Source organism: Ctenopharyngodon idella, chromosome 18 (genome assembly GCF_019924925.1).
Source record: "Ctenopharyngodon idella isolate HZGC_01 chromosome 18, HZGC01, whole genome shotgun sequence".
NCBI classification, from domain to species: domain Eukaryota; kingdom Metazoa; phylum Chordata; class Actinopteri; order Cypriniformes; family Xenocyprididae; genus Ctenopharyngodon; species Ctenopharyngodon idella.
This window is the reverse complement of record NC_067237.1, coordinates 4479584-4623762: the sequence shown is the minus strand read 5'-3', so window position 1 is coordinate 4623762 and position 144179 is coordinate 4479584. Positions and strand designations below refer to the sequence as shown.

Genomic DNA, 144179 nt, shown 5'->3' with positions numbered 1-144179 from the left:
ACATGGGCAATATTCAGTCTCTTATTATTTAGAAAATCTAGTTTAGCATTTACAATTAATCCTAATGGAGCTATAAAGGGTTCCTCCTCTGATCGGCTTACAAAGCGTTCATACGGTTAGAGGAACTGCTGGGTTCACCCCAGTGCAATGGAGGGCTGAGAGGTGCCTGACAGTCTAATCCAAAGAGGCTCAGAAAGACTTCTTGGCATTATACTGCATGGATTTTTGTCACGGTTTCAGAGTGTCAGAATTCAGGAATTCTGGAGAATTCACATTTGCTGTAGAGGAATGCAGGGAAAATTGTAACACTCAATAAATGTAATATTGGTAGTAACTTAATACACACTGAGTGCAGTCAAGTATGATCAAGAATAATTCAGTCATCTACCTTCCCCTAAAAATAGGCAGTTTTACATAATGGTAGACAAAGATATTTTGAAAACTACACTGTAAAAATATTTAATGTTTTTAACAATTGATTTTGAATGTATTTGAATTGCCGAAATAAAAAAAAAGTTATCTACATTTTTGGGAGTAAGTAAAACTCAAAAAGTGTGTGTGTGTGTGTGTGTGTGTGTGTGTGTGTGTGAGAGAGAGAGAGAGAGAGAGAATGGCAGTCTTCAGTGTCACATGATCCTTTAGAAATCATAATGTGCTATTATGGGAACTTTCCATAGACATAATTATTTTATGCCAACTGTATATTCTAACTACCCATCAACTTTCTGCATTTTTACATTTTCAAAACAACATAATTTAATATGATTTTTAAGCTGTTTTCCTTAATGGGGACCAAAAAATACTGTCCCCACAACATAAGGATTACCTGAACCACACACATTGGGCTTCCATGTTTTATGGGGACGTCCCATAGACATAGGGACTTTACATAATGAAGACATAATGACTTTCTGCATTTTTACATTTTCAAAAAAAACATAATTTTGTGTGATTTATTAGCTGTTTTCCTCATGGGGACTAAAAAAATTACTGGTATTACTATCTTTGTGGGGACATTTGGGGGGGACATTTGGTCACATACACATACATATATTATTTATTCATTTATTTTACATTTATCTATTTAACATTTAATTATTTATTTTATATTGAATACTGAATTTTTCTAAAGAAATAAGCAAACACCAAAAAGTGTTTCCGTTTCCCCTACTCTCCCATCTTGAATTCTATAGGTTTATTTATGCGTGATGTAGCCAGGTGACTGATTCCTCAAAACCGATTACTCTTTGAGAAGACAGATTTCAGGTTCTGACCCATCTCAGGTTGCCATTCATCTTTTCTGTCGCTCCAAATGAATTCAGCCGTGCAAATTGCTTGTGTGGAGCTTCCTTTCAGGCTCAGAGCTCTCTGCCAATGCTATCATCTCAACCCTTCTACCCAAATTAAAGATCTGCTGCTTTGGCTCTGTTTTTGCTCTTTGATTACTGTTTAAGAATGAGTATGTACTGCACTAATGGTTTTTCCTTCTGCAGAAGCCTCTCTGTTGAAGTGGTTTGTTGTTGTTCTGTATGTGTGTGTTCATGGGGACAGATCCTACCTTGCTGGTGATGCCTTGTATCCTTGGCTTCCCTTACAAAAGGCTATTTTCAACAGAAAAGTTTGCATGCCTGTTTGAAGTACTAAATGCAGTTCACACACAGTTTGGTTATGAAAGAGAATGTTCTACAACTGTAGTGACTCCATATGTTACATTTTCAGGGTCACAGCTAAATTTTGAGAATGAGTTCAGTTGGTATAGTATATGCTGTATGAATGGAAACACACTCGACATCTAGAGGGGCTTTCACACTGGAGGAGCCTTTTCATAGTTCCTAGAACTATTGGCTTAAGTACCCGGATTTTGCTGTGTTTCCACTGCAGGAACTAGGAACGATTTTAGTTCTAGGAACTCCTTTTGGGGGAACTAAATTAGCTCTTACTTCAGAGTAGGGTCTAAACCAGCACTATAGGAACTATCAGTGACGTGTAAGCTGATTGGTCAAACGCATGTCAAACACCGGCACCCGGCATTTTTAAAAGCCGTGTAAACATATTTACTTCACAAACATGGAAAACAGTGATAACAGCATTTACCTGTTGTTTGCAGGGTTGTGTTCTTTTCTCTACCTTGATGATATGTATTACTGAAAGTTGTCATAAGAGATTTCGTCTCTTAACTCCACTTTTTGCTCTTTCAGTCTTGTAAATTATGAGTTTACATTCCATCTCCGTTATAACAAACCCACGACACACAACAAACACAGCTCCGATCACTGCATCCTCCATCCACCGGTTTTTAGCATTTGTAAATGCTGCACTTAAAGACGCTGCTGTTGGCCGCTTCAGAGTTCCTATTCCCGGTGCGTATGCAACCAGGAACATGGCTCGGGGGAGAAATTAGTTCTCAGGGAACTATCCTAGTGTATCCATTAAACAGCAGAAAATAGTGGTATTGTATGGTCAATATGTGATTTTGCCAAGTAAGACATGTTCCTGGATCAATATTGTTGATCCTGGAACAAAATTTAGTCTTAACACTATCCCTACCCCTAACCTTAACCCTACCCACAACTTAATCCCTAAAATCAGAGGGAAATGATAGGTGAATAACACTGATGTAGAAACACCTAACCCTGGTTGTAAGCCTAAACTTGACATAAACTGTAAACTTGTCCCTCAATTCTGATTGGCTGTTGTTCCAGGATCAACAAAGATGTTGATTAAGGAACATGTTGTACTTGGTGAAATCATGTTCACCCAATATCAAATCTTAATTTCTGCAAGATTGCTGCAAGTAAACAGTTTGTTGTGGGGGTTTTGTGCTGTTTCCATAGCTAAGAGGAGGAATTAACATTTTTTTGATGCAGATGACAGAATTTTCGGTCAGCAGGGACTGCGTGACCCTAAAAAGGATGTAAACAGATACTGTATGTGGGTTGTGCCACCAGGATGCAATTACAGCTCAAAAAACAAATTAGGTTTGAGTTGCACCTGCTGAGAGGACATCGAGTAAAGGATAATAAGAAGGACAGAACACCCAAACCTAAAAACAGCCCAAGAAAACTGGGTACATTTATAGTTTCTAGCGATCAATATGTGATAGAATTGATCACTTTTTACCTCTACAACAGTTTTGTGTAATTTGACTATATAAATATCTGTTATACTCCTCTGAATTACATTTAGTCATCAACACAGTTATCAACTGCACTGTTCAGAGTAACTCCAGCGCTCATTCTCCTGAAAGTATAGCTGTCGATGAGGTTAACATACATCCAAAACAATGAGCAGACACACATCTGATACATTCACCATAAGAACAAATAAACAGTAATCTTCTGAGTGAGAAGAGTGTAAACAAGACAAGCTGGGAACAGGCGATGCTAACCGCTATCAGCTAGTAAAGGATGTTGGATAATTTGGATAAAACTAGCATTGTGATTGCTTTTGATGTAAAATACTACCAGAATTTTTCACCCGCTGTAGAAACACCATGATATAGGTTATAAAATTGATTTTAAGATAAAACAGGATTACGAATCAACTTGACGGAGCTCTAAACTCAATCCACGCAGCAGCAACAAACAGGAAGTGACTCGTCCTCAATAATAAATCAATAATAATATGAGTTTATCATCTAAATAAACTATTTACTATAAATTAGTGCTGTCAATCGATTAAAAAAATTAACTTGATTAATCACATTTTTCTGTGAATGATCGCGATTAATCACAATTAAAAAAACTTTAGTTTTTATACATTTTTAATGTATTTTATAATGTAATATTTTCACAGTTAATCTCCAAACTAAAACAACATGAAGACAGTATATTTTAAATACTTGTTTAATGGCATCTTTTTATGAATGAAGGCCAGTATCACTGATACTAATACTGCTACTGATGTCTCCATGAAATTGATTTTTTCTCCTAATTTTAAGCATGAATTATAGCCATTCAACATTACAGTGTAATTGAAAGCTATATCATTTTTTACATTTATTAGGCTTCAAAAATATAACAACTTTTAATTTAAGTGAACTTAGAACAATCCTCACATAAACCCACAATAAATGTCATATTTACCTGTGCCCTTCCTGTCTAACAGATACAGAAAAATACAGAAATTGAATAAAGTTACCAAACAGTCTGCACTGCATAATTTATAGCCTAAATTAAATATAGATTAATGATTATTAAAGCTACAAAAGTTCTTTAGTCAAGAGCAGTGAGTAATTTTCTCTGTTACCTTTGTTCTTTCATTATCTTCAATTTAAGAGCTGCCGCTGCTGCACATGCGGATCTCACACGCGTCCACTTCCTCACAACTCTTTACTTTCGTTTTAAGACTTTATTTAACTCTGCTCTTTTGAGGATACTCGACAAAACGGATATTTTTGGCATTATTGTGCGTTATTGTTCATTCAAGCGTGACAGAGAACTTGATTCTGGCACGCCGTCCACGCGCACGACACTGACGCGCTTCTTTCTGTGCTTCGTGTGTGTGACAGGACATTCACAGACAGCGCGTTCTCTTTTTTCTCTTTTGGCGCGCTTAAAAGGTTTAAATGAATAATAGCGTGATCATATATTGTAATGCTAGCCAAAGGATGACAGAAAAAAACGGATGCTGCGTTAATTGCGTTAATATTTTTAATGTGTTAAACTGGAAAAAAATTAATCGCATGCGTTAACACGTTAACGTTGACAGCACTACTATAAATACATTTTTTCTTTCAACGCTGGAAGTGAAAATTATTATTTTGATATTTGAATATACATTCATGTGGAATGAGATTTCACCTCTGGCTACCCAGTGCAATGCAACAAAAATAGAGAAAAAGCGACCAGTAAATGTCACAAATGTTTCATTATATTATGGTAGATGTTTTTACCAATTGCAGTTTTTGTTCTTGGCAAAGTCATGGATGTCATAGCTCAGGATAGTCACTAGTGAATGGGTTTGTGAATGTGTGTGTTCTTTTGATCAGTATTATAATTTTATGTGGCTCCAAAATGATTAATCACATGGCATTAACGGCTTAGGTGATTGGCTCAAAACGCCTGGCTGCAGAACCAAGCAGCCATGAGCGAAGATGGCAGATTTCTTATCACATAATTTCAGGAGGTCTTGGATCACCTGAACAGTTGCCATTGAGATGAGTGGAAATGCTTTTGGATAGCTTTCTCCGGGTTTTAAAGACTTCTTTAAAGATTAAGTTAGAATACAGAGGTAGGGGAGAGGTGCACCATCAACAGCTTCCCTTATGCCTACATTTGCTTTATTTGGAGCATGTGGGTGTTTGTCAAGAAGAGAGAGAACTTTGTAGGATGTTTATTCTCTTTCTCTGTCAAATAATGTTTCCATCTGTCAGTTCAGACGGTATTGAATAAGAGCCTGTGTAGTTTCTCTGTAACCCAGCATGAGTAGTCTGAAGGATTTGACATTCTCCCACATGGTTGCAATGTCTTATCATATTTGAGCTGTCTGGAACACACACCTCAGACAGACTGATCAAATTACTATACAGTTCTATGAAACTCCCAGTGTCTAATTCACTTATTCGCTCTCTGTCATAAAGAGTTCTCTGTTGTTCTTCAGTGTGACTTTTGCTCCAGTAACAGTGGTGGTTTACTTTGTAGAGCAAACATAACAAGTAAAACACAGATTACCCATGACACTCTGTGACTTGCTATCACTGCAGCGCTGTGAAGAGCAGCAAAGCAGTGGCTTATGTTAAAGGAGTAGTTCAACAAAAAATAAAAATTCTGTTTACTCTTATGACTTATTTCTTTAGTGGAACACAAATAAAGATATTTAGCAAAATGTCTAAGCTGCTCTCTTCTATTGAATGAAAGTGAAAAGCAACATCATGATGAATGAGTATGACCTGTTGCATTCATCGATCATAAAACGTACTTCACAGGGCTCCGGGGGGTTAATAAAGGCCTTCTGAAGCAAATTGATGCGTTTATGTAAGAAAAATATCTATAATTATAACTTGTAAACTGTAATCACTAGCTTTCCGGTAACGTCTTATGGGATTTTGGGAAATTATGGGATCATTTTCATTTTTGGGTGAACTAACCCTTTACGCACACTTAAGCCTTGTATTTCATTAAAGGGTTAGTCACCCAAAAAATGAAAATTCTGTCATGACTCACCCTCATGTCGTTCCAAACCCGTAAGACCTTCGTTCATCTTCAGAACACAAATTAAGATATTTTTGATAAAATCTGATGGCTCAGTGAGGCCTCCATTGCCAGCAAGATAATTAACACTTTCAATGCCCAGAAAGCTACTAAAGACACATTTAAAACAGTTCATGTGACTACAGTGGTTCAACCTCAATGTTATGAAGCGACGAGAATACTTTTTGTGCACCAAACCCCCCCCCAAAATAATGACTTTATTCAACAATATCTAGTGATGGGCCATTTCAAAACACTGCTTCATGAAGCTTTACGAATCTTTTGTGGTTCGGAGCGTGTATCAAACTGCCAAAGTCACGTGATTTCAGTAAACGAGGCTTCATTACCTCATAAGTGTTTCGAAATTTCAGTGGTTCACCACTGGGGGGCCCTTTTTACACATTCACAGAAAATAACAACTGAATCATACAAAAATGCTTCTGGATTGTCAGAGCTCAAAACACGGTATAGTGCGATGCCCCATGAGGAAATGGATCATCAAAATGTCACTTGTTTATGACTGACTCATAGAATTGCATAGATTCTCTAGTGAGGCATGAACCACAGGGTACATCACAACATCCAAACCCCCTCACCCTGTGATATTCTAGCGGATGCAGAGCTTACACGGTAGGCTAATTGTAGCACAGCAGTCCAGACTCTATTTTCAGTCGTCTCTAGTGAGGAGCCAAAGCTTCTCCAGCCTGAATATAGCAGCAGTGATTCCCATCAAGGGGCCGTTGCGGTCTTGAAACTAGCTGCTCTTGAAAAGCACTCAGAATAGAGCAGAATATGAGGTTCTTGTCTCCCGAGAGCACAGTTAACTGTGCCACAGGCCTTCAGAGGGGAGCAGTTGAATAAGTGAGATCTGGAAACAGGTGCTCTGTGTTTGTAACATGTTTCAACTCAAAAAGGTGGACACAGATGTTGAGAGCTGCTTCGGCACTGTAAGTTCTTTACTGAAGTTTAATCGTAGATCTGCAGAAGTGGAATATATATATATATATATATATATCAATTGTGAAACTCAAATAGAAAACAGTTATTTTAAATTGTAAAAATATTTTACAATATTATTGTTTTTGCTGTGTTTTAGATCAAATAAATGAAGCCTTGGTGAGCAGAAGAGACTTCTTTTAAAAACATTAAAAAACCTTACAGTCCAAAAACTTTTGACCGGTAGTGTATATATGTATATAACGTCTTACAAGAATAATTCTCATCTTAAAATTGTTCAGCAAGTAAGTAAGTCAAATATGTGTTAATTCTGGGGTGGCTTTCTGGTTATTTAATGCTAAAAGGTAATATTTGTTAGGAGGCACAGCTTGTTTTGTGATCAGCCATCTTTAGTACCTCATGGTTAAGTCTAGAAGAATTAAAGTGGTTTTAAGATCGGTAAATAGCCGTAAATAATCTGCACCATATCAGTTAACTGCTGACATCTTTGATTTTTATGTATAGTTGAAATTGCATCAGCTGCTATTGGATATTTATTATATAAATTAGTTTAGTTTATTACCATATTTGAGTGCTCTATGTATGTGCGTTGATCAATGTCTATATGTGAATAAAAGCCTACATTAAATCTGCTCATTATATAAAGTGATTGTGTCTCTTCAGAAGACTTTATTTATTAAACTGCTTTATTTATTTAAACATGACTATGGATTAAACTGCTTGATTCATATGGATTACTTTTATGGTGTCTTTTTGAAGATTAAAAGTTTTGATGGAATAGTCTATTAATGGAGGGACAGAATTCTCTGAAATTTTATTAAAAATATCTTTGTTTGCATTTCAAAGATGAATGAAAGCCTTATTGGTTCGGAAGATCACGAGAGTGAGTAGTTGATAAAAGTTTTATTTTTGGGTGAACTGTCCCTTTAATGACAGCGTACACGACACGTTTTACTACCGTATTTTCCTGAACATTAATCACGTTTGTTATCATCTGAAACATGTGCGACTTTTCATGAAGCAATTAATTTTGAACATGTAAAGTGCACACAGTTGGATTTGTGCCGAATGAGAGAGATATGTGAGCGCAAGTTTATTTGTATAGCGCATTTAAATTTTGTTTTGCTTTAAATAAATTTGTTTAGGCTTGGTGTTTATGTTGTTTATAATGAATGACATTATAATTTATGTTTGTTTTATATATATATTTTCCATTGTTTTGTTCTGAATATTGTTAAATTTAAAGGCACAATATGTAATTTTCGCTGCTAGAGGTCACTTATTCAAAACAAATGCGTAGCTTGATGACGCCTTGATTTTGTGGAATCATGGGAAGTGTTGTCTTCACGTCTACAGCCGGTGGAAAAGAATCCGACGGCAATCGTGCAGAAATCATGTTCATGGATGAGCTAATGTATTAAAGATTTATTAACACTACCATATTATGAAGCAGGGTGTGGCTGAAAGCTGTTGGAGCGATTGCTAATGAGAGATGAGCGCGACACACGGCTCGAGAGCAGTGGAGCTTTTATTATGCCGCAGACGAGCGCTTCTGCTTCATCCGGTCAAGCGTATGTGGGGTAATGCATCGCTGTTTCATCATATTAGATATATTTGTGTGTTAAAAGTTACGATGCTACTCTGTGCGTTCGCTCAGCGGCTGCTATGAGACACTTGTTGCACACTGCAGTAAGCTAGATCAATATTAGACATGGTAAAACATGGAATTCGCGGTAAATCAAGAAAACGAGATTTAAACAATAAGGGGCCGTTCACATATTGCATCTAAAAATGCGTGCTTTCTCCTTCTTTCCAAAGCGCTTGTACTCCCATGGAATCTGTCATTGCTATGCAACCATGAACTGCGCTCTCCACGACGATGTGGAAGTTTCAGCAAAGGATAAATTGATTTCTAGCCCTTGCATTAGCTTTACTACTATATATATATTTATGGAGATGAGATATAAAAACCACCCTTGTATGATCAGCTGTTCGACTGAGCTTTTAATGTTTTGTTACGGAAAGGCCGAAGCTGATTGGTTGGTTCTTGTCACATGACCTGCAGTGCTGCAGTGACCTGTTGATAAATGTATCCATCCAAATAGTTGCTCACCTGTCTAATAAAACAATATATATTAAAGCATCTTTGGTGTTTCTATGGTTTCTACAAAATAAAACCGGCAGGTATGATGTCATTGATAGGCGACTTACGGACACGGTCCGTGTCCTGGTTAAAATTGCTTATTTCTCTGGATTTAAACATTCTTTGAAACATTTGGGATAATGTAAATACACAAGTCAACAAAATATATAATATTGTTCAAGTGGTTTTTGGATATTTTAATCCAAAAATCTTACATATTGTACCTTTAAAGGATATTTAGTGAAGTGAGAGGAACTAAAACACGTTTATAGTGTGTAAAAGTTTTTTTTTTTTTTTTTTTTACAGTATTTTGCATTATTTCTGAATGTTTTGTCTCTCATCAGTGTAATTTTGACCTGGTGTGACTTAATAATCAAGTGCGACTTGTTTTCCAGAAAATACGGTACTTTATTTGGACTTCTTTCCAAGAGAAACATAACACTGTTTGGTGGGAATTAATTTTATCCAGGATTTGATAGGATGTGATGTACAGTATTACTGACTAAACAGGCATGTTGGTGTGTGTTCTGTGATGGTGCATTTGTGACTTTGCACACTCAGTGGCATTGGGGTCAGTTGGCAGTGATTCATTTGCAGTCACTAAGATAGAACGGAACATCAGTGACTCACAGCAGGGCACTAACACATAACGTCACAGTGCATGTGTTACAGAGAAAGTATTTTGAGGGGCTGACTGCGTTGTCGGATTGTGTTTGGGAGGATAATTTTGCATAGTGCTGTGACAAATATTTCCTGAATGACAGATTTTGCACCATCATTGCCAAGGCTGGACTGTAGGATCCATGCATGCACAATGTTCAGATTTGTCCTAGATTAACTCTGTCTTGCAAAGGATTTCTGTTCACCTCTTTTCTATTCTCTCAGTGTTCTTGTCCTCATGAGACTTCCAGCTCATCCTTCTCTCAGTTCGCTCTCTTTCTCTGTTTTGCCTCATTCTCTCTTCCTCTCGCTGACTGTGTCTTCTCGCAGTATGGGTGATTGGAGCTAGTCTGTCTCTGGGCGGGTTTGTTTGCGTATTGGGGTCTGTACTCCCCTCTGGTCCTAAAAGACCTTTTCACAGAATCGCACTATGATGCTTCATGTCTGCAATGCTGAATGAGAAATGGCTTGTTTGCATTGTGAGCTCTCATTTTTTTGATATTTCAAGGGGTCTCATATCATCATTTTTTTTTTTTTTTTTTCAATTATTTTATTTTTATCTTTTTCCCTGAGGTCCACTTATACTGTAAAGTTAGGTAACAAGGTTTTACATTAATATTTTCCGCCTTCTCTCTCTGGCTCTTGAAATGATAACGGCTGTTGTTTACTACTGTACTGTTAAGACCTCTATGCAAATGCTCTTTTTTTATGTGAATAAGTAAAGAAAAAAGCCTTTCACGAATGACTATCCTGCTAGTGTGTGAACTGTGACATCTAAAGCAGCAGACAGAGAAAATATAAGTACATTTATTCCCCAAAATAAATAAATCCTGTGAAAAAGGAAGTGCACTTGATTGTACTGAATATGCACTTGTAGTGTACTTCAAACCTTAAAAGTTATTTCCAAAGCTGTTTTTCCTTTGTCAGCTCAAAGAGCCAAGAAATTGGGAAGCCTTCAAGCTTTTAAAGATCCTCAACAACCTTTTTTGGGATTGGAAAATTGGATTTTCTTTTGAATGGGTGTTTAGACATATATTCAGTGACATATATTCATAAATTTGTTGTCTACTGTGTGACATAAAGGAATTGGCTTCAGAGAAATCATAATCAAATACATTTTCCTCTGAATCTTAGAATTATTTTACCAGTTTATAGGGCAATTTAGAAGTGTTGGTTGCATATATTTTTAACAGTCAGGATGTGGCTTGAATAAAAAGAAGAAACACAGCAAGTTGTGAACAGCATGAATTATTCAAATAGTGTAATTTGCCATAATAAAATCAAAAACAAAAACAGTGTGCAACAGAGATTCAGAGTAAAATAATGAGCCTTTAGAACAAAGGTCTCTGTTTGCGTGTTGGACACCACTGAACAAAGCTAAATGTTGTCTAGCCCTTTACAAAAACTGTATACACATATAATAACAGCTGCACAATGAGGGAAAATAAAACATAAAAACAGAACATAATCACTACTGACTGAACTGAACGCTCAAACACTACTTTAAGTTGCACAACAGTCCAAAGACATCTACTTTGCCATGTTTGGCACACGGTAGACCTTATTTTGCGGATTTTATTACAGGTAAAATAAAAATAGATAAGATAGTTCAGTCTGATGGGACTGTTGTACCCCAGTAAACCAATACCACGGTATTTAAAATTTGATGCTGACTATATCAATGATTTAAAGTCTATGATTTGATAAATTGATACATGAACATGCTGTTCCAGCTGCTAAAATATCATGAATCATTTGGATGAAAATACAATATACACCACACCTAGTGAAACCTGAAGTTGTTGGAGTGCAGCGTTTCTGAGCGTTTCAGTGGAACGAAATGATTTTTTGACATTTCTTTATCTCATATATTATTTACTTATTTATTTATTCACGGCCTGGCACATTCTGAAATGGTTTACTGTGGTCACGCCAGTGATGGCTGGTGCTTATCAAGTCAAGTGGGGCGAGCCCAGATGTCACATGAATGGCAAAGTTATACATATACATACTGTATATCTTTTTTTTTTTTTTTTTTTTTTTTATCTTTTTCCTTCAATTTTCAGCAAATTTCAAATTGCTTAGTAAAAATACTTGACCAAACTCAGAAGTGTTTTTTTTTTTTTTTGAAAAAATATATACAAAATATAACATGCAAGACTTAAGATTAATGACACTTAAATGTGTTACGACACACTGTCTATATCTGAGGACTTTCCTGGCTATTGATCATATATTAAAAATTAATAATTAATTAATTATATTAATTTTTATTTATTTATTTATCATAGCCTATAATAAATCATGTAATATATTTATATGCAGTATATATATATCGTTCAAAAGTTTGGGGTCAGGAAGATTTTTTTTGAAAGAAATGAATGCCTTTATTTAGCAAGGATGCATTATATTGATCAAAATTGATTAGGGCTGCAACAACTAATCGATAATGAAAATCATCACAATGAATGTCATTATCGATTAGTCGCGTCTGCCCACCCTGCACGGAAAACTGCTAGTCGCGTCAAATTAGTAATTACAGCACTGAATAATGATTTCAATGGACAACATGCATCTAAAAATAGTGGAGGCAATAGAATGAGCTTCTGTGGGAAAGGTACGTGATCCAAGCTGCCCAAAACATGAGAATTCTTTATTTTAAGCTTCAAGCTAATGCATTAGTTTAATGTTTATCATGGCTTGCCCTGTCAGGCGCTTTGACAAATGCGTGTGCTGTTTAATGTGTGATATGTTTCCTCAGCTCAAATCTTTCATTTTATGGTTATAACCTTATCTGTACTGTATGTGTAACAAATTCACGCGAGGAGTATTTCTATTTTGCATGAAGGCTCGTCCTGACAGTCTGCGCTAAACTTCCGTGTGCGCATGCGCGTCAAACAGACGGGACGTGTTAGAGAGGACACAATTAATATTCAGCGCAAAAATATTTATTTTGTTGAAATATCTGTTGTTGGAAGTTAAATTAAGGTTTAAAAGTCAACATGTAATTCAAGTACTTTATTAACTGTAAAGGGATAACAGCAAGTAACAGGTTACTGTGTCCACGACCAGACTAGTGAATGTGTGTTCCTGCAGAACATTCCTCTTATCTGTTAACACTGAGTTTGTGTTTTTGTTTTTCTTTATCTTTATTATTATTATCTGTAGGAATTTAAACTGTTCTTTTGCTTTATAGCTCTTTTGCACATACAGTGCCCTCCACAATTATTGGCACCCTTAGTAAATACGAGCAAAGGTGGCTATGAAAATAAATCTGCATTGTTTATCCTTTTGCTCTTTCATTCAAAAAATTTACAAAATTCTAACCTTTCATCAAAGTAAAACAATGGAAAGTGAGGGGAAACTCACATTATGAAATAAATGTTTTCTCCAATACATGTTGGCCACAATTATTGGCACCCCTAGAAATTCTTATGAGTAAAATATCTCTGAAGTATATTCTCATTCATATTTACATTTTTTTAGCACACCAGGGTGACTAGGAGCATGAAATTGTCCAGCAATGACTTCCTGTTCCACAGGATTATAAACATGAGGAAACACAAAGGCCAAATTCCCTTAATCATTCATCACTAAATCTAATGCGTGTCTAAATCGCCCTAATGCGTGGTGAGGAGGAGAGTTTGAGTGGACAAAGACTCTCCAAGGATCACAGCTGGAGAATTGCAGAGATTAGTTGAGTCTTGAGCCTCAGAAAGCCTAAAAAAAAATGATCAAACAGCACCTACATCCCCACAAGTTGTTCGGGAGGGTTTCAAAAAAAATCCTCCTCGCTCATCCAAAAACAAACTCCAGCATATTCAGTTGTCAGACACGACTGGAACTTCAAAAGGGACCGGCTTCTATGGTCAGATGAAACTAAAAAAGAGCATTTTGGCAGCAAACCCACCAGATGGATTTGGTGCACACATGGATAAATAGTACCCCATGCCCACGGTTAAATATACTGCTGGATCTTTAATGTTGTGAGCCTATTTTTCTGCTGGAGGTCCTGGACATCTTGTTCAGATACATGGCATCATGGATTCTATCAAATACCAACTGATTAAAAATCAAAACCTGACCGCTTCTTCTAGAAAACTCTAATAATGGGCCGTGATTGGATCTTCCATCAGGACAATGATCCAAAACAAACATCAAAACCAACACAAAAATGTGTCACTGAGCACAAAATGAATCTTCTGCCATGGCCATCCAGTCCCCTGACCTGAACCCTATAGAAAATGAGTGGAGTGAACTGAAGAGAAGAAGCACCAACATGGAGCTGGGAATCTGAAGGATCGGTAGAGATTCTGCATGAAGGAATGGTCTCAGATATTTTGTGTTCTCCAAACTCATCAGGCATTTTAGAAGAAGACTTAGAGCTGTTATCTTGGGAAAAGGACGTTGCAATAATTGGGTGCCAATAATTGTGGCCAACGTGAACTAGAGAAAAACATTTATTCCATAATGTGAGTTTCCCCCCATTTTCAATTGTTTTACTTCGATGAAAGGTTAGAATTTTGTGAATTTTTTTTGAATGAAAGATCAAAAGGATAAACAATGCAGATTTATTTTCATAGCCGCCTTTGCTCATATTTACTAAGGGTGCCAATAATTGTGGAGAGCACTGTATCTCTTTTGAATATATCATAGATTTAAATATATTCACTATATATGTTTTCATAGCATTCAGTTGGCACATTTGTTTGAAGAACAGCATTGGGCAGGATGTGGAATAGTGTGTTTTGTCAATAAAATAAAAAGAAAATTGGGCTTTTTATCCGATTAAATGAAGAAATAATCAGCCAACTAATCATTTATCAAAATAATTGTTAGTTGCAGTCCTAAAAGTGATAGTAACAATGTTTATGCAGCAACATATTTCTAATTCAATTAAAAGCTGTACTTTTGAACTTTCTATTCATCACAGAATCCAGAAAAAAAAAAAAACAACAACAAAAAAATCACGGTTTCCACAAAAATATGAAGCAGGACAACTGTTTTTTTTTTTGTTTGTCTGTTTGTTTGTTTGTTTTCGACATTGATAATAATCAGAAATGTTTCTTGTGCAAATCAGCATATTAGAATGATTTCTGAAGGGTCATGTGACACTGAAGACTGGAGTAATGATGCTGAAAATTCAGCTTTGCATCACAGGAATAAATTACATTTCTAAATATATTCAAATAGAAAATAGTTATTTGAAATTGTAATAATATTTTGCAATATTACTGTTTTTACAGTATTTTAAATACTGCATAAAAAAAAAAAACTTTTTAAAAAACATTAGAAAATTATACCGGCCACAGGCTTTAGATGTGTACGTTTTTTTTTTTTAAACTGCTATTAAAACTGCTATTGTCATGAACAATGAACATGAACACTTGCAGCGTGCCATGACAGAATATGTCAGTGGCAGCTCCATCACATCAGTGCAGTCAAAAATATGGCAGGAAGTATCTATTTTTGCCAAGAAATAGAGCCAGTCTATATAAATGACCATCCAGAGTTTCACTCCCAGGAGCTTTAAGTGTCTGAGCAAGTCTTGACAGATGGATTTATGGGTTTCACACTTTCACCGGTAGACCTCGTGTCACCCAGCGTACAGGGCTGAGTTAAGGGTCAGAAGCGTGCAGACCTGACTGCACAAGTGTGAAGAGAAGCCCCCTGACACATGCCATGTCAGTTCCTCCGAGTCCGTCTCAGTCACAAGGTTAAAAACAGACCGGCCACAGGGAACTACGATAGCAGTAATTGAAGACCACCTACATAGTGTTGTAAATAGAGTCTGAGAGTTGCTATGGTTATTCAAAAGGTCAGGTTGTGTGGTGAAAGTAAATCTGTTATATCTGTTATAATGATTTGAATAGTACTACTTTATGCATCAAACTGCCCAGATCTTATAAAGTAGTTGTGTGCACTGTCAGATCTCTCTGTGAATGTGATGTAGAGCGTGTGATTGCAAGATCATTTCAGCTGGGAGAGATTGGATCCCTTCACAAATAGCAAATTTTTATTGCTTTTACTACTACTAGCCAATTTTGTTAACTCAGATGCTGGCCACTGCTGTCACATCAAAACTGGGTTGCTGCTGTCAAAGATGAGCCATGGCAACTCACAACAGATGTCATAGACTGGGGCTGTGGCTTAGTGTGGGCGAAAACAAATCCTGATTACTATATTACACATTCATTTCTACACTGTAAAAACAAAGTTGCTGCCTTACATTTTAAAGTACTGTCAACTTGGCGGTATAAGTCATTTCAACTTAAGCATTTTTTAATTAAAAAAAGTTAAAAATTGCTTAACTTATTTCGATGAGTTAAAGTAATGTAAAAAATGTTGTAAAAACTTGATTGATCATATCATTTTTTACAGTGTATGGAAGCTTGTTTCTGCCATGGAGAAAAATAAAAGGTAGTTACGACTTTTTATCTCACAATTCTGACATTTTTCTTGCAATTGTGAGTTAAGTCACACTGTATAAACTTGCAATTCTGAGAAAAAAGTAAGAATTGTGAGTTTCTGGTAATTCTGACTTTTTTCTTAGAAACTCTTTTTTCTTTAAACTCACAATTGCAGGCTATAAAGTCAGAATCTCAGGATCCAAACTCTTAATTGCAAGAAAAAAGTGAGAATTGAGACTTTTTTTCCTCAGAATTGTGAGATATAAACTTATAAAGCTGGCGGTCTTTTGTAGAATTGCGAGTTTAGGCTATATCTCACAATTCTGACTTTTTTTCTCATCATTTTCTCAGATATAAATTTGCAATTGTAGGTTTTAAAGTCCGAATTGCAAGATATAAACTCACAAACAATTGTGAGAAAAAAAGTCAGAGTTGTGAGATACAAAAAAGTCACAAATACCCTTTTTATTTTTTATTCTGTGGTGGAAACAAGCTTTCATATTTCTAAGGGGATGAATACACTGAAACTATTTACTTTTAAACAATTTTCACTCAGAAATTGCTAGTAAATTTCACAAATAATTACAAAGAAACGGCAAGCAACATGGAATTTTGAAGTAGAAAGATTGTAATTGTCGATTTTTGGATGGTTTTTTTTACTTTTTTTTTACTGTAATACAATATGCAAAATATTCAGTGTGCTATGACATCAAAGGTAGCAGAAATGAGAACATCTGAACATGACTTTTAAATGACACTCAATGAAAAAAAGATGCCCTTTGTCCTCATTAATGGTGTAGTTTCAGCATCTACCAGTAGGAGCTAACTGGACCATGCTAACCTGCTAAACTTTGACCTCTTGGACTGTAACTATGGAAACGAGTCAAAGGGCATGACACTGTGCCATGGAAACAGTTCATAGGTGGCTTTGCTCTGACATCTGTACAGAATGCGATAGCCAGAGGCATGTTTGAGCTCGGAATGTCATTATCTTTAATGAGACTCGCAAATGTGTTGCTCTTTTCTTAAAGGCTATTTAGTTTAATTGCGTTTATACTCTTGGTATTGGTCATACAGTAGGTCAGAGTAAACAATACATTGTTCACTCATAATTCACAGCCCAATTTAAGAACTGTGAAATGTTATAATGTAATATGTGGTGTGGAGAATAAGGAATATCGTGTGGAAAAAGCCATATATAGGCTATTAAATGGAATAGAAATGCAATACTTCAAAGGAATTTTCCTGGAATGTCAACTGCATCATAAAAATCTGCTGCCTGCTGTGACTGATTATGATCTTCAATTTGACCCATCTAATTTCAGAGAAAAGCAATATGTAATTTTATCTCTTTCTGTACGGGTGGACTTTATGTCACTTAAAGTTGCACACTAAACTGTTTTGGTGTTATATGTCTTGGAATTGAGCTATATTTATCATCTTGATATCAGAGTGTTGGGGAAACACAGAGCCATGCGGAAATAGAATGAAACCACAATAAAAGCTTATAGAGGAATGATATGATGCCCATGGTGCAAATTTTACAATTTGTGAAAGTTTGGATGGACAGTTGAGATATTTTATGTCACCTGAATTTATTTTAAGTTACGCTTATTTTTTAAAAAAAAAAATTAATTAAAAAAAAATTATTTGAACTACAATATATATATATATATATATATATATATATATATATATATATATATATATATATATATATATATATATACGCAAGAAAAAGTATGTGAACCACTTGCAGAATCTGTGAAAATGTTAATAATTTTAACAAAATAAGGGAGATAATACAAAATGCATGTTATTTTTTATTTAGTACTGTCCTGAGTAAGATATTTTACATAAAAGATGTTTACATATAAGCCACAAGACAAAAAAATAGCTGAATTTATTAAAATAACCCCATTCATAAGTATGTGAACCATTGATTCTTAATACTGTGTGTGGTTACCTGGATGATCTACGACTGTTTTTTTGTTGTGTGATGGTTGTTCATGAGTCTCTTGTTTGTTCTGAGCAGTTAAACTGAGCTCTGTTCTTCAGAAAAAATTTCAGGTCCTGCAGATTCTTCAGTTTTCAAGAATTTTTTTGCATATTTGAACCCTTTACAACAGTGACTGAATGATTTTGAGATCCATCTTTTCACATGGAGGACAACTGAGGGACTCAAACACAACTTTTAAAAAAGGTTCAAACATTCACTGATGCTCCAGAAAAAAAACATGATGCATTAATAGATGGGGGGTGGAAACATTTGGAATTTGAAGATCAAGGTAAATTGTATTTAATTTGTCTTCCGGGAAACATGCAAGTATTTTCTGTTGCTTCCGAAGGGCAGTACTAAATAAAAAAAAATGATATTCAAGCGAAATAAGAAAAATTTGGACCTCTTCATCCTGTTCAAAAGTTGTCACCCCCCGACTCTTAATGCATCGTGTTTCCTTCCGAAGCATCAGTGAATGTTTGAACCTTTTTTAATAGTTGTGTTTGAGTCCCTCAGTTGTCCTCCATGTGAAAAGATGGATCTCAAAATCATTCAGTCACTGTTGTAAAGGGTTCAAATATGCAAAAGTTGGTGGAAAACTGAAGAATTTTTGGGACCTGGAGATTTTTTCTGAAGAACAGAGCTCAGTTTAACTGCTCAGAACAAACAAGGGACTCATGAACAACCATCACACAACAAAAAAACAGTCGTAGATCATCCAGGTAACCACACACAGTATTAAGAATCAGTGGTTCACATACTTTTGAGCTGGGTCATTTTAATAAATTCAGCTATTTTTTTGTCTTGTGAATTATATGTAAACATATTTTATGTAAAATATCTTACTCAGGACAGTACTAAATAAAAAATAACATGCATTTTGTATGATCTCTCTTATTTTGTTAAAATTTTGCTCATTTTCACAGATTCTGCAAGTGGTTCACATACTTCTTCTTGCAACTATATATATATATATAATTTAAGTGAACTGCAAAAAAGCTGATAAAAAAATCATAATAAATGAACAATAACCGATCACGGAAAATAAAATATGCACTTAACCTAAGGTCATTAATGTTTCGGGAAAAAATGTCCACATCAAATAACTGGATTAATTATAATTATATTGTATAATAATTAGGGCTATTTTTAATTCAATTAATTACATGATGTGCTGATTAATTATTATTATTAATCGCACATCAAATTTGGCTGAGAAATTATCCCCAAAGGTAATTTAAAGTCATTATTGTGTTAAATGAGAGCAGCATCATATAGACATTACAAAAAGTAGCTTTAGAAAGAAATATTTGATTTAATTCAACTGAATTTATTACACATAAACTTTAAGGCTACAACAGCCATAAATTTTTTGGATACATTTATAGACCAAAACAGTTTGGTTACCAACATTCTTCAAAAATATTTTCTTTTATGTTCCGCAAAAGAAAAATTCATACAGATTTGAAATGACACGAGGGTCACTAAATGTAAATAAACAGAATTTTCATTTTTGGGCAAACTATCAATACTCCTAAATACTCCTTAACTGTCTAAATAAGTAAGTCATTGAGTCATTCATTCATTCAGGAATGAAGTAAATGGAATCATTGGTTCACCCGATTAGATGCTATTTACACTAGGTGAAAATAGTGATATATTCTATTTACACCATATAAAAGTTTATATTGGCAGATACTATTTGCACCTCTGTATTTTTGTACATTTAACAATAATATCACAGATAATCATAAATGATTATATTTATTAAAATTATTAAATGGATGCTGCCTTATTGGGAGAATAAAAACCCTCCCAACACCTTCCCCTAACCCTACCCAATAAACACTTTTGATATTATTAAACACTCTCGCAAATTATTTTAACTTTTAGAACATTATTTTCATTTTTATTGAAAATAAATGCGAGCTTGGCAAAAGGTGGATTCAAACCCGCGTCGATTGCATTAAAAGCCAGGACTACAAGCCTTACTCACTACTGCTACACCACTGAAGACATTGAATTTTGAGTGTCTGTTTTTAAAACTTGAGTGGCCCAACCAGACATTGGTGGGCGGAGCTAATGTAAATAGTGTTTACCAACAAGGGACGCTATTTGCACTTAGTTTAAATCGGCAGCTGTTATGTCATATTATATTATTTAAATGTAAATAATTAAATATTAAACAAAATATTAAATATTAAATTGTACATTTACATGCAGAGACAACTAAAGCGAGCCATTTGTACACAGATTTTCCTAAAAAGGCTCAACGCTAGTGTGCATGTGCAAATGTGTATGTAAGATCATGTGTATTTCTCACATTTAGATGGTAGGCAACTTGTCTTAATCACAGTTATTGTCTAGTCTGTGCTGATACTGTTTCTCTGTGACTTTCTTTGAAGTCGGTCCACTCTACATAATGTTGTTTACACAAAATGGCCCCATGTCATAGACGGTTGTCATGGGAACACCACATTCGGCCCTGAGGCTTTGTATTATGAAGACGAAGGACAAGAGTACACTCTATGTTGTCAGGTCTGTCTCTTACATAAATGGATTATGCTCTGAATAAAACAAAAAAATTGATTACCTTCACTTCACAACAAGAAAGCCAATCATAAAACATGAAGAAAATGTGCAGAGTAATCATACGGCGAGCTAATAATGTTTTCACGCTGTTCATTTTGGAATCGATTGTGATGGCGTCGGCTTTCGGCCTGTCCTCGGATGAGACTGTGCTCTGACTGAATCTTCTGAAAGCATCTATTGTGAGACTGCATGTGTCTTACCTGAAATCCATCAGGCATACAGACAGAGTGATGCTCATTAAAGATGACAGCTATGTGTTTCTCCGTTCTTAGTTGTCATTTTCAGAGCCCACCACAAATAACAGGAGATGTCGGAGACGTCAATCAAAGTGACACAGCGCTACAGAAATATTAATCTAAACCTCAAAATCTCCAAAAAAAAAAAAAATCTGCATTTCAACATTCAGTTTTGCTCAGGCTATAGACTTCACACTGAAGAGAGAAGACACCCTGTTTATTTTGTGGCCATTTTTGACATAAAAATAATGTATCGGCAATGCAGCTGTACAAAGCATATGCCCATTTATTTTAAGCAACGAAACAGAATTTACAAGCACGGTTCTATAAAAAAAAAAAATTTTTCTCCAAAAGGCAGTTGATCGAAATTTTTATTATAAGGCTACATTTTTAATACATTTTTCAAGGTTGCAGTGCAGACCCTTAGTAAAGAGAGATGACAAATTAAATCTCATTCGCTTCTCTCAGACATCAGAGAGCAAATTGCTGAGATTATCCAATGTGATCCTGTGAGTATTCATAAAAGATATCTATAAAATAGTAAAAAATGTACCTATACAAATATACAAATCAGGGTTATTATCGTTAACACGACACCGTTTACAACTAAAAATGGAAACCTTTTTATGCATTTTGGTCGCTCATTTACACGACAATGGTGTTTTGGGGGCCTGAAAAACGCAAACATTTGAAAACGGGTTTCAAAGTGCAAGTTTTTGAAAAAGATTCTGTTATCATCTCTGTGAAAATGGTGACGTCATGCACATGTGTATTACGTTTTCAGTCTATAGGCGTGTAGTGTTTCTTTACAAAGTGACATCGCCAACTACTGGTCTGGCATGCATAATTATTAGTCGCTTTCGCAGATCCGTGTGAGCGGGGATCGTTTTGACAACATTGGTGACTGTATGCGAAAAACGCAAAGGAAAAAACTTTTTAGTACATCATTGTCGTGTAAAATAAAATGACAAAAGCGCATTATGAAATAACTAAGAATTAAACTAAGAATGAACTAAAATTAGCATGAAATTTAAAAAAATATAAGAAATAATATCCCATTCAAAATATTAAGAAAACTGAAATAAAACCTAAAATAACACTGCTACAAATTGTTTCTGCAGCTGTAAATACATAATAAGGGTCTAGGTTAATAATGTTAATATACAGTATGTTATATGTGTTAGCATCTATCCCAATGTACAAATACATGCTTTTTTGTGCTTACACAACATCGATTTCCACTAAAAACAGAAAACGTTTATGTGTTTTGGTTGTTCATTTACATGACAACGGCATTTTGGGAGCCTGAAAACACAAACTTTTGAAAACGTGTTTCAAAAGTGCAAGTTTTTGAAAATGACACCATTATTATCTCTGTGTAAATTACAAAAACACGAATTTGTGAAGGCGCGTAGTGTTTCTTTACAAAGTGACGTCGCCAACTACTGGCCTGGCAGCATAATACAGGGTTTTAATCCTTTTCGTGGATCCGTGTGAACGAGAATTGTTTTGACAACGCTGTCGTCTGTACACAAAAAACGGAAAATATTTTTTTTTTTGGTTTTTAGCACATCATTGTCATGTAAATGTACCCTAAAACTATTGAAAACATTTCTTAACATGAAAACTAAAAATTGCAAATATGCAAATTGTTTCTGCAGATGTAAATACATAATAATGCCTGTTTTAAATGCTGTTAATATGTTATATTTTAGCATCTATCCCAATGTACAAATACATGCATATTTTGCCTCTAAATGTGATTTCAAAAGTGATCTCAACAAATGTGCTCAGATTCGGCAAGATACCAAATTCTGCATTAAAAAGTTTCAAAATTTTAATGAGCTCAAATATTTCTCAACATTTTCCAAGACCAAATTATTTGAGTTATGCTATACACATTCATTTTATAGCTCTTTATGTTATTTGTATGCCAACAATTGTCTCAGCAAGTTTCATTTCTCCTAAGGAATTTTAAGAGGCAATTTTGATACTTCACTTGATAGCTCTTTTCTGCCCTCTGTGAAGTCTCCTGAGGTATGAATGACCAGCTGGAGTGGCTAGTTTTGGCTGCAGCCGACCAATTCTGTGTTTTTACGGTGATGTTTGTAATCTCTCGGATGACTTGTTGATCCTAAGTGGCATACGGTGCTGATGAGGGTCACAATGTCCCCAATTTGCAATCAAAGTCAACTCTTGAGCTGTCATTAAGTGTGTCAGTGTAGCGCAGAATCAGGGAGCGACCAGCCCTCGAGTGACTGCTGGAGTGAAAGGTGACTGTTCGGACTTCATTTGGCCCCTGATCGCTGAATTTTTTACATTCACCATTACACTTGCTGCACTTATTATGAGAAAAACAAACTAAAATGTCACTTATGAGTCAGACGCTGCATAAACACTATGTTTCGCTTTGTGATATGGGAATTAGCAAACATGGAACAGGAGATTCAGAGTGAGCTTTGAGTAGAGGAAATGGAGGTGAAATTACACACTGTAATTATATAAACTCGTGATCACGCAGGAAAATTGTGTTGCTTTTTGTACAGTGGTTTCACTTTCATAGCTCAAGATGAATAATGGAGTTTTCAGTTATGTTGATTTAAATCTCTTAAACCCCTTTAGGAGAAATAAAAACATTGGATATTAAAACTCTGATAATTTAGTCTGGGAAGAATTTGATAAGAAATATTTGAGTTGTTATTGAGATCTCTGACTTTTAATTGCAGATTTCAAATCTGTATTAAATCTGTGAGACAATGTTAAGGTCTATTCTGAAATGGAGACATGTGAGATTACTAGGGCCTTTTACTCAGTAGTGGTTGACCTACAGGGGTTGGACAATGAAGCTGAAACACTGGCTAATAACGTGTTGGAGGATTCATGCCTATATATGCGTGGCCTGGTGGCCAGTCTTCACTGATTATACATTCCTCAGTAAGAGCAGAGTGTGAAGGTTGAATTAGCAGAGCAATAACACAGCTGTACATAAGATATTGCAATCCACACAACATAACGGGAGACATAACAGAGTTCAAAAGAGGATAAATTGTTGGTGTGTATCTCTGGCTCATCTGTGACCAAGACAGCAAGTCTTTGTGGTGTATCGAGAGCTACGGTCTCCAGGGTAATGTCAGCATACCACCACATAGAACAAACCACATCCAACTGTCGACGCAAGAAAAAAGGGATGTCCAGATACTAACCTGGATTGTATCCAAAAAACATAAAACCAAAGCTGCCCAACTCACTGCAGAATTAAATGCGCACCTCAACTCTCCTGTTTCCACCAAAACTGTTCATCAGGAGCTCTACAGGGTCAATATTCATGGTCGGGCTGCTATAGCCAAACCTCTGGTCTCGTGCCAAAGCCAAATGTTGGTTTCAGTGGTGCTAACAGTGCAAATCTTGGGCTGTGGACAATGTGAAATGTATTGTTCTCTGATGAGTCCACCTTCACTGTCTTTCCCACATCTGTATGAGTTACATTGTGGAGAAGCCAAAAAGTGGCTAGTCTGGACTCTATCGCAGCTTTCATCGGCCAAAGACCTCCCAGAGGCCGTTTGACTGACATGTAATGCAACCAATCACAGTTTGTTTTGTTCCGCGTCATGTTTAGGAGCATGAAAATGTAAAGTCGATGTCCCTACAATAACAGACCAGCGTGCATCTAATAAATTATTCATTCAAGAACGTTGTGCAAGTTTACTGCAACAATGGAGCCGCGAACTTCACATACTTTTGAAAATCCAGTGTTTAGTTGATCTTGGTAAGCGCTCATTGTCACAGTTGTAAACCTGACGGCTTTCTTCTTCCACAAGCTGGTTTGGCATCACAGCATTTGTTTCCAGGCGGACCGTTAAAGAATGTGACACACCCGGACATCCTGTAGAATTCAACCAACAGGTGATGACTTCAAAACTCCTGAAGTGTTTCCAGATAAGTGTGCCATATGCTTCAGACGTTCAGCCAATGGTCCGTGGGCGTGACTTCTGAGGCTGTGTCTTAACACCCGGAGTGAAGCATTGGGGTGGATCAGTGATGGTTTGGGCTGCAATATCATGGCATTCCCTACTCTTGATGGGCCATCACTGCCAAGGACTAGCCAACCATTTTGGAGGTCCATGTGCACCTAATGGTTCAAACATTTTACACTGAAGGGGGTGGCGTGTATCAGCATGATAATGCACCAATACATACAGCAAGACTTGTAACAGAATGGTTTGATGAACATGAAAGTGAAGTTGAACATCTCCCATGGCCTGCACAGTTACCAGATCTAAATATTTCTATTTGGGGTATTTTGGATGAGCAAGTCAAAAAACGTTTTCCTCCACCAGCATCACATAGTGACCTGGCTGCTGTTCTGGAAGAGAAATGGCTCAAAATCCTTCTGGCCACTGTGAAGGACTTCAGTATCTGTCATTCCCAAGATGAACTGGTGCTGTATTAGCCACAAAAGGAGGCCCTACAACATACTAATACATTTTTGTGGTCTAAAACCAGGTTTCAGTTTCATTGTCCAACCCCTGTAGCATATATATTGCCAAGATTAATATAGTGGCCAATATTTGGCATTTTTTCAATTTCTGTTTGGCCGATAAATGTTTTAAGACAGACTTTTATTTTGACAGCACTGTGTACCTTAGTGCCTGAACGCAAATGCACAGGAGCTCCTGTTCTTTTCATTAGTTTAATGTCTTTGTTTAACATTTCTAACTAATAATTTATTTGACAGAATGGTTAAACAATAAACAAAATATGAAAAAGTATTTTATTTTTAATTAATAACAGAAAACATACTACTAAATATGAATTTAAATATGCATAGTCTTCGAATATATAATATATTTAGAGATGTATATAAAATATTATATATGTGTGACATTAACTTTTTTGCTCACCAGCCACTGTGGCTAGTGGATTTCTAAAGTTACTAGCCACTCAGCTTTTTCACTGGTGCACAATTATGACATTGATATCATGGGGAAAACTGCCATATAGATATTTTTAATATTATCTCATAATTTGGCAGCAGATATATTAGGTTGCTGTCACTTTAAGACCTGACGCACTGATCCATTATACTGTTACACATGCGATTTCTTTCTCAACTGTTTATATTCACTTAAAACATAACTGACTGTGTTTACATGAATACTCACCATGACCAGCAGTTTGACATTATTTTGTGTGTATTTGACTGTTTAAGCACAATAAGCAGCGAAAAAGAACTCAATTTACTACTGAGAGGCGTCTTTAAAAAAAATCTGCGGAAATTAGTAAAATTATGCACAATACAAGCAAGCCAAAATTCAAGCCCTGTAACACCAACAATATTGGAGCAAATGAAATGAGTGAGTGAGGGGAGGCGGGTTTGTGTGTCAACTCGCTGTCGGAGAGATGAGAGAGAAAGTGCAGCTGTTTTTTTATTTATTTATTTATTTTATTTTAAATACTATAACTAAAGTATTTTTTTTTTTATCAATTTCAAAATATTTTTATATATTGATTCATTTTCAGATGATTTATTTCTAAATTTCTTAAAAAATGTAGCTCACTTTTGATTGCAGATTTTGGTATCAACAAATCTGAGCAGATTGCTGAGATCTCTTTTAAAGCACTAGAGGAGACAGATATGAGATAACTAGTGTTTTTTCTCTGCAGAAAAATCTGGGAAGCAGGAGACATCAGCAAAAATCATTTTAATCTCATAACTGCCAACCGTTGCCATACTAAAGACATCTAATTTGTGATCTTTTCTGATGGACACACAAGGAATGTACCATGTGTATTTCAACGTCTCCATCTCTTACTCTATATGTGTGACTGATACTCAGACTGTCTCAGGGAATGACATACTGTCATGTCACATTTCATGCTCTGTTAGTGCCGCTGCAAGCGTCTTTGAGGAGGAGCGAGAGCCATGATTGAGATCAGATATATAACAAGATACTGTATACTGTCAGGATTCTGTGATAGATGCGTGTCTGAATGCATGCTGCGATGATGTTTTACTTTTGAATTCAAGCCTAACACACCTTTATGGATTGAAATGTGAGAAAAGTAATATAAACCACATTACAACTTAGTTTATAAAGCCAAGACATGCATTTAAATTTAATTACAGTTATATTTCTTTCTTGCCACTGGTTTGATTGACGTTGTTGATTTATGCACAGGAATCTTTTAAGTATATAATCACATTAGCATCCAAATGAAACCGTATTGCAGTTTCTCACAATGAGGAATTTGCTAAATTTTCATCACAGCTCCTCAATTATTCATTTTCACTGTTTCAGACTGCATTTGATCTTGTTTTTCAGAGCAGTTCACTAATTTAACTTTGAGAGGCATGTTATCAACTATGGGAAGAAAAAAAAAGTTTAATGTAACCCATTTAGCGTAAGGCAAAATTGGCTGGCATCCGCTGCAGAGAGACAGGTTAAATAGTGTCTTTTAACATTAACTCAGCAGGCCTAAGAAATGATGTGTATAAGTATTCTCAAGCGCTTCTTCAGCAAATGTTGTCTGAGTCATCCATTTTATGTTCTTCCTTTAAAAAAAATACAGACAGATATTTTAAGGGAAGGGAGGTAACTGGGTTCATGAAAGGATTGTCACTGACCCTGAAACAAACTTCATTAATTTTCTTCATAAATTTCATGCTAAATTATTTGTGCACAACCAGAATATCAAGTGTCGCTCCTCACACACATTCACATTTCACACACACAGCTGCACATATTTGGGTAAAATTGCATAACTCTATTTTGCCACTGAAGCAGAAGCCCCCCTGCTGTGTTCCTGTCCCCAATTTAATGATAGAGGAAAAGCATTGGGATCAATTTAATTTAAAGAGGACATATCTGAAGTTACATGAAAATCTGACTTTTTCCTTGTTTAAGTGCTATAATCGGGTCCCCGGTGCATCTACCAAACCAGAAAACATGAAAAAGGACAACCCAGTAACTTTGTTTTGATAAGCCTTTCTCTCCAAACATGTAAAAAAAAAAAAAAAACGAGCCGCACAGATTTCGCTCCCCTAGTGACATAGGATGGGAATATTTTTATAATATTATCACCCCTAAACCTGCACGTTTCCACCCACGGCGCTGCCATTTTGTTTTCGCAAACGGTGTACCAGTTCTAACGCCATGGCAAAAGTTCGAGCAAAGCATGCTAACAGTTCTGTTGTTGGCTGCACAGATGAGCGCAAAACACGATTTAGAGTCTCATTAGCTTGGATAGCCTGCAAGTTGACCCTGGCAAGCTCGATTGCTAAAAAAGGAGATTTTCTGTCCGAGTGATATCCTGGAAAAAATATTACACCATTCACAGCATTTAATAGCAATCATAAACGTTAGCCTGGTGTGTATGGCTCTGTTTGGCAAACAGGTATGCTATGTATAGTGGGCGTCCATACGGGATTTGCACAAAAGATAAACATGACGGCACATGCTAGTCGATGAGTTGAATCAACTCCACAGCAACTACAAAAATTTATCCACTAACCATTCAGAAATGTCCAGTTGCATTCTAAAATTCTTTCTGAGTCTCTCCATCAGTGTCGACTCCGGTTTGAACAATGTAAGGCTGAACACCGTTACTGACAATCCTCATTTTGGCTGTGTGAGATTCTCCAGCTTTGTTGTTGTTGAGCAACCGAAGCGCGAGCTGTTAAAGCTCCGCCCTCTTCTGGAAAGTGGGCCGGGAGCAGCAGCTCATTTACATTTAAAGGGACACACACAAAAACTGTGTGTTTTTACTCACACCCAAATAGGGGCAAATTTGACAAGCTCTAATGAATGATCTGTGGGGTATTTTGAGCTGAAACTTCACAGACACATTCTGGGGACACCAGAAACATATTACATCTTGTGAAAAGGGGCATAATAGGTCCCCTTTAATGCTTTTGCCACATATATTTCTTAAAGCAACAGTGCTTCACTTTTTCGGCACCTCGTACCCCTAGGGGTTTCCCTGCTGAATTATTCAATCAGTGAGCACAGAAGCATGGGTAGCAATAAGTCGTTAAAAAAAAACGCCCGCTCTCCTCTGTTGTTTTCTACCTGAATGAGCGCTTCACTTTCTGAGTTAGGATTCACTCAAGCAAATGGACTGTTTCTTCTGACCGATCTGACCCTGTACCCTCCCTTCTGCAGTTCCTTACAGCTAGTACACTTCAGTGACCGCTGGGCACAGACTCCTCGCTCCCTGCAGAACTGCAGACAAAGCACTTTCGATTAAAGTGAAGTACAACGCCCAAGGAAACCCTTTGAATTTGGCCACAGTAGTGAAGAAAGTATCTGAAAGTACGTCTCACTGCTCAGAAATGGATCCACAAAGTTTAACTCTGAGAGGAGGACCTGTTTAAAGGAATAGTTCTCCCATAAGCTGTTATTTTGCCTGTGGAATTCAATGAATCAATGAAGAATGACATCAAGGACATTAATCCTGGTGTAACAAATATGTGCACCATTTTTGACACATAAACATTTATGAGACATCAAAGCTATTGTGGAGACAGGAATATGACTTGACCACCTCTTTGATGACCTCTTCTCTTTTAGAAGAGCACATTTTTACAAATTTCCTATTTCTTTTTCTTTATCGTAGATGCTCTTATACGTCATGGACACAAATAGCAACTTAAAATTTTGGTCTGTTCCTCACAAAATGCTATTGTATGGCTTTAGAAGACTTGGAATAGTCCTATGGATCACCTTTATGGTACATTTTTGTACCCTATTTGTTTGTGAGCAAAAACATGCCATTTTTTTGTGTGTCCCTTTAAATGCAAATGAGCTGCTGCTCCCGGTCCGCTTTCCAGAAGAGGGCGGAGCTTTAACAGCTCGCGCTTCGGTTGCTCAACAAAAACAAAACTGGAGAATCTCACGCAGCCAAAATGAGGATTGTCAGTAACGGTGTTCAGCCTTACATTGTTCAAACGGACACTGATGGAGAGACGGAAGAAGTTACAACTTTTAGAATGCATCTGGACGTTTCTGAATGGTTAGTGGATAAATTTATGTAGTTGCTGTGGAGTTGATTCAACTCATCGACTAGCATGTGCTGTCAGGTTAATCTTTTGTGCAAATCCAGTGTTGAATTGACCCTTGTTGTGAAGCAGTCCGGCGTAAAATGACGGCATAGTAACAACACTCTACTACAACAACTTTTCCTCTTCTCCCAACATGGCCGCACCCCCTTTGTTGCGTGTTCTCAGGGGCAGGATTTATGTAAATTTTAGGGTTAGTGATGTCACTAACCTTGGGAAGAAACTCGTTGTAGTCCCTACGAGCTGTTTGTTGTAGTCCTTAGTAACTTTGCAGATGTTGTGTTTTCTCTAACAGCAACATTACACACTAAAGTTAAAAAAGTGAAATCATAATCAACTACCCCTTTAAAAAAATCTCCTTTTGTGTTCCACAGAAATAATAAAATGACAGCATAAGGTTTAGATGAGAGCGAGTAAATTTGGGTGAACTGTCCCTTTAAAAGAGTTTGTCTGACAGCAAACTTATGCTTGATGGCAGTGTGCAGCCATGCACTGTGTACCTCCTACTGCTACTTCTCCAAGACAGTAGAAATGATTTATTACACAACAACTGCAAATGCAAGAGGACTCAAGGCAGTTGAGGATGCCGGTACTTCAAGGCCAAGTAGTGCTGTGAGTTTAGAAAACACATGGGAAATAATATTAGAGTCTCAAGACAACTTAGGCACATTGGAGTGGTATAAGTAGGTCAAATGTCAGCAGATAGCTCATGCATGCACATATACTTACACATTTATTGACCTTATCTGATATGATGAGAGGACTAAAGAGCACAACAGATATTAAATCTGTCCCTGGTAACCAAGCACATTCCCCTGCCTTGTGAAATAAGAAAGATATGTTCAGTTGGTAAGTTTTAGGTTGCTAAGTGACAACTTGCTAAAGTGTTTGCAGGTAAAGACACTCTCTCAAATCGAAAACTCTCAGCAGGACCGGCAGTGGTAGAGTTACAAGCTGATTCATTCCTTTTATTCCTCTGTTGCTGTACTGTGGACTCTATCTGATCTATAAGAGGTGGTGAAGTTGACCTTCTCTCGCATTTCTATTAACTTCCTTTCCTCGCTATAGAGGAATCAGTCTATTGCCCAGCTGATATGTTTTTACACATTTCTAATGTAGAGGCTGGCAGTGTAGATGGAGTATATACTGTGTCCAAGTAATGCTTTTGGGTTTTTTTTCCTGTGAGAAGTTGTTTATTCACTTCAGTCAAGTCATGTGTAAATGTAAGAAAGTTGTAAGTAGTCAAATGTTAGTTCCCTATCCAGAACCATCTTCACCCAAGCAGTATAAATGCCAGGAAAAAAGATGTTTTACTTTTTTATGTGGTGTTTACACTTGACTCACATTCGCAGTGCGCAGTATGTCATGGTTGAATGCTTATTCTCGTGCACAGTTGGCAGAAAACAAGACATTAAGATTGTTTCTAGATCAACAGTTTTAAATGTTTTAAATGACAAAAATAAGAAAGATGAGTGGAGGCAAAATAAAGAGAAGCCTTCAGTATAGAGGACTGAATTAATCGAAATAACATTGTATGCGGGGTCTCCTGCAGGGACCCAACAGGTTAAAATGTATAGTTCATCGAATAATACATAAAGGGTTAGTTCACCCAAAAATGAAAATTGTCCTATAATTTACTCACCATCAAACCATCCTATGTGTATATGACTTTCTTCTTTCAGCCAAACACAATTTGAGTTATATTAAAAATTCTCTGGCTCTTTCAAGCTTTGTAATGGTAGTGAATAATATAATATAAGATTTTGAAGCCCAAAAAAAGCGCATCCATCCATCATAAAAGTAATCCATACTACTCCAGGGGGCTAATAATGGCCTTCTGATTACAGCTTATAAAGTTATAATTATGGATATATAGACTACCATCTTAACACCTCTCAGTATGAGATACCATCTAAACACCTCTCAGTATGAGCTACCATGTAAACACCTCTCAGTATGAGATACCATGTAAACAACTCTCAGAATGCGCTACCATCTAAACACCTCTCAGTATGAGCTACCATGTAAACACCTCTACCATCTAAACACCTCTGAAAATGCGCTACCATCTAAACACCTCTCAGTATGAGCTACCATCTAAACACCTCTCAGAATGCGCTACCATCTAAACACCTCTCAGAATGCGCTACCATCTAAACAGCTCATTCTGAGAGGTGTTTAGATGGTAGTTCATTTTGAAAGGTGTTTTGAGAGGACAAGATATGGACAAAAAAAACTCAAAACATTTTTTTTGTTTCACAGAAGAAAGAAGGCCATACAGGGGTGTGTTTCCCGTACAAAGATGTAAATCACTGATTAACTACCATAGTACGAGTCAGGACTGTTTCCCGAAACCGTAGCAACATGGTCACACCTCTGTCATTTGAACCTCATTGGTTAAACAATATAGAAATGCAGGCCTTGACATTAACACCAGCCAAATGCAGGGGGATTTCAGCAGTGGCGTGTAACACAGTCACTCCTACTAGCCACGTTGGCGGGTTGAATTTTATATATATAATATATAATAAGATTTTTCAGCTGAAATAATAAACTAAGTGCATATAGTGTTGTCAGAAATATAGATTTTTCAATACATATCGATACTGAAATATCTGAAATGCTTCCAATACTCATTTTCCGCAGAATAGATACATGATACAATTTGCGCTTTTCTCTCTCTCGCATTTCTCTGACAGTGAGCTGACACACCCTCACCCACTCATTTTATTTGCTCCATAAAGCCACCTCGCAGTACTAAATTGAGTTCTTTTTCGCTGCTTATCACGCTTAAACAGTCAAATACACACAAAATAATGTCAAAATGCCGGTTTTGTTGAGTATTCACGTAAACATGCTAAGTTATGTTTTAAGTGAATGTAAACAGTTGAGAAAGAAAACACATGTGTAACAGTATAACGGTGCATTCACACGGGACGTCTGTGTTAACGCTTCTCATTTACTTTGAATGGGTGACGTCATGAATTGCCGAACTGAATTGTGGGTTCCGTCGTGTCGCTTCACTAGCGTTGCTCATGGCAGAAGTTGAAGATTCCTCAACTTTTCAAGCGCCAACACAGGCGTCAGCCAATCAGATCACAGATGCTAGCCAATTGCATTCATGCAACACCAGAAAGTAATGTGATTGGCTGTGGTCACTATGGACATGCCCTTCGACATTTTATTCACATGAACAAACGTCAAAAATGGCACTGATTGATTAAAATATATATATTTAAATGGAATGAAAGATATACTGAATGTTTTATTGTTTATTGTGCCCAAGAGCACAATCTATTTAAGGCCAGATGTCATTTAACAAGAAACTATTCTTCTAACCACAGCTCGAAAGTTATAGTTCCAACCACGTAAGTTTGCGACGCTGGCGAATGTTTGTTGGAACTATGGTAATCGTTGACCTGTGCTAACGACAGAACGTGCGACCATAGTTGGCTAACGCTGCTTTCAGGAAACGCACCCCAGGTTTGGAATGACATGAGGGTCAATTAATGATTTTTGAGTGAACTATCCCTTTAAGTACTTAAACTCTCAAGAGGTAGTAGTAAATAATTTAAACCACAGGGATTCATTTGAGAAATCAGGTTGAGATCCCCTGCTCACCAGCCTCAGATGATTAGAAGGGACACTTTAAATGACTGTGCCCTAATGGAAGCATATATGGTACATAGAGGAAGACTTTATCGAACAGTTTCTCCTTTAAACCCATCAGAACATGAGGTTTGACCTCTATTGTATGATTTCTGCTCACCGTCCACGGATTAGAGCAGCAGCTGCGACAGACTTTTACAATGACCAAATCCATTTCAGTTTTCATTTTTTTTTGTACATATTCCAACATTCTTGCCTCATGTTTTCATCCCCAGTGCCTGTAGAGCAATCTCTCAGTCAATTACACTAACTTGATTACATCTGTTCAACCGTAAGTCATTCTGTTCTATCTCTCTATCCTTTCCTAGGCAGACTAACAGATTAAAAGAACAGGCCCTCCGCTCTCCTAATAATTGCTTGTGTTTCGAGAGTTAGGCTTTAAGCCTTACAAATTACTGTTTCTCATTTGTTGCTTCCTTTCACAATGATGTTGAAATTTTCTACCGCAAAAAGCTGGTTTGTGGCTTTTTATTAAAATGTAAAACTCAAAGGCTCAGGCTGCTTTTTAATTGTCTCAGTTCTTAACCAAAGTGTTATTGTCATTCAAATGTTTTTGTTCAGTCAGTGTATTTTTTAATAGTTAAGTAATATAGATTTCCATGAGAATATTTGTCTTTGATTTTCACACTGCAATAAAACATTTTATCAATATATATATATTATTTTTCGTTTCTAGTAAAATATCTTTAAAACAAGATAAGCAAAACTGCACTGGATATTAAGACTTGTTTTATGATCATTTATCTTGACCTTAAATGATTTTTCTTACCTATTGGCAAAAAGGTTTTTGAAAAGCATAAACCTTACCAAATTAGATTTATGATTTAAAAAGAAAAAGAAATGCCAAATAGATAAGAAAATAAACTAAATTAAAACACTTAATATCTTATGCAGTTTTGCTTTTCAGGTTGTTTTAAGGATTTTAGATATTATTACTGAAAAATAAAACAAACATAATGGTTAAGAAAATATTTTTTATGGTCACACTTTAGATTATGGTCCTATTCTCACTATTAACTAAATATTAACTATGACTTTTGCCTCCATAAATTCCTAATTACTGCTTATTAATAGTTAGTAAGGTAGTTCTTAAGTTTAGGTATTGGGTAGGATTAGGGACGTACAATATGGTCATGCAGAACATGTGCTTTATAAGTACTAATAAACAGCCAATATTCTAGTAATATGTATGCTAATAAGCAACTAGTTAATAGTGAGAATTAGACCCTAAACTAAAGTGTTACTGTACAGTTTACTGCAGAACAACTCGTTATGTTGGTGTGAAATAAATGTAGAAATTAAAGTTAAAGCTCCAATCTCCTTCCAAAAAAAAAAAAAAATGAATGGGAGAGGATGGGACCTAAACTAAAATGTTACTATTTTTTTATTACTGTAAAGCAAACTTATTTTGTCAAATTGAAACTCTGGCTTAAGTAATGACTGGGAAACTTTATTTTATTATTACTTGTTCATAGTTTTATATTTTAAAGCTGTTTTTTGCAATTGAAGTCATCTGCTTACACACCCACTATGGATTATGACTTTTTTTTTTTTTTTTGCCTTAGCTTCTCACTTCCTGCTTTCTGGCCTGATTGATTACCTGTTCTTTTCCGGGCTCAGGATGCTGACTAGAGAATAGGAGGTGGAAAATAGAAGGACAAGCTCTCCTCATTTACCTCTTTTCCTCCAGGGGAGAAACATTACTGGACTTAACAAGCAGTGTAATAGAGCACTCAGGCTTTATTGTATTTTCCTCTGTCAGCACTTTCTCTTGTTTCCACAGCATTCATGCATTCATCCATGTTTAGCCACACTCACTGTCCATCTCCTCCCTCCGATCACATGGTACTTTTGCACAGAATACTTTTTTTACTGCATCCACAAGCGCAGTGGTGGAGTGATGTTGTACGGTCCCACAAAGGAAAGTATGCTAGATCACAGTAGTCTGCTGAATCCTCCAAAACTTACACTTAGGCATTATGCCGTGCAAATTCTGTTATGCACAGATTTTGCAGGAAGTTTGCAATGTGCTGCAGTTTGCATAATTCCTTTAGTGAATTGGTTGTTAAAACAATGAAGACAATTTCATGCAAATAAACAGAGGTATCAACACTGCAAAAACCTTTTTCTTGGTCAGTGTTTTCCATTATATTTATCTGTAATTTTCATCATATATACTTTAGTATATATGATGCATATATGACTATAGGCTATGTGCAAAGCAGGCAAATTACTTTTATAAAAGAAAGAAATGCTTCAGGGTAAAACCCAAAATCAATTTAGCTGAAGTACGATGCATCCATCCTATTGTAGAAGATGGCACTTGATCTGTTCTGTATAAAGTCACTCTCAAACTGAATATCTATTTTATTAAACCTCCAATAGGCCATCTGGATCACATCAAAACATGCATTTAAAAGCAAAAGTATCGGAGGTGTTATTTGAAGCCCTGTCTGTCTGGTTTTGAGATCCTGACTTGCAAAAGCTTCTCTTGCTTCAATCAAATCAGAGAGTAAGGAGTGCAAGAGTCTCAGTAAGACATAAAAGATAGCTTTGAGGAAACATACCATAACAGCGATGAGTCAAGCTAAGGCTGTCTAATCAAATGCTGTCATAGGTGCAGATATATTTTCGATCTGTTATATTTCTTTTGAAAAGTGTCTCTTCACAACAATATTTTCAGCTTGTGGCTTCTTCTGCAGAGGGAGGATGATTATACAGACAGAAATTCCTCTATTCAAAGTGAAGTTTCTCTTCATCAAATTATACACTTGTTTTCCAAATTTTCAGACTGTAGTTATTTGTGTCTACCAATCTGACAAAGAAAGGTTTGTTATATATAAATACCTTTCCAGGTTCACAATGTTAAAGACCCTATAAAATGGTGGTAATGTATACACTTGTGAAAAAGAAGTACACTTTAGCAAAGTTTTAAGAAGAGTATTATGGAAATAATATACTTTAAAAGTATGACCTGAATGTAATGTTTTCGGACACATAATTGCATGTTATTTACAATAAATGAAAATGTTTACATTTATATTAAATACACGTAAATTGCAAAAAAGCACATTGTAAAAGTTTACTAAAGTGTGTTAAGAAACAGTCATGAAAGTGTGAATTCCCTTTAAGTACACTAAAGTGGCATTTTATTTCATTAATACTATATTAATGGAAGTATAGTTTTTTTTTTTAAATTTACTTTTTAGATTTGAAACACTACAAGTGCACATTCAGTACAATTAAAAGATTAGTTCACTTTAAAATGAAAATTACCCCAAGCTTTACTCACCCTCAAGCCATCCTAGATGTATATGACTTTCTTCTTTCTGATGAACACAATCGGAGAAATATTAATACATTTCCTGACGCATCCGAGCTTTAAAATGGCAGTATGTGTTACCAAACGAGTATGAGCTGAAGAAAGTGTCTCCATCCACATCCATCCATCATAAACATATTTCACATGGCTCTGGGGGGTTAATAAAGGCCTTCTGAAGTGAAGCGATGCGTTTATGTAAAAAAAAAAAATCAATTTTTAACAAGTTATGAAGTAAAATATCTAGCTTCCGCCAGACCGCCTTCCATATTCTACTTACGAAAGTGTAAAACTCTAGCAGTTCAGAAAGCTTACTCTACGTCCTACGCCTTCCCCATTTAACTTATGGAAAAAGTGTAACTGACACGACGCCAGTTTACTCTTTCTTCGTAACTTGAATACGGAAGATGGTTACTGCCATTGTAAAGCTTGGATGCATCAGGATATTTATTAATATATCTCTAATTGTGTTCATCAGAAAGAAGAAAGTCATATACACCTAGGATGGCTTGAGGGTGAGTAAAGCTTGGGGTAAGTTTCATATGAAAGTGAACTAATCCTTTAAGCACACTTCTTTTTTTAAAAGGATATCCTATTAAAGTTGAGGTAATGCATATGGAAGGGCCAGTAGCATTTAGTCACTTGCCACCTTATATGTTCATACAAAATTTAAAAGACATTTAATGAACTATAATACTGTATATAAGACTATATAACAGTTGAAATCACAGTGAAATCGCTTTGGAGTCCCAAAGGGGTCCGATTTTGCAGGGGGACTGAATCTTGTATTACACCAGAAATGAGTGCCTATAAACAAATGGACATCTGGGTGTCATTTTCCTGCTCTAGAGTAATAGTCACATGACATTTCCAGCTCAGTTGATTGGCGTTAAAACGAAATGGCAGATTTCATGTATGTGCCAGTCAATCAACTTCCATTGTGATGATTTTCTAATTGTTATAGTTTGAGAGTAATAATTTAGGGTAAGTGGTTCTTACTCTAAACTCTTAAAAATAAAGGTTCCAAAAGGGTTTTCTTTCCTCAGTGATGCCATTAAAGAATCATTTTTGGTTCCTTAAAAATCCTTTCAATGAACAGTTCTTAAAAGAGACACTTTTTTCTTTGTGTGAAGAACTTGAAAATCTAAAGAACCCTTTTTTCACTATAAGCCTTTTCTAAAATGGAAAAATTCAATGGATGTTAAAAGTTTTTCATGGATTTCAAGTTTTTCCATCAATGCCAATAAAAAACTTCAATCATGAGGTATTTTTGCGCTGATTTTTAACTGCAATGAAAAGTACAATCATCTTTTAAAATAAACATTTTTCATTAGCCATACTTCTGATTGATGCTTAATTATTGGTAGTTTTGTGCCAGTGAAAATCTCTTCTCAGTCACTTTGACAAATTATGCAGTCAAAAATTAAAACAATCACTTTGACGAAATTCAATCTCAGAGGAGAAAAAACCTTCAGTGATTGAATTTATAAAGTCTGAATGTAAAGGTGAGCTAGAGCTATTTTTCCGTGAGGAGCTTGCAGTAGGATACATGTTCTGGTCTATGACCTTGCGTGCCTTTCTGCGATAGTTTTTCTTCTTAAGCGAGTGACCCCTCAGACCCAGCCGAGGCAGGTTTCTGAAGTATTGTTCACTTTAATTCCTCTGATATTTACTTCTGAGCAGTCAGGCAGCAAGAAATCGTTCCCTCAGAAATTGGCAAGCAAGTAGGCCATTTAAAAATCACTTGCCGCATTATCAGTTAGCAAGACAGACAATTAAAAATCGTTATTCATTTTCCTGTGAGCGTCCCCAGTGGAGGATACAGCCATTTGGATGAAACCTGCCAAAGCGATACAAGAAGGTCTTTATCCCTTGGGTGAAGAACATAAATGTCAATGGCTTTAATACTAACAGTAGCTTTGAAAGTTGTTGTAAAGCATCAAATCTACTGGCAGATAAACACGGCTCCTCTGAGAAATGGTCAAATGTTGGCTGATATTCTCTGCTTTGGACTGAAGCTTTGTGAAAGACTGGGTCAAGTTCTTGGCTTCCTAACAAAGGCGTTAATTAAGCAGGGTTAATTAATGTCATACTGGAGAAAGTCGGTTTGGGTTGATAAGATGCTTCCGAAGAGGAAGAGGATTTAGGAGTGCCTTGAATTGGAACAGGAGCAGGAGGAAGGACAGAGAGGACAAAGTAAGAGAGGTTGAGAGAGAGCGAGCGAGAATGCAGATGCCCTTTGCACTCCAGTGATAAGATTCATTCTGGCTTTCTTTTGTGCCATACTGTCACTGTTCTTTTTTTTTTTTTTTTTTCGGAGTAAGTTTTTTTCTGAATCTTAAACTTTTGTATATGTTTGAGTTAATGCCAGCCTAGCACATGGCATAGAGGGAGTCTTTCACCTTTAATATAGGGCCAAAAATGGTTGAATATGCCTACACTGTAAAAAAAAAAAAAAAATTCATGATTTGATATCACAACATTTTTTCTTTTGTCAAATCAACTTACATAATTAATGTGGTTCAGATAACATAATATTTTGAGTTTCTGTTGATTAAACCAATCACCTTCATTAAATTAACTTAAATTTTTAATTTCAATGAACTCAAAATTTTAAGGCAACCAGATAACTTACTTTTTTAAGTTAAACCAACAATTCTTTTTTACATTGTACTTTTTTATACAGTTGAGTAAATGTGAGGTTGAGTAAATGATCACAGAAGTTTAATTTTCATTTGAACTATTCCTTTAACTGGAGGTTTACACTGAATGCACAGATTGTTATTTCAGATAATTTTTCTAATTTTCCACAAATTCAAACCATAGCATTACAAAAAGCCTGCAGAAATATCAAATAGTCTCTGCGGTCATAGATGCAGAATGGGACATCAAAGTTAAGGAGGATGGAGATTATTTTGTGAGTAAGAGGATTAAGGTAATTGAGTATTTGTGGGGCTGGAGACGTGGAGACGGTGCTGGACGGATGGCACCGCATGTGCGTGAGCAGCTGATGGAGCGTTTGCTGGTACGGCATGAAGCCGTTAAACAGAGATGTTACTCGATGAGAGAATGATCAGAAAAGCGAGGCTGAGGTTACATTAAAGCAAATTGCCTGAGCTATGGCCATCTGTTGAACTGAAAATATCTTATTCAAATAATACACTTAAAAAAAAAATGCTGGGTTAAAAACAACCCTAGTTGGATTAAAAATGGATAAACCCAGCGTTTGGGTTGTTTTGACAAAGCGGTTGGGTTAAATGTTTGACCAACCTGCTGGGCAGTTTTATTTAACTCATTTATTGTTTAAAAAGTACTATATGGCTGGCTGAAAATGAACCCAGAATAGGAAAAATCAGACACATAATTACTAGAGGTAACAGTAATAATCAAGAGGTGAAATTTTTTTAATAAGCAATTTAATAAATGTTTATTATTTAATTTATTATTATTTGTTAAACTTATTAATACATGTTCATTCAATAAAAATATTAATACATGTTAATTTCCAGCCTATTTTGGGTTGATTTTAAGCTAGCAATATAGTAATTTTTAAACAATAGTTGAGTTAAATAAAACTACCCAGCAGGTTGGGTCAAACATTTAACCCAACTTGCGGGTTTGTCCGTTTTTAACCCAACTTGGGTTATTTTTAACCCAGCATTTTTTAGAGTGTACATGTCTTGGATTTCTAGAGGATTCTATTGTTTGGTTTTTGCTTGTCTGAAGCACCTTTGTTGTTTCAAAAAAAGTGGCTGCATTCTTTCCCATGGGAACAATTTAGCCATCAATACATGGATCTGACACTAAGATTATGCTTTATAAGGTGGACTAGGGGAGTAAGTAAAGGGGCATGGAGATAGCCTGGCATAGACAGGTAAATTGTTATGCTTTGCTGGTTTTACCAAACACATATTCCACTGTGCAGGTATAGAATTTTAGGCACAGATCTGTTGAGGTGTGAAATTGCTTGTGTATGTTTAATTGCATTGACAAATGTATTGATCAATCCCATGTCAATGTTCTCTCTGTTTTTCCACTATGGTCATTTGTGTAACAAGTCAATAATTCGCCAGTTAAGTTATTATTCTGTGGGGAATTTGTAAGGGCACTCTTTAACTAACAATTTTCTTTTGGGCAAAGACATTTCCAGAATCATGTTGGAACCAGAAGTCAAAAAACAATGGCGCTCTTTACTAGTTTAAGTAAACTTGCATATTTCTTCCTTGGACCCAGCACTCAGCTCTGCAGCCAGTAAAACAGCTGAACGCAGGAGCAATCAGATGTTGAAAGCTCCCTGTGTGATTGCCATGCATGATTTTTTCATCAGCTTCATTATGAAACATGGTAATCATATAATTACATATCAGGCACCGCATGGATTGGGCATCACTCCAGGAGGGAATCTGGTTCCACTATTTGCATTTTCATAGTGCTATTAACAACATAAAAGGTTGATCAGATTAAATATGGCATGTTGGTGCTTTTTGCCTCACTTGGCATTATACTTAGTGAGCCTCCTAGGTAGGGAGCCTTTTAAGCAGTTATGGGAATTGAAAGCTTTCCCAAAAGATAGGAAACTTATTTATGTTGCCTTCATAACATTAATATACTGTACATGTCATGTTTATTCATAATACATTTGTAATGTAAAATAAAACATTTGTAATTATGAAGTTGCAATTTAGTGCTTTTAAAATATATTAAAGGGGACCTATTATGTAAAATTCACTTTTATAAGGTGTTTGAACACAGATGTGTGTCCACAGTAAACAACTAGCCTATGATGGTAAAAATCCACCCACTTCTTTTTTGTAATCCCTATAAATCATAAACAGTCTCTCCAAACACACAGTTCCAGATTTCCCCCTACTCTTACGCCAATGACTGGCGACAATCTGCCCTATTAGCATAGATACCACCCTGAGTGAACTGTACACAGTCTGCCATTTCTGTTTTCTGACTGTAGCAGCTGGAGATATAGACTTTACGCCGGACTGCTTCAAAAAGGGTCAGTTCAACGCTGGATTTGAACAAAAGATTAACATGACGGCACATGCTAGTCGATGAGTTGAATCAACTCCACAACTACTAGCCTACATAAATTTATCCACTAACCATTCAGAAATGTCCAGATGCTTTCTAAAAGTTGTGACTTCTTCCTGAGTCTCTCCATCAGTGTCGACTCCGGTTTGAACAATGTAAGGCTGAACACTGTTACTGACAATCCTCATTTTGGCTGCGCGTGATTCTCCAGCTTTGTTGCTGTTGAGTATCTGAAGTGCGAGCTGTTAAAGCTCCGCCCTCTTCTGGAAAGGGGGCAGGGAGCAGCAGCTCATTTGCATTTCAAGGGACACACACAAAAACAGGCTTGTTTTTGCTCACACCCAAATAGAGGCAAATTTGGCAAGCTATAATAAATGATCTGTGGGGTATTTTGAGCTGAAGCTTCACAGACACATTCTGGGGAGTCTAGAGGCTTATATTACATCTTGTGAAAGGTGGCATAAAAGGTCCCCTTTAGCCTAAATGTAATATCAAAAACACGCTACAGTTAAAAGTACTTCACATGTGCTTTAGTATGTTAGTCAACACTTTAAAGCATGACAAAAGATTAAAACATAATGATTTCAAATGTACTTTAAAGTAAAAAATTTAATTTGACATTATTACAAAATGCACTTTTAAGTGTTAAGAAACAATCATAAAAGTGTACTCTCTTAAAGTGGCCTTTTATGTCATTAGAATTTTTTAAAATATACTTTTAAGATTTGAGACGTACTACAAATGCACATTCAATGCAATTATTTCACTTTTCAGTTTTAAAACTGACATTAACAACAAATGCTGTAAAACTGACTAAAACTTAACTAATTGAACCTTATTGTAAGGTAATCCCAGAATGCACTGCAGCAAGCTCAGTGAAGCAATCCATCCAATATGGTTGACAAAGTGAGAGAAATGTTGACTATAAATATGATTTATTCAAAATCAAAAAGTTTTTTCATAAAAGTATGGTTTTACCCAATATTTGCATATAAATGTTTATTAATGAAGCAGACAGTAATGATGTTCACTAAAAAAACATATCATTCAGAGACATAGATTGACAGGGCATGATGGAATATATCTGCGACAAAAGATATCTGATGAAAAATGAGGTGCTTGCAGAACAAAACATCAAAACATTTAAAGCCTACATTAGAAAAAGTCAGTATACATAAACTCTTGTTTAATGGCGGAGGTGCACATCTTTGTAAAAAATAAAAGAGCAATAGTGCTTTTGTTGTATTCTAAGAGATCGCAGTCTCTAATGCTATCAATACCGTTTCACTTCACTTGGGTATCGACAGCTCCCCTCCAGCTCATGCTAATTGCTAATCAGGAATCTCATGAAGCCGGTGATTGATTTAGTTAAGGGGGTGAGAATCGACGGCACGGTGTGTTCTGTGAAGCTCTGATTGTTTGTTTGCGTTTCCTTAAAGCTGTAATTGGGTTCTTGATCAGAGGAAGAAAACACAAAGGAAAGCGGCAGATTAGCGCACGCTTTGTCAAGCACACACACTGTGCTTTAAGAGTGGAAAGGTTTCTGATTAACTGGGCTCATAATCCCTCTTGAGTTTCAGGAAAGGACTGAGCCTTTGGTCCGAACTCAGCGGTGCTGTTCCGGAGGAACTACGTTGATGATGCATGAGCAGGAACAAGAAAGCCATTAGAGAGAGACAAATGAAGAGAGCAGAGGCAGCTATTAAAGCAAGAAGATAAACAGGAACCGATAGGAAAGCATAGGAAATGAAGAGTGAGAGACATTTTAAGTGACACGGGAATGAGAAAGACTTATGCAGAGTTGCAAACAGGAACTAACGGTGAACACAAAAGTTAATCTCTGACTTTACCTGCAAAATTCCCAGAAGATGTGCAGTTCTATTTTTAACCATTTGGCAATATGTTTTATGAGGCAATGTTTGAAAATGTTTTTTTTTTTTTTTCTGTTAAAATATTTTCTCCAATCTTAGCTTGATTTGAAGAGTAAATTATAAATGAGCCATTAGTAGGTTGATTTCCCAGAAAATTGTAATTAATTATATTTAATATTACTATATTTAAGTCTATATTAAATATTCACTTAAGAGTCCATCATTATCACAGGGAAATAATACATCACATTTTTTTGTGATGATAAATTTAAAGTATGCAGTTTGCCGGTCTGACACTGTACCAATGACAGTATTTGCATATGCTGAAGCTTTTCTTCATGATTATTGAAAACAAAATATGACACAAAATTGCAAAACCAGTTGTGAATTTATCAAGTTACTCTGCCAAGTACATGATTTAAATGTTACGTTTAATGCCCTTTATGCAGTGCAATCTCATGACTTGATGCTGAAAAAAGCATCTTATTATAAGCAAAGTAGCTTTGTGTCATTACAATGGGAGAAATGTAGTTTTGTTGCTTTGAGCTCTTAGTGCAAACGTGCTGAAATCAACATGGTCTCTTTTGCAGTAAAGACAGTTTTATTCATTATAATGGGAACCTGCTGATTTGTTGCGTCATTAACTTGTACTGCAGTCACAAAAGTACATTTTTGAAAAAATTGTGGCCAGATTGTGGTGGTATAGGCCACTAAAAAACCTCATGGTGGGCCGAATTTCCCTTTGAGAAAAATAAGTACAGTTTTATCATATACTTCTGAAGGTAAAGGGATAGTTCACCCAAAAATAAAAATTCTGTCATCATGTACTCACCTTCAAGTTGTTCCAAACCTGTATGAATTTCTTTCTTATATTTTGAAGAATGTGGGTTACCAAACAGTTGATGGGCCCCATTGACTTCCATAGTTTTTTTTTTTTTTTTTCATACTATCGAAGTCAATGCGGCCCACCAACTGTTTGGTTACCCATGTTCTTTAAAATATCTTCTTTTGTGTTCAGGGTATCGAAGTTGAACGCACGCTCGCTTTTTACTTTCACTTTCCGATTCGCAATCACGCGTGGCCTACTCTGTGTATAGGGAGTTGCGGTACTGACCACACATTTTACAAGATAAGATATTTCTCAGTGACGCTCAGGATCTGTTGCGCACCAAATCCTCTGACATCATCCTGTCAGTCATCTCTCCTTACTATCTTCACATGATAAGTGAAATCTGATTTACTGACCACTGCAGAATGCCTAACCATGTCCCTTTAGGGGCTCCGTAGAATGCTTTATTCATTTTCCGTGCTTTTCCGAATTTGGAATTAAGCTTCGGGCACATCCATCCCTAGTTAAAATTATAATCAAGTACTTTACATGTGCTTTAGTATGTTAGTCAACACATCAAAATAAGTCTTTAAAAACAATGACCATTAAAACATAATAATTTAAAATGTACTTTTAATTTGACATTATTACAAAGTGCACTTTTTAAAAGTGTTTAGAAACAGTCATGAAAGTCTACTCTCTTTAAATACACTTTAGTGGCCTTTTATTTCAGTAATATTATATTAGTTTGGACTCATAGGAAGACTGCAAGTGTTTGGGGTGCCATTTGGGACAGGCCCAGAGGCCAGAAATTAAGTGTGCTAATAATATAAGGTAGGTATAATAAAGGGATAATAAAGGGATCATAATGTAACCCTGGTGAACTACACTTCTTAAATAGCTGCTATCTTTCATACTTATATACTCATAAAATCTCCAAAAATGTGTCTCGGCATCAGATTAACTTGCAACAAGGGTCATGTCAGGTAGTGCACAAAATGCTTGAACTGATTTTGCAGATGATAAACAGATAGAGAGGGCTTTATTCACCTTATCTCATTGTGTTTGTACCCCTGAATGTGCATTTGTGTATATGTGTGCGTTTTTGTCAATCTGCACAGCAGGACTCGTTTTCAATCTTCTGCTTTAAGTCTGTAAACAGCTCTCTACCATGTAAAACAGACGCTCTGTGAGAACAAACAACACCTGCTGCGCTTTTCCAGAATCCTATTGTGTGTGTATCATGCTGCAGATTCCTTTAAGTGTGTGTGAACGGAAGATAGCTGAATTCTGGGCTTAAAATTGGCCATAAAGGCTTGATTTATTTGAGAGGCCAGCTTAGAGTCCAATTACTTTCTGCCTCCAACAACAGAATTTAGAAGCAGACCTTGCCAAGTTCACTCTAAGTATTAGCAGTGAAACAACTCACTGTTACAGCCATTGTTGGTCAGTTTTATTTGGAAAAAAAAATCCTCTTATACAAAAAGCTTAAACTAGCCAAAACCAGTCTAAACTGGTCTTAGATAGTCTAGATGGTTTCCCCTTTTGTTTAGAGGGATTTTGGGCATTGGTCGGCATAGAAGATCAGCTGGCCAACTAGCAAAACCAGCTGAATAACAGCTTGGCTTGGCCGAGAGACCAGCTAAACCATCTTAAACTAGATTAGACCAGCAAACCTTCTTAGCCTTGTTAGAAACCAGCCATACCAGCTAATACCAGTTTAAGCTGGTTAAAACTACAATCTAGATTAAAGGCCCGTTCACACCAAGAACGATAACTATAAAGATAACTATAATGATAACTATATTTGTGTCCACACCAACGAACGATAACGGTCTGTTTATTCTAAGCTCACGCGCTGCGGTTTTAAAGTGTTTACAACATGTTTTTGCTGTTCTTGTTGCATTTACACGGCTTTAACCAGCAGATGTCCTCATCATGCTATGTTTCAAGTGAATAGCTAGTGTAATCGATCTAATCTAACAGTGAATTTACCTGACAAAATCAATATAGTGGAATAAAAACAACGCCTATTCTTTTTCGCTGCAACTTCAAAGGAAGCGTTGAAACTAGCGCTGGATACCTGAGGTATCGGCGATTACCTTCTCCGCAATGTCGTCTGCCATTTTACACCACGTTCCAAATTATTATGCAAGTGACATATCAGTAAGATTTCAGTAGAATAAACATTCAGATTTTAGTTTTTCTAAGAAAATGTTTGTTTGTTTATTTATCCATGTCTTTTTAGATAACTGGTATCAATCTCAGACAAAATAATTTGCCAGGTCTATGGAAACCCTACTTAGAGGTTGTTCCACATTATTAAGCAAGTCACAGTTCTCATGCAATATGGGGTGGAAGAAAGATCTTTCTGAAGATGAAAAGCATGAAATGGTCCAATGTTGTGCAAAAGGCATGAAAACAACTAATATTGTGTGAAAACTGAATGGAGATTATCGAATTATCATAAGATTTGTGAGTGATTTAGAGCACAGCAGAACTCGGTCAGATAAAGGCTTATTAATGAAAGTTCCTGTCAAAAAAATTAATTAAAAGGTATTAAAAGGGCAGCTATAAAAAAGCCAGTGTTGAGCAGCAAACAGGTATTTAAAGCTGCTGGTGTCTCTGGAGTCTCAAGAAGCTCTCCATGCAGGCTGGCAGTTGTGCGTAAAAATGCATTTCAGCCACCACTAACCAAACCTCACAAAGAGAAACATTTACAGTGGGTTTAGAAATACATGAAGACTAATTTTTAAATAGTTTTATTCACTGACTAATGTCGTACTACAATGGATAGTCTAAATGGATGGATTTCTGGATGGTTTGTGAATGGCCACCACGTTCCAACAAGACTGTGGCGTCAGCAGGGAGCTAACGGGTGATGATTTGGGCTGGAATATTGGGAAGTGAGATGGAAGGTCCCTTTAGGGTCTCTGAGGGTATTAAAATGACTTTTGCAAGATATGTGGAGTTCATAACTGGCCAGCTATGGTATAAAAAGGAGGATAGTGCCTTCTGAAATACAATGCACTATGCACTATCCCATGCTGCAAAAAAAAAAAAAAAAAAAAAAAAAAAACACCACAGCAATAAAACTGTTTGAAAATGTATTCCTAAACCCACTGTAAATGTTTCTCTTTGAGCTTTGGTTAGGAGTGGCTAGCCTGCATGGAGAGCTTCTCAAGACTCCAGAGACACCAGCAGCTTTAAATACCTGTTTGCTGCTCAACACTGGCTTTTTTTTATAGCTGCCTTTTTTATTAATTTTTTTGACAGGAACTTTCATTAATAAACCTTTTTCTGACCGAGTTCTGCTGTGCTCTAAATCACTCACAAATCTTATGATAATTTGATAATCTCCATTCAGTTTTCACACAATATTAGTTGTTTTCATGCCTTTTGCACAACATTGGACCATTTCATGCTTTTAATCTTCAGAAAGATCTATCTTCCTCCACATATTGCATGAGAACTGTGACTTGCTTAATAATGTGGAACAACCTCTAAGTAGGGTTTCCATAGACCTGGCAAATTACTTTGTCTGAGATTGATACCAGTTATCTAAAAAGACATGGATAAATAAACAAACAAACATTTTCTTAGAAAAACTAAAATCTGAATATTTATTGTACTGAAATCTTACTGAATAATTTGTCACTTACATAATAATTTGGAACGTGGTGTAAATGCGTGAGCCCTTAAATTCGAATGGATTCTGATTGGCTGTCAGTGTTTTATCATTCAACAGCTAGAAAAAAATAGCTCTGAAAGTGATCCCAACGATATCGTTTCTCTATATTGTTATCGTTATAGCTGTGGTGTGGACAGTGCTATTCTTTTATGTTTAGAACGATTTTTAGAACTATATATTTATCGTTATCTTTATAGTTAATGTTCTTGGTGTGAACGGGCCTTAAATCTGACATAAAAGACAAAAGAGATAATTTGGCGTTCCAGATATTCGGAGTTCAACATATTGTTTGCCATTAAAGTTGTGGCAACCCTGCTGAATATATCGTCTTTAAGCAATCTAAGCTAATTTTAGATGGGTTTTTAGCCACTTTTTAGCTGGAGTTCACCTAGGTAAACCAGCTAAACACCAGCTTGGCCAGGCTAGGAGACTGGAAGACCAGCTTAAACCAGTTAAGACCAGGCAGCTGGAAGGTTTAAACAAGTTCAGCTGGGAATTATTCAGTATTCATCCCCTAACTGTTGCTATCTACAATGCGCAATAACGCACTGAATTTCTAACTACAGTTCTCATAAAACATCAAAGTGATTGCTGTCTTTGTTTCTCAATATTTTTCCTGCAGGTCTCTGTAAGCCTCTATTTGTCAAAGATGCCAGGACAACAGATTGTTTTGCGCATAGCACAGGACAAAAGGCTTTATTGTGAGAGTTCGGCATGATGGAGTGGAAGGGTTGTGACAGGCCAAAAAATGACTTTTTCTTGGGAACGTCTTTCATGTTGTGATGACAGTTTGCCAATATAAACTCTTATTCTATTTGCTGAAGCATTTTTTGCCAGCGTAAATATCGGCTAAACGTCCGCGGTCAGTGTGGATGTGTCATCCATTCATAGTAATTCTCATTTTGTTGAAAGTAAAGTTAGTGTGTAGTTTTGTTGTGGTATTTGCAGTAATGACAGAGGAGGTGACCTTTGAGCTGAAAAGGTGATTCCAAGTATTCTGTGGTCGAATGCTTGTAAAACCACAGCTGGACTCTGAAATGATGGTACATGTTTATCATGACTCTCTGATTTTGACGTCTGTTTGAGCTGCTGAAATCAATCCATCCATATCGTACATTTTATGGATGACCAATGATTTTTCAGGACCATTTGCTCACAAATTGTGCACAATAAAACGATATCTAGCAAATTAAGTATTTTATTACACAGTATAACTGCCTTTATGATGTTATTAATTTCCATGACTTGTCTGTTTTTTGACCATGATTAATCATTCATTCAATTTTAGATTCATCAAAAAAAAACAAAAAAAAAAAACAATTGTGAATCTGTTTGACATTTCATTGAAAAAAACTGATTTGCTCACAATTCAGACATTAAAATTGCTTGCGCAATCTAGCTGATTCCAAAAAACTGGAAAACACGTGTTTAAAATTCTCATTTTTTATTCTTGGTTTTCCATGACCATGGGAACCCTGAACTCTGCATTTTAGTCAGAAGCAAAGACATATTAGCAGTCAAATTTGTGCCACCCTGCAGTTTACCGTCTCATATTTGCAAGGCAGATACATCTATTACATCCGAGTGTGTGTAAAGCGGCCCTCTTGGCCAGTAAAAGCTGTCCCCCGACTTAACGGGCCACGCACTGAAGGTCTAATGCATCTGTTAGGGAGTTTTTTACTGATCATATGAAACTCAGAGAAGCTGTAATGAGATACAGGAATATGAATGGCCATCTGCCTCCATCTGCCATGACATTCCACAACTCAGATACTCCTCTCCCCGTCTGCCTACGCCGAGAAAACTACACGCACCTCTCGCCATCTACACGTGCCAAGAAGCTTCCCCAATGTCTCCAACCCACTTCACCAAACTTCTATTCCTCTGCCAAATCCTCGTGCCTGTCAGTGTTATAACTACTGAGATGGCATTATGCTGAAATGAAATGCTTAATTAAAGCGGCGGACGGACCTGTGCCAATGTTCCACAGGACAGTAGATGCTGGATGATGCATTGAGGTTTTTAAAGAGGTTTAAAAATTTTATCACTTAAATGAGGTGTCAAAATTGTGACTATTAAAAAATGTGCTCCAAGATGGCAGCTCAGAGAAGCACACGCTCCCTTGACAGTGTCGCAATGGGTTAGCAAACTTCAGAGCTGTTTGCAAAGTAAGTTGTACACTTTAAGTGTCCTTGTTGGACCCCACACTGTGCTTCGGGTGTGGACCGCTTACACTATGCTAATTGAACACTTGGGTAGTGAGATGTCCTTGCGTGTTCAGTCTTTCCTCCACTGCATTGCAGGGCTTTTTAAGACCCCTTCTGGCCCGGCTCATGCCCCAGTCCTGCTGGCCTCATTAAACAGTTTGACGGAGTTCAGGGTTAGACAACCATGTCATGCGGCTGAATCCCGCTGAGCTGGCGGTGTGATGTACCATTGGATGTTTCCCATATTTTGACTCTTATGAAAAGTATTGCAGGTTTGTGAAAGTAAAACACAGTTGGTGGTAATGGGAGCATGAAACTGCAAACACACGCACACACATACATGGACTTGCTGGAGAGAGAAATGGAGATGGAACATTTCGCCTGAAATCGGACATGTGGGAATGAGTCATTTCTGTTTTCTGGGTTCTGCTGGCTGCTCATGTGTTTAGATGATTCAAGTCGCATTTATGTCAATGTGTAGCCATGCGACATGCGACTGCGTGTGTCTCGTGTGCTTTAGATTCCCTGCTCTCTCTCTCTTTGAAACTTCTCTCGCTGTCTCGCTCGACATAACAGGAACTACTCGACGTAAGCCACATTAGCATCTCTTCTACTTCAGTTGTTCAAACCTTCATTCCTGTTTGTGCTTTGAGCATGTCTGAGTTGAGTTGAACTGGGCCGCCATCCATTCCCTGTTTACACACAGGTCATTTATCTGACAGTATGCACCTACAAAAAAATGGAATGAACAACGTGTTGCACAGCCCTTCATGGCTGCTCGCATCAGTAAGTCATATCTCGCTAAGAGCAATTTGTTTTCATTTAATCCAGGAAGAACTGTACCTTAAATTAGAAATATGCCATTTAGAGTTGTCAAAAGTACTGACTTCTGTACCTAGTCGGCACTGAAATTTTGAAGCGCTTGAAATTTTGAAGCGCTTTGAGCGCTGTTGAGCGGATTCGTAAACACCTTCGTTTTCACGGCTTATCTGCGATTGGCTTCAATGATCAACGCTGTAAAAATGTTCTGAATAGTCATCAATGATGCTCTTCACGCTCTTCATGCTCTTCACACAGATACACACAGGAGCTTTTGAAATGGTCCTGCTTTCAAAACGCTTTCAAATTCAAACACTTCCGTGTGCTTCCAAACGCTGCCGTGCGTTGATCATTGTAGCCAATCACAGATATATCCGATGAGCGCGTCAACACAATAGCCAATCAGAGGTGTTTACGAAGCCGTTCAACAGAGCTCAAAGTGTCACATTTTTAAAATTTCAGTACCGATAGATACCAAAGTCAGTACTTTTGACAACTCTAATATCATTATATAAAATGGATTGAGGTTACCACTAGATATTGTCATATATGCAAGCCTGAACATTATTAGCCACCTACATGTAATTTAAAGGCCCCGGTTGTTTGTTGTTGTTTGTTCCGCAAGTTCGAAACAGCTTGCCAAAGCAAACTTTCCAGAAAAGTTCTCTCTGGCTGGTGAACAACTACCATTGGTCCATGGCAAGGTTACACATTATTTCGATGTTCCACTTTAGGCACTCTACTAACTATAAGTAACTTTGCAACTACATGTAAACTTTCTCTCATTAGAATATTAGTCAGGGCTGGACTGGGGCTAAAATTCGGCCCTGGACAACGAATCCGGCTAACGAATTCCCTTGTGAATGCTTTGCTGGGGTTAGCAAAACGTAAATGCAGTTAACAAACTTGATGTTGCATTTTTGTCACATAGAAATGCACTTCACAGTAAAGCATTGATTTTGAGCTAGGATGCCGTAAATTTATAAATAAATTTACAGCTCTTAAATTCTGATATCATTTACTTTCCTTCATGTTGTTCCAAACCTACATGACTTTATCTTCGGTGAAACACAAAAGAAGATATTATGAAGAATGTTGTAACCAAACCATTTTTGTTACCCTTGACTTCTATTGTTAGTTCTGTCATGACAACTCTCAGAGAGTTTGGCTTGGTAACGTTAGGGCTGGGTGATATGGCAAAAAAATTAAATCTAAATTTTTTCAGAATGATTGACCGATTCACGATTTCGATTTGGTTTTTTTTTTTTTTATTTTTTTTTACTGTTTAACTAGTCAACTTAAGAACTTAACTACAATATGATTTAAGTAACATTCTCTTTATTAACAATCTGGTTAAAAAAAAGTTCCATTCCAAGTGCACCACACATAATGTGATCAACATGGTGTAAATGTAATACAATTTGTTAAATATCTTTGTAGAAATATGAAGGCAAATGTTGTACAAACTTACCTTAAACACATCATATATACTCAGAAATAATATAAAATAAGAAAATGCTAAATATTTCTTAGCCAAAAAGTAATGGCAATAAATAACACCAGTAATAGGCTATTATTAACAGCAAATGCTTTGTAAAAACAGAAAACAACAGCAGCTTTCAGCCTGTCACCATCATGTAAACATGAAATATCAAACTGGTTTACAGGTTTTTGCATTCCATTGCGCTATTTGTCCAATTGTTTTTATGTTTGGCGGACATGTTTAGGTGTTGCACTTGTGTCTCACGTCTTTTGCAGCGTCTCACCCATGAAACGGCATTCTAAAAACACGGCGGTCAAGTACAAAAACAAAAAAACCTCAACTCGCGTTTAATATCTTTGCCTTTTTTTCTCATTCCACTGCCTGCGTCTCATTTTTATAATGCAATAACGCATTTCTAAATGAACAGCCACTTAGAATAGTGAATAGTGATGTGTTCTACGTTCATAGAGCGTCACATGAGAGCGGTTAATCGGGCGCGCAGGCGCCATCATGAGGTCAGATCATTTTCTTCTCCTAATACGGTTATCATTGCTGTATTGTCAACATGTCTAATTGTAACGCTTGCTAACATTTATATTCAAAATCAGGATTTCTCGATTTAAAAAATAATAAAATCGAGGCAAAACATTACATTCTAATTAATCGAAAAAATCTGAAAAATTGCCCAGCCCTAGGTAACGTGTATGACAATGTTGATATATTTGGTCTTGGCGGAAAAGTTCTGCTAAGCTGCTGCTGCTGTTTGTTATTGCTGCTGCTGCAGAGCAAGTACATGACTTGTTACTGTCAATACATACATGACACGCTGCTGTGAGCAAGAAAGACACTCTGCTGCTGTACAATATTGCATACATGAATTACCCATATCAGATCTGTACAGCTGGAGCTGGGGAAGGTGGAGGGTTTCTGAATGTGCGCTGCACTGCTAAGGCAAATGCTAACCAAGTATTTGTAGGTTGAGCACACAAGATCATTGGCTACTGATACAGCAGGAACCAATCAACTGTGCCCTATAGAGAATGACGTGATTACAAGCAGGTTGAGTTAAGGACTTATCAGCCTGTGCCATCTAGAGTTTCATGACAGAACTTTGTATTTAGTAGAATGTCTAAAGTGGACCATAGAAATAAAGTACTACCCATGGTGATTACATAATGTGGCTTTGCCTTCTTTGACGTGGAAATCTTCTCTGGTTCGTTCTTCTGTTCAGTCCGTTGAGGTCAGACGTGAGTAACATGAACACACTGGAGAGCTGCTTTATAATAGAAAATGATGTTGTAATTCTAACTGAAAGCTACACTGACAATTGTTTTCATGTTTTAAACTATAAAGCTGCTTGCTTTAAAGCAATCTGTATAAAGTTCTATAAAAACAAGCATGACGTGACGTGTCTTGACTAAGTGAAGAACACAAAAATAACTTCGCTGTGAGTATATCAGGGCCTCAAGGGATTACGTACAGTCAGCCGTTCTTTATCACGATGAAGGGGTTTATTTTGTGAGAATGACCATCTGACTGTTAATTATACTGCTTATTACTTAGGTACTTACCAAATGAATACACAGACACTAAATATTGGCTGGCACAGTGGCTATATTTGAGTGGCATATTCGAGTCCCGGCTGAGGCAGGATCCTGTGTTGGAGTCAGGATTCCTCCGAGTGCTCCAGTTTCCCCTACAATCTAAAGATATACAGCAATTAGAGACACTAAATTGCCCGCAGGTGTGAGTGACTGATGTTGGCTTAGGTTTCAGCATCCCATGACCATACATAGGACAAGCAGTTTGAAAAAAAATATGGATGGATGGACATGTAATATTGATAACTGGTAAAATAAGCTGCAAAATGAACAAGACTTTTTGACAAAAGTCAAAAGTAAATGAAAAAAGCTGGAAATGATATGACCCTGAATATCTAACCACAAAAATCTAGTCTGTCATTCCATTTTCAATTCTAATTTGTGTCTGTGTGTGTTAATTTTGGTCTGCGGTGGTACATTATTGATAGGGTATGTTCACAGAGAGTGTCAAGCTTTTGATCTAGGGGGTCGTATGTTAAAGATAGCCATTAACAGACTCCCGATGCCACTGGGGACGCATCAAATATTCAGCACTTGTCTGGACATTGGCAAGCATCCTCCCCAGAGGCGTTCTCTTTGTCCAGTAAGGCACAAAGAGAGAGAGATGGAATAAAGAGGGATGGGGTTGGATAGTCCTAAGAGAGACCGAGACAACCTCACACCACCCCCAAGATATAATCAATACCTCCCGTCTCGGCAAACAGCTGTCAACAAACTGACCACTTTCACAGCTCTGCCAGAGCTCCCCGCATGTGTGAGGCAGGTGCTTCATGGGGGGTTGTGCTATCTGCATTTGACCAGAGCTCCTGGTGCTCGTGTGCAGCTCTGCGATTTCTGGAGCATGAAGTGCTTTGCTGTGATGGTGCACGTCTGTGGCTGCCCGGCTGAAAATAATGCCTTCTGTCTGCGCGGAAAACTGCAAAGAGGACTCGGGCAACAGACTGCAGAGAGGGGATGACCTCTGACCATCAACTGGACACTTTGAGGAACTCTTAATTTCCTGATGCTCCGAGCATGCGTGCAAACACACGCACGCTCAAAAGCACTGCCAAGTTCCTATCCTCCAGATGCAGTCCTGACAGGCCCATATGGGCAAGAAATCACGTCACCCTCCCATGTCTAAAGCTCACCTTGGATTAGTGCTGCGGATAAGGAAACTTCCAAACTGTACTGAGACGTATGCAACTAAAAGTGTGACCATACGTTCACAATGACAGCAACTGAATCGCTGGAGGTCTTGTTCGACTGCTGTACCCATTTGTTTCACGAGTCGCTAGTATTGCTCCTTTCTACACTGGTAGTCGCCACATCAAATTGCTGAGGATTTGCATACAGTTGAACTTTGTTCAATTTTGTTGCATCGCCAACTGTTGCTGTCAGTCATGTCATCTTAAATTCCCAACTCTCATTGAACTTGAACGACTTTTGGCTTCTTTGTCACTGCAAATCTCTGTCAGTGTGAACACCCATTGTGAAAACAATTTGTATCACTGTCACTCTGATGTCTACGAACATCTGTACTGAGTGAGATGCATCTAAAAAGTGTGAACTTAAAGGTGCATTCACACTGACAACTGGAGGTTGCCAAGTAGCTTCTGTCCTTTGGTTGAGACGTTAAACTGAGGTCTTGACTCTCTGTGGTCATAAAAAACACCAGGATGCTCTTTTTGAAAAATAGCAGTGGTGTAAACCCAGCATCCTGGCCAAATGTGCCCATTGACCCCTATCCATCATCGCGGCCTCCTAATCATCCACATATATATATATGTAAGCAATAAGGTACGAGATGCTGTGCCGCTTCGCGTCATGCCTAACAACAGTGTGTCAGTCAGTAGCGAAGACTTTTACATTGAAAAGACTGAATTGTTTTGAAAAACGTAACAAGACGCAACTGACAAATGCTTTGACTAGCGCCGTCAGTCACGGGAAAACCCCTTAAATGTTAAAAGGACAAGATAATACATCGGACATTTAAACAGATTTTTTATTATGAACATAGGACTGACCTGAAGGAAAAGGCTAAATCTGAATGCAGGTAATAAACTCGCTCACTCGATCTTTTTCTCACAATACTCTTCTACATAATACAGTAAGCTTCAATGAACAATATCAATTGAGAACATACAGTTTACGTTGCTAAGAGTGGTTGCTAAGGGTGTTGTGTAGTGATACACAGAACCGTTGGGTGAAGCGGTCATAGCCATGTTTTATCGTGAATAAAACACAGCTATTGACCAATCAGAATCAAGGACAGGAATTAACTGTTTTATATATATATATATATATATATATATATATACTGATTGGCTTCATCACTCTGTCTCTTCTCTACCAATAAGCTTGTATTTAGTGGCCATTTTGGCGCTATATTGCTGGCGTCACATTTGTTGTGGTTGAGGAGATTCCTCCCTTCCATATGTAAAGATCTTTGAGTGCAGTGAAAAGCACTATATAAATGTAACAAATTGTTATTCTGATTATTAGTAGCTTACTGTTAGTTACTAGTAGCAGTTCTTCCTCGAGTGTCGATGAGGTCAATACAGCTGTTCCACTGTCTGCATTTCCATTTGTACTTGCCGTATTGTGTCGCTGTATTTACATAAAACTGAACTTTGCTCAACTTTTTGTTGCATCAACAACTGGTGTCCTAGACTCTCACTGAAACTGAATTTTGGTTCACACAACTGAGTTTTGGTTGCTTTGTCTGCGACTCAGTGTCAGTGTAAATGCCCTTTATGAAAACATTTTGTCACTCATAAAAGGAATTTTTATCAACTATGGGCATTGTGGACTTTTTGAAACTCTCTTTAAACACACTTTTCACACTCTCACTAGTTTATATAATTTATCTACTAACAATGTTCAGCAGTTTTTTTTTTCTTAAGGTGTCTTTTTCACCACATCTCAAATAATGTAGTTTAATGGCATTTTGTGGTTACAATGAAATTGATGCAAATGACATTTTAAAAATATTTTTGTAATAAAAGGACAAAATCATTGCATTTTATTTATCCTAAATACACAAAATGAAATAATATTTTCACGCTTTTTTGCAGAATTTGAGAAAATTACATCTGAATTTGAAATTACCATAAAAAACTGTACTGTATCAAGTGGTTAATTTCTCTTCACCAATAAATCATTGTGACCCTCTGATGTTTACCACCTTACCTTGAATTAAAGTTGCGGAAAAGGAGAGTTCCTAACTGTACACTTAGGGATACTTAGCAGGTGTCCAACTATAATAAGTAAGATAATGTGAGCTCCACTTTGTCATTGTAATTCAGCACATTTTCATGAAGTTAAACTACCCAGAGACTAATTTTCAGGCTTAGAGGTTGCTCATTCATAGCTCATAAGACCTAATGAAGTTCTTAGTTATTTTTATTGAAGCCATAAACCTTTTTTTTTCACTGGAAAAACTAAAATGAGTCAATTGTTTACATATATGTAAGAGTATAGAACTATAAATTGAGCACGGAATTGAGCAGTTCAGGTTATTTGATTTTAATTAATTTGTTAAGAAATATTTGAGTGTGACTTTTGATTGAAGACTGTAGTATCTTGGCAAATCTGAGCAGTTTTTTGATATTGGTCTCTGATGCTCGAGGTATTTTTCACAGAAGAGCATTTTGAGAAGAAAAACAAATATCTACTACGTAATTGCTGTCTTGGAGAAACAACTGAGACACTTAAAACCATTTGTATTTTTTTCCTTCCAATTTTGCTAAATTTTACTGCATATAGTCAACAGTCAGTGTCACTCACATCGACTCAAATAAACTCTTACTGAAAACAAATGACTCACATCAACACAAATTATAACTGAACATTTAGTGGAGTATTTGCTAAACCCCCATTTGTACATTTTCAGATCCAGACTTTGGCTTTTTATGTGCATCAGTCTGTCGAGTGTAATAGAGTATCCAGTGTATAATGTGTCAGTGTTAGTGCATGAGAGAGGGGGCAGAGAATGGAGGCAGGCCTGGAGGCGGAGCCTTCGCTCTGATTGGCTGCAGCCAAAAGGGGCTGTCACAGAGAGGGCTGGATTAGCGGAGGTGGGGGAGGTGCCTCGCTTGCTCTGTACCTTTCAGCTGCAGATCAGAGCACAACGGCGAGAGATTAACACTGTTCACAAGCCCTGAGACATGAGGAAGATGGAAGAGGACCATGAATGTGTCCGTGCAAGGGACAGAAAGCTGATTTAGGGATGCTCAGCACTGGTTTCTTCTTCTAGGAGTGCCTCATGGTAAGGACTCACTGTCCCTTGTCTGTCTCTTTTAGGAGTCTCTCTGATCCTGTGAGGCATGGACTACATATTATTTCAACCTTCCTGGGACTCTTCATCTAAGATTTCGGAGCGTCTTTTTTCACCCTGTTTCTAAAAGAGTGAGGGATATTTGTGTCACGCACTGATTCAATCAGACTTGAGAGGTTTCATTCGAGAGGTCCTTTCTCTCTTTCTCTCTGTATATGATCATGCACTGAAATCATCAGTTCGTGCACTGAGGGCACACCTGTCTCTCAAATTCATTCACTTGTGTGGATCTAACCAGAACTCTGAAGCTGGAATTTTGCGATGGATATTGTGATGGATATTGGGATTGCTGTATACTTCATTTCACGCTGAACCTGCCGCACAAGACAAGGTGAAAAAGGGTGAGAACTTTTTTTCATCTGTTTTACATTTGTGCATGGTTTTGTTCATATTAAATATATTATAATGTCATATACTTAGAAATATATATAATTTAACCCTCAATATATATATTCCCTCATATATATATTCAGTGTTGAAGGTTAAATAAAATGATATATTTTGAAACAGTTAAAAAATGTGAACTCCTTTGTACAGGCAGTCAGATGTTCTTGGTTTCAGTGACGCTCAAGATGCTCTTTAGATTATCTCAAATTATGCCCGAGGACATGATCATCAGTTTTTACATAAAACTGTTGTTTAGATAATATAATTTGTAATATATATATATATATATATATATATATATATATATATATATATATATATATATATATATATATATATAGATATATAATTTATTACAGATTATTATTTCTCACAGGCGCTGGTCCCTTCAGTAGTGAACGCACTGTTACACTGTAAAAATTTATTTTCATGATTTGTTATCACATTTTTTCTTTTGTCAAATCAACTTAAATAATTAATGTGGTTCAGATAACATAATATTTTGAGTTTCTGTTGATTAAACTAATCGCCTTCATTGTATTAACTCAAATTTTTAATTTCAATGAACTCAAAATTTTAAGGCAACCAGGTAACTTACTTTTTTAAGTTAAACCAATTCTTTTTTACAGTGTACAGATTTATAAAAATGACAAGCTTTATTTGCAAATAAACATTGACTCACCTTGACGCCAACAGCTGCTGGTTGTCACATTAAAACTTTCTGCCCTTGTGGCCGCTTTTTAACTACTGACTGTGTGCGTGAGGTGATGTGTGTGTTTGTGTGTGTGAGAGAGTGTGTGTACGGCCATGTGATGGGCTAGTCTCTGGATACCGAAAAGGTTACTGCTAATTAAACCACATTTCTCTAATCTGAAGCACAAAATGTAGGACTCCCTGTGATCCTCCCAGCAGCTGTTATTCTCTTAACACACTTCAGTATCTCTCTCTCCACTCACACATCTGTATATCAGCGTTTAGCAATCTCACACTCTCAGCTCTCTACAGATCGCTGTCCCTGTTTCACTTCACACAAGCTGAGCGATCTTCAATCAGTGTGTGTGAGTGTTTATATACTCAGGGAGGGGTTCATGTATGTGTGTATGCACTCAAGGGAGAGATTGTGAGAAATTGCATGTGTTCGTGTGTGAAAAGGGTGTGTTTCTCTTCATTTTGTTAGTGACAATAAGCTTGTGGGACATAAAGTCAATCGGTTCAACCTTTCCCAGCTTATGCATGTCTTTATTTTTGAACTTCAAGCCCTATTGTGATTGTGCAGGTATAATGAGATTAGTATTTTTAGTGCTCTATAAAATCGCTGCAATTACAGTGAATGTGAAATCAAAATAGACCCTATTTACTTTCTTAATGCACATAAAACTAGCAACAATTCATCTATGCACATTATTACAAAGAAAGCATGGTTTGTCTTTGTAATTTTGCCTCAAAAATAAATAATTTAGCTTTTCTGATGAAATCATTTTGGGCCGTTTGAATTGGATAATGTTACGAAATGCATATTTAGTCTTTGTTTTAGTAAATTCAAATTTGGTCTCCATTTGTCTTTCAGGAAAATCAATTAATGTTGACTTAAAAACGTGGTACATAGTGAAATATACATATAATATACAGTACAAAAAAAGGAAAATACATGTTAAACAATTTATTTATTTATTTATTTATTTATTTTATTTCAAGATGAGCAAAGAAGGATTTCACAAAATATATTTTTAGGGCATTCAAAGTTAACTTATTCACTTAAAATACATATTTACACATAATATTGTTTCTTGAAAAGTCAAGTTAAACTAAATATTTGACAGATAATTGGCTTTGGCTTTATGTCACTGACAAAAGTTAAAGTTATAAACAAAATTATTTATAATATCATGCTTTTTTTTTATATGTAAATGGGTTTTTATAGGCTACATGAAAATATACAGCTGCCATTATATTTTAGTAAGGGTGTCCCTCGCAAAAAGATCCTCATATTTAGGGGTCCTTCACATTTAAAGTACACTGCAATGCAAAATATTAATATTGTTATATGATAATGAAATCATAATATCGAATTGCCATGTTCTCGTTTCACATCTCATAAAGGTAATGCTTCGTGTCAGAGCCTTTTAGTGCTATTCCTACTTAACTCATTTTCTGAGGTAACTTCTGAGCAACGCTTCACGATATACGAGCAGGAGAATGTAAAGTCGTTTTAAAGGCTTCCTCTGAGCCGAGCCAAAGCTTTACTCTTCCTGTAATAGTGCTGACACATTTCTGTTGGTTTTGCAGGACATTTACACTCATTTTATAGCCTGCTGGAACGCAGTATACTGACAGTACTGAGCTCAGTCTCGTCACTCATTCTTATGTCTCTGAAGTTGTCGTCACCTCAAGTTGTGATCAGGCCCTGTTTGTGATTGTGATGGTGGTCAGCAACTGTGTACACACACATGGCTAAAGCTTGGCTTAGGATGATTAGATGCCCACTCTATATCCTTCTGAACCACGCACACACACAAGCACGCACAAGGTCTGACAGATGGCCTTCCTTGAGAGAAAGACAGTGATCCTTTATCACCTTGTCCTGTGTAGTATCAACAGCGTCGTTTGAAGAAATGAAACAGGCTCCCTGATTGCACCAAAAGGGCAGTTTGCTGACAGAATTGCAAGGATAGTGACCCCCAGAGTGATGCCGAAACAGCGTGTTTCTGATTCAAATCACATTTTCACATTCAAACAGCTCCTTTTCATCCTTCTCTGGTTACTCATCGGTTCTTCCTTCATCTTTCTCTCTTTTCACTCTCAGTAAATGTCATAAATTTAGTGGGCTTCACATTAATGTGGGCAAACTGATTGGTGGATGCAAGGATGTAACAAAATATTCAAGATTAAGGGGTAGAAGTGATCAGAGGTGGAGAAAAGTAATGTTTTAGCACAAAATTACAAGGAAAAATATAAGAAATTATATTTTGTAAAAAAGATTTTGTCTCGTTTTTGTCATAATCACAAGATAATATTCAATGTAAACCCAAATAAGTTGGGCTAACTCAAAAAATTTGAGGTAATCAGTTACATCAAATTTTTTGAGTCATGATGTTCCCAATTTTTAAGTAAGAAGAACTACCAAGTTTTGAGTTTGTAGTATTCATGCATGTTAATTGCTCTTAACTTGAAGTACTGAGGTTTTTTTTTTTTTTAGCAATTTTTCGTACATTTTTATAGCAATTAACATAAAAGATTTAGTTAATTAACTTTTTGTATTTTGAGTTCTTGCCAATCAAATGAGTTATGTACTTCACTGTAAACCCTAATAAGAAAATTCAGAAAATGCCAACTTACTAACATGTTAACAATAGTATGGTATAGCACTTACTGAATGAGTACAGCAATTTAAAACATGTAGCTTACCTGCTCTCAAACCAAGCCGCATGCACCACTTGTCACCATGATGGTAACTTTCCAAAAACCCACATTAACAGAAACTCTTCTAAATTAGCATAACTAAACATTAATTACTACTAAATCTCCCTTACCATTAATCTTGCACAAAAAACATTATTTAACACTTAATTTTAGCATTTACTCTCCCTTTCGAGTGCCATGGGCAAAGCATGCTTGGAAATAGAAATCCCAGCCCAGTTTCAGTTAAATTTAAGATAGTCTAAATAAAAAGAAATGAGTTTATTCAACTCAAAACAATGAAACAGTTCAGTTTACTTGAAATATGTCAGTGCTGTGCAGTGGCGTTCACAGCACTGACATATCGCGAAAGTGAAAGTGCCCTTTGCGGTCACATCGCGATTCCCATTTCTCCACCCCCAGAACGCGATTTCTACCAAGGGAGAACAATCTCTCAACAATCTCATCCCCCCCACCTGGTTTCTCTTGATTTTTCTTGGTCTGAAGGAAACAAAAGTCATTTTTGAGCACACTGTAAACCCTAACGCTCAAAAAAATGAATTGGTTTGAGTAGGACAAACTTTAATTAAACTAATTAGTTCAGTCAAATTAACTTTTATGAGTATTTAGCACTTTTTCTTTTGAGTTCATAGAACTGACATATTTTAAGTAAGCTGAAGTTTTTGGAGACAAGGTGACAAGTGGTGCATGTGGCTTGGTTTGAGAGCAGGTATGTTAAATGTTTTATATTGCTGTACTCATTCAGCAAGTGCTATACCATGCTATTGCTAACATGTTAGCAAATTAGGAAGTTAGCATTTTCTGAATTAGCTTGTTATAGCTAGCTAAGTTTCCACTAATAAGAATGTTTACTTTGAGATTACATGATAATTTTAAGTTAAATGTATGAATTAGTTTACTCAAATATTTCAATTTAAGACAAATTTAAAAAGTACAAAATAAAAATCTGCTAGTTCTGCTTATTTAAACTTTGAATTTTGATGTTACCGATTGCTCAATATTTATATATACTGCTGTATTATGGATGGTCTGTCTGTCTGTCTGTCTGTCTATCTATCTATCTATCTATCTATCTATCTATCTATCTATCTATCTATCTATCTATCTATCTATCTATCTATCATTCTGTCTGTCTGTCTATCTATTAGAATTTGTTGGTGAACTGTCAAGAAAATAAGTCACACGGTTCTAAAATGGTTCATCATAATGGTTCTAAAACAAGCTTCATTTCCTTTGATTTTGGCGTGAAATATGAATGAAACATTTCTTTGCAACATTCACCGTACACCCCACACACCACATCTTGCACATTTTATGCTCTAGAAGTCATGCATGACTTGTGTAAAGTTCATTTGACAGAACTGGGGGTGTGTACATGCTGATTTTACAGCCTGGTCACATTAACACATCATAAGCTCAGCCTCACAGGTACACACAGATATCTGTGACCTCTCTGTCTTAATGGAAAACCTTGCCACAGGTCTCATCACTAACACTAGAGGCCTCTCTTTGTTGTGAGATGAGTTATGCAATGCAAGGCTCCACAATGCTGTTTTTAGCATCGAGGTCAGTTACAGCAAAGGAGCTTTTGATGGTGTTTAAAAGGGCCGAGTTTTAGGTGCAGTAACGTATAATCCCACACTCACGTCAGTTGAAACATAAAAATAAAGACTGAAGGTGAATATCGTGAATAGTGTTATACAAGACAGCGCTGAGAGAAGAACTCAAGCGACCCTGAAATGAGGATTGGCTTTACCGCCCACATCCTGCTTCAATGCACCCACAGAAACGCACTGAGAGCATTAATGACTAGCGGGTCAGCAGCCACGACACACGGCCGGTACTGGCGCACTCCAGAAAAACAGTTTTTAATTGATTTTCTGCTTTCACATAGAAGTAGCAAGAAAATGAATGGTCTTGAGACAAATTCTCAACTTTACGGCCTTCATTCCGGCACTTCACGTCCTCATTTTTGGCCTTCATTCCTTGGGATAGTGAAGGCTGACAGCAAATTATAGGGGAGGAATGAGGTTAGGCATAATGAAATATACAGATTTTAACCAGCATACGTGCGCTGTGTGTTATGTGCTCACCAAAGATGTTGTGTAACCAAAATTTATGCAGACAAATGCCTAATGCTTCTAAGGTTTTCAATTTTTTATTTGGCATTTAGTGTTAAAAGAAGGACTGTGTGTGTACTTGGAAGAAGAAGTACGCTTTAGCATACTTTAAAAAAGAGTACTTATTATGGAACTAACACTTTAAAATAATATACTAAAGTGTGAACTGAATATAATGTTTTCGAACACTTATTTGCATGTTATTTACAATTACCTTAAAATGTATTATAGTTTAAATTTTAATTAGTTGCACTTAAGAGTGCTTTTTGACTGACTTGAGTAGGACTTATGTATATTTTTATATGTAATTTTATAATTCTATTATCTTTGAAATTTGGTTAAAATGTTCTGCTGAATATACTGACAAGCATTTACAGTAAACTAAAATATACTTTAATGTAATTTCTTTTTAAACAAATATATTTGTAATTACACATTTATAATGATGAAATGACAATTTAGAGCATTTAAAATATACAAATTCAAATGTTATACCAAATAACACACTGCAGTTAAAATTATAACCAAGTGCTTTAGATGTGCTTTAAAATGTTAGACAACACATCAAAATAAGTGTACTTCTTTACAGCATGACAAAAGATTATTAAAACATAATGATTTTAAATGTACTTTAAAACTTTAATTTGACATTATTACAAAGTGCCTTTTTTAAAAGTTCTTTTAAGTCTTTTAAGTTCGTACTTTTTCAGTGTTAAGAAACAGTCTGGACATGAAAGTGTGTCCCGTTAAGTACACTTAAGTGGTCTTTTATTTCATTGATATTATCTGTAAGTACAGTAATTTTTTAATAATATTCTTTTAAGATGTACACTAAAAGTGCACATACAACTAAGTACGCTTCTTTTTCTCAAGGGTGTTCATACTGTTTAAAGATATGTTCATACTGTTTAAAGATATGTTCTTGCATTGACAGTGCCATAATTCATTAGATATTTGAGTTTTTGTAAGTCAGACCATTGCATGTGCTAAGACTATGATCAATCTGGGAAAAAGATAGGAAATGATGTTCAGGATATCACCTAAATATTAAATATTTAATCACAAGCTACCTTTGTTTCCTCGCCTTACAAGAACGCAAAATCAGACCTCAACAGAAACCCTGTTAGAACAACATGTCTGACTTGCTTTCATCTAACATTGATCAAAGACATTTGTAGGTACATTGAGTACATTGATCAGCCCTGCTTATCATCGCATTGTTCATTCCTCCCTTTTGTCCGTGATTTAGGGTCAGAGAAGGTACTGTGAGAATGATAGGGCCAATGGCAAAGGTCATTGTTTCATTTTAAATTAAAACCTGGTGGTCTTCAAGGCCTATAGTGTAATTTTTGAGGAACCACCAGCTTATACATGTGTGGTTACGACCAGTTGTGATGACTCTTCAGCTAAATGCGTGACAGACTGCTGTTCAGGTTCTGCATTCACATTCGTAACCCCCCTCTGGCTCGTTTACACATATAAAGGCCCTTTGTGTGTGTGGAAGTGAGGCCGATCACAATCTTGTATTGTTTGATTTCAAGTAGGAGGTGCTGGGGAATGTGCCTGATCAGCTGCCATAGGTGTGAATTGTTTATGGCGTTTGCATTACTGCAGGCTAGCTCGAGTTTTGTGTGTAATTTTTTTACTTAACACTTGTGAAAAAGAAGCATTTACACTTTAGCATACTTTAAAAAAGAGTACTTATGTAAGGGTTAATCCATGGCTAGCTGTGCATTAAACTATTTTAATGCACGACGTGGCGGCAAAGAACTGCCTGATGTGAAGTGGAGGATGTGCACGGCACAATTTTCAACTAAAAACCAAAAACATTTTATGCATTTTGGCTATTCATTTGCATGACAACAGTATTTTGGGGGCCTGAAAATGCAAGCTTTTGAAATTGGGTTTCAAAGTGCAAGTTTTTGAAAACGATATAGTTATCGTTATATATAAACTGCAAAAACGCAGATTTGTGAAAGCGGTGACGTCATGCACATGCGTATTACATGTTCAGTATATAGGCGTGTAGTGGTTCCTTACAAAGTGACATCGCCAACTACTGGCCTGGCAGCAGAATACAGCGTTTTCAGGAGATATACTTGTGAATTACCTGTGTCTTTTTACTAGCAATGAAGCGGTGAGTTTAATTACTTCAAAAACAGCGACATTACAACCTCCTTGCACTTTAATGAAAGCAGCACATTAATATAGAACTGTGATTAAACTGACTTGGAACTACCTGCGCATTAAACAATTTTATTGCACACCTTCCAGCCAATCAGAATCAAGTAGTCAGACAGACCATGGTATAATACAGAAATAATATACTTTAAAAGAATATACTTAAGTGTGAACTGAATATAATGTTTTCAGACAATTAAATGAAAATGTATTGTAGTTTAAATTGATATTAAATACATTTAGTTGAACTTAAAGGGATAGTTCACCCAAAAATGAAAATTCTGTCATCATTTACTCCCCCTCAAGTTGTTCCAAACCTGTATGAATTTCTTTGTTCTGCTGAACACAAAGGAAGATATTTGGAAGAATGTTTGTAACCAAACAGATCTCGCCCCCCATTGTCTGGAACAACTTGAGGGTGAGTATAAAATTACAGAATTTTCATTTTCGGATGAACTATCCCTTTAAGAGTGCTTTTTTGACCCACTTAAGCAGGACTTCAGTACATCATTATATGTAATTTTATAATTTCTACAATTGTCTTTGAAATATGATTAAAGTGTATGTATTATTAATAAAGTATGTAAATGTAATACAGAATAACTGTTAAAATTATAATCAAGTACTTTACCTGTGCTCTAGTATGTTAGTCAACACATCAAAATAAGTGTACTTCTTTAAAGCATGACAAAAGATTATTAAAACATAATAATTTAAAATATACTATAAGGTAAAACTTTTAATTTTACAACTTTAAAACTTAATTTTGATCACAAAGTGCACTTTTTTAAAAATGTTCTTAAGTTTAAAAACATAATGAAAGTGCATTCTCTTTAAGTACACTAAGGTGGTCTTTTATTTCAATAATATTATATTATCTGCAATTACAGTTTTTAAAAAACAAATTTTTTAAGTTCACTACAAGTGCGCATTTAATACAATTAAGCACACTTATTTTTCATGAGAGCGCTTTAGCACAACAGTCTGCAGTCTACTTCATATTAGCTAGTTTCTGAAGCACATCTACTTCATTAAATGTTTAGTGAGACAAGTGTGTGATGAAGCCCCCCGGGCTCTTTTTCCATTTGGGTACAATCACAGGTCCGCAATCAAAATGTCTCATCCCCCACAATGCACCAAATTGCAGCTATATTAAGCCACATTCATTGGTTTTCTCCACATGTGAAGGCAGATGAATGAGACTAGAGAATATGGCTGTCCTGGGGGATGAGGAGCGGGGCTCGGCCCCTGCAATGAGCTCTCAAAGGACACTGCTGAGGGTTATCTAAAAACCTCAATGCCCAAATCTCTCCGCACAGAGAGAGCTCCAAGAGTCTTGGGAAATAGCAAGCAGTGTGCCTATTGTTAAAGACAGGTCCGCAGTGTGATTTGATATTTGTATTGCTTTTCTTTTTATTGTCATTGTGGAAATATGCAAATAAACATGTAGTTATTCACGAACCGCTGCCGTCATAATTTGTTTCCTAATCTGGTCCCACTTTATATTAAGTGGCTTTAACTACTATGTTCTTACATCAAAAAATAAGTACAATGTACTTATTGGGTTCATATTGCAAAACACTTCTGCTGCTATTGAGGTGGGATACGGGTAAGGTTAGGGAAAGCTTTGGTGGTATAGGTAGGTTTAAGGGTAGGGGTAAGGTGTAAGGGATGGGTCAACAGTGTAATAATAAATGTAATTACAGAAATTAATTACAGATGTAATTACATGCAGGTGTTTTTAAAATATAAGTACAATGTAAAAACATGTATGTACACAATAAGTGCATTGTATCAAATGATTAATTTAAATATAAGTACATAGTAGTTAAGGCCACTTAATATAAAGTGGGACCCATAATCTTGTCAAAAAGATATCCGTTTGTCTGGTGTGTGCAAGCCAGCAAACCTGTCAACAGAAAGTCTTGTCTGGTACCTCAAGAATTAACAGCCTTCTATCAGCCTGATAGTTGACTGTAAAGCCAGAGAAGAGCAGAAGCAAGGGACAAAGCTATGATAATAAAAGAGCAGAGTGAATAGTCTTTGCTGCGTATGTTTCAATGCTCAGACTTCGTCTGGACAGTACAATTCCAACAAGTGTTGTTATACCAAGGGAAAAACAATGGAAAATTATGGCTTCACACCATCATCCTGTGACGTTAAAAACCTTGAAATGGAGATATTCTCTTATCTCCTACACTGTAAAAAATATTCCGTAGTTTTTACAAAATAATTTTGGCAGCTGTGGTTGCCAGAATAATTTTGTAAAAAATACAGAAAAACTGTAAACACATTTACAGAACAAACTGTCAATTTTACAGTATAAAACTGTAATTTACAAACAAGAAAATTTGAATGTAAACAAGTAAATTCAACAATGCACACTACTACTAAAATCTGTTTTGTACCTTTAACATATGCTGACAACCACCATAATAATTCAGGTGGTAAAAGAGAAAGCCACATGAAGAATCAGAGTTCATCACAAATAGCTTTTCCACTGGCTGAAGTATATACTAATGTAAAAAGGGTGCAAAGAGTCATTCACGCAAACGCAAAACACCATCATGGTAACCCACAACACTTACATAATGCAATAAACATTCATTAAACAACAGAAGATGTAACATAAAACCCTAATGTACATAACTGATAACAAAAACTATTAAGAAACATGATTTTTTAAACAAAATACTTTCAAATGTGGAGTGTCACACAGGGAATTGTGGGAATATCAGTTTACAGTTTTTGACTGTAAAATATACATTGATTTGTTCTTTTTTACTTCTAAAAATTGTAAAATTTACAGCATTTTACTGTGAAAATTACATAAAATGTCTGGTAAGAGCTTTTACAGTTTTTCCCTGTATATAGTACTGGAACTTACTGTTAACCTATTTACAGTTTTTTTCCGTAGCATTTTTACAATATTTTACTGTTAAAATCACATTCATTTTTTACAGTGTACCCGTGAAGATGAATATCCCTTTAGACCACACAATCATAAGATTTAAACAATGGAAAAGAAATAATGAGTAATATAAAATATAAAAAAAAAAAAAAAAAAAAACATAAATGACATAAATGAATACTAATAATATGAATAAATTATGTAAATGTATAATAACAATGAATAAATGAATAACATAGATGAATAAAATGGTTAAATGATGTAAATTAATACTAGTAATAAATGATATAAATGAATAAAATAGTTAAATGATAAATGAAGTTAAATCATAAAAAAAACAGAGTGAATAAAACTCTTAAAGTAACACACAAAGGTTGCTAATGAAAATCTTCAGATCCTTCAAATATAATGAATATATAAGCTAATATAGAGCATATATTTAGTGAAATGCTCCCTCTAGAGTTCATTTCTCTAGTGAACTAACATGATGTGGACACTAAATGACTTGCCTGAGGTATATGTAATGCTGCGTGAGATATTATTCTCAAGCTGTTTTATTGATATCGTTCCGCAGTTGAAACACTAGTTGAGAGATTACACGTTGAATAGATCGTGTGTTCTTCTTCTTCTGCACTTTTTCCTGTTGTGGCGGTTAGCAAACAGTGTTGCATTACCGCGCGCCCCCTTCTGGATTGGAGTGTCAATATAACAATCAAGCACTTGAGATTTCTATGTAGTACATACTGCTTAACATGAGTGTACTGCATGTATATATACTTTTAGTAGTTGTATAATCATTATGTGGTCATGTCTCTGTCTGATGGGCTGTTTGGAGCGGCTGGTCTGTTACCCATAATCCCCCATGGTCTTTTGCTTGCCAGATGAACTCAGACTCTCTTCCTCCACTACTTCTCCTGCCTGGAGACTGCGTGACAGATCACGCTGGGCCAAATCCTTGGAAGTGTGGGATTTACTGCTGACTAAGGACTCGTTTGACGAGCTGAGGGGGTGGAGGAACGAAAACGAGGTGGAAAAAGGGAAGATATTGTTAAATATTCAGTAAGGTCAGTTGCTTTGCTGCATAAGTGAGAGAGATCCAGGGTGACACAAACATGTGAGGATCTGAGACTTGCTGTGGACCAGCATCACGTGTTCGCTCTGCCAGTTATAATGCAAGCATAATATCAGTAAATAAATATAAAATATCAGTTGCTCTGCTCACGCTGTGCTTGTTTTTCATTGTAATTGTGTTTATGGATGCATTAGCAGCGCTTGCCTGTTAATGGAACATGACCTGATAATTCATCCTGTTGTCTTTTCCCCTGAGAGGTGTGATGTGCGTTCAGAGACGTGCTGTTAGTTAAAGCCATGGCACAGGACACTGCTGTATTTGTGAACTCTATTCACAGGATATTGGATCTACTTTATAAAACAGACCCTCCATGTTTGTCTACAGTGCAGTGGAAAAGAGTGTGGCTATATTTAGAAATGGAATACGTAATTACGAAATTCCAACTTAAAAATTTTGGGGATGGAAAATCAAGAATTATCATATATAAATAAATGTGAGCACTGCATTTTCAAAGTCAAACTGCTACTCTGTTACACATTTTACAGGCTTGGGGTTTCAGTGCAGTTGCAATCATTTATGCCAAGCGATAGCTCATAATCTACTGTTGATGAATTATGACAATGTTTACTTTATGGTGTTTATATTGTAATATGTTGTAGATGGTTGTAAGAGTGCATATTTTATCATAAAGTATTGACATTTCAAAATACAAGTCCTTGTGTATTTGGGCTTGTAAAAGTCCCACATTCTTGACTAAGACTAAGAACGTAATTTAACATATTCAATATATAGATTTTATTGGCACAGTAGTCTTTTTATTGCCTTTATTCAAACACATTATTCTTGTTTCAGCAAAATCCAATATTGATCAACCTCTAATTCATATCCTGTTGAATGTGTGCTCCAGCTTGTTTAATTAAGTATAATAATCTGAGATACATGCAGAGACTGTATGGGTTTGTTCTGTATGAACACACAGTGTTAATTTTATTTATGTCTTAAAAAAGGTCTTAAAAGTCATAAATTTAACTTAAAAATTCTGCAGACACCCTGGTTTCAAACGGTATGCATTTTACATCAGTTTACGACAGTTTTATGCTTGACGTCACATGACATCTTTACATTGCATGTTTAATTCAGTGAATGGTGTCTTATTGCCCCTGAGATAAATATGGTTATGTGCATTTTTATTGATTTATTTTGATCTTCTGCAAGTCTGGTCAAGTAATGAGTAAAGAAGATGATCACGGTTGATACATCTTACAATGGAAATGGAATGTCAAGTTGAGTCCTTTGCATTGTGGGATATTTAGTATAGGCTTTCCAGGTCTTAAATAGCTCTGTTCCAAAACCCAGAGAGCTGCCATACCGTCTACTGCCAACATAGGCAGCTGTCTTTCAAGACTGGATCTTAAATTAAATAAAAAGCTCATAAGTGACCAAATCTGGAATGCTCTAAACAGACATACAATGCTAAGCATGATCTAGACTCTATAAGCATGAGCTTGATGCAGTGTTTTTTTAAACTGCCTTGTTTACGAAGTACATAATTGATGCTGCCTTAGGCCAAAATGGGATTTTTTTTTTTTGAAAATGGTGAAAATAAATTCAGATTCAAAACATGGCCCATGTGTAGTGCATTCTGTGCACAGTATATATATATATATCTATATACTGATCAGGCACAACATTATGACCACTGACAGGTGAATAACACTGATTGTCTCCTCATCATGGCACCTGTTAGTTGGTGGGATATATTAGGCAGCAAGTGAACATTGATGCACGTGGGGAGTGAAGGCTGGCCCGTGTGGTCCGGTCCAACAGACGAGCTACTGTAGCTCAAATTGCTCAAGAAATTTATGCTGGTTCTGATAGAAAGGTGTCAGAATACACAGTGCATCGCAGTTTGTTGCGTATGGGGCTGCATAGCCGCAGACCAGTCAGGGTGCCCATGCTGACCCCTGATCTGTGGGATGTGCTGAACAAACAAATCTGATCCATGGAGACCCCACCTCGCAACTTACAATACTTAAAGGATCTGCTGATAACATCTTGGTGCCAGATACCACAGCACACCTTCATTGGTCTAGTGGAGTCCATGCCTCGATGGGTCAGGGGTGTTTTGGCAGCAAAAGGGGGACCAACACAATATTAGGAAGGTGGACATGTTATGCCTGATTGGTGTATGTGGCAAACCCAAAGGTTGCGGGTTCGATTCTCAATACCAGCAGGAAAATGTATGTAATGTATGCCCTTGAGAAAAGGCGCCTAACCCCCAATTGCTCCTGGGGCACCACAGAGAATGGCTGCCCACTGCTCCGGGTGTGTGTGTCCACGGTTTGCAGTGTATGTGTTCACTACTCATTGCTTCTAATGTGTGTGCACTTCATGGATGGGTTAAATGCAGAGGACAAATTCCGAGTATGTGTTAACACCACCTCTTTTAATACTGAATACTGTGAAAAAAAGGGTTATGCCATACTGTGTGGCAGTACTTGAGAGGCCAGAGGTCTTTTCAACTACATCATAAAGACCCAAATACACTCCAGTCAACCCCTTAAGACTGATCACAGGTAAAGAGTTTAATGTGATATGTGCTGCTGTTTGTAACACTATTCATTTCTTGTTCTAAATTATTCAGTTTGTATGCTTACCTAGCCCTGTGGGAACTGTGTTGGAGGTATGTTTTGGACAGAAGGGAAATTTGTATTTTGGTTCTGTTCTGTATGTTTGTGTGTTTTCCTTTGAAGCCGTCTGTCTGGTTGTTGAAATCTGGAGGGTTTTTATCTACCTCCAGGGATTTAGATGCTCCTGCTACTTTCGTGAGCTTTAGCCATGTGGGATTTTCATCGTCTAAATCGGATTCATTCAAAAGTCCCTTGTCCTACAGATTTTCTTTTCATTTAAAGCTGAGAAACAGTCAATAAGGCAACCTGAGTGACAGTTACCTGAGTTATCTGTTGTATGACTATTATAATTCAAAATAACACAGCACATAGTGCCCTTTACGTCCACAGACACACCCCAGCTGTCACTGACCATTTTATGCCTTAACGGCACAATGAACTTTACTCAACCTCCCAGCACTATGCAGCCATTTGAGTTTTAGCACTGTGTCATAAAACTGCATCGACTCTGGATGGACGATGGTGCCTTTTGCTTTTTAATCCTTATGGGCCAAATCAATGTCTTTTGTTACAGCTCCTTATCGTTTCGGGGCAGAAGTCGGTTTTAAGGCTTTGGAGGGGGTTTACAGCCCTGCCTATGGTCTGAATGGACATGAGGCGAGGGGGGGTTCTCCATTAGAAGAGCGATAAAACTCAATAATCTTCCCATCGGAGTGCAGTATGGCCACAGGCTAAACACAGACAGGCAGCGTAATTAACTCTAAGCAGCCTTCACAACTGCATAGATCTCTTTAAATAGAGGAGCTAATGGCTATTGGGCGCTGATCTGATTTTGCCATTGGGACCTGATGGAATTGCGCTTGGGAGGTATAGGAGAATTTGAAAGTGGTGAGGAGAGGGAAAAGGCAGAGAAAGTGGGTGAGAGGAGCCAATTATGATTCCTGCAGGATTGGAACTAAAATGTTGACAATGAATTGAGCAGACTCTAGTCACTTGCATTTGGCTTCAGATAGTCAGAAAAACAAACATTCATCACTGTAACTCACAGTAATGTCGAGGGACAGGCATGATAGACGGAGTGTGGAAGCTGAGAGGTGCCAATTAGGTTTTATTTTATTAATTTTGATGTCATTATTTTGGTTCATCATTTTACCTCTATGCACAAAATTCACTTTCCTTTGTGCCTAAAGGAAAGTCAGTTTTGTTTAAGCCGATAGATGTGTTTTGGAACTTCTTAAGTCTGGTCAGAGATGGTCATTAGTTGGTTATTTGTTGGTTTTCCAAAACATGGCTACTAATTATGTTGGTTTTGTCAGCAGGAATCAACAAGATCTCTTTAATATCTCCTACAGCATGAGATAAACTAGATGGCAAATGGGATCTTTCTCCTGCTTCTCAGATGTTTCTCCTGAGAACAAGACACCAGGGTAACACTTTAGAATACTGTTCCGTCATTAATGAATAACTACACAGGAACAAATGAATAACGCAATGTTAACACTCTAGTAACTACTATTAACTAACAAGAAACTCTGAGTAAGTAATAGTGCTCAGTTAAATGTGGTAGTTCACTAATCAATAACTATTTTTTTCATCCCTCCCAGAGGACTACTAAGAACTACTATATACAGGTAATGTATAATTAATTCTAAAGTGAAGGTCATGGTAACCTACTAGTAATGACTCAAGTATTACCAAATCCTTCAGAAGGAATTACTAATCATTTGGATCAGTATTCTAAATTGAAAAGCATGATAACTCCCTAGTAATGATGACCAATGTCATTGTAAGCTTTTGAGGTTTTTCTAAGGTTTTGTATAGTAATTGCATCTGATGGATTTGGCAACACTTGATTCATTACTATCCAATACTTTACAAAAAAACTCAAATGACCTTACAATGAGTTATCATGCTTTTCTCTTTAGAAAGTTCTGTCAAAGTTCTGTCATGAAACTGATGTTGCAGATGTCGCAGGCTAATAGGTCCTTAACTCAATCTGCTTGCAAACACATCATTCTCTATAGGGCACAGCTGATTGATTCCTGCTGTATCAGTAGCCAATGAGCTTGTGTGCTCAACCTACAAATACTTGGTTAGCATTTGCCTTAGCAGTGCAGCGCACATTCAGAAACCTCCACCTTCCCCAGCTCCACCTGTATAAATCTGATACGGGTAATTCACGCAATATTGTACAGCAGCAGCATGTCATTCTTGCTCACTTCAGTGTGTCGTGTATGTATTGGCAGTAGCAATTCCCGAACTTGCTCTGCAACAGCAGAAGCAATAACCAACAGCAGCAGCAGCAGACCTATTCCTATTAACATTATCATATCCATTACTATGCCAAACACTCTGAGAGTTGTCATGACAGAAAAGCATTTACATGCCAAATTTTACATCAAAATTTCATTCAGATCGAGCTCATCAGTCTGATTATAAACAGATTATTTGGTAAAAACGTAGCTATTGTCATTGCAACTCTTTTTACTTTGTCCGGACCAGATTCAGAATGATGATCAAAACATTGATGAAGTAGACTGAGTCCATCAACACCCTCAAAGCTTCACAGTCCTGTACCTCTTTGTGGGTTCGACATTTCATTTGTAGGCAGTTTTGATTTATATGCTATTTAATGTTTGATCATCTCATTAGATTACATGTGCCTAAGCAATGCTTCTATCGCATGTTTCTGTTTCTTCTTGGCTTTTGTTTTAGATCCAGAGGTGCATTATTAATTCAGATGATCTGTAACAACGCCCCCTAGTGAAAACATGTATTGCCATAAAAACTTGTCAATGGCGTGGAAGCGTTGTGTCATAATGACGGAAAATTACGTCAATGGAAAGGAAAAAGTTAATGATAAGGATCATTAGGTCAAGTGTAGGCTGTCTATGGTTGCCAAGCAACTGAGCAGAGTTACATAAAATTCAATTGATGTACGGTCGCAAATGTGTGTATATCAGCTGTTTTATAACTTCTTTGAATGTTCCTCATGCAATCAGATTTTACAGCTCAGATATATCTCTTTTTTTCATGATCAAAGCACAGCGAGGTGTTGTAGGCCAGTTTTCAGGAGAAATCAGCATTAAAAATCATTTTTAATTATATTCTCTATACTATTCTTGAAAATTGTGTTTCACACTGGGCAATGTCACCTTCACCTGCCTGTGATGTTATTTTAAAAGGGAAATATTGGGGGCGGCTCATGTTCATTCAACTTCAAACATGTTCAGATACTTTCAGTGCTGGTGACAATTTTCCACAATAAGTGCCTGAAGGTCTTGAATAATGGCAGAAAACTGCTGCTTACCCCTAAGCTCAGTTGTACCTCGTACTCTAGTGAGATCTTCAGTATTTTTCATGCCCTGTGGGATATAGTCATGACAGGCATTTCAGTGCTGGTGTAGACTGCTATTTCCGAACATCTCTTCATTGAGTTTTGTCGTGAATTGCATTAGCGGCGTAGGAAGATAAAGCCATGTAATGGTGCATAAAGCGATGCAGATACGTTCATTAACCCGAGGGTCGGTCCTGAAAAGAGAACAGCCCGTTATCTAATGATGGTATTGTTCTACTTGAAGGCTGGGGCTGTCGTTTGTTGTTTAGCATTATTCACCGGAGCGTACATCTTTTTTTTTTTTTTTCTCTCCGTGAATTTTTTTTGTCCTTTCTTTTTCTTTACAGGCAATTTCTTCCCATCACAGCTGCAAATAGCTGGGGCTAATTCAGAGAAACGTGAGGTGTGTTCAAGCCATGATATCGTAATTTCCTCACACACATTATTACACGTTTATATTCTGAATATTATATAGCTCTGTTACAAAAATCCTAGTGAGCTTCCTTGCTGTCTACCAACAGTACACAGGCAGCTGCCTTTTAAGAGTCTGTTCGGACATGATTTGTTCTTGCTTTAAAAACAGCTAGATAAAATGCAATGATATTGAATAGAAGGCATTGGTAGGCATATTGACCCTTGTGAAAAAGAAGTGTGCTTTATTGTATTGAATGTGCTCTTGTAATGTACTTCAAATCTTAAAAATATATTTGGTCACACTTTATATTAGCTGTCTTTAACTACTATTTGCTTATATCAAAAAAATAAGTACAGTGTACTTATTGTGTTCATGTTGTGTTGCAAAACACTTGTGCTGCTATTGAGGTGAGATACGGGTACGGTTATAGACAGGTTTGGTGTTATGGATAGTTTTAACGGTTGGTTAAGGTGTAAGGGATGGGTCAACAGTGTAATTATAGTTGTAATTACAGAACATACAGCTGTCATTACATGTAGGTAGGCTATTTATTTTTTTAATAGAAATACAATGTAAAAACATGTATGTACATAAGTACATTGTACCAAATGATTAATTTAAATGTTAGTACATAGCAGTACTACAACTAATATGAAGTGGCACCGTATATTTTTAGGTCATTGTACTTTCAGATAATATAATATTAATGAAATAAACGACTACTTATGTGTACTTAAAGAGAGTACACTGACTAAGTTTCTTAACTTCTTAACGTATGTTAAGAAACATAGCCATGAAAGTGTACTCTCTTTAAATACACTTAAAGGGTTAGTTCACCCAAAAATGAAAATAATGTCATTAATTACTCACCCTCATGTCGTTTCACACCTGTAAGACCTTCGTTCATCTTCAGAACACAAATTAAGATATTTTTGATAAAATCCGATGACTCAGTGAGGCCTCCATTGACAGCAAGATAATTAACACTTTCAGATGCCCAGAAAGCTACTAAAGACATATTTAAAACAGCTCATGTGACTACAGTGGTTCAACCTTAATGTTATGAAGTGACAAGAATACTTTTTGTGTGCCAAAAAAACAAATAACGACTTTATTCAACAATATCTGGTGATGGGCAATTTCAAAACACTGCTCCATGAAGCTTCGAAGCTTTGCGAATCTTTTTCGAATCAGTGGTTCGGAGCACGTATCAAACTGCCAAAGTCACGTGATTTCATTTAACGAGGCTTCGTTACATCATAAGTGTTTCGAAATTTCAATGGTTCACCATTGGGGGGCGTCTTTAGCAGTTTGATACACGCTCCGAACCATGATTCGAATCAAAAGATTCGTTAAGCTTCGAAGCTTCATAAAGCAGTATTTTGAAATCGCACATCACTAGATATTGTTGCATAAAGTTGTTTTATAACATTAAAGTTGAACCACTGTAGTCACATGAATTCTTTTAAATACATCTTTAGTAGCTTTCTGGGCATTGAAAGTGTTAATTATCTTGCTGGCAATGGAGGCCTCACTGAGCCATCGGATTTTATGAAAAATTATCTTAATTTGTGTTCCGAAGATGAGCGAAGATCTTACCGGTGTGGAACGACTTGAGGGTGAGTAATTAATGACAGAATTTTCATTTTTGGGTGAACTAAGCTTTTTTAAAAAAAAATATATACTTTAAAAATATATACTTCTGGGATTGGCTTCTTTGTGGAGGTATCCTAGAAATCATTATTCTTATGGAGCCCACCTAGAACTGCTCTAGCATCAGATGCATGCCTAGGATGTCTTAAAATGCTAGAGTAGGCAGCTCACAAGAGTTTGAAACAAGCTCATGTTCACCAGTAAGGAAGAGCCCTGAGGAACCAAGGAGTTGTTGTAGGTCCTGGCTATTTAGTTAGCTTAGTGGCAGGGCAGCTGATCTGATTAGAGTCTGTTTGCCTGACCTCTGCCTCTCTAATGTATTCCACAGTGAGGTGTTTTAGATCGAGAGCGTGTGTTGGCATAGCTGCATAATACGGAGCCAAGCTGTGTGCCCGCACGCACACACAGATGTGTTGTTTGATTATGAGATTAAGACCCTCTCCCCAGCTGCTGGAGTTTCATTTGCCATGGCAACTCTTTGATTGACTAAAGATTGATTTGATGGATAGGAGCAGTCATGGCAGGTCACTAACAGAATCGGGCCTTTTGATTGGATGATTGACTGTTTTTTTAATGCTGATGACTTATGAAATGTTTGACTGGAGATTAGATTCTGGTATGCATATCTGGAAAGGTTCTCCAGAACAATTCTTGAAATTCCCTGCTCTATTTTTTTTTTCTTTGGCTTTATTCACACACTGTCTTCTATGGAAGCTTGTTTCCACCACGGAATAAAAAGAAAAAAGGATATCTCGCAATTTATCTCGCAATTCTGACTTTTTTTTCTCAGAATTGCATGACATAAAGTAGCAATTGCAAGTTATAAAGTCAGAACTGTGTGATATAAAGTCGCAATTGCATGTTATAAAGTCAAAATTGGGAGTTATAAAGTCAGAATTGTGTGATATAAAGTCGCAATTGCTTGTTATAAATAAATCCAAATTGCGAGATATAAAGTTGCAATTCTGACTTTTTTTTCTCCGAATTATGAGATATAAACTCACAATTGCAAGTTATTAAGTCCAATTCTGAGGGAAAAAGGATCTTTACACAGTTTATATCGCACAATTCTGACTTTATAACTCGCAATTGTGACTTAATATCATGCAAAATGTATCACTATTACATTTTATGTACCCATGTATGTTATATACACATTTATATAAATGAAAGTATGGTAATTTATATCATATTTTTATTTTATAACACTTTGGTATCAGGAGCACATATTCACAATTAATTATGACTTTTGCCTCAAACTCTTAATTTACTGCTTATTAATAGTTAGTAGGGTAGTTGTTGTAGCGTTTAAGTTTAGGGATTGGGTAGGATATGAATATGGTCATGCAGAATAATGCATTAATATGTGCTTTATAAGTACTAATAAGCAGCCATATGCAAGCTAATAAGCAACTAGTTAAAAGTGAGGATTGTTCCCCATACTAAAGTGTTACCCATATTTATTTACAAAAGTATAAAATGTCATCATATCTCAAACTTGAACACACTGCACTGTGTAAATGGAACCATACTTCATGGCTAGATGTCCCGTGTTTTTGTTTTTTATTTGAATAGAAAATCAACTTGACTGTTATTTATACAGAATTTGAGCTGCTACTGCAAACTGTTGTATGAATATAACAACTTGAGAGTCACACCTGCTAGTGAAAATGGTTGACAGTCCAAACACTGTCTGGGTGAATGTAGCTTTTGGCAGAGACGCTCTGCCTCATTTCGGTAATCTCCTCAGGGCAATAGACTACCTGTCCCCCCACACTGCAGAGAGATATCGTTTCCCCCAGGCTTTAATGACTCTTCCATTATTTTCCACTCTGGTCTCGTAATGACCCCTTATTATGCTGTTTGGACACAAACTGGAGTGACAGCAACGCAATTAAGAGTCACAGAAGACTTAGAATAACCCCACAGTTCACCTCAACTTCACACACTCGTTCCAGTGGACTGTTATATGGACATTGTGTTCAGCCCAATGTTTTATGTGTTCTTACTGTAGCATCTGGTGTCTAAATATGCCACATTGTTCAGTGCTATAACCCTTGTGAAAAAGAAGTACACTTTAGCAAACTTTTAAAGTCCCTCTGTAGTAATTTTATCCCTTAAAACTCATCTTTGATAACCAAAATTATATATTTAAACATTTTTTCCTGTGAAAAAATGCCTTAAAATAGCTTAAATGTAACTCTACACCCATGCCTCATTTAATAATTTGCCCCGCCTCCACTCACTCTCACGAGCTCAGACGAGATCCACTCGGTCAACTTACTGAGGTAAACGTTGCACAATGGTATCGCTTTTTTTCAACGTCGGACACATAAGGGTAATTAATATAATTAGTGTTTTGCTTGACTATGTTATCAAACAGCCAATAATGTGTTGCTAATGTTACACAAACCATATTCACATTCACGAGTCAGACAGCCGCATTCAACAGTCAGTATCCTTACAAACGCTTTGAACAACTCAGAACGTCAGTGGAGAAAGGCAGTTAGTTCATCATAAAATTGTAAATATACATCATACACCCGCCATATTGCTAAATCTACACGATTTTTCATATCTGCAGAAAAATATAACAGGCTAACCTTCTCTCGAGACTCCCTTGTGCGGTCAGTTAATGATATGTTAAAGCCCAACAGCACGTTGACGTGATTGGTTACAAGGTAGTTTGTGATGTCACAGACACCAGCGATTTCAAACCATGGGTCTTTGGTTTACTGCAGTTTTAAAGAGAAAATACTCAGCAATAGTGTTGACGTATGAATTTGCATGGTTTGTCTTAAAGCATATTAAAAACAGTCCTGAAAAGTAGATTGTCGGTCCTATAATTCAGAGGCCATTTGTCCAGATTCTGATTTGTTGTTGATTTTGGGTTTTGAGATGAGAGTTTTAGCAGACTAAATGATTTGCGTCCTGCATACATCACCAGAGAGAAGTCTCTGGAAGATCAAGTTATGACATTTTGATTAAAAATTATAAGGTCAATTTAAGAAAAAATGAAACATAGATAAATGGTTTGCAATCTATAACATGTATTTAGAACATGTCATTTCATGCTGACTTTGAAGTTAAAGTGTGTCATTTTTACAACAATACCTTCTCCTATTCTAGTTTAATACAGAGAGACAACTATATAATTCATAGGTTGAGTTTGTGTCCGAGGTGCTATTAAAAAACAAAACATTATGTGTTTGAGCAGTCTAACATGCCAACTGACTTAACCAATGGCATGGGTTTTGGGCGGAGCTACTGTTTACAGAGAAGGGGTGGGGCAGAATATAGTGTTTAGGAAACCTGTTTGGAAACCAATTTTGTAAATCTGCTGTACACCTATAGTTAGTAAGAGGCTGAACCTGTGTGCATCTCCAGTGTATGTTATATTTTTGATGCTGTTTCCTAGCTTAAGATGGTGGTGTCCCTAGCAGACTTGCTAACTAGCTTAAAGGAATAGTTACCCGGAAGCCATCATGATTTTTTTCCAAACCTGTATGACTTTTTATTCAGATATTTTGAAGCACCAAACAACATTGAACCCCACTGGCTTTCACTGTAAAAACATCAAAAAGACCAAGTGACCAAGTTTTGCTGGTAAATAGCATTTCTATGCTGGTCCACCTGCCAGCACCAAACCAGCACTAACCAGCATTTGTATACAGTTGCCATACTGAGCATTGCGAATCCCCCCCTATCATTTTTCTACAAGTGGTCTGTCTCCTCCTCTTCATACTGTCTCTGGCCTGCACGCTGATCACGCTTTCTCAGCTGGAGCTCTAAAATGTGCTATCCTCAGTTCAACAGGCTTTTATTGTAGGTAGGAGGACACAATATGTCTCTGCACAGAGAGAAACGGTGAGAGATAAAGCACGTTTAATTTACAGCCAAACAAACGTGTGAGTCAGAGCTACGTGCTGAAAAGGACGACATCCCGCAGAGCACAGATGCTGTATCAACTCATGATTTGTTCACAAAGTCCTGGGTTTGACCTTTCCTCTAGTCAACCTCAGTCAGTATCAATGATCTTACTTGTTAAGTTGCATCCAAACAATCTGAAGTGCTTTAAAAGAATAAGTTTAAGTGCTGGAAATGTTTCTTTTGAAATTGTGATTTTAGCAGCAAATCAAAAGTACCGTAGGCGTGTATGCATTGAGTTCTCTCTTGCACCCAAGTTACTTTGTAGCCTCGGTTTATGTAATATTTTAAGTACGATAGAAGCTGCATATTTAATGTGGTATATAAGTTTGAAAATCTAACAGTGTTTATTGCCTTATGTTACAGGATTCAGAGAGGTTGAAAGTAAAGGTTTCTCAGTGATTATTCAGTCTGGGTCAGCAGTTACGTCTTCTTGGCATCATAGATCTTCCAGGACGCATTCTGGTGAGTCATCAGTGGAGTTTTATATTGTATCATTTGAAATATTATTATAAAGGCCTTTTCAGATAGTTCTGAAGCACCGCCAAAGACTACTGGACAATTTTCATAATTACATGGGCAGTGTTGGGATAAAAAATGAGCAAGATGGAAAGGAGTGCATCTAGATACAATAAGATGCAAAAATGGTGGGTGCAGTGAAATTGATGTAGTATTTTGCATAATTTTTTATTATCAAATATGTTTTTGTCCTCATGACAACAAGATAATTTAGCTTTTTTTCCTTGCAAAATTAAGACAGCACTCTTTGCAGCACTCTTATTGTGGCAACCACAAAAATGCAATATGAACCAGTCTCTCTCTCTCTATCTGGGAAATGGCACCTATGATTAAAATGGATGGACACATGTGATTATTTCCAACATGTTTTATATTTCCAACATTTTTTTATGTTATGGTGGCTTACAGCAAGGAATATTTCCAACCCAGGCTCACGAAAAATGTGCCTGTGGCAACATTTTTGCAAAAATGATATTACGTTGCTACTTGCACATTTCACAGCAGTTTCGAAGTGAAATATCCAGTGATAGGTGCTAAAAAGAGTCTTTAATTTTCTCCAAAACAGATAAACATGACTTTGCCAATCTTTTATTATGTTTGTTCATACACGTATCGAGGCAGTTCGGGAATTAAATGTCTGGTGAGTGGCGCTAAAAGTTATATGTACTATCACATTTGAAAGTAACATACCACCTACTCTTGAATGAAAATTACCCCATAATATACTGACTTTCTTCCTTCAGCCAAACACAATCAGAGTTATATTAAAAATATCCTGGCTCATCCAAGCTTTATAATGGGAATGACTGGAGGATGAGATTTTGAAGTCCAAAAAAGTGCATTTATTGATCATAAAATGTACTCTACATGGCTCTGAGGGGTTAATAAAGGCCTTCTGAAGTGAATCGATGCATTTGTGTAAGACAAATATCCTTATTTAAAACTTTATAAAGTAAAATTTATGTATTTTTTGGACTTCAAAATCTCATCCTCCAATCACTCCCATTATAAAGCTTGGACGAGCCAGGATATTTTTAATATATCTCTGTTTGTGTTTGGCTGAAAGAAGATAGTCATATACACCTAGGATGGCTTGAGGGTGAGTAAATTATGGGGTAATTTTCATTTTTGGGTGAACCATCCCTTTAAATCCATCCTAAACCTAACCAATAGTGTTAAGAAAATCAAACACAAGATACAAATACATTTGCTGAAGCCACTTTACCTTGTTTTAATTAGCTTTGAGCTCTTTTGTCCAACTTGTAACCATACACTGGACCAGGTGCGGTACCGAGCAAATTTACTACATCGGAAAAACCATACATTTAGAGCTGGATATGTGATGCAAATATCAAATTGTATTAGTTTACAAATCATGCACTATTGTAAAAGTGTTTTGAGGTGATAACGTAGTATTGAGTAAGGAACTGTGAGACTTCATTAATTGATAATCTTCCCCTGTAATCATAATTTGTGTAAAAAGTAATAAAATTTGTTGGTTCCACATGTGTTCATTTAAGCTGGAAACCGCAGTGAAATATGTTTTTGATACATGCTTTTCCAGTGAGTCTGGGTTGAATATTTCACATACGAGGTTGAATTTTTCACATTGCCACATGGAGAAAAAATCATTATTTAGCCATTTTAGATGGTAGAAATTCTTCTGATTGTTCAAGTTTTTTTTTTTTTTTTTTTTTTTAAAGACACGCAAGTGACAGCAGATGTTTTGTTTAGTTGATGGTTTGATTTGAATTGTGCACTTTAGTTACACCAGTCCGGATCAGATAATCATTCTTACAGTTTGACTTAAACCATGTTCCTTTTAAAGTTGTTGGTCAGTGATTTATTTGGCGAGTGTTTTTGAAAAAGCACATCATCCCATCCTTTTTTTCTTTCTGCAGTTTTTCAGTGACATCCAGGACTTTTTGCATTCTAAATTTTGTAGTGTATGCTCAGTTTAGTGTGCATACTTCTTTCTTAGCAGCCCTGCCATGATACTATCTGCAAAGCTTTTCATGCGAAGGTCAAAAGAGCACATGATGTTTGTGTTGAAGCTCTGACATGAGTCATGCAAAAGCCACCTTCAAATGAAGATTAAAAAGCAATACTATGTCAGTACAGCAAATATTAAATAAAGTCACAGTTTATTTGCTCAGAATCAAGCTCGACATCGTCCTTCCTTAAGTGGTTGTCAGGGAAACAAATCACCTCTGTGCTAAAGCCCTAAACAACTCACTTAAATGTTATGTTTTCAGCATCTAAAGGGCAGAGATGCACACGTATATACTTTTATATCCACAAACAAACAATCCTTTTGCCTTTTTAACAGGAACATTTAAGAGGGTGCATTAGCCGAGCTCATGAAATATTGATTGTTGCGCATTATTTAGTTTTATCTGTGATAATGGCTTTTGGGTGCTTTGCCATCAGGCTCTGTAGAGGATCTGTTTGGTATCCGGTCAAGCCGTAGAATCTTCTGGATTGGAGTTCATGTTACATCCACTGTCAGGCAAAAGTGGAAAGCCAAATGCTTAGCACTGATAGAGGCAGTTGACCGTTCACCTCAAATGTTGCTTTTTCTTTTTAATCAAAAAGAACACAGTGATTCTTTTTGTCCTTGAACACAACACTCTGATGTTTCTAGAGTGTGTAGGCAGGTTGCTAGAGAATTAGTGTGTGTGGAGGTTGTGCAGACCACAGCCCACGGCCTACCATTGGCTTCGAGGAGGCTGAGAAACAATAAAGGGCTACTGAGAGGGGGCAGAGAACCCTGCTGATACATGCAGCATGGATTTCTATGCTGGTCCAGGTTGGTCTGTGTGGGTTAGTGCTGGTAATGTAAGATCAGTCTCTAAGCAATGCAAATTTTCTCTGGGAACCAGAAAGGACCTATTTTTACCAGTAAGACCATGCTGTTTACATGTATTGTAAAACTTAGCTAGACTTTCTGATGAAACTAGTTTCTTTCTGGACATCCTGCTGCTTCCCAGAGGTTAATGTTATTTGCTCAGAGATTGCTGTTCCAGCTGAGGAGACTTGGAGTTATTTTTTTTACAAGTATCAGCATTTTCTCAGGTTTATATCTTAGAAATAAATAGACAACTGAGACAATATTTACAACTGTAAGCTATCAAATTTTGTGGATATCATAACCCAGATCATTTATGGTGAAGACTAACTTGGAAGAATTTGATGAGAAATAAATGTTCGAGTTATCTGACTTTTAGGGCCGTTTTTGTCCTCAAAGTTGATGTGTTAGAAGCAGGAGAAATGGGCAAGTGTAAGGATTTGAGGGCCAAATTGTGATGGCTAAACATAGCATCTCCAAAGCTGGAGCTCTTGTGGGGTGTTCCTGGTCTGCAGTGGTCAGTATCTATCAAAAGTGGTCCAAGGAAGGATCAGTGGTAAACCGGCGACAGGGTCATGGGCGGCCAAGACTCATTGATGCATGTGGGGAGCAAAGGCTGGCCCGTGTGGTCCGATCCAACAGACGAGCTACTGTGGCTCAAATTGCTCAAGAAGTTAATGCTGGTTCTGATAGAAAGGTGTCAGAATACACAGTGCATCGCAGTTTGTTGCGTATGGGGCTGCATAGCTGCAGACCAGTCAGAGTGACCATGCTGACCCCTGTCCACCGCTGAAAGCACCAACAGTGGGCGTCAGACCTGGACCACAGAGGAAGAAGGTGGCCTGGTCTGATGAATCACATATTTTTTTACATCACATGGATGGCCGGGTGCGTCACTTACCTGGGGAACACATGGCACCAGGATGCACTATGGGAAGAAGGCAAGCCGGCAGAGGCAGTGTGATGCTTTGGGCAATATTCTGCTGGGAAACCTTGGGTCCTGCCATCCATGTAGATGTTACTTTGACACGTACCACCTACCTAAGCATTGTTGCAGACCATGTACACCCTTTCATGGAAACGGTATTCCCTGGTGGCTGTGGCCTCTTTTGCCACAAAGCAAAAATGGTTCAGGAATGGTTTGAGGTGTTGACTTCACAAATGTGAGTGTCTCTGCACATGCACCTGGAATTCACTGGTGGCAACACTCCTGAAGAAGAAAAAAGATGGAAAATGCCAATAAAATCAACGGAAGATTGTGTAAACAATAAAAAATGAATATGCGAGCAGGTCTGAAGGTATCTGCATTTATGTAACTCGAATTTGAAGGAGTATAAAGATGATGCAACTCTTGAGGAAAATGTTATTGCACATAGCTCAGGATCCTTGGAGTTATTTTTCATTTGAATATCGACTTTATTTCAGGTTCCTCCTAAAAGTCCTTAGAAGAAATAAAATAGACACAACTGAGACAGTTTGTTTACTTACAGTAGAAGTATACAGCTATAAAATTAGCTTCGCTCAGATCATTTGGCAAAGACTTACTTGTAAGTATTTGATGAGTAATATCGTTGAGTTCAACCTCTGACTTTTCATTGCAGACAATGTTAAAATTACTTTAAAGGAACTTTAAAGGAGAAACTCCTTCCATTTGCACTCCATTTTAAACTCTATTTAGGAGAAACCATCAAGATATTAAGAACCTTATTGAGAACATTAGCACAAGTTTCTTGATGTCCAATTGTAGCCTGTTCTCGGCCTGCTCTGACCTCTCACCTTCACCTGTGAGTCAGCAGACCTTCTTGCTCTCCCACAAGGTATACAGCGAATGCAAGAAAAGGCCATAAAATGGACCAAATAAATCATGTTGAATCTTAGAACCCTCAGGTTTCAAAACAGGATATGCTCTTTTGGGGTGTTTTATAGCCATTTCTAGTTGTTAAAGGAACTTTTATCCCAGTCTCCCGCCGGTACACCCTGTGTTAATACCTGGTGGTGCTCTCTTTCATCGCCGAATTGGATTGCTTAGGCCTTCGGCGGCAAAACTCGGATAAGCATGGCAGATGCAAGCTGTAAAGACTGTCCCAGGGCCGTGCTAGTGTGGAGCAGAGCTGTCTCTGACAGAATGAGAGATTGCAGTATAGTTCAGATGAGCCTACTGGAGATCACTTTGTTTTGAAGGGCGGTGAAGAGGAGGAGAACGCACTGTGATTCATGCTCCCCTAATGGAAAGCTCTCAGTGCCCTGGAGTACACACTTTAGTACAACACACTCACAGTTTTTCATCCACAGAAAAAAAAAAAAAAACCCTCTTCTTGTCCCCCCTTGCAAAGTAGAAGAATAGGGGAACCAATGGTGATAATGCTGCCTTTCCTCAGATGCAGGCCTGATCTTTAGACACCCTGTTAACCCTACCTTCTGAAAGTGGCCCGCTGGGATTTGGCTGCTGCTGTCATCCTTTATTGTAATTTGATGAAATTTAGCACCGTTAGCCTGAAATGCATCTCTGATCAAATTATAGAAGTTCAAACAGAGTGTCTTATGCAAATGTCTTCGAAAAAAGAGACAGAAGCAGATGCCTTTCTAGCCGTACCAGGTCAATTTATGGGGCTTTCAGCCGTGTCTTAGTGGAAGGAGTGTTCCCTCCTCTTTCTCTCACATAATTGAAGAAAAAACTCCTCGAAGCGTTTGACTGACATATGATCTCTAAGAGAGTTTTCGAACTTGAACTCAGACACCTTTAAAGTGAACTGAACTCGACCATCTCGGTGATAGTCTGAGTCAAGGGGTCAAGGCTTGGCTTTGACAGTCTGGTAGATGCCGTGACTAATTATGTGGTTACTTTGCAGCAGCATATTAAAAAACATCTTCCTTCAGTTTTATGCAAAAAAGATTAAATGAAATTGACAAAATCACAACAGCAATGTATGTTTATATGAAAAATGTTTTTTATGTTTTTTAAAAACACTTTTATCCTTTTTGTTGCTAATGCCTTTCAGCTGAGCTACAGAAATACATATTACTGTTGTATAATAATTTTCTATAAGTGCTGTCAAATCGATTAATCGCGATTAATTGCATCTAACATAAAAGTTTGTTTACATAATATTTATATATATATATATATATATATATATATAATATTTAAATATTATATGTGTGTGTGTGTTTGTATTATATGATATATGTAATATACACACATATATTATCACAATAGTTTTTTTATGTTAGATGCAATTAGTAGCGATTAATCGATTTGACAGCACTAATATATACAGGGAATCCAGACTATTTAAAAAAAAAAAAAAAAAAAAAAAAAAATATATATATATATATATATATATATAAAAAACAATAAAATAACTCAAAAATAACTACTACAACAATTATATATATATATATATATATATTTTTTATTTTTATTTATTTATTTTTTTTAAATAGTAAATAGGATAAATAGGATTCCAAAAAAAAATAAAAAATTTGTTATGAAGAGTTGACTTGGTCATAGTCACAACTACAATGTGTTCTGAGTCCACTTTTAAGTTCAAAGTCCCTAAAATTGCAAAGAGATATTGGTTCTTTTCCACTTGGTTCATGTTTTGGTCCACTGAATTTGATTTTGTTTTAAAGAGGGCTGTTGTGTCTATTTTAGTACTGCCCTGATATTTTTTTTTTTTTTTCATTAGAAAACATATCACACCCAAAGTGCTCAGTAATGTATCCTCAAACACAAGATGGCATCCAAAAAAGCTTTCATATCTGGAGTTCCTGCTAGTGCTAACTGGCTCCTCTGAGATCCAGCAAAATCCTTCAATGTCTAAGCTGAAGTGTGTGTGTGTGTTATTGATGTGTAGTGGTGAAAGAGAGTCAGAGATGCTGTTTGTAAATGAGAGATGACAGTGTGAGACATGACAGCTCCCTCTCGGTTTTTATCCTGTTCGTATTTTTATGTGCAAACAGGTTCATGAATAATGCAAAGGAAGGTTAAATGATGTCACAGATGCAGAATAAGCTCAGTGTTTGTTATTGAAATGCATGTGCTGTTTCCGTGAATGTGGGTGTGTTTACTGTGAGGGGAAGTGAGTGCATGAAGCCTCCTGCTATTTTGTGGGCTATGAAACTGGGAGACATATATGCCTCGCTTGGCTAGAGAGATCGAGAAGATTTATAGAGGCAAGTTAGTCTCAGCAGCCAGAGATGTAGCGTCTGAGTAGATGGTGAACCCAAGGTCTGGGTGAAAACAATATTGGCAGCTTCCCGTTCCCCCGCTCACAATCTGCTGTCTATTTACCAAGTCGAACTCCCAGGTTCAAAACACTGTTGTTATGTCGGAGCGGTTTCAGCTTTTCTTTGTGGAAAATGAATACATAAGAATATAGATTAAGATCTACTCAGGGTGAGATGGAAAGTCCAATGACCTTCAAGACTGCCGACTCATTCTTATACAATAGACTTTTTAAACAGCTTGTGAATGTATGTATCGACTTCTGCTGTGAAGCCCGTGTAGTCTGATTGGATCTTGCACCACACCATCTGGGACCAGAACAAAAGAAATTCCTCGTAAGTGGTCATGATTAATTCTCAGAAGGTCACAGCAGACGCCCAGCAGTGCTACAGCCCTGGACGTGATGTGTGAGCACCTTTCCAAAGCCTCCACAGCCATAATATGTGTTTGGTGCTGGTGCCTCAGACATCCTCAGGTTTCATTTTTCATTTGGGAAATTGCAATTCCCTGATGTCTCCTGGTATTCCATAACCGTAGGAGCCCTGTCAGGGAATAGTGAACATGAAGTCAGAAGAAGAACCTTTTGTGTATGAGCTCAATGTGACAGATGGAGATGGTGAGTTTGCATTTGTCAATAATTATTCAACCCAGTCTCATTAGAAAAAACATGTGAAAACTCCAAAAATGTACCTGTACATACAATTCACTGCAGCTTCCAGCTGAAATGAACACAAGTGGCAGCGAAACACCAACTAAGGGGCCGCTTACGTGACACCGTTTTCAACTAAAAATGGAAAATGTTTTATGTGTTTTGGCCGTTCATTTACACGACAACAGTGTTTTGGGGGCATGAACATGCAAACTTTTGAAAACATGTTTCAAAGTGCAAGTTTTTGAAAACAATACCATTATCATCTCTGTGTAAACTACAAAAACACAAATCTGTGAAAACGGTGATGGCATGCACATGCGTATTAAGTGTTTAGTCTATAGGTATGCGCATTTGGCGCGAGTGCTCTGTAAAAAAAATGCATATATAAAGTGAAATCGCAACCTAATGGCCGGGCAGCATAATACAATGTTTTTAGTCCTTTTTGCGGATTCTTGTGAATGGCAATTGTTTTGATAATGTTGTCATCTGTACAAAGAAAAAAACCTTTCCATTTTTAGTTAGGGGTGGGAAACGCAGGGTACGTCACAATATAACACGATCACGATACATGGCATACTATAACGATAATATCACGATACGGCGATTCTGTGATAATCGATATATTGCTAGACAAACCTAAAATGATATATCACGATATCTGTCTAACTATGAAAACAAAATGCCAGTGAAAAGGTTAAGTGCAGGTTCTCTCACTTTATTAAAGTCCAAACTGTTAGAAACAGCGCAAAAATTTTTCAGTCTGTAAATTACATTTAACATTTTAAGTGAATTAAACATTTTATGCTTATACTTTTTAAAAGCTTAAACTTTTCTTTGCATGTAAACTGACACATTTAGCTTAAGTTAACTGCTTATCAAATTGTTTTATATAAACCTGGTACGTTTAATAAATTACCAAACTCTTTTATTTAAACCTGGGAACATCTCAGTGTTTACCAGCTTCCTTAAATAATCCTGGGAATAGTGTTGTAAAAGGTACCGGCCTGGGTAACATTATTTGAAAATGTTAAAAATGTGATGATAGCAGCATAGCCAAGCATGTTGAGCACTGTTGAGCGGATTCTTAGTAAGGCTGGGTAAAAAATTTCGATTTCACGATTTTAATTAATTCTCATTTTTACGAACCGATATCGATTCTTAAATCCCAAGAATCGATTAGTCTAGTCTGTTTTCAGTTGATGAATGAACAGAACATGTAGCGCGCCTCCCATCCAATAAATCGCAATAATCTTTGTGCTTTGTAACTTTTGATATGAAGTGAAGTCTCAGATTTCAAATGACGTCCATCTTATTATAAGATTCAAAAAATAAATACCGTTTTGGCGCTGTTTAATGTGGCGTGACAGATCGCTTTAGCGCCTCAGTTAAAGAGAAGCGGCAGCACGGCGCGCATGTGAACATCTTCTTCTCCGCTTTAATACCAGTTACAGCGTAAACATGAATAAACATCTGAAGGTATGTTGAAAGATACAGTACAACTTACTGAAATCCGTATCATGTCTCGTGTAATAGCTCAATCAGTGTTTCAACCTCGGAAAGACGTCAATAAAACAGCTTGTAAACAATGTCACGTAACGTCACATTTACCTCAGAAAAACATATTCAGTGACCATAAACTCATTAGTCAGCTAGAAAAATGAACTCTAGAAAGTCAGCTATCTGAAAAATATAGCTATGCACCGTTACATATTCATTGTAATTTTTAATGTTCTTCAATATTTAATGCATGTTTGAATAAATCAGTTATGACAGCCACAATTTAAATGTTTATATTTCAAAAAATTGAATTGGAGTAGAAATATGACTATGTAATTCTAAATTTTAGTTATTATAAAAAACATCATTGAGTGTAATTTAAGTGTTTAAATATAAATAAGTTAATTATAAATAAGTTAATTTTAACAATATTATAGTAATGGTACCAACTGACTCCCATGTGTAGTTTACAGCATTAGTTGAGATTTTTTTCCTCTAGAAAATTTGCCATGTATTGTATCAGATATACTTCATCCAAAATAATTTATATCGAATCAAATCGAAATCGTAATTGAATCGAATCACAAGCATGTGAATAGAAATCGAATCGAATCGTGAAAATTGTGTCAATACCCAGCCCTAATTCTTAGACACCTATTGTGTGTTCACGCAATCAACATATATGTCTGTGATTGGCTACAATGATCAACGCTTCAAAAACATATTGTAAATAGACATCTTTGACGCTTTTCACCGAGTGCTTACACAGATATATTCGAGAGCGTTTGAAAGCAGGCGTCTCTCAGCGGATATATTAGGAATCCGCTGATAGACACCTGCTTTCAAACGCTCTCGAATAAATCTGTGTAAGCGCTCGGTGAAGAACATCAAAGATATCTACGTTTGTCACATCAGTGGTATAAAAGTGCGTCCAGACTGAACTTAAACATGGCTGAGGCATCTATTATTTTACTCACACTGCTGTCCGCCAGCCTGGTAAAAACCTTTTTTTTTTTTTAAGAGGCTAGTTAACTTATGTTCGCATTTCCCTCATTCATGTGTTGAGCGCCGCCTTGAAGTAGCGACGCTGGGAGCAGGGAAATCTATTCATAGCGCCTTATTTTATTAATTAAAATATCGATATTTGATGCCAGCGTATTGATTCTCGTATCACACAGAGAAGGACGCCGATTTATCGCCATAACAAGATTTTGTCCCAACCCTATTTTTAGTACATCGTTGTCGTGTAAACGTACATTTAGATTATGATTACAGCGGCAGAATATGGAGTTTCTTTTACAATATTATATTATGACCTCAAAACACTTTTTAATTTGTAAACTAATACATTTTACATTTGCATCACACATTTATGTCTTTTCCATATGTATAGTAAACTTGCTTGGTGACTTGTAGAAGCAATCTAAAATGGCATGGTTGCTTCATGTTTGCTTCTGTTAAAGTCAGAATGAAACGTAAGTTGCAATCGTCTTTTCTTTCCTATTTTGATGTATATATGAGTGAAGTGGCTTCTCAAATGAGAAGAATTTAGGGCAGAACTTGATTTTGTCTATGAGAAATTGATTAAATGGTTAGATGGTTGTGGTTTGCTGTTGGTGGATCTCATATGAGTGACAGGTTGTCCTGCTTTCGCACCAATAAACACGTCAGAGAAGAGAAGAGATGTCGCTGCAAGATGGAGGGGAAGTTATTTACATTAAAAATTACAAGGGCACATGAAATATTTAAAAAAAGTAAAGATGTGCTCGGATAAATCATTTAAAACAAACACTGCAATATCCTATTAATAAATAAGATTTGTCTGTTTTGATTTCATGGTGACTTTAACTCTATCAGTTTAGATAGAGTTAAAGTTTAACTTTATCAGTTTAGGTTTAGAGTAGGGTTTATTGTAGGTGGTATGTTATTTTTAAGTGGTACTCACCGGACATTTCATTGCCGAACTTCCATGATATGTACAACAATAAACATCATAAAACGTTACAGATTTATGTAATCTTTTATGGATAAAACTGAACGTGCTTTTAGTGCCACTCACTGGACTTTAAAAGAGTTGCGAAACATGCAAGAAGCAATGTAATATCATTTTCCATAAATGTCGCCCTTAGCATGGTTTTCCAATGAGTCCGATGATTCTTCTGACCTTTTAATCCCCCAGCAGTAAGGGTTAAAGGTCACATTTATCTAATGAAAGGGATGCTAAGCTAATGGATGGCTTCACCACAGAAATTTCTCACACCCCTCAGCTACATGTGACCTTTAACCCTTAATTTGTGGCGCGTGAGAAGGTCAGAAGAATCACGGTGCCAATATATAAAACCAGACACAAACTATCTCCATCTGTCATATCGAGAACATGCTCAGTGTTTTCATCTCCATCCCTGGTAGGGTTTCCACATCATGGAAAACCTGGAAACATTTAAGAATTTTAAAGTCGCAATTTCCATGCCTAGAGACATTATCGAAAATGGATGAAATCTTTAAAAAGAATGGAAAAGCTGTGAAAAAATAATGTATTGAATGTTTTTTTTAATTATACTCAGCTTATATATAGGTGAACGTGATTTCACCAAATGTTCCTGGATTGTCTTTGTTGATCCTGAAACAACATTCCAATCAACCAATCAGATTTGAGGGACAAGTTTACAGTTTGTGTCAAATTTAGGCTCACAACCATAGTTAGGTGCTTCTACATCAGTGTTATTCACCTCTCATTTCCCTCTGATTTTAGGGATAACTTATGGGTAGCGTTAAGTTTAGGGATTTAGGACAAAAATTTCAAATTTTCACTAAATTGCCAAAATCACGATGACCCTTATAGATATTTCATCCACTCATAACTGCATTTTGTGAGTGAAGTTTCTATAAAATAATTTTTAAATATCAATATCCAGTAATCATGACTGGATAATTCATGGAAAATTCTTGGAAGTGAGAACCCTGCACGGGCCAATCAGCTGCTGAGCTCTCATAATACCTCCCCCATCACCATGGCAACATGTTTGGTAACTATGGTCAACATTTCAAAAAGCGGCCTTCTTAATTAGTGTAATTAGCCCAATCAGTAAGAGACATAGGGATAAAGAGCACATTCTTTTCTTTATATCGAAGCTGTTTGCTTAATGAGACGTTTTCTCTCGTTTAAGAGTATAATAAGACTTCGGTGTGGACGTGTGGGTGTATGAAGAACTGATTAAGTTTGCTCAGCAGAGTGCAGGCGGAGGTAAGATGCTGTCTGTGTTATTTTAGTCATGTCTGAGGTCTCAAATACAGTCGCCGTTCAGGATGCCAGCGGCTGACGCTGCGATTGGGTGAAACTCTATTTAGAAAAGCTGTCTGGAGCCGGAGATTGGGGTGAGCGCAGGCCGAAGAGAGACGGCACTTAGTAAAGTTTGCTAACCCGTAATCCAACCTCTCCTGCGTCTCATCCTGCACTTGTCAGGACTAAATAAATTGTCACTTTTCCATCAGCTTTATGTGTGCGTGTCACTATCGATCATTTTCCCTCACACCCATAGCAACACCTCATGGTCCTCACGCTATATTCTGTTCCCATCAGCCACGGAGAGTGCAGGCAAAGCACAATGCCACTTGTTTTGGAGACTTTTTGACCTCTTGGCCCGTGTAAATCCTCTGTGGTGGACTAGGTATTATATTTCTTGTTGTTTTGTAGTGGTCGCGTCAAAGCCGTCTGTCCTGACAGCACTCATGAGTTTGTTCACACTCAGAGAGGGGGATTAGGGAGTGTTTTTACTGCAGGTTGGCATTGTTAACATCATTTCCTACACGACTCCATGACTCATAAAATGTGCTGGTGTCTGTATTCTGGGGGAGAGGAAGACTGATGAAGAGAGAGTAAGTGAAATAGTGAATAAATTCATATGGCTGATGTCAGGCAGAGTGTTTTAGTGGATATAGGATATAGTATAGCTCCAGATGATTCAGTTTTTATCCCTCACACAACAGCTAAACCAGAGCTTAGTCCTTAAATGCTAATCTCTGGGTTTCTACAGCCATTATTTTTCAGTGAATTTGTCACAGAGATTGTGATATTTTGTTCACAAGGATTAGAATATGCAGCTGTCGCAGCCATAAACTCATATGCACCACTCATCGGGTGGTGCCACTCATGTGCAGTGCAGGTTTTGTATCATTTCCTGATTCATTTAGAATGCTGTGTTCTCTCCATCATGTCCTTATTTGTTAATCCCAAAATCAAAAGAAATCAATAAGAAATAATATTTTCATTACTGAAAATGAAGCCTGTTTTTATGGTGAATTTGTTATTTTTGTTTTTGTTTTTTTATAATGTAACAAGAATTGGATGTATAGATGTGATCTAATATATCAAAAATAGTTTTTAGATCTGAAATGTAATATTTTAGCATATATTATTTTCATCAGATATTTTCCCCCCAAAATTCTGTTTTTCATTTGTTTCTGGGTTCTGTTTGAATGGTTTAATTAAATATTTATATATTTAAAAAAAAAAAAAAAAAAAAAAAAACATTTCTAATCATAAAACTTTGACAATTTATTGATCTATTAAGTTATGAAATGTGGTTTTTTTTTTTGTTTGTTTTTTTTAGAAAAAAAAAAACTGGCAATATGCATAAAACTTTAACAATTTAATCTTTTAAAATGTAACAAAATTAAGTTAAAACATTAAACAAAAATGTGTGATAAATTGTATTACTATTATTATTTTTATTATTACTTTGAGAAGTACATTCTACTGTACAAGAGTAATATATTTCTGTCATAATTTATTCAAGTAAAACTGAACTTTTATTTTGGCGGGTTGTAGAATAATTGTGGAATAATTTAAATTGCAAAGCATTTATACATCAAATGTATGCTGATTAAAAAAAAATGTATTACAGTAATATTTAATGAGAATCTAATTATTTAATTATCATTAAATAATATAACATTGTAAATCATTGAGAGTAATAAGAAGTACAAAAAAGTAAAACTTCATATTGAGATTTTTTGTGCAGAGTTATTATGAAAATAATGTCAATGCAAAACACACACACACACACAAAAAACATTTATTTTTTCTAAAAATGGGTTTCATTTTCTTGATTCAAGTTCTATTCTTTTGTTTTCTTCTTTTGATTTTTAGGTCAGATATGAACTGGGCATATTTTCATTAGCTTTACTTACTAAATTTACAAATAAAAAGTTGCCAAAAGGGCCAAAAACAGTAATAATAATAAAAAATAAATAATAAAATGGAATGAAATGAAATAAAATAAATAAAGTAAAATAAAATAAAAAAGGACACATTTACATAGCCACTAGTGAAGTGATTCATCAGTTGCAGCCAGTTGTTGTTGTGTGTGTGTGCGTGTGTGTATGTGTGTCTTCAACAGTTGTTAGACAAACCCAATTCTCCCCATTCCCCCTCACCCCCTCCTCCCCATGTAAAGGACTCCCCTTCGAGTGATAGATTAGTAGTATCTCACTCCATGGTGTCTTGGTTTACCGTCACACCTCCCAGTTCCACCCCCGAGGCTTCTCCAGTGACCTTTACTTCCTTAATGAGGAGAAAACACGAGGCGTTAACTTATCAAACATTCATTTAACTGTCATCTTATCCTGAGTACAACAACTGCAGAAGGACAGAACTTGTGCAGTCTTATTGTCAATAACCAAATATTGGTGAATTAATAAATAGCAGTGCATGGCTTGATTTCTCAGTTGCGATTAGGTTGGATTGTTTGGTTGATTGGATTAATAGTATTGGCTAATAGTTTTGACTCTGTAATGTTTTGATGAAAGATTATGAGGTGTCAGCTTCAACATTGTAACTTGGTGCCAGTTTGACACTAAACATTCAAAGTGAGGCCATTGATTACCAGACAATTCACATGATGTATGCAATGTTTGCTTTGCTTTGACAGGTTCAACTTTACACATAAGTGATTTTTACACGTTTTATGTCTCTAACAGTGTCTTTTAGAGAACAAAACAAGAGATGTATAAAACTTTATGGTAACACTTTATTTTAAGATGACATAGTTGCACGTTGCTTACTCTAGATAGTAATAGCAGTAAATTATGCATAATCACAAGTAACTAACCCTAACCTAAACCATAACCCTAACCTTAACTCTATAGTAAGTGCATGTAGTTAATGTTACTCAGTACTTATTTTTGTAATTACAATGTAAAAACGACACCCTAAAATAAAGTGTAACCAACTTTATTAAGCCATCTCTAATGCCTTTTTTTATTTTGTTGTTGTTATATTCATTATTAACTAAGCTTTAATTGATGCAATTGATTATAGATCAAGTATTTAGTATTAATAAAATAAATAAATAATACATTAAAAATTATTATGCTGTTATTTAATGTTTTTTTTGGGGGGGTATGTACAGAACACCTAAGGGTATATGAGGATGGGAAAAAATATGTGATTGGAATAAAAAATTATATTTCAAGGCTTTTGTTCGTTCGCTCGCAAAAGTTTTGTGTTCCCAGAGAAACCTTTGCAAGTGAACAAATTGTATGAAATGAGAGGGGGAAAAAAAAGCTTTTGTAAGAGAACTCAAAAGTTTCTTGGGGAAACACAAAACCTTTGCGACTGAACGCAAAAGCACTGGAATATAATTTTTCCTCCAATCTCATGTTTTTTCCATCACTATGTCCCCTTAGGGGCTCCATAGATATGCTTTTCACTGTGACATTATCATTGTGAAACAGTATATAAAATAACGTATGCTGATGGACTGAAAAATAAAACCAGGAACATTTTTATTTCTTATCTTTATCCAGTTTGTTCTTTTCTGATAACAAATATACAGTAGTGGCCAAAAATTATGTCTGGCCTAGGGAAATAGACATCTTCATCCTTTATTCAAATACTATTAAAAATGTATTAAAGATTTTGTAAGCATATTGCATAGTTGTTCTTGGAATCAGTTGTTTTATTTGTGATAACGCAATGAAACATGCCAAACTGTGCGGATATGATTTTTGGCCAGGCTGACATACAAAGAAATTATGAACACATGCAAAAACAAGAGAGAACTAAAGAAATATTAATAACTGATTACAGGGCTGCACGATTTATACTAAAAATAACACTGAAATCGCGCTTAAACACGATTATGAAATCGCAAAGGCTGCGATTATTTATTTATTTCTTTTTTTTATGCGCAGCTTGTCAATGAAATATGGCTCCAAATGCTAATCCATCTGAAAGCACTGCGAGTTTGAGTCACTTATAATGTGCATTTGAAAAAGCAACACGTGTCAAACATCTTTCCAGATATGAGAAGCATTTATTAACATCTTGTACAACAAAAGACAACATTTAATAACATGTTTTTATTTCAAACTCACTTCATAATGACAGTTGAGCATCCTTCTGTGAGATGATGTGGCTTCTTACACAGAATAAAGCAGTCGTGTGTTTATTAGTCATGTTTAATCAATCAAAGCATATTTGGAGTTTCTGCGCAAAAGTGCCCTCTGGCTTTCAGATGGAGAAGCATTTACTACTGATCACAGAGCCGTAATCGTGTGCGGTTTAATCGCGATAAATCGTGCAGCCCTAGTAATCAATGTATGCTTTTTTCCTGTGAGCATTTTTTTGCATAGTAAAATAAAACATAGTAAAATAAAAATATTTTCCTCATATTTTGATGGTTGAATTGAACTAGGGTCATAAAAAACAAATATCCCCTCTGTAAGTCACTTTTGGCCGCTACTGTATATTTCAACCTTACAATGTAAGTTCGCAAGAAGTGTGTCAATCATTGAAATAGTAATTCTCTTAGTGATACTGAGTACAGATGATGTGTTTCATTAAGAGACTCTCCAGCCCATCTGCTGCGATAAGAGCTTCTAATGAGGGCCTGTAGAAATCTGAATGACAAAACAAGCCGTTTCATTGTCTGATAAGAATGCTTGATTACACTTGCGTGCGTCGTCTTGAGCTGCTGTCTGCGTGTGACTATCTGTGCTGCAGGATCATGTCGCTGGTTAAAGAGGCAAAGCTTCCCAGACTCCTGCATTCCTGCACAACCCATCTTTTGTCATGCAGCAGCAGTTATTTGGAAGGTGACACCCTTCCCCCCTTTTTCTCCCAAGTACATGCCAGTCATCTTTCATTAAAGGAAGAGAGGGAGGAACGGAGGAGGAGTGAGAGTGAATAAGCCAGCTGAGGTTAGGCCGTTTAGTAAATCAGGTGTAGCAGAGGCTCACAAAGAAGGTTTTTCTGTCAGCGCTGGTGGACTAACTTTAAAAGCAATTACACTACACTTTAGAGCGTAAAGAGAGATTTGGAGAAAGACAGAGCAAAAGAAAGAAGCTGAGAGGTGCCTTTGATCCGAATGCGAGACGTAAACCTGCCGTGGCATGCTAGCAGAGAGGTGGAGGGAAAGAGGGAGGAGTTTTGTTCTCCTTCCCTCTCAGACACACATGAACCGACACAGGTAGAGCAGTTCAAAGTTTGCCACCAGTGATTCAAAATCTCATGCATGTCGGGCACTGTAACTTCATTCAGCTGTCAGACCGTCGTCAAAGCGCCCTCGAGCTGCCGGACAGAAGAAGAGAAAGCGAGAGAGAGGGAGAGCTGGCCTTGGCGCTGAGCAGAGGTGAAGATAAGTGTGTTCTCTCTCCCCCTTTCAGCTCTCTGAATGCAGGCTTTGTGTATGTGGCTCCTTTTTCTTACTCTGTTTTTCTCCCTGGTGATATGAGTCTGTCTTCTATTGTAGCATGAGGTATTGTCCCACTTTTTCTTCTTTCTCTCCACTGTGTAAAAGTTGCAGTGTTTTTGTGGTGCAGAGATACTTGGGATTTACTGCACTTTACAGGAAAGAGGTGTGAAGGTAGGTTTAGTGTTAGGGGATAGAATATACAGTAAAAATCTTTGTCTATGGAATGTACCCGTGTGTGTGTGTGTGTGTGTGTGTGTGTGTGTGTGTGTGTGTGTGTGTGTTTGCTGTCTAATGGGTGTGTGGTGTTTGCTGAGGTGAAGTCCTTTGTGTGAGTGAGGGGGGTAGGGTTACACTTTATGGAGAGCATTAATAAATACATTTTACAAATAATATATATAAAGTTTGGAATCCTTACATTTTTTAAAAATGTGTTTGAAAGAAATCTCTTACGCTCACCAAGACTGTATTTATTTAATCAAAAATACAGTAAATATAGTAATATTGTGAAATATTATTGAAATTTAAAACAACATTTTAATATATTTTAAAATTTAATTTATTCCTGTGATCAAAGCTGAATTTTCAGCATCATTACTCCAGTCTTCAGTGTCACATGATCCTTCAGAAGGTATTAAAAATCTTAATGATTTCACATTTTTGACCAACAGTGAATATCATGGATATAATATTATAAATAATTATAAAAATGTCAATGTAAATAGTGTTATTTTTATAACAAAAATGCAAAACATTCTGATTTAGATTGAGCTGTGAAGTAATTAGATTTTTTAGTAATTTTAATTTATAAAACAGAATCTGTAGTACGTCCTAGGTAAACGTGTGTGTGTGTGTGTGTGTGTGTGTGTGTGTGTGTGTGTGTGTGTGTGTGTGTGTGCGTGTGTGTGTGTGTGCGTGTTTTTGTGACATAGGACACAAATTTGTATAATGACATGGGTATGACATAGGTATTACAAGGAGAGGGTGACATATGAGGACATTACCCCATGTCCCCATTTTTCAAAAGGCTTATAAATCATACAGAATGAGTTTTTGTGAGAAAGTAAAAATGTGCAGTTTTCTGTGATGGGTAGGTTTAGGGGTAGGGGTAGTGTAGGGGGATAGAAAATACGGTTTGTACAGTATAAAAACCATAACGCTTATAGAATGTCCCCACAATTCACAAAAACAAACCTGTGTGTGTGTGCGTGTGTGTGTGTGTGTGTGTGTGTGTGTGTGTGTGTGTGTGTGTGTGTGTGTGTGTTGACTTGGCAAAGAAAGCAGGTTAGTCTTACCCTGTCTGCCTGTGTAACCATTTGAATGGTAACGTTTAAGACAGTGGCTTAATGATTTACATTTTAATTATCTTTAGCTGTGTGGACTTTTGTCATGTGACTTCACACTGGCTTGTTTTACTTAAAAAGATCTTTGAGGTCAGCCTCGATTTCCTCACTGTGCGGGACAGAGATTGTAATGTATATTTAATGGTGCAGGGATACTTGGGCTTTAACGTATTTTCCATACTGGCAGACAGTTACATTTCACAGGAAGCTCATCTTTATCACTTTAGATTTACTTCTTCTGAACTTAGCTTGGTTTGTCTAAAGCTGATTTGAAACGACCTCTCTCATCTGTTGTTTTGTAGTGTAGATCGGTATTGAAAAAAAAAAAAAAGCTTTTCGTAGAAAGCTGTTTGCTGATGAACCCTTCAGAGTTCATCAATGTTCCGTTTCAGCTCTTCTGATGTTGCTTCAATGCAGGCAAAAAAAAAAAAAAAAAAATGAATGAATGGACATCTCTAACTGGAGTCATTGATTTTCAGTGTGGAACTGAAGCTGGGAGGAATATGCAGTGCTGATAAATTTGTGAGACAAGGGCCGCATGCTTGAACAGTACAGAGATTGGAAATTTATAGCTGCTCAAAACACCGTCGCAAAAATAATGATTGTTTTCAAACATACTGAAGCCCACAGAGGTTATACATTATTTTTTGTCTTGTTTTCTTAAGACAGTGAGAAACATATGTCATAACAAAAACATAACAAATCTCGACCAAACCTTGAATAGTATGAAGAAACAATAACAGCAATGCACAGCCTCTAGATAACTTACTAGTAGTAGACAAAACCTGGCACAGTATAGACTAAATAATATAAAATCTTAGTTTTATTATTATTAAAACGGTTATTATTATCTCTAAGAAAGAAATATATTTCTATCGTAATAAGATTGCAATATTTTATAATCGTTATTTTAGTAGTAAAATTACTATATATATACACACACACACGTGTGTGAGAGAAAAAATACTGTTCTCATAAACAATCTGACTAAATGGTTTGAAAATAACATACACTAACAATTTTTACACTAACATACACAACAGATTTCACAGTTGACCTGCTCTCACACCACTGATTTCACAAGATAATTTCTATTCTTAACCATATCAGTCATTGTAAATAACCTTTTTTTATTATTATTAGCTAACTTCACTCTACCAGGGGCAGTGACTGCCATTCATCAGACTTTACTGAACACGCATTGATATTTAAATAAGAGTGGTCGTATGTTAATGTGGTAATGTTAGTGGTAAAACTAGTATGCCCCTATTTTAATGCTGTAGTTCAATATATGAAGCACGACACTAGTAATGCCAAGGTCATGGGGTTTGTAGACAGATCTGATTATTAACAGGAGTGATCATCTATAGTTGCTCACTTCAAGTGTAGACTGGCCATTTAAAAAGTGTGTGTGTGTGTGTGTGGGGGGGGGGGGGGGGGGGTTGGTGAAAATGCCCAATTTAAATGCTAAAATCTCTTTAGAATTGGTTATTTTCTTTTTTGTGTGTGTGTTTTATATAGATATGCATTGTTCATAACATGATTTTCGCTTATCGTGAAGTCTTAAAAAACAAAATATGTATTATTGTTTGATATAAGTATATATATTTCATATACACTATAAACCAGAATAAGTTGGCAAAACTTAAAAAAAAAAAAATTGAGGTACCTCAACATTTTTAGGAAATTCAAAGTTTAAGTAAGCAGAACTGGCAGATTTTTATTTTGCACTCATACATTTTAATTGCTCTTAACTCAAAATATTTGAGTAAGATAATTCATACATTTAACTTAAAATTATCATGTAATCTAAACTAAACATTTTTAGTAGTGGAGAATTGGCTTGCTTTAACTAGCTAATTCAATAAATGCTAACTTGCTAATTGGTAACACAATGCTTTGATAGCATTAGCATAGCATAGCAATTGCTGAATGAGTATGGTACTATAGACGGTTTCAACGGCAACAACATAAACAATCATTTTGTGGCCCAAACTTAACTTTCGGTAGACTTTAACAAAGAATCAATAACAACAGTCCCTCTATTGTAGTTTATTTCTGATAACAAGTAAAATAAATAACAAGTAAATTACATTAGCTAAAAACTATATCTAGCCTAAAACTAGTCACTTAATTTTAGCATTTACTCTCCCTTTCAAGTGTCATGGCAAAGCATGCTGGGAAATAGAAATCCCAGCCCAGTTTTAGTTCAATTTAAGTTAGTCTAATTTTTAAGAGACAAGTTCATATAACTCAAAACAATGAAACAATTCAGATTACTTAAAATGTGTCAGTTCTGTGAACTCAAAAGAAAAGGAAAGTTCTAAATACTCATAAAAGTTCATTTGATTGAACTAATTAGTTTAATTTAAGTTAAACCAATTAATTATTTTGAGCATTAGGGTTTACATAGATTTCATATAGATATATATTTATACATGAAGTTTTATATATATCACTCAAGTGTTTTAGTAACTGCCAAGGGGTGCCACAAAGCAGTTTGGTTGCGCAAGAAGTTTCTGTCAGTAATTTAAAAATCAGCTCCACAGGATTGATGGGTTTCAGAAGCTCTGCTCTACACTGATGCACAACTGAAGCAAGTCTTTTTAAAGTACTGGTTGTCTCATGGATGGCAGCCCTCTCTTTCTCATTATCATCTATCACTCTGTCTGTATCTGTATCTTTCTCTCATGCTCACACACACAGACATATGATTGAGGCTTTGTGGGTTTTTTGACTATAAGACACTAAGAGATAGAAGCTGATTTGGTTTCCTGGCTTGGAAGAGAGAAAGATTAGCCGGATTTCAGGCCTCAAAGGGACAACTGCAGCATGTGAGGAGATATTAAGTGGAAAGAGAGGGATTGAGTAAGAGAGGGAGAGAGCAGTGTTTTTGAAGATTAGCCCCCTAATGCACCGAGTATCAGACTGGGGAACGGACTCACACACTGAGTCTTTATGAGTGATATCCCACGATCCCTTGCTGCAAAGCCACTGGAGAGAAGTTCTTAATGGCTGTCAGTTCTTCTCTGGTGGCTTAAAGATGGAAAGAGACATTTCAAACCTGGGTCTGTGCGGTTCATTTTTCAGACCTTTGAAGTTCACACATGCCTAGAGATTTTCCGTTGTTAGTTTGGGGCACTAATTATCAGACGCTTGCTTGTCTCTGTTTTGTGGTGTTGTATTAAGCTGGCATCCAACAAATCTTTGCTCACAGAGTGGTGGCAATGAGAATAATTTTACAAATACAAATAATCGGTCCAGCACATACTCTCAGTCTGCTGTCAGCTGCCTTCTAACCAAAATGAAACCTCTTTGATAGAAACACTCTGCATAGGGAGCAACTCATTTAGGGGCCTTTGTGTTCAAAAACAGCTAGATAGAGTGTCATGAAATAGAATAAAATGCAGTGGTTTCACGTTTTTTTACTACTTTTAGCACAGCACAGTACACTAAGAAAACAGTGATTGTGTCGTAACTGTAGAAGACATTTGTCTAGCATGTGTTTAAGGGTGCGTTCACACTTGTAGTTCGGTTCATTTGGTTCATTTGGTCCGTACCAAAAAAAAAAAAAAACATATAGTCCTGGTCTGATTAGCATTCAGATTGGCAATTTTATCACCGAACCAAAAGATACCAAATCTAAAGGCATAGGGATACTTTCACAACCTGATTGGTCGGATTTTATGACGTATTTCCTATTTTAAGACGGAACTTACCGAACATCCAAAACAATGCTGTGTGCTGAGATAAATGCGATTGTTGTGTGTGCGTAGCCTGCATATGATGGTATTTTGGCCAGCCGGGAACTCGTGAAGAGCTTATAAAATGTGTAAAGGAGTCAAAACAGCGGCAGGAATCCCTCCGTCACACACACAAGCGATCTGCTGCGTGGAGACGCGCGCCTGATGCCTGTGATGGGCAAACTCACGACTATGACGAGAAAAAACGATATGCGTGAGGATTCTGTCCATCTTCCTGTTTTTCGTTTGTTTACATGTCTTTGGTCTGTGTTACGTTCATATATCATTCGAACCGCACCAGAGTTCGTTTGGTGCGCATCAGGGTTCGGATGGCAGCGTTCACACATGTTCAAATGAACTGTACTAACAGAGTAATTGCACCAGGGTTCGTTTTAATCAAACCAAACATGACAAGTGTGAACACACCCTAAATCCACAAACAGTTGGAAAAAATAGTTTTGCATGCCATAACACTTATACTTAGCATGTTGCTAGTATGCTGCTGGAAACAGCAGAGTAATCAAACAAGAATAACATTTTAAGAAATATTGTATAGTAGATGGAGGTAGGGATGAATTCAGGTTGATTGGGACACTTTTTCCCAGTCACCTCAAATGCCTCAATGTCAAAAAGTGTCCCAATCAGCCTTAATTCACTCTCTATCTTTTTGCCCCTTACCCTGATTCCTGCTGGCATGTAAACTCATTAACCTGCATTCTCTCGGCTTATTGAAGTGTGCATGTGTGATATGTGACAAGAAAGCGCCCTTACTGTGGATTTAAGTGCACCCAAACAGAGCGAGTGTTTCACTGTAGAGGTTAACTGAAGAAAGTAAAAAAAACGTATTCTCGTCTCAAAAAGAAATGCCACAGTTAATATGCTGCATCTGTAACTGCATGAGAGGATAATATATGAGTCCGTAAGTTTTCCACTGACATGTTGGAACACTTTTCGGTTTTTAATGCTTTATTTAACATCACAACAGACAAAACAAATGGAATACTCAGAGTCATTGGCTGTGTTCGAAATCGCATGCTCTCTTGAGTAGGTCATTGTTTTGAATAAGTAATTACTTCACGACTGCTAAAAAGTATGTTCTATATAGAATGAGTTTGTGTAGTATGAATGTAATCTGGATGTACTGCATTCGCCATGTTGCCCTTATCACATGACCTACCAGTGTCAGTTGCATCGCATCCTTGGAAGGTACTTTGGTCGCTTCACTGCCATTCATAAATCTTCTCCCGTGGACTCATGGGATAGTAAAGTGTCCATTTTATGCACACAGAATCTCGGCAGAAGTAGTAGGTCATCTGGGTACTTTTTGCCTATTCTTTTCTGAGTACTGTGAATTTGGACATAATTCTTTTGTCACATACTGTTTTTCGCCTATTGTATAGTAGGGAAGTAGGCTATTTCGGATGCAGTCAGATACACGAGTGATTACATTTTGATGTCACTACCGGGGAATAAACTGATTTATTTATAAAGTCTTGTAAACAAGGTTTACTTGTGTTGCAGGGTTATTGGTTTGCATGTAAACTGGGAGAACAGATCATTGCAACACATTTTGGGATTGTCATATCAAATTTTGGTAAGGATTTTGTTATAAAGTCAGAATTGCGTGATATAAACTCGCAATTCTGAGAAAAAACATCAGTCTTTTTTATCTCACAATTTGACATTATTACACACAATTCGAGTTTATATCTCACAATTCTGACTATGACTCACAATTCTGACTTTATAACTCGCAATTGTGAGTTTACATATAGCAATTCTAATTTTATAAGAAAAAAGTCTGAATTGTGAGATATAAACTCGCAATTGTGAAGAAAAAAAGTCCAAATTGTGAGATAAAAAACTCACAATTACCTTTTTTATTTTTTATTTCATGGCGGAAACAAGCTTCCATACAAAGATTATCTAAATGAGTCACCAAATAAATATCCAATACCGACCAATATCCATCCAATATACATATGAATTAAAAAGTCTCTGATGTCAGCCAGTAACTGGTACGGTAAAGATATATTGAGCATCATTTTGAACAAGGTGTCTTAGAAGGTAGTGCCTATGATTAAAATGTGAGAAGTGCTTGATAGTTAGATGCTGGAAATCCAGAACTGCCCGTAAAACACAGTGTGCGCAGACAGTGCTGAAGTGATTGTGCTTTAATCAAAGAGATCTCATCCCTGATTATATTCACTGATTATATTCACATTACAAAGTCCCTCATTTAAAGGGCAATGCTGTTGTAAATCCAGGACTTCCCCACAGAGATTCCCTTCCATGTTAAGGGCATTATCATACTGTGACTGACAGCAGCAGTGGAGCTGGTCCCACCTGTCCTGTCCACCAACAGAACATGACAAAGACAGAGTTGAATAGATTCAATATTCATCTAAATAATGTAGCATTTTATACAGTTGTCACAGGAACAATCCCACTGTAACATGGGGTTACCGTAAGCGCTTAGCTCAAGCGCTTAGCTTCATGCAACGTAGCGCGTTTTTGTGTGTGTTATTGCTTATATTAACACTTCAAAGTACATAAAGGATGGATAAAGGATAAACAGTAGTGATTCTTTGTTACTGAATGAATTTTTAAATGAATCAGTTGAGTGAATGATTCAGTGACAGTTGTTTCATTCAGTATTTTTGAATGAATCATATGAATGATTCAACGACTCTCTCATAAAGAAGGTGGCTACATCCAAAATCACATACTGCACTGAGTAGGTGTATCTTTTGAATAAGTAATTACTTTGTGACCATTAAAATTGCATGTTCTATTTAGTATGAATGTGTGAAGAATAAATGTAATCCAGACGTACTCATCATGTTGTCATTGCTATTCACAAATCCTCACCTTTGGCCTCACAGGATAGTAATTGGATGCACACTTTGGAATCAAATTGAAAGTTGTAGGTCATCTAGATACTTTTTTATAAATACTAATTCAGACATACTACTCTTTTTGCCTACTATATATTGTAGGAAATATGACATTTCAGATGCAGCCAGTCACTTTATTAGTTCCTGAATGAATCAGCATTTCAAACAAATTGGTTGAGTAAGTGATTCAAATGACTCACTTATAAAGACGGTCGCTTGTTGCCACCTACTGGTGTAGAAATTGAAATATACTTTATTGTCCCTTATAAGGAAATTTGTAGTGGATTCAATAGCCAGCATTTCGACAAACCTGATACATTAAAAATTAAACACAAAAGACAAAAATAGACAGTATTCATACAAATTGTACACATACACACATAAGAATAAGTAAACGACGCTAATCCATATTCAACAGTCTGATAGCACAAAAGAGTTTTTAAACCTGTTCCGTTTGTGACGGAGAGTTCTATACCTTCTTCCGGAGGGTAAGAGTTCATAACAAGGATAGAGTACATGGGACAGGTCACTTAAAATCCCTTTAGCCTCGTTCAAAGTACATTGCTCGTACAGAGTCTGAATACTGGGATAGTCTTTCAGTCCAATCATTTTCATAGCAGTTCGAACAATGTACTATATCTTTGATTTAGATTTTATAGAGGGATTACCATACCAAGAGCACAAGCCATATCTGATAACATTTTCTAGAACGGACTGATAAAAAATAAACAAAATTTTCCTATCAACTCCATAAAACCACAATCTTCGTAAAAAAAAAATACAATCTCTATTGAAGTCTTTCACATACCCAATTAACAATGTAACCTGCTGAAATAGTAAATTGGCACCGTTAATACACATCTCCCAGACTGACCACCTTCCATATTCAACTTACGAAGAAAGTGTAATGCCTCTCGCAGTTCAGTTCGGTTCAGTTCACGCTTACGCTACGTCCTACGCCATCCATATTCAACTTACAAAAAAATGTTTTTCGTAAGTTGAATACCGAAGGCGGTTTGGCGGAAGCTAGATATTTTACTTGTTAAATATGGATATTTTTCTTACACAAACACATTGCTTCACTTCAGAAGGCCTTTATTAACCCCCTGGAGCCATGTGGAATATGTTTATGATAGATGGATGCACTTTCTTGTGCTTCATACTCATTGTTTCCCGTTCACTGCCATTATAAAGCTTGGATGCGTCAGGATATTTATTCATATTACTCAGATTGTGTTCATCAAAAATAAGAAAGTCATGGCTTGAGGGTGTGTAAATCTTGGGGTAATTTTCATTTTAAAGTTAAATAATCCTTTACGTATTACCTTATGGACAGTGCGATCCTACCTTGCTTTGGAATCTAAATGGACATATAGAGGTTTTAAGCTGTTACAGGACTGTCCTTTTACACATTCATGGAACTTATATAGGTTGATAAGTGCAATGTTGAGATAAGATGGTGTGTGGACTGTTTGTTCACCCAGATCAATACTGGAGTGCACTAAAAGGGGCTCACTGGTTTAATGTGTACTGCCTTATACTGCAGATGAGATGAGTATGTAGGCTATAAAAGCCAGTGGGGGCTGAGTGTTATGTATAGTATTTCACCTCCCTCCACTACACAACCTCAGTAATTCTTGTTTTACTAGGGCACCTGTCCCTGTAGAGAAGGCTTGTGAGGCTCATTGCTTGTTCAGCTAAAGATCCTTATGAAAGCTGCTCAGCTAGCCCACCTTGACCCTGCTCTCTTCTTCTCTCTCTTGTTTGCTTTGCTTCCTTTTTTACTTTCACTATCGCTCTTTCTTTCTCTTTTAATGGATTTGGGTGGAGGCCTTTCACCTCTTAAAAGCCCTGTGTCATAAAGATCCTCTGCAAAGTGACCTATTAAAAAGCATCTTAAACAGAAGCCATAAACAGCAATGCATTTCCTGTTTGGAAAGATTGACTGGGCAGTGCAGATTTGGCTGAGGTGGCATTTTAGTGTTCAGCCTGAGCAAGAATAGGCAGGTTTTGTAATATAAGACACAAAAATGAGAGTTAAAACCCAATGTGACCTCAACTCTAAAGCATTTGTGCCGTTCTACTCCCACAAGCGGTAGAGACAAGCCCTGAGGTGATGCTGTGTCATCTGTGGTTTCTCCTTACTCGCTCTGTTCAGAGAATATTAATAAGCAGCAGATGAGAGATATGAGCAGCAAGATTTATGTGCTGCTGATGAGCCATGGAAAAGGCAGGTTTCAGCTTACCTGTGCCAATGCAAACAGAGGAGACGTTCTCCCTGCTGGGTCCTCAAAACAGGTGCCACATCCATTACACTTCGGTAAACAATTTAGGATATTTTCAACTACTGCACATGAAGAGTAGAAGTTAGACAGAATAGGTTGATTAAAAAAAGTAAGAACTCTCAGGTTTTATAATAAGATTCTCATGGAAAACCTTGAAATATCAGAGAATTTTAAAGATTTTTTTTAGAAAGTATTTTAACATAAATTACTTATGGAAAAGTCAGGAATTTTTAACGTTTTAAAGTTATGCTCAGCTTCAAAATAAAAAAGGGTTAGACTTTATTTAATGGTCCCCTTCATGCATTCCGTTGACTATAAGTTTACATGTCAACTAACTCTCATTGGAGTATTAGTTGAGTATTAGACTGTTAGGGTTAGTAGAATAAGGGGTAAGGGTTAGTAGATTAATTTGACGTACTTGCAAAGTTACTTATAGTCAGTAGAATGTCTGTTGGGGAGCATCAAAATAAAGTGTTAGCAGATATTAAGCAGACTACTAATATTCTACTAGTTCTCTATGTTCTGTTCTGTTGTGCTTTGTCTTTTAAATTCAAGAATACACCTAAAAATCGGGTCCACGAAACCACTGATTAGTTGACTAGTCACTGTGTCACTCACTGATTAGTTGATTTTGAAAAAGTTTTGCACGTACTTGTAAGATGCAATATTTCTAATGATTCAATCTAAAATTGCAATATACCTATGTCTTTTGATACTAAGTTTTCCAGTTCAATTCCAATCAATTTACATTGCATTTCCAGTTCAGAATCAACTGGGTGTAACAAGGGTGAAAGGGTGTAGTTAACTGGAGAGGTGCTCTGAGGACACAGGGTGCTGGCAGCATTTGAAAGACATTCTCTAACTGCAAGGGGGCACATAGTGGGAACCTGGCCGTTTAGATTTACAAACAGCTGACCTTTAGTGCTGGACGTTCACCAGCAGGAGGCCTGTAAAGTCTGACCGGACAGGAGAGGATAAGAAGAAGGGAGTCCAATGAGAGAAAGGTGTATGGCCAAGTAGATGTGCCCAATCACGTCTTAATAATCTTTATGCAGATGAAATGAGAAAGAGCAGAAAATTGAGTTTAGCTGGTGTGTGCATGCCTGTAATAATCACCTTCTCTTAGCCTGGTGCTCCTTTGTAAATAGGAGTCAGTGACAAATATGAATGTCTGATGTAATAAAAATAAAAAGTTTATAAGGCAAAAAATCGAGTTTATAAGGCAAGTAATTCTGACACTTAATTTTAAATGGATGAGCCGGATTAAAAGTGCTATAAAATATTTTATGCACACCTGTAAATGCACATTCTATATTAAACTGCCAAGTTGCCACATTGCTTGACAGCCAGCAATCAACAGCTGTCAGGCTAATTAAACTACCATTTATTCGGATTTTTATCATCATTACATTTAATTTTTTATTGAACATAGGTGTTTTTTATTAGATTGCTGTTGCCGCTCGGGGCACTGTGCATGTGCCAAAGTTCTGAAGTTGGTGTTGATGTTGGTTACATATGTTGATACAATTTCTCCCAAAAAAGTTTGATTTATTAAAAAAAAATAAAAAATGTTTAATTTATTAACAGTCTACTGAAAATGTCAAGTGGTCTAACCATCAAGTAAAAGTAAATAGCACATTTTTCTTTACACTTTAAACTTAACACATACATTTTAATTTGTATTTTCCAATCTATTTCTGTATGGGTCCCTGCAATGTCATTTTTGTTTTATGGTTTTCTCATCACATGACAGCAAAAGAAATAAGAAATAATATATGTATTAATTAGACTACTTTTCTTTTTTACAGCCTTCTGAAAATCATACCAGACTTTTTATTCAGTAGTTAATGTTGATTATACAAGATTTTTCATTTATTGTCTGTATGAATTACATTTTTAAAATATAGCTGCAAGCAGCCATTAAGGGGCCAAGCACAAAGAATGCACAATAAGTCTTGCCAACATGGCTGGGAGCATCTGACCAACTGCAACAATGAGCAATTAAAGACCTATTAACATTATTTTAGGCAAAATAGCTGTAAAATCATAAAAACAGTCAATAATAATGATTTAATGGTTTATCACTGTTGACCAATAGGTGGCGCTGTGACCAAATTGGTGTGATATGGTCAGAGTGAGGTGACTGACACATGAAAAGTTTGGTGTCAATATGCCAAAGCATTGCAGAGATACAGCCTCAAGAGATGTTTTACCATCATGCCTCAAATTCGTCGCTGCGGTATACGAAAACAGTTGTCTATCAACACAAAATCCATAATTTTTTGCCGGCACAGTCTGAAAATCGGACAAACTATCTTTGAGGAGTTCGAAAAAGTAGGTTTTGAAAGTAAATCAAAATGGCAGAAAGGAAGTTTGACCAAATATGGCAAAATTGGTATCTATGTTCTTGGCATGACCCGATGAATCTATTAAGACCATAAGACCATCATTTAAATAGGCAATTTTTTTCAAAAGTTATTAGCATTTTTGTAAATTTCATAACAACTTTTGACCACAAGGTGGCACTGCCCTAAAACTTTATGAGTACTGTCAGGGCATAGTGCCGAAGACATACATTGGGTTTCGTAATGATACGCTGATGTGTTCATACAGCATTTTAGTACAAATTTAAAAATGGCTGAAGCCCAAAATGGCCGATTTGGTAAAATTGGATATCATTTGACTCGGCATGAAGCCCCGAATCCACTTTTATGATTTTTGGACAAACCATTCAGAAGTTACAAGAAAGAAATAGCCATTTTTCTTATCTCCAGGCCAGTAGGTGGCGCTGCGCCCGAAATGCAGCATGTTACCTCAGGTCATGCTTGTGATGACATGGACCAAGTTTGATCTGAATATGATAAAGCGTTGAGGAGATACAGCCAAACACATTAGCAGGAGATACAGCCAAACTTATTAGCATAAACATGAGTGCAACTTTGGACTGCTGGTGGCGCTAGAGGGATTGAGTTAGAGACTCTCTATCTGTGTGCCAAATTTCATAAGTTTCCCGCAAGCGGTTATATGGGCTACCATAGACTTCCCGAGCGGAAACGGAAGAAGAAGAATAAGAACTCCAATGATTACAATAGGTGCCTACGCACCTTTGGTGCTTGGCTCCTGAAAATAAAGTAGAAGATCTGGAAACAAAAAATAAGAGTCACATAAATGACCCATGAAGATATTTGATGGATGAACGAAAGAGCCACATTGCGTCATTGGTCAATCGCGGGTGACTGAATTATACGTTATGCCCGACTGAAGGAGACAGTCAGTAAATTTTTTCTAGTTAACCTCTTTGTATCCCTGTCAGTGTGAGTTCTGTCTGTGTAATGAAGAGAAGTTTTTAGCAGTATTGTTGGTTTTGAAAAGGCTGCGGAATGCACTCCAGAAATGGCTTCTCTGGGTTAATTGCTTGAGGTTGCATTTCACAAGGTCCATTAATGAAGGTCAACTATGTGTCTACACTGCATTCTCTTTATGGAGTCCCACCAAGTTCATTTATGCTTTATTCTAACTTATTTTTTCTTCATTCAGACAGCTTTGACTCAAGACGAGTAGACTCACATACTGTGCTAGCACTTAATGTAGTTCACACCAAACTCTTTTGGCACATTTTCTGCTTCTCACGTTTTTTTCCCTCTAGCCGCACACTTGGTATCCGTCGCTAAAGTTTGAGAGAGTGTTTTTGCAGCCATGGCAAGTGTGTGTGTGTGTGGGTGGTTGTAATCTGGTAACGAGCGGTGAAGAGCTCAGGATGGCCTTGAGTGTGCGAGAGTGCCACACATAGAAGACAACAGACAAACAAACAAACAAAAGCTGGTGTCAGTAGAGTCAGGTGATGAAGGACATCATTTATCAATTACAGTGGTGACCACACAGGACAGTTCAATACAAGCTCAGATTCAGACAATACACACAAATAAACAAACATTTTGACTGCAGTCACTGTGTACTACCAGTCAAAAGCGCTGTTTGCTGTACAGAAAAGCAGTAGACTAAATAAGCCTGTTGATGCTAGCGATCACTGATTAAAGGGTTTATTAATTCTGTCAGATAATTTCAAACCTGTCTTTCTTTGATCCAAGGAACACAGAGGGAGATTTGGGTTTTGTAGTGTGTTTATTTAGTAATAAATATTTCATAGATACACTCTAAAAAAATGCTGGGTTAAAAACAACCCAAGTTGGGTTGAAAATGGACAAACCCAGCAGTTGTGTTAAATGTTTGCCCAACCTGCTGGGTAGTTTTATTTAATTCAACTATTGTTTAAAAATTACTGCATTGCTTGCTTAAAATGAACCCAAAGTATGTTGAAAATTAACATTTATTAATTTGTTTATTAATAAATGTTCACCTTTTGATTATTATTGTTGCCTCTAGTAATTATGTGTCTGATTTTTAATTTCCATCCTATATGGGGTTCATATATAGTAATTTTTAAACAATAGTTGGGTTAAATAAAACTACCCAGCATGTTGGGCAAACTTTTAACCCAACCGCTGGGTTAAAACAACCCAATTGATGCGTTTGTCCATTTTCAACCCAACTTAGGTTGTTTTTAACACAGCATTTTTTAGAGTGTAGCATTTTATGAATCCTAAAACATACATTTAAATAATATTTTTACAATTTTTCCATAACTTGACGAATCAATTAGAATTTTTGGATGAACTATTCATTAAAGCAGGGGTTTTTAATTCTGGTCCTGGCACCCCACCGCTTCTGCACATTCTTATCTAACACACCTGATTCAGATCATGAGGAGCTCCGTGAACTGAACTGTGCGTCAGATAAGAGAGACATACAAAATGTGCAGAGCGGTGGGGTGCCAGGACCAGGACTGAGAACCACTGCATTAAAGACAAATTTTAATGGTCGGTGTGTAAGCTTACTTTGTCAATTTTAAATTCAGGACTTTCAGGTGTTTGACAGAGGTGACTGTAGTAATTGTAGTATTTGTAAGAGTGCATTTGATTGGATGAAATTTCAACCCAACTTGGGTTGTTTTTAACCCAGCATTTTTTAGAGTGTATCTATGAAATATTTATTACTACCACAGAATTAATATTACATTATAACTAAAGTATTACAATGTTGAACTATAATCCATTATACCTTAAAGAGTTAGTTCACCCAAAAATGAAAATTCTGTCATTAATTACTCCCCCTCATGTCATTTCAAACCCACAAGACTTTTGTTCATCTTGGGAACTCAAGTGAAGATCTTTTTGATGAAATCTGAGAGATTTCTGTCCCTCCATTGACAGCTACGCAACTACCACTTTGACGCTTTAAAAAGTTCATAAAGAAATCATAAAACTAATCCATGTGAATCGAGTGGTTTAGTCCAAATTTTCTGTAGAGACACAATCGCTTTATATGATGAACAGATTGAATTTAGGCTTTTATTCACATATAAACATTCATCAACTCACACATCAGTTGTAGTAAACAGAAGCTCAAGCATGTTTGCTTGACGTGCGAGAACCAATGAGGTTCATCCTCGTGTTACGCAGCACATTTAAGTGGTTTGTTTTTTAAGCAGGTTCGGTTGAATTTCTGTTTATGTTCACTGATCAATGTTTATATGTGAGTAAAAGCCTAAATTAAATCTGTTCATCATAAAAAGCGATTGAGTCTCTTCAGAAAATTTGGACAAAACCACTAAATTCATATGGATTGGTTTTACGATCTCTTTATGAACTTTGTGAAGCTTTCAATTGCATTTCGCTGTCTATGGAGGGACAGAAAGCTCTCGGACTTCATCAAAAAGATCTTGTGTTCCAAAGATAAACGAAAGTCTTACGGGTTTGGAACAACATGAGGGTGAGTAATTAATGACAGAAATTTCATTTTTGGGTGAACTAATGCATGCATTGCCCTTATAAATATTTGATTAAACATGGATTAAATTCAACAAATCTACAATTTTGGTTTCGTTGCGTCTTTAAAATGTTATAACAGCATGGCATTACACAGGATGGCAAAATAAAACCATAATAAACCCAAAATATAAATAAGCTTAAACAGCAGAAAGAAAGAAAAAATGCCTAGAACTGCAGCTGTGTGAGAGAAGCAATCATTAATGAACATATGAAAGCCATCGCAGTCAGCACCTGAAATACCACCTCCTAAATCCCAGGAGGCGAAAGGTAATAATTTAAAAAAAGGCACACTCTCTGTCAAGATGTCTGTCTGTCTGTCTATCTTTTATTATTTATTTAAGTATTTATTTATTTATTTGTTTGTTTGCTTTTTATTGTCAGCATCCAATCTTGTTTCCTGCAGGCGTATGTCTAATTATACAGAAGCGTGATTAATTAAGCTCATAATGAAACAAAGACGATTTTGTCTCTCTTACTGTCTCCTTTCTCCCACTCCCTCTCCCTCTTTTTCTTTTTTCTGTTGTTAATCTGCGTCTGCTGGGGTGATGGAGAGCCTCCCACGGCTCAATCTTTAATTAAGAGTGGTGTAAACAATGGCTGTCGTGTTGCCCACGTGGCGTGAACACAGACATGAATGCGTGCCGTAAAGTGGCGTGCAGAGAGGCTTACAGAGAGTTGCTCTGGACCAGCCAAAAGCCAAGAGTGGAAGCCTGTCACGCTTTTAATGCAGACACAATACTGCACGAGGAGGGAAAACAACATCAGATCGATATTTATTATTATACAAATATCTACAATATCTGTCTTTCCGTACTGGCTCTTTTATAGGGCGGCTGAATGCATTATACTGTATATTTGTGTTTAGAAGCTTTGATGAAAGTCAAACCTGTGAATTTTTAGTGATGTATTATCAGATTTTCTGCACTGATTTTGGAAATAAATTCTGTGGAATGATTTTAAATATGATAAAATGTGTTGAGAGTGTTAGACTTTTATTGGTAGATCAAGGGATAATTAGCCCAAATATTTAAAGGTGCCGTGTGCTATTTTTTCAATGGTGAAACGCTTTCTTATATCTCACCTTAATATGGAGAGATAAATATAAGCATGCATATTCATTTGCAAAAGTGTAAATACTGCAACTCTGTGGTGCTAATCAAAACATTCTGAATCAAGGATAAACTGAAACTTCTGCTCACATATTTGAAGGCTGCTATTGGATCATTATATTAGAATTTGCATTTCTTTATGGAGAGCTTACAACCTACAATTCATCCGTCTTCCATTGGTCAACATCAGGCATTGGTTAAGCATATGTCAGCTCAGTTTTTACGGTGTATTCCTCACCGTTGGCACTAGTCAGACCTCGTCTGTGGCTTTTAACTGATTGAGCATGTTGAATCGGGCAGACAGATCACTCTTATTGGCTGTTCAGATTTATGAACCTGTGCACAAGAAGAACAGCCAAAATGATGATTGTACGCATTGTTTAGCTATTGGCTATAGTCTTTGTGGTGTGTTCAAGGGCAACTTTTTGGCTCAGACGCATGCGACGTGATGCGACAACTTCGTCGTCTCCAGTTCTTTGATGTGTATCATGGCCTTTAGTCATAGTTCACCCAGAAATTTCAGAAATGTCATCAAGGTCTTTGCACACTGAGTCCGAAATTTTCGCACATTAAAAAATAAGTACGACCTCACGTTGTGTCAATCACATTTGAAATTTTCGTCCATCATAAAAAAATCGTGTTCAATTTTCTGCGTTTTTCGCATCCCAAGCAAGCATTTTGAGAGGTGTTTTGACAATTCAGAGCCACCGTACAAGCGAAAGCCAAAATCCAAAATGGCGTCTGACAAGTTGATCCACTTTGTCTCTCAGCACAAAGCACTGTATGACAAAGTACGGAATACATATTGGTGGTCTTCTTTTTAATATGTGGCTCCAGTATCGCTAGCAAAGCATCAAACTGAGCCACTGACATCTGAAGTAAACTTTGAATCGCTCGGGATATTCCCGCAGCTCCTTAATGAGAAGGTGGAACTCTCCTTCCTCTCTACGCAATCTCAGAATTGGATGGACCCAATATTTCCTCTTTCTTTTAAGTAGAGAGAGGACAACAAAATCATCCTCACTGCTTGATACTCCATTTTGTATGGTTTTGTTTTTTTTTGTTTTGTTTTTTACAATGGATTAATACGTATCGGACTCGTTGTGCAAGGTTTCTGTGCGTGACAAATTTTTAGGATGACGAATACGAAAAAACACATACAAAAATTTTAGACTCAGTGTGCAAAGAGCTTTACTCACTCTCATCTTGTTCCAAATCCATATAAACAAATTTAGATATTTTGAATGGAATATGAGAGATTTCTGTCACTCAGTTGAAAGTCTATCCACCCAAAACTCTTCAAAAGATCGTAAACTAAATCAATACGAATCAAGTGGTTTAATTCAAGTCTTCTGAAGAAACACAATCGAGACTTTATATAATGAACAGATGTAATTTAGGACTTTATTCACATATAAACATTGATCAGCACACATGCAGTACAATAGTATTATGGGTGAACTAACTCTTGAAGAACAAATGGTCCAACTGAATAAAATACAGAGTTAGTTACAAACTAGCTAGTAGCTAAGCCTCTAACCTGGACTTCACATTGGAATTTCAGTAAGAATTTATATACATCTGGTGCAACCCTACCAAGTTCCATAATACCAACCACGAAATGGCTGACAGGCAGAGAGTGTTTCTTAGTTTTCCGATTGGCCCCTGATGCTTTTTTGGCTATTTACAGAGTCTAGGGCTGTCACATATGCATTACACCTATGTCAGTGATATCTGTCAGGTAGTGGGGACTTTTTATGCATGGTACTCCAAAAATATGAAGAAACCAACATGCAAGGGGCAGTGGATGTCTAGAGGTTTATGATTGACAGGTGTTCCAATTGTGTGGAGCTTCAGACTGTGTCATGGGCCTGTGCATTACTAACAAATTACCTCTTTCTCTCTCTCTTTCTCTCCTCCAGAAGAAAGGATGCTGCAGGAGACCAGTGTGAGAGTAAGCCCAACCTGATCGCTCCGTCCAATCCCCCCGCCCAGTCCTCCACAATCCCAGGATGCTCTGCCCCTGCCGAGGGAAGCTGAAGTTGCTGGTGGTGTCTCTGAGTTTCGTCATCCTGTTCACCTGGCTTTACCTTCTTGTGGGGAACTCGGAAAGTGAGTATCAATGCACTTATCGTCAGATCTTTAGATTTCTGGAAAGAAACGATCTCTATGAGTCAGACACAGGCCCATTTTTCTGTTTTCTGATCTAAAGGCTGGACCGACAAAGAGTTTTCCCCTTAAGCTGGGTTGACTTGGGTGTTGAGACTGTCAGTCAGTCTTATCTCGGTCTGTGTGCTAAAATCCTCATCTGATGGGCCTGCCATCCTCAGAGACGCACAATAACGCTGCGGAGTGCTGATAACAGAACTGATCTGCAGCCAGATCTTAGAAAGCTAATCATTATAAAAGCTCGTTCTCTTTCTCTCGATCTGGCATGTGAACATATCTATCTCTATCTGTAATCATGAGAAAGGTCCCATGTATGCACACATAGGCCTATGCAGCACACAGAAAGGGAGATTATCAGAACATGATCATCGATATTCATAAGACTGAAAGAGTTTGAGAAGACTTGTCATTTCCTTTAAATAAAAAACGCCAGAGATTTATTTCTGCACCATTTTGTGGGCCATTCTGTGAAACGAGTGCATTGGAAAGCACAATTTTACACGTTCTTTCGAAGAATGCTTTGAAGTGTTAAAAAATTGCACTGAATTGTGCTAAATCAAGTTGAATGAGTATTTAAGCAGTAAGGTATGAGTGGCTGAAACCCCTTCAGCTCTGATTGTATTCCCAATACAACATGGCCTGTACAAAAGTGGTTGCATATTTTTGTAAAGCACTACTTATAAAATATATTAAGAAAACATATTTTCATTAAAGGTTTATTTTCATTAAAAAGTGGCATATTTCTGCTATAACAGGGACCTTTGACATAAAATATTTACTTGAAGTACTCCCTGTGATTTAAGTTAATATTTCAGTTATTTAAAGGTACACTATGTAACTTTTGGCCCTCTTGCGGTTAAAAACCAAACTGCATGCATTTTGTGGAAGAACATTGTTTTGGTTGTGCTTCGGCTCTGCGTGACACAATAGATAATGCTTTACAGTGTACTCTGTTACATGGCAATTTATCTGTTCAATAAAATACCTTACTCACCCAACCTGGTCTCATAGGAAATACGTACCTGTGGGACCGTTTTCGCGAGTCGCCAAAATACGTACCAATGCGTACATATCACTGCAGTTTCCAACAGAAATGAACACTAGAGGCAGTAAAACGGCAAGCGCTTTTGATCGTTTTCATACACAGTTACAATTACGGCGTCAGATTATGGATTAATAAAGACTCATTTTCATGTCTCCTTGCACAATATTATGTTATGACTTCAAACCGCTTTTTTACCAGAGTGCACGATTTGTAAACGAATATATTTTGGACTTTGCATCGCTTAACCAGCTCCATATGTTTCGCTTTTCTAACATAACAAGCTTGCTCGGTAGCTCAGCTGATACAGATTTGTATTTAAGATGCGGAAGCTCTGGGTACGAATCCTGTGAAAGACAAGTCACGGTAAAAGAGCTCAAAGAGAGATCAAAACAAGCTAAAATGGTACGATCACGGACGCTTTTTATAATGTCACATTTGCTTTTGTTAACACTATCGGGTAGGTTTAGGTGTAGTGTTGGTGGTACGTTATTTTGAAATGCAATGAAGTGCAAATTTCAAATCAGAAACGCAGTGATTCGTATAAAAACCAACGTCATAAAAACGTACCATATTCACGTTTATCTGTTCCGGCAAAAAAAAAATGAACGCGCTTTTAGCGCCACTCAGTGGACATTTCACATTAAAACTGCAGCGATATGTACATATTGGTACGTATTTTGCGACTCGCGAAAACGTTCCCACGGGTACGTTTTTCTAATGAGACTGGGTTGTACTCACCTGATGAGTAATAAAAACGCCATCTCCGCGTGGCTTCTACAACATTTCAAATTCCTCAGTTCTCACTGTCTCTGGAAAGCCAAGCCCATGTTGGTTCATGTTTTATTACGAGCTCTGTCGCCTTCTCTTTTTGCCAGCAGAATCTCGTCTGATTGGCGTTTTTTTTTTTAAACTTCTGGAATCATAAAAAAAAATGTGGTGCATTAATTTATATCAATAGTATGTCAAATATTGTGTTGGACTGTGGGGGCATTCGAGTCAAAAGGCTGAAGCCTGATTTATACTTTCGCCTGGCTCCACAGCGTGAGCCTCTGCTGACTACATGTGCTCCTCCCCAAATGGACGAGGCGTTTATACTTAAAGGATTAGTTGATTTCAGAATTAAAATTTCCTTATAATTTACTCACCCCCATGTCATCCAAGATTTTATGTCTTTCTTTCTTCAGTTGAAAATAAATTAAGGTTTTTGTGGAAAACATTTCAGGATTTTTCTCCATATAGTGGACTTCACTGGGGTTCAACGGGTTGAAGCTCCAAATTGCAGTTCAGTGCAGCTTCAAAAGGGCTCTACATGATCCCAGATGAGGAATAAGGGTCTTATCTAGCGAAACAATCGGTTTTCGAAATAAAATTGTATATACTTTTTAATAAAATGCTCATCTTGCACTACCTCTGTGATGCGCCACGCATTACGCAATCATGTCAGGTCACGCGTGACATAGGTCAAGTCAAGTCAAGTCACCTTTATTTATATAGCGCTTTTTACAATGTAGATTGTGTCAAAGCAGCTTTACATTGATAACTGGTACATTGTTAGGCTGCACAGCAGCTCTTAAAGAATAGTGTCAATGCAGGCAGATCAAAGCACTGTTGAATATCAAATGTCAAGTCAAGTGTCCCCAACCAAGCAAGCCAGAGGTGACAGCGGCAAGGAACCCAAACTCCATCAGGTGACATTAGGTGGCAGACAAGTGGCAAATTGGTGTTAAAATGGAGAAAAAAACCTTGGGAGAAACCAGGCTTAGTCGGGGTGCCAGTTCTCCTCTGGCCAACAGTGCTTTGTTACAATTCAGGTTGCTATCATAAGTCCAATAGGATCGCAACATTAAAAGTATTTTAATGGTGGAAGTACCAATCCACTGTTCCACATAGGTGGAAGTACCAATCCACTGTTTACAAAGTGAACGTGCAAAGACTAAGTCAAACGCCCTTTACAAAAAAAGGTAAATTTTGAAGTTGGAGGAGAAAATGAGATGGAGTTTTTCACCCTAACGCGGTACTTCCACCTACATCATGCGTGACCTTTCTGACGTGATTACAGTTGCAGTGCAAGATGAGCATTTGTGGTTAAAAAGTATATACATTTTTATTTTTTTAGAAAATGACCGATCATTTTGCTAGATAAGACCCTTATTCCTCGTCTGGGATCGTGTAGAGCCCTTTGAAGCTGCACTGAAACTGCAATTTGGACCTTCAACCCGTTGAACCCCAGTGAAGTCCACTATATGGAGAAAAATCCTGGAATGTTTTCCTCAAAAAAATTTCTTTTCGACTGAAGAAAGAAAGACATAAACATCTTGGATGACATAGGGGTAGGTAAATTATCAGGATACTTTAATTCTGAAGTGAACTAATCATTTAACGCGCTTGCCATTGTACTATTCTTTGAAACAACAGGGGGCGACAGAGTAATTGTTCTCTAAACCATCAGCAAGCAGCGGTGAGAATTAAGGTACACAAATGCATATACACTACACCAAACCTACACTACAAAAGAACCAAAGAATCGTGTAACATTCAGTAAACCTTGAGATTATTACTTGTGACATTAGAACAAAATATATGGATAACAACAATTCTAATTTCATTAAACATTTTTATTTCATTTCATAAACATTTTTATTAAACCTTTATTTTCATTAAAAAGTCTTATTTCTGCAATTGTAGGCTCATTTTGTAAATGTATGCAATATTTGGACAAGCGTAAACCGGGTGCCTGTGAGATGCCGGTACAGACATACCTGCTCGGCCAGAATCGGCTCGAAGTCATGCATCTTCGGATGCGAGCCACGCGCAAAGTCACAAAAAATGCCGTGCGCACCGCCACGCAAAATGGGTTCACTTGCACTCACTCACAAGCCGCCATGAAGCCGCCATGACGTCCTTTTTGCCGCAAGCACCCAAGCGAACTCGTGTATAATTCAAGCTTCAGAACTGCTGCACTACATGGTGCTTTATGGAAGCTGAAATTTATACTGATATTTCTAAAAAACAATCCTTTTCAATTATCAACTGCGTACTAAACAAAATCTTTGTAACAGGGTTGACATTTTAAAAAGGGTTTATTTACTTGTCTTTGCAGAGTTCACTTCCTGCCATTTTCTATTTTTTGAAATAGTACATTATTTTAATAAGAGGGTTTCGTAGAATAACCTCATAATGATAGATTATATACTTTAGTTTTTGGAGTGCTCATAAAAGCATGAAATGGACTTTTCTCCGCTTGCTGCCTTTTGACATCACAGCTCAGGATAGACGGTAGTGAAGCGACTGTGTGTGTTATTGTGGTTTTGTCATTGCACATCATTTTCCTGTGGCTCTAGAGTCATTAATCACATGGCATTTACGCTCAGGTGATTGGCTCAAAGCAACCTGGTTGCAGAACCGAGGGCCCATAAGCAAAATGCAGATTTCGTATCACATGCTTCCAGGGTTGCTGTGTCCAACAGCCTGAGATGAATGTGAATGCTAATGGATAATGGATGAGAAATGACATGGTTACGCTCAGTAAGACCCAACTCTGGTTAACAGGGATGAGTGATCTGCACTCGCTTATACATGAGCACAATGCAAGAAAATCCATCAAATCGTTCTGATAAATTCAATGCCTGTTACTTTGTTCTCTCTGATCACAACCAATTTTCTGCTACTTTAATCATTCCAGCAGAGAGCAATGTGTAGATTGAGATACTCTTGGAGTCTGTCTTAAATCTGAATGACATTCACGTATATTGTCTCTCTGCAAATTCACCTCAAGCTTCCTATTTCCTTACCTCTCATCCATCCATCTCTGGGGTGTAATCTGTCAAGATCACTCGAAATAAATGAAATCTGTTGTGCCGTATCAGACGGGCGTTCCCTGCTCCTCTCCGCATGCTTGGTGGAATCTACAGAAGCACGGCTGCTGGAACGGGATGTCCTGGCATCGCGGGTTCGAGAGGTGGAGGAAGAGAACCGGCAGATCCGACTCCAGCTGAGCCAATCGCAGGGCCTGGCTGCCCAGCCTGCCGAGGGTAACTATGGCAACCAGCAGTGGGTGGCATCGGCAGACACCGGTCCAGAGGACGTGGAGAACACAGCAGAGGAACGGGCCAATCACAGCGAGTGTTCTCGCTCGCCCACCGCGGAGAAGTGTGAGGTTAGATGGAATATACATCCTGTCAGATGTGAGAATAAATCTGTAGAGGAACATACGGCAGCTTGCATGAGACAACAAAATATTAAATAAAGTGAAATTTCCAAATGAAAAACCTTTCAGAAACACTTTTCAGGCAAAAGCAGGTTTGATAAGTTGAAAAATACAGTAGATGTATGGTCCTAAATGAAAACAAAATATGTTTGGAAACATATATTTCATATATCCATTAACAATCACCTCAACACCAATTGTTTAAAACTAATAGCAAAAAGGATCCAAAGAGTAAAGTTAGTTCTGTGGAAAGCACTGGCATCATCATCATCATGTTGGCAGATGCCACTGTAGTTTGATATTTTGTATTTATTGCAACAACATTCATACACTTTTTAGTGTGGCATATGTGCACAGATTCTTTCTGGAGGGGCCGCTCCATGTTATAAGCTGTTTAAAGTCTACACAGACCACACAATGAATCACAAGAATACTTTAACAAAGCTGAAATTCTTCAATCCAGTCTGAAACGTTGGCTCTTCTCTCCACACACAGCTGATTCACGTGGCATGTGTATGTGCGGGTCACAATGCCAGTCGGGATGTGGTCACTCTGGTCAAATCCATCCTGTTCCACAGGTAAGAAACAAGGACAGCAAAATTAAGTAAGGAATAATTATACTATGGTTATAATATATTGTTCAGATGTTGTATTTCAAGGTTTTTGTCCTTGAAACACTCGTGTGTATAGGACTAATTTCTTACGCATCTCATCCCATGCCTCCACTGCTAATTCCAAAACATCATTATAGAGCTAGTAACGGAGGCTTGAGCCATTGATAGCAGACTATCAATTATCAGATTAGTTATTAATGCAGTTATTAGAGAGAGAGAAATGTCGCTAGTGAGAAATGTCATACAGCTTTTAAGTTGCTAAACTATTTTACTGATAAAATCGTCAGAGCAGCGCTGACAACGTTTCTGTGCGAATGTGTGTCCATACTGTATATATGTGTGCATTTGAGTGGGAGAGAGAGTGGGAGAAATAGAGTATGTGCTTTCCGTACGTAATAAAACTTAATTTTGTGGCAAAAAAACATGGAAATAATTGGTAACACTTTAGTTTAGGGTACAATCCTCACTATTAACTAGTTGCTTATTAGTAAGCATATCACTAGGATATTGGCTGTTTATTAGTACATATAAAGCACATATTAATGCCTTATTCTGCATGACCATATTGTATATCCCTAATCCTACCCAATACCTAAACTGAACAACTACCTTACTAACTAGTAATAAGCAGTAATTGTTAGTTAATAGTGAGAATTGGACCCTAATATAAAGTGTGACCAAATAATTTTTATAATATTGTTTGCTATATTTATTTGCTTCGTCAGTGTCATTGTGGGTTATGGTTCTTTTGCTGTTGTCGGCTGTAAGGACCTTTGAAATAACTGAAATAATGTGGCGAAGTGATATGGGATTGTAATGCGGTCAAGACCTGCGTTTCCCTGAAAATAATTGCACACCTTAAAATGTTTGTCAACCAATCAGATTCAAGCATTCAACAGCCCCATAGTATAATAGTAGATAAATAGCAATATGATGGTATATTGTGTGGTAATATATATATATATATATATATATATATATATATATATATATATATATATAATCTATGTTGTGTATGGAATCTTAAAAAAGCATAAAAGAATAACAACTGGGATTTAGCTGTTCTCTTGCAAATTTTATAATTTTACTTAACATGTATTCAGTTTGGCCTGAAATGAAATTTCACAATTTCACAGTATCAAATAAGGTTAAAGTCATAAATACTGTGAAGCACATATTGTGTCTGTAAATTACATATGAAGAGTTCAGATGCAAAAGCTGCAAAACTTCACCTCCATCAAAAATGAGATAATGATATGGAGCGAATGCTCTCCGCACATAGTATACGTTCATCAAATACTTTCACTTCAAATTCGTTCGTTGGCAGAAACCACTGAACGCCACTTCCCTCTGTCAGCAAAAGCCTCTAAGTCCACAGAAGAACCAATCGGAAAATGCAAATTGAATCATATGATTTCAATTGCCGAGTTTTTATCATGTTTTGTCCATCGTTACAGTGGCAATGACAGGATTTCGCGAGTAGCAAGTAAACACAACAGTGTTCCTTTTGCTGCTGTAAAACTGACAGATACTGACGTTTTACTATGTCTTGTTGTCCAAAGAGTTGGACTTAGAGGTTTTTGCAAAAAAAGCACACATGGACATTTCAGTAACTCACTAATAACCTTTTCTAATTTCCATATAAGTGAAATTACTGAACCTAAACATAGGAGCCTGGTAAAAATGCTCATTTACAAGAAAACATATCAGACGGACTTAGATATTTTTGCATCTGGACTCTTCATATATTGTCACGCCACAGGATCGTTCAAAATAAAGTAGTGAAACCAGCCAAAATAGTCATCAAAAATGGTGAAAACCCCCAAAAATGGACCTAAAATATAGACTTTACCTTATGCATTCATATAAAAACTAACATGTCAACATGTCCACATCTCTCTTTTCAGGAGAAACCCACTGCACTTTCATTTCATCACAGACACAGTGGCCAATCAGATCCTCAGCACTCTGTTCCAGTCATGGATGGTACCGTCCGTACAAGTCAGCTTCTATGACGCTGATGAACTCAAAGTAAGTACCTGCCTCATAATGCTCCCATGACACCCCTGCCATTAACTACCCTTGCCCTTTGACCCAGAGATAATGACCATGTCACAGAGCATCAGTATAGAGACTTAATGGGAGGTCATAAGCAGCGATAGTTTTGAAACGATGCAGGTGGCAATGACAAGTCTGAAGAATGATGTCGATCGCAATCCTCTCTGAGCGCATTCAGGCACAAACAACTGGAATGAAATACGTGTCACATGTGCTTATGGATTGTAATGAAGGGGCAAAGGTCCCCTTGGGACAGTACGGCATGTCTGTGATAGTGGAAACACTGAGCTTGTTGTTTACACTCCAGCGATCTCAGGAGCTTTCGCTCTCTGAGAACTCTTGCACGCTCCAGAGGGAGACGGAAGCATAGAATTATTCATTTCTGTTCATATATTTAAACTGACAATGCGACTCTTTTTTTCCACAACTTGGCATGCAAGTGCTGCCTTTGCTGTGGCGTTGAATTATTCACTGTCTGTTTGTGATTTTTTTTTATGCAGTGCACGGTATGCTGAAAGAGCGAAGTGACAATCAAAGAGCTTGCCTCCTCTAGACACACATGCGCGCACATATTCTAGGAGAGCGCATTCTAGTTTACATTACACTGCACACTCAAGGACACTCACATGAATGGATACACACACTCACATGCACAATAACACAACACAGTCTTTCTTGTCCTGTTTTGTGCTCTCGTCCTCCTCCCGCACTGGGTTCACCTCTGATTGTCAGCTGTTTGGCTCGGAGCCGTCTCTAATCACGCGGATTTTACATCCTGTGTCTCTGCTGTGCATAGAGACCTCTTTGCTCTCCTGAGTATATGAAAGCTAAGCTGCAGGAAATCCAGTCTTTTTCAATCAACCCCTCTCTGGCAGATTATTATTAAACCTGAGCTCAGGTCATTAAGGATGTATGCTGAAAAGATGAAGCATGCAATAAGAACTGTAGAGGGTTATTTCCATGGGTTCAGATGATGCTATAACTGCAAAGTACAGTTCAGAAGAAAACATGGAGCAGGTAATGAGCTCTAGTTGGTGATAGTGAACACGTGCAGGGTTGAAAGAACTATCTACAAATATTTTGGGGGTCTTATTTTAGTCAGCTATAACAGGTAATAGGCATTTTGGTTGACAACCTACTGTATATTTGCTTCACCCCAGAAATACATGTTTTGTATACATTCTGTGTACATTATTATTAAATCAATATCCGTGTCTCAATATGATAATATTGTCATTGTTACATTTAGTGTATAATAGTTCAAAACTGTGTACACTCTAAAAAATAATGTGTTGGCTCAGCAAAAAAAAATTATGTAAAACTTACCTCAATTTTTTTGAGTTATGACAACTTTTATTGAAATTACGTTCAACCAACAAAAGAAACTTAATAATTCTTAGCATGAACACAAATATTTAAGTTGATGACTCAAAAAAATTAAGTCGCTCCAACTACTTGAGTTGTAGCTCTGGAACCAAATAATCTTATCCATTTTACCATTACAGAAACTCTTTTAAATGTCAAACGTAACAGCATTAAACAGTAACAGGTCTTTCACTTCACTAAAAACAAATAAAAAACACTTAATATCAACATTTATTCTCTTTATCCAGTCCTATGCAAAGCATGCTGAAAATTAGAAATCCACTGCCCAATTTCCAAAGTTATCAAGACAATTTCATTAGGTTACTACAAATTAATTTTTTTTTTAACAAAAAACAGTTAATGCATAAATTTGAGTTACACACAATATTAAGTTAATGTCATTAAAATTATATCATCATCAGAACTAATAATGTTTGCAACTTAAAAGGTTTAATTAAATCAATTCATTCAAATTTTTTACTTGCAACCATAAATTTATATAAGTTGTGGTAGCAGGTCCCCTGAATTACTTTTTAGAGTGTATATTGCGGCCTTTTACTGACTTTCTTTTTCATTTGCATTGGATTTCAGTGCTACTAATACATTACAAGTATTAGTAGACTGTTAGGGGTAGGGTTAGGTGAGTTATTTGCAAAGTTACTTATAGTAGAATGTCTGTTGGGGGAGAATCAATATAAAGTGTTGCCAGATATTAAGCAGACTACTAATACTCTGCTTGTACTCTAATGAGAGTTAGTCATCATCAGAATGTCTAAAGTGGACCATCAAAGTAAAGTATTATCAAGTAGGTTTCCATATATAAAAATTACATTTATTATCACGGACATTTTTATCAATAACACACAAACCTTCCAAGACAGCACAGACATAACTTGATTTTTTAACTTGATTTATTTGGTTGATTTTAATGTAATTTTCAAAAAATAAAAAATAAATGAATGAATAAAACTATATAAATCTATATAAACTATATATATATATATATATATATATATATATATATAATATGTTGTTCCTGATTTGATTGTCTTTTGTGATGTAGGTTACGTTTTTGTGATTTATAGAGCTGGTTGATTTTATTGAAGTTTTTAGTAAAGAAGGTTTTGAATTCTCTAGGTAAAAAATGAATGAGAAATATACTTCTAAAACCAATGCCAATTAAAAAGTGGGCAGTCACTGTTCTTTTGCTGGTTTCTCACAGATGTCTCTCTCTCTCTCTTTCTCTCTTTCTCTCTCTCTCTCACTCATATTCTCTTGCTATGAATAGTCAGAGGTGTCGTGGATACCAAACAAACACTATTCAGGAATTTATGGCCTGATGAAGCTCACTCTCACCAAAGCTCTGCCATCCAACCTTTCGAAGGTCATCGTCCTCGATACAGACATCACTTTCGCCACTGATATCGCAGAGCTGTGGGCCATCTTCCGGAAGTTCACAGGTAATCAGTCACTTTCTTTCACAAGTCATATAAAGCATCAGGACAGTGAAATTTAACCCTGATGTTGTGATTGCAGAGAAACAAGTGATTGGTCTGGTGGAGAATCAGAGTGATTGGTACCTCGGTAATCTGTGGAAAAATCACAAACCCTGGCCAGCCCTCGGACGGGGGTTTAACACAGGTGAGGACATCAGCTTCCATCTGAACTCTGCTCATCAACCTTCACAGTGTTCAGTGGAATTACACTGTAAATTAGTCTAATGAATGAAGACATGAAAGGGGAAAAATGTACGGTCATTTATTTAAAGGTAGGGTAGGCAATTTCGGAGTGGCTAGCAATAGCAAGCTAGCTTTGAAAGCACAAGATCCTTTTAGAGCACTTTCCAAAGTCACACCTCCTCCAAAACACATGAACATGCACAGCCAAATCATCATATCCTTCAGAATGATTTCTGAAGGATCATGTGACACTGATGACGGTAGTAATGATGCTGAATAGAAAACAGTTATTTCAAATTGTAATAATATTTCACAATATTTCAGTTCTAATCTAAGCATTTCTATTTGGTTTGCTTGTTGTTTTGGAAGGGGTTATTCATTGGATATAATCAAGTATAAAGATATCAAATTTACAGTTGAAACTATGAGCTCCCTCCTGTGTAGGAAGGAACACACAGGCATGATCACTTCTAAATGGAGCACACTGCTTATGTCACATTTCATTTCAGTAAAAAAAAAAAAAAAAAGAGAATAGTTTGCACTGGGGTCCATTTGACAACAGGTGTTTCTTTTCTGGGCCGCAGGTGTGATTTTACTCTACCTTGAGAGACTGCGAAGGATGGGTTGGGAACAGATGTGGAGACTGACAGCAGAGAGAGAGCTAATGAGCATGCTTTCAACATCCCTGGCAGACCAGGTCCATGTCCTTCATGAACAATACAAAAACACTTTATAAGAAGAATTTATTTCATAGATCTTATGAGATTGTGCTTTGCGCAACAGTAGTCTAAATGATGATGAAACCATTGCTGAATATTGTTGTATAATGCAACAAAAATGTTATTGTTTTATGTCTTCACAGGATATATTCAACGCATTCATAAAGCAGAACCCAGTTCTGGTGCATCAGCTTCCGTGCTTCTGGAACGTACAGTTATCAGACCACACTCGCTCTGAACAGTGCTACACTGAGGTGTCGGATCTAAAGGTAACTATATTAGGAGAATGTTTAGGTATACTGGGTATAAACGACCAAACTGACCCAAAGGAATTAAGACTAATGAGTTGTTCAGAGTAAAAAGGGGCCCTTTAATTGGTTCAAGCTTTGCTTTAATCATTGCTAAATTCATTGTGTTTGTTTTACAAATTGTTTCTAATGCAAATGTTCACCCAACCTTCACATTCATTTCTTGTTATATTTCCATTTTAGTATGGAAATTATGTCTTTGAAGTTGTTTATTGCTCAGTTTTATTACTTCCTCCTGCAGGTCATTCACTGGAACTCTCCTAAAAAGCTGAGGGTAAAAAACAAGCATGTGGAATTTTTCCGCAATCTTTACTTGACATTCCTGGAGTACGATGGGAATCTTCTCCGAAGAGAACTCTTCGGTTGTCCCAGTCAGGCCAGCTCAGAGAGCACAGTGGTGAGTTACTTTAGCAGTTTATTATGCAGTATTATGCAAATGTCTTTTTTTTTTGGAATAGCATGCAGATAATGTCTCTATTACCCGACAAATGTCACTGAAATACAAAATACATGATAAAATTGGTATTGGTATCATATATTGGTCTATCTGACAGTCCTGGGCTATGGCCTGGCCTGTTTCTATCTGAGATTATATATTTAATTCATATTTTATGTATAAATAATATAATAATGTAATTTATACATAAAAAAAATACTTTTAAATCATGTTAGCCGTCATCTTTACTCCACTTCATAAATATATATCATGATAACTCTCTGAATAGTTTTAGCATGTTGTTGAATATGGCAGTGTTAATATTTTTGGTCTTTGCGGAGTAGATCTGCTATGGACTAGATGTGCTGTTGCAGAGCAAGTATGGACTTGCTACTGCTAATAGATGCACAGACACGCTGCTATGAGCATGTAAGATATGCTGCTGCTGCATAAATAGACATACATAAATCCTGTAGCAGATCTAGGCAGGTGGAGCTGGGGGAGGTGGAGGGTTTCAGAGGAACTCTGATAGCACACTGCAGGACTAGCTTACAGCAAACAATGAACCAGACTATTTAAATGTTGAAGTAGAAATCTCATTGGCTGCTGGTTCAGCAGAGGCCAATCAGCTTGTACCATGCGGTAATGATGTGATTGCTTGATAAATGCATGTAAAGGACCTATCAGCCTGCGCCTTCTAGAGTTTTATGACTGAACTAGATATTTAATGTCATTTATATATTATATATTTTAAAAGGAACTGTACATCTCGTAATTGCCGCTTTATATCACACTCTTCTGACTTTCTCACAACTGCAAATTTACTTCTCACAGTAGTAATTTTCCATCTCAATAATATTTAATTTATATTAAGTTTAAATTAACTTTCTCACTTCTCACATTAACCGCTTTTATTTTATTTTTTTCTGAGGCAAAAACCCATACTAGGATCTGTAAACAGCAATAAAAATGTACTTTAAGTAAAACTTTAAGTAACTTTCTTCCTGTCAGTCATTTTACAAGGTTTCACGCAAAGCTATTTTGCTAGCATTGCTTTTGACAACTAGCTTATTGTTCAGATTTACTGATAATCAAAAGGCACTTGATTATATTTTCCCTACCTGTGCTGCTGCTCTGCTGCACCATCTCTGATAACTCTCTGATCTTTTTGTACGGGCGTATATAGGTGCGTTTACGGCATGTCGTAACAATTCTGAGCTGTAAAAAGCCTTCATGTGCTTAGAACGTGTAATTACAATGTGTAAACGTATCATTTTCTGAGAGCTACGACTTGTACTATGTGGCCGCTGTACCACCGGACCACTGAGTTTTAAGCGGTGCTGTGCAGACCAATGTATGACATCAAAGTACTGCGAGAGCGGTTTGAAAGCATACAGAGCTTGATTTACGGTAAATACGACATGGCGTGAACGCAGTATTTGTCTTTGGAGGGCGGGGTTTTGGAAAGATGGGGCGTGTCTTCAGTACCCTAAAGCAGCAGATGGCATTACTTATATCTTAAGAGAACATGAAGACTTAAAAGAAACAGAATCAAGGGATTTTATAGTCTTAAGCTGGATCATTCTTAATAAGTAATGAATCCCCCTGTCTAAAAGAAGCTCGGCCTTGGATTTGGACAAGGAGAAACAGTATTGTAAAGCCTCAAAGGGCAACACGACCAGAGCCTGCTTGATGTTTCTTCCTCAGCACAGCTGATAAAGCATATTATTATTATTTCTTTCCAGCTTCAGCAAGCACTAGAGGAGTTAGATGAGGACGACCAGTGCTATGATTTTCGGAGGGAGCGAATCATGGTGCACAGGGTGCATCTGTACTTCCTGCAGTATGAATACACACCTACAGATGATGGCACGGACATCACACTGGTCGCACAGCTCTCTATGGACAGGTGAGGATGACAGACTGTCTGAACGAATCTGCAGACACGTTTGGGCCACTCATGCCAATGCAATTTAATTACAGAAGTGTCATTGTCATGTTTAATGAACCCTGTGTGACACTTTGATTGAAATGGGAAAAGATTACTACAGCATTGCAAGTTAATAACATCTTCAAAACATGTTGAACCCTATGTTATTTTCAAATAGACTTTATTTTAAGGTTGCTGATTTAAAAAATAAATAAAAAATAAATAAAAAAAAAATCTTTATAATCTTCAAAAGTCTTCATTCAGAGCCCAAAAAAGTATAAAAGTGCTCAGTGCATACACAAAAAGTAATAATAATAATAATTAATGATAACATATTTTGCTATTTGTGATTTAATTCAATTAATTAATTGACATGACATGTATTTAATTTGATTAAAAATGAATTTGATTAAAGGCCCGCTTTCTTTTTTTCTGTTTGGGTTATGTGTAAAATTAATTATAGTAAAATAAAATAATAGTCTATTATTTTCAGAGTTTTTTAGTTCTCCCCAATGAGCTATTTAAAACAAAGTCAGGCTTTCTTTGATACCATTGAAACCTCTGTTTTCCCATAAAGCAGTCTTGCCATTTTCACAAAGATGATTGTTATGCAGCATAGCAACGTTGTTTGTGTTTGAAACAAGTATCAACTGGATAAGTTTGACTTAGAGAAGATCAGAACATACCGTGCTAGTAATACTGAAAGCTTGCCCTGCAGGTTTAAAAAAATGTATCACAAAGAGCCCATAATCTTGCCTCACTTCAATTACTGCCCAAAATTTCACCAGAGACACTTTATATTTGTCCACAGACTGCAGATGCTGGAGGCGATCTGTAAACACTGGGAGGGCCCCATTAGTTTGGCCCTCTACATGTCTGATGCCGAGGCCCAACAGTTCCTGCGCTACGCTCAGGCCTCCGAAGTCCTCAAAAACCGCAAGAATGTGGGCTATCATATCGTTTATAAGGAGGGTCAGTTCTACCCTGTCAATCTGGTACGCAATGTGGCGCTCCACAATGTCAACACACCCTACGTTTTTCTGACTGATGTAGATTTTCTGCCCATGTACGGCCTCTACGAATACCTCAGGTAAGCCTCAGGGCTGTTAGGAATAATCTGTTAATATAATGGATACATTTCTATATTACATCTTTGTTTTTGTTTTTTTACTTTTCCCTGTAGAAGAAGTATAGTCCAACTGGACATGGCCAATACCAAGAAGGCTCTGGTTGTGCCCGCCTTTGAGACGTTGAGATATCGCCTTTCCTTCCCTAAATCTAAGGCCGAGCTGCTGTCTATGCTGGACATGGGGACTCTCTACACCTTCAGGTACAGTAGACATAATCAAAATAATCATATCTCAAGGAAGTTCTTAATTAATATTTGGGTCAATTACAAATAAGAGTGTCCGTAATCGAGAAAAGGAGAATTCTTGTAAAAAATTCTAGTTTAAAAGACGTATCATATTTTGAGAAATGTACTCTTTCATGTGGTTTTTAAAAACTTACCTTTTCAAAAAACATTTACATTTTTTAAAACTTTTATTTTCAAAAAACATTTAAAAGCAAACCAATATTTTTCTTACACATTCGTACACATCTTAATCTTTTAAAAAATATTCATAAATATCTTTTTTTTCAACCTGGTCTAACTTTACTTTGTCATAAAAAGGTTAAAATATTTTAAAAGTGTAACACTTAATTAGTATAGCTTTTTAAAAGTAATAATAAAAGATTATGATAAACTACTTAAGTTTTAATTTGTTTTTTGGTGGGGGGTTTGTTGTTGTTGTTGTTTTGATTGGGCTTTTTTCTTCATTATGATATCAGGACTGTATCACTCTGACCTTCTCAATTTTTTGATCCAAAAATATCAAAATGAATTTTAATTCAGAAATAGGTGAATTGCAGGAAAAGCTAATAAATAATCAAATCATAAAAATGTAAAAGTAAAATAAAAAAAAAAATGTTAAAATAAAACAATCAAAAAGTTGATTTTTTTTTTTTTTGTACCTGCATGTCATGTGACCATCAGCCAGAAAACCATGAACATATGAATGTATTGTTAACTTATTTAAATATTAACTGAAAATCTTAATGTAAATATTTTAGATCAATGGGGTTCATGACAAAAAAAAATGTTTGGGAATCCCTGTTATAGAAGATGATGTATAAAAATATTTTTGAATGAATTAAAGGATTAGTTCACTTCAGAATTCAAATTTCCTGATAATTTACTAACCCCCATGTCATCCAAGATGTTTATGTCTTTCTTTCTTCATTCGAAAAGAAATGAGGAAAGCATTCCAGGATTTTTCTCTATATAGTGGACTTCACTGGGGTTCAACGGGTTGAAGGTCCAAATTGCAGTTTCAGTGCAGCTTCAAAGTTCTTTACACAATCCCAGCTGAGGAATAAGGGTCTTATCTAGCGAAACAATCAGTAATTTTCTAAAAAAAAAAAAGATATACTCTTTAACCGCAAATGCTCGTCTTGCACTGCTCTGCGATGCGCCACACATCTTTCCAACATGATTACGTAATGCGTGGCACATCACAGAGCTAGTGCAAGACGAGCATTTGCGGTTAAAGAGTATATGATTTTTTGTTTATTTTAGAAAATGACCGATCGTTTCACTAGATCAGACCTTTATTCCTCGTCTGGGATCATGTAGAGCCCTTTGAAGCTGCACTGAAACTGACATTTGGACCTTCGACCCGTTGAACTCTGTTGACATCCGCTATATGAAGAAAAATCTTGGATTTTTTCCCTCATAAACCTTAATTTCTTTTCGACTGAAGAAAGAAAGACATCAACATCTTGGATGACATGGGGGTGAGTAAATAATCAGGAAATATTAATTCTGAAGTGAACTAATCCTTTAATAGGGCAAAAAAATGAACATCACATTATTGGCCTGTTATTAAAAGATCACACATGCATTAGCACTAATATCCATTTACTACTTTCCTGAAATGTAGGTATCATGTCTGGACAAAGGGTCATGCGCCAACCAATTATGCCAAATGGAGGACAGCCACAACGCCATACAAGGTGGAATGGGAGGCAGACTTTGAGCCGTACGTCGTCGTGCGACGAGACTGTCCTGAGTACGACCAGAGATTTGTTGGCTTTGGCTGGAACAAAGTATCCCATATCATGGAGCTTGATGCTCAGGTAAGGTTTTAAAAAAAAAGTTATGGGCCTGTTTCTACTGCCAGTTCAAGTGTCCAGTGTCCCTAACCTGTCACATTTCCTTGTTCCAAAGGAGTATGATCTTATTGTGTTACCAAATGCCTTCATGATCCACATGCCCCACGCGCCCAGCTTTGACATCTCAAAGTTTCGCTCCAGTCCAAGTTACCGCTACTGCTTGACGACTCTGAAAGACGAGTTCCACCAAGACCTTTCTCGAAAGTATGGTTCTGCTGCTCTCAAGTACCTCACAGCACAGAGGAACATCTGAAACCTGTTTAAAATGTACTTCAGCACACAGGAGATTGGCTTGGTCTAGTCGTTTGAGGCTCAACAGCCAACATGCTGCTCTGCTACATGTTACGGTGTCTAGAGGTACGAAGCTGGCCTGCTGAAATCAGAGCTTTAATTCTTCTTTTTGATAAGTCATACAGCAGAGAACTGTGAAAACCAATGACATGAGCACCACAACCATCTCAGACTGGTGGCGAAAACTCGACCAAACATTTCAACTGCTAAAAAGCGCAAAGGACATCGGTATACGTTTGCGATGACTCACTTTCTTATAGCCTACAATGAACGGTCATAACAAAGACCTTTTTTGACAATCAGGGCTTTTTCTTCACTAAAGATCTACGGCTAGTGATTCATGGCTCTACGCAGCTTTGGACCTGGCTGAAACCATCCGATGAAGTATCGATGGGCCGAAAAGGACAAGAAATGAATGAGCTTTCCAAAGACTCTTCTGCTGGACTGAAGTGTGAGGAGGCCATCAAGACAAGAGGGACATTTAAGCCTTATAATTTCCTTGTTATTTAAAATATTTAAAAGTATTTTTTGTTTTTAACGAAGACAAAACAGTCTATGAACAACGACCTACAGCCTACGTATGTTTTACAATGTAAAAAAAGAAAATCACATTATTTTTTAATTTAGAAACACTGATTTGCTTGTAGCGAAAGAAGCTTGAATGCTCGATAGGGGTGCAAGGGAGTATTTTGTGTGGTTTCGGAGGTCCCGAATGTTAGTCATTTATGATTTCGGTGAGAAACGATCAGAGCGTATAACTGCTGCATTTATAATTGTCACATAACAAATGGCGCATATTATGACATGCTTAAACATCCAGTATCATAGTGTATACCAGGACACTTTCCTGCTCTGAACTCACATCACTTTTTTCACTTTTAAAAATTTGCACTACATACTGCTACTCAAAAATGATATTATCAATTATGATTATATGATAAATGATTATATGTACATTTGCATTGAGATCCACTCAAGGGACCATGAAAAAAAAACAAAAAAAACGGAGCATCCAAGATTCTCAAGGACTAAATATTTGTTGTCAGTGATATAAAACACTTTCTGTCATTGAAAGCGGTATTTATTGTGTAAAATGTCAGTCACGTTCTGGTCAGTCCTGCAAATAATAATCCAGTGTCCAATTCAACATCAGTCACTCAAGTTATAAAAGAAAAAACAAACATCGCAAACCTGACAAGAAAGTTTGTACGATCTATTGTACCAATGTTGTGTCCCATCTTTATAAAGTAATGCTCCTCCAGGTCATATTGAGTTCACCCCTCATACGCCACCCATGCCCTTCCGCTCCATCAGACTGCAGATTTACGGTAAATACCCGTGCCTTTGCTGTGTTGCGAAAACTGGATATTGATTGTACTACTGTACGCATCAGCGGGGCCTGCAAGAATACAGGTACTCTATTTATTATTGTTGACTTAAATCAATCATATTTTTCTATGTAGGGGACAAAGTGCTTTAAATAAATTCTCCCTGTTTCTATAGTTTGTCAAAGTTCTTGTGCTTTTTATTTTACAAGTGTGCATGAGTCATGTTGCTCTGTGCCTTTCACTGAATGTTCCATTTTTGAGTTTGTTCTAAGATTTACTGGTGACTCATAGTTAGAAGGCCTACAGTACACATGAGATGATGAGAAAAAGCATTACTCTTTCTCCAAACTAATCTCACAAAGAAATGTGTTTGGGAAAGGAAATTTCATCCCCCCAAAAATGAAATTCTGTCATCATTTACTTTATTTTGTTCCAAAACTGTATGTTGTGGTCTTCTCTGTGTAAGACAAAGGTTTTTTTCTTTTTTTTAAAAAAAAAATCTTCACTTTACAACACTTTTTTTCTATAACAACAGTTCATGGACCAGATCTGTGAAGTTCCTAAAGACACATTGTATTTCAAATCTTAAAAGCATATATATATATAAACACTTTATTTTAGGGTCTTTTAACTAGTTGCTTATTAGCATGCATATTACTGGAATATTGACTATTTATTAGTCCTTATTAAACACACATTAATGCCTTATTCTGCATGACCTTATTCTACATTCTTAGTCCTGCCTAATAACTAAACTTAACAACTAACTTACTAACTATTAATAAGCAGTAAATTAGGAGTTTATTAAGGGAAAGGTCGTATGTGTTCCCTATTCTAAAGTGTTACCATAATATATCATATTATTTAAGTATCAATAAGTCTCTTCTGCTCACCAAGGCTGTAATTATTTCATCACAGATAGAGTAAAAACAGTAATATAACAATTTAAAAGAATTATTTTGTTTTAATATTTAAAATGTACGTAAAATGTAATTGTAAAATGCAAAGTGTAATTTAAATGTCATTTATTCCTGTGATCAAAGCTGAATTTTCAGTCTGAGTCTTCAGTGTCACATGATCCTTCAGAAATCATTCTAATATGCTGATTTGCAGCTTAAGAAACATTTCTGAAATAAAAAGGAGTGTAGCACTGAAACCATACTGTAATTGTTAAATTTTCCAAAGATCAGCATTCTCCCAAAAAAGGCAGACCAAACCATAAGTCAAAAAGACGAAACTTTAAGGGCTGGTAGTACTCACGCCACCTACAACGACTGGCCTGATGGGGGCGCTATAGCATTGAAAAGTATGAAATGGCTCATAACTCCTAAACCGTTATGTCAAGTTTACACTACAGGACTTTAAACGTCAGCAGATCGCTGTGCTGTTCAGACTACATGACCTGCTGTGGAGTCTTTAAGTCGTTGTGGTGTTCACATGCGACACCACAGGATATCGAGTTGGCCGACAGCTCCAGATATTTAGCATGCTAGATATTTGTCTGGCATCAGTGAGGTGTCGGCGATGCGTCAGCGAGCCTCTTTGATGCTTGGTTGAGTAGTTCACACATAAAGATTGGTGAGCGCCGATCACCCGCTGATTTTCCCCCGATCACAGCCCGACCTGTCGGCGAGCTTGTTAACTTGCAAATCGGGCTAAAAATCGGGCTTAAAATCCTGTAGTGTAAACTTGGCATTAATCATAGGCTCTTCTATCATTGGAATCCTTGGCTCAAGATAGACAAAATGCATGCTCGTTGAAATTTTTGGGTATTTTGGAGTTTTTGAAAAACCTACTTTGTGAACTAGTCCTAGTCTCTGGAGTCTGATTGTCAATTATTATCGAAAAAAAGGTGAAATTTCGATCCACGGTCCCCAAGTGCCGCCAAAACCTTCTAAAATGGCTACAACTCGCCAGTACATCCAGCAGTAGACTTTAAACATTTAAAAGACAACAGAATAATTATGAAGTTACATATAAAGATGGACTTGCTTAATGTCCTGCTTATGTAGGTCAAAAAAAAAAAAAAAAAAAAAAACACTCTAAAGTTTAGCTAATTGCATTTAATATAAATTTAAACTATAATACATTTTGATTAAATTAAGAGTGGCTGGAGAAGCAGCAGTGCAAAACAAATTGAAATAGTTTTACAGTTAAACGATCAACTTTAGGGGCTGGATATGGCCTGTGGTAGTCTAAGAACACTTCTTTAGATATTACAGAAGACTTGTTGTTACTGTTGACTGCAAATGACTTCAGCCAATCCATCTGTAAGTGGCAAGAGACTGATTCTGATCAATTGTTTTCCAAATGGATCTGACTCATGTTAAAACAAAGTTAATTCCGGCAATTGCAAGAGAGAGAGACTGCGGTAACCGGAGCCCTGAGAGCGAGCGGAGAGCTGTTTCCTGCGCTGTGTGGGCTAATGCATGTGTAATTGCCTGAAGTGGCCCTTTATGACATCATGAATCAGAAACCATTGCATACAGTGAAAGAGTTTCAAGCAGCTTTTTCAGCATTCATTCACTCTACCCAGCAGCACATTACAGGAAAGGGCATGTAGGGAAACTCTGCTCTCAGTGTGTGAGCGGTGCAGCTCAGGATGCCCCAGCAACAATCTAGAAAATGGACTCACATCAGGAAACATGCTCAAGCTTGAATAATTCATTAGATACAAGACGGTGGCAAGTAAAATGCTGTTTCTTGCTGATTCTAAGAGTCCCGGATGAGTCTCTGTTCTTCCAACTTGGGACATTTCATTTCATTTTATTTTGAAGTCTAGACTCATGACATGACAGAAGGAAAAAAATAAATCTTTCACATGTGCATCGTTATGAAATCAGATCACTGTCACAACTGGCAGACCAAGCGTGCAATTTCTCATTAGGACATTATTTTCTCTGTGGTTTTTCCCCTTCATAATGGAATGTACGTTTCTTTGGGAATTTGGCTTAATGAATTGGAACTATAATTTCTAATAATTATTAGGGAGAAGTGTTTGTTAATAAAATAGTTGAAAATATAGAAAGAACAGAGATGGAAGCTGGAATTTCTCATTAATGGTATAATCTAAAGTGATTGTGAAAAAGAAGTGCTTAACTGTATTGAATGTCAAACCTTAAAAGTATATTTTTAACACATTTCTTACAGATTATATAATATTAATCAAATAAAAGGTCACTTAAGTGTATTTAAACAGAGTGCACTTTCATGATTTCTAACATACTTAAGTACACTTAAAAAGTCAATTTTTGTAATAATGTCAAAAATTAATTAAATTATCATTTTTTGTCATGCTTTAAAGAAGTACATTTATTTTGATGTGTTGACTAACATTTTTAAAGTACAAAAAGCACTTATTTTAACTGTATTTTGTTATTCAATATTACATTTAAAGAAAATGTGTACTACATGTACTAAATAAATGTGTAATCATATTTAAATACATGACATATAAGTTTCAACAGAAATGACATTAAAGTATATTTTAGTTACCATAAATGCAATACATTCAGCAATACACTTTAACCATATTTCAAAGAAAGTAATTATGAAATTACATGTAAAGGTTAAGCCCTACTAAAGAGGGCACTCTTAAGTTCGACTAATTGCATTTAATATGAACTTAAACTATATTACATTTTATTTAATTTCAAATAAAATGCAATTAAGTGTCCGAAAACATTACATTCAAATGGAAGGTCTCATTAATGGTGTCACCACCTAAATCGATGAATTTCTCTTGTGCGAGTCAAACAAAAGGAAGTAATTCCTTCAGATAGCCTCACACAGATCAATGCCAATAGCCCACTGCACCGTTTATTATCTCTTAAGTTAATGACAGGAATCAAAACACTCCATTTATCAACTAGTGACAGCTTCCAAATATCTTCTCATCTCAACAGTGACTGCTCGAGATTGATATTGAAATCCTCATATGAACTTCAGTAATAGTTGCTCAATATCACT

The 144179-nt window shown here is 36.7% G+C and overlaps 1 protein-coding gene across 4 annotated transcripts; it reads left to right on the top strand.

Annotated features, from left to right (window-relative positions):
- Window positions 1-58864: 58864 nt before the first annotated feature.
- On the top strand, window positions 58865-140384 carry large2 (LARGE xylosyl- and glucuronyltransferase 2). Of its 4 annotated transcripts, none has more exons than XM_051870906.1 (16): window positions 58865-59437; window positions 83513-83611; window positions 120771-120960; window positions 125929-126218; window positions 126765-126847; window positions 128791-128914; window positions 131595-131766; window positions 131843-131947; window positions 132570-132682; window positions 132848-132973; window positions 133254-133409; window positions 135194-135357; window positions 136190-136468; window positions 136562-136708; window positions 138360-138555; window positions 138647-140384. In XM_051870906.1, the coding sequence occupies exons 3-16, from the start codon at window positions 120861-120863 to the stop codon at window positions 138842-138844; spliced, it is 2253 nt and encodes a 750-aa protein (XP_051726866.1). In that variant the 5' UTR covers window positions 58865-59437; window positions 83513-83611; window positions 120771-120860; the 3' UTR covers window positions 138845-140384. The 4 variants fall into 4 exon arrangements, with proteins under 4 accessions (XP_051726866.1, XP_051726869.1, XP_051726867.1 ...); XM_051870907.1 differs by lacking the exon at window positions 58865-59437 and adding an exon at window positions 71157-71176; XM_051870909.1 differs by lacking the exon at window positions 83513-83611.
- The last annotated feature ends 3795 nt before the right edge of the window (window positions 140385-144179 follow it).

Excerpts from the sequence above, each read along its gene's own strand:
- large2 (XM_051870909.1), top strand. The coding sequence starts at position 120,861 with ATGCTCTGCCCCTGCCGAGGGAAGCTGAAGTTGCTGGTGGTGTCTCTG. Across the intron at positions 131,948-132,569 it reads CGGACGGGGGTTTAACACAG|GTGTGATTTTACTCTACCTT; the intron begins GTGAGGACATCA and ends TCTGGGCCGCAG. Across the intron at positions 133,410-135,193 it reads CCAGCTCAGAGAGCACAGTG|CTTCAGCAAGCACTAGAGGA; the intron begins GTGAGTTACTTT and ends ATTTCTTTCCAG.